This window comes from Lonchura striata, chromosome 7, assembly GCF_046129695.1.
Source record: "Lonchura striata isolate bLonStr1 chromosome 7, bLonStr1.mat, whole genome shotgun sequence".
NCBI classification, from domain to species: domain Eukaryota; kingdom Metazoa; phylum Chordata; class Aves; order Passeriformes; family Estrildidae; genus Lonchura; species Lonchura striata.
The window spans coordinates 29,641,168-29,763,063 of record NC_134609.1 but is presented as its reverse complement, the minus strand read 5'-3'; the positions used below and the strand labels follow the sequence as shown (position 1 = coordinate 29,763,063).

The following is a 121,896-nucleotide window of genomic DNA, read 5'->3' as shown; positions in this document are numbered from 1 at the left end:
AGGATTTCATGTGCCAAAATCCAGCTCTCAGCCAGTTTTCCTCCCTGCATGCCCTGCCTGGGGCTGTGGATGATGAGCTGCAGCTCCAGCTCCAGCCGGGGCTCACAGCCCTGCAACCCTGAGGGAATCAGAGCATCCCTCTGGCTGCCCTGGGACCCCCTGGACAGAGCCCCAGAGACACTGGCTGGGATCTCTGCCCATGGAAAAGAGTTTTCAACCTTACAGGATCAATTACCAGCTCTGAGGGTTTGATATCAGTAATAATTAAGTGTGGCACGGGTGCAAAAGTAAAATTTTAGGATTCTAGATGAGGGGTCCAAAGGGGACAAGATGGAGGAAATTGGGTGTGCCTTGTCCTTTTCCTCCTTCTTCATGCCCTCCATGTCTCACTGTGGTGTTGGCATTTTTCTGTTGGTTCAGGCTGGGGACACACTGTCCAACGTAGGTGACAGATATTGGCACGTTCTTGTAAATCCAGCCCAGGGAGTTTCTGGTATTTAATGTTTGTCACATCCCACTGAGGGCAGAGCCCCACACGCTGCCCTGCAGGACAGAGCTGGGCAGGGCAGCAGAACATGTGAGAGATAAACAGAATAAACAACCTGGAACCAGCACAGACCAATGGCAGGTAAAACACAGCCCTCAGAAAAAAAACAAATTTCAAGTGGATTCCCAGCTCAGGATCTGGGTCAGCAGATCACCGATCAGCCACACAAACAGAAAGAGGAAATATCAAAATATACCAGCACACATCTTTAGGGCGGGTTTGTGTTAAAAGGGAAAATTATCAAAGCCTTCAGCATGAAAATAATTCAAGGTTAGGAGCAGCCCCTCCACTTCCAGCTGCAAAGGTGCTGTTCCACATCCCACTGGAGGGATTTGGCTTCAAAGAGTCTGGGCTGGAAAATAGGATGGAAGGAGGAACTGCTCTTGACAGCATCTGCTGGTTCTCATTTAACAACAATAAACTGTAATTCTGCTTTTAAAAGCCAGGATGTTTCATCTTCACATTTCACAGGCTTTATTCACTACATTATGAAGTAAATTTAATCGAAACCCCTCTATTTAAACAACATTCTTGGGGTGAAAAAAAGAAAAGACACCCTTAAATTCCCATTGCTATTGCAAAATATTTCTGCTGAAATGGGGGAGGAAAAATGGGGAACATCTCTGAAATGCCACTGATAGCACAGATCAAATTATTTTAAATTACACACAGAAAATCCTCCTCCTCTGAAAGGTTTAATAGCAAAGCTACAAAGAGTAGCTGTGTTTTAAGGAGTCTTTATTAAATATCCAGAATATGTTATGTGATATTTATTCCTTTCCTAGAGTGCATTATCATCAGCACTTGCACAACAATATATAATTTATATCAATAGCAAAGTTTTCATTGATATCTTTGAAAGCAGCTTATACCCTAATTTACTAAGAGCAGTCATCTGCAGAGAGTGTTTCAGTTTTTTATCAGAATTAATTAAATCCTTCTGTATTATGTTAAAGCACCCATCTTGTAAGTCCTTGAAGGCCTGGCTGAAAAGAAAAATAAAGTTCTACAGGCCCTATTTTAGCAGAAATAAATAAAGTCAATCAGTCAACAACCTGGTCTCTTAAAACATGATCACAAAAGGAATATTAGTTCAAAAATACTTCGTTTTCAAATAGTAAAATGTTCTTCTTGATTTGGTAACATTTTAATCTGCCTTCCTGTATTACATACTAAAAAGGGAGAACAAAAAAATTGCTGTGCTATGACAATTCAAATTTGTTCAGTGAACCAGGAATATTGCTGTCCAATGTCCAGGGTTTAGGAGATGAGCCTGTACTGCAAATTAGGAAATCAGAGCTGTTAAACATGTGAAAAACAAGGAAAATGCAGAATAATAGCAATTCATGTGGTTGCTTCAAGACGTTTTAATATTAATTTTACCCCAAAAAAATCCTTAATGTTATTTTAAGATAAATTTTATGAAAAAACCCTTTGTGGGATTGAACTTCTGACATTTCTGCCTTATTGAGTGATTTAGGGCCCATTTGGGAGAGGCAGAGATCTCAAAGGTTGGGAGTTTGTAACAACAGCACAAAATTACTTTACAAAACTCATGTTAAAAGAAACCACTGAAGCCAAGACCTCAGCTGAGTTACGTACCCAAGTATCAGTCAGGACTATGAAATTCTGCTTTAACAAGCAGGGAGGGATGGAACACAAAATCAGACAAACAGGATGGATTAGAGGGATCCATGAAGGTCAGGGGGAAAGTGGAATCCAAATGCAGCAGAATGACCTAAGTGAGCATGAAAATTGGACATTATCAGCATCCTGGTGATAACTTCCCTCTGGAGCTAAAATAAAAAGTGTTATTTCATATTTGCCTTACAGTGCAGCTCAGCCAAGATTAGGAAGCAATTTTGCTACTTTGGAGTCCTCCGAGTTGGAGTTACTGTACATCAGTAATGTTTTTTCTTCCACCTCCTTCCAAGGCCACTTCTGGTGCCCTTGAAGGAATAGAACTGGCATCACTCTGGGATTTTTTCATGTGTTAAGTGTATTTTAACTGCAGCAAAAGCTGATAAAGCCTCCCAAGTCCTCTGGGCTCATGCACAGAGTGCATAAAAGAGTTTTTGCCACTGTGCCCTGCACGGAGCTCAAAGGCAGAGCCCTGCAGCACCCAGGGGTGCAGCCTTTGTGCTGGGATCAGCTCCCACATTCCCAGCCCTGCAATCACAGCTCCAGATTCTCCCCCTGCAGCCACAGAGGTCAGGCTCAGCTGCTCTGCCAAATCATCCCCCAGCCTGGGCAAGAGCAAACACTGGGACTCAACGCCGAGCTGCAAAATCTGCTCAGCTCCTCCTTTTGGTTTCAACGCTGCCATTTGGAAGATTTTTGGGTGATTATTTTTTTTCAAAAATATATTTTCTCCAGGCTCACTGGGGCTGTTAAACCACCCAGAGCGAGACGAGCAGACCACAAAGGCAGCTGGACACCGAGCCTGGACCTTTAAACCCGAGAGCTGTGAAATACTAATCCTGGGGCGAGGAAAAATGGATTTGCTCAGGTTTAAGGGGCCAAAATGATCAATCAGCACACAAAGGGCTACTTCCATCACTAATGGGCTTTCGCTGGGAATAATATATGTAAGAAAAATGGAGTTTTTAACCTTTCCCCCAGAGAACCACTGCTTTTCAGAATTACTCGACAGCAGCGACGGGGATGAAGAGGAAATACTTGTCTGTGGAGAAGATTTAGAGCTTAATCCTTTTGATGGCTTGCCTTACTCCTCCCGTTATTATAGACTGATGAAAGAGAGAGAAGAGCTTCCAATATGGAAAGAAAAATGTACTTTCATGGAAACTTTGCTCCATAATCAAATTGTGATTGTGTCAGGAGATGCTAAGACTGGCAAGAGCTCCCAGGTCAGTACAGCCAACTTGGTTGGGTTTTTTAATGCATTTTTAGAACATCTAATGAATTTCAGAATCACTATAACTATTGTAAACCAAGTATTAAGGCCAGAAAGGGAAAGTGAAATAGCAAAGGTGAATAAAGATTAATGCAAATACAGATTTTAAATATATTAAATATTTTAATAACTTTCTTTAAGCATTCAAAAAAATTTGCAGTTTCTTTGTGGTTTGGTTCTGGTTAATGCTGTATCAGGAAAGAAATACAGAGTATTTGTCATAAGATGAAGTGACAAAACATTCCCAGGGAATGAAGGATTGAAATCAGCAGGGCTGATTCTCAGGGAGAATTAATGTTCTTTCCCCCCCTTCAGCCAGGAGCAAATGTTTTCTCCAACAGCACAAAATTACTTTACAAAACTCATGTTAAAAGAAACCACTGAAGCCAAGATCTCAGCTGAGTGTAAGTACCCAAGTATCAGTCAGGACTATGAAATTCTGCTTTAACAATCTATAACAACCCAGGTCTGTTGTCACAGTCAGTAGAAAAGAATTTTCAAGTAAGTGCTATCAGCCAAAATACTGTTGTTTATGACTGGGATCAGGAGGAAAATTTCTTGCAGGTAGAGCTGCAGGATAATTACTGTTGCATGGCATCTCATACATCCTACAGACTTCACTGCTGGATACTTCCAGAGATCACATTTTAAACTAGAGACATCACAACTCTCCCTGAAAATCCCGATGTTCCCATAAAAATGATTCACATCCAAATAATTTTTGGAGTGCCAAGTTTTTACCCCTTGTTATTGCCTGTAGTTTACAGACAAAAAAAACCTTGTGTAATAGTAAACAACTTGCTAAGAAATGTTAGCTTTTGAATTGTCCTTTAACAAGGCAGATTTTATTGAACCTTTAATAAGATGTAGCACATTGTTTGTTGGTTTTTAAGCATTTCTAGAAGTGCATATAACTATATAGAAATAAATTATATATGGCTGATGCACCTAGGTTTAGATGTTAATTAAATGAAGGATTTGAAACCTGATAACATCTATTAAAATAATATTTATAATGCAATTTTAATTTCTCATAACAACGTATGGATATTTTCCAGTGTTGATGTTAGTAAATATACAAATTAAGGAGCTGCTGTGTGAGTTCCTGGAGCAGTTCAGTTTCAGCTATATGTTTGCAGAGTAATTAATCTGAAATTACAGATACTGGCTGTGGCATTTGTCAGTTTGAAATCCTGGGATATGTTTTCCATGGATATGACCCAGCAGGGGGAAGTTTGCTGCTGAGCCAGCCCTGAGAGGAATTTATGGCTTCTTATCAGAAGAAGCTAATTTCTTCAGGCCTTGCTCAGACTGGAAGATGCCATGAGGATTAAAGGAACAGCTGACATACAACAGACAGAGTTTCTTGTTTAGAATAGAATGGATGCATAACCATGAAGGTGTATGAATATGCAACAAGTGTATTGGTTTAAGGGTGATTCCTTTGTTCACAAGTCACGCTTTTTGTGACTTAGTGTCCGACAGCATCCGGACGCCCGTAATTCTTGCAATTGTCCTAACTCTAAACTTCATCACTCTGATGGCATTATTATTTTTACAACCATTGTTATTATTTTGATGATGATGATGATGATGACGATGAATCTTCTGCCGCGGCGGCGTTCCGCAGGTGCCGCAGTGGTGCGCGGAGCGCTGCGCTGCGCGGCGCGGGGCCGTGGTGTGCACGCAGGTGCTGCGCCGCGCCGCCGTGGCGCTGGCCCTGCGCGCCGCCGACCAGCTGGACGTCGGCCTGGGCCACGAGGTCGGCTACGCCGTCCCCTTCGAGAGCTGCTGCACGCCCGAGACCATCCTGAGGTTGGTGCCTTCGGAGATCTTCGCCTGACAGCGCTGCCAGCGCTTTCCACTCGCTTTGGGAAGTTGGAGAATATTTTAAATTCACTGGGTGCGTCGCTATCGGACACAGGCGCATATAGCGTGGCTACTCGTAGCAAGGTGGAGTTTGGGTGGCAGAGCAAATCATCCATATAAGCAAAAGCCCAAATATTGAACCTACGAGCAATTTTGGTTGCGAGGGCAGTTGTGAGTATATGGAGGAGAAAAGGGCTGAGACCGACCCCCATTGCAGCTTTTTTTTGTCCGTCAGATATCACAAGCTGCAAAGCACTACGAGGATGCATAGGAATATGATAAAAAGCCTGAGACACATCCAGAGAAATCCTGGACATCTCCAGGGCCAATATCCAGCATAGTGCTCTGAGATTCGGGGCCCAGTACCTTGGAAAGGACAACTTGGTCTTTCCCCTGGAGAACTGAGAGGAGTCCACCACAAGTCTAGCCTCCTCACTATTTCTAGTATTCTTGTCAACAAGAAAAATCCTACCAGGAGCTTGGTAAGTTCAAAAGAGAAAAAAGACTCAGTTTTATTTAAACATCAATATAATATTTTTTAAAAATTATAAAAACATATTAAAAGCGTCATATTTATAATATATCTTTTCTGTGGGTCTCAGATTCAGTCAAAGAGAGAAACAGAGAGTTTCTAGCCAGGCAGAAGCCTGGGAAAGAGTTGGAAAAGAATGTAAATAATTCTTTATCTCTCTTGTTATTCACATTGTTTATAATTAAGTTCTATCACTGTGCATCAAGCACTCTGCACCAATGGTTTGGGTTGTTTTCACTTCAGGACCAATGGAGTTGGTCCTCATAAGCTCTGTATAAAAGAGCAGGGTATTTTCAATAAACTGGAGTTTTACTCTCAGCAGCCTTCTGATCAGAGTCTTCTCATTCCTGTCCTGCCTCGACAGTGACAATTTTCTATAAATATTTCTAGAATTCTAAAGGTGACCATGGATTGGAGGATGGAATTACCACCTCTCCAACCACACTGGTCTAAAGATCAATTAGTCATTTTTCTCCACTCACACTCAATCATTCCACTCACTTGTGTATAAATATTCTATTTATACATGAAATTGTGTAGGAACTCTGACTCTCAAATTTGTAAACATTATCAGAAGGCTAAAGAAGTTTTATGAAATCTTTAAAACTTTCAAAATAACTACAAAAGAAAACTTAACACTTTTTAAAATCAGGGCAACACTGAGTGGGCAGGGACCCACAGGGATCATTGAATCCAGCCCCTGGCCCTGCACAGACACCCCAACAATCCCACCCTGGGCATCCCTGGGAATGTTGTCCAAACTCCTGGAGCTCTGGCAGCCTCGGGGCCGTGCCCATGCCCTGGGGAGCCTGGGCAGTGTTACCTCAATTTTTAAAAGTGTTAAGTTTTCTTTCATAATTTTTTGAAATTTTTAATTTTTCATAAAACTTCTTTAGCATTCTGATAATATTTACATATTTCTACTGGAGTTCTCACACACTGTTCATGTAAATAATTATTGTTTTGCATTCTTCTTCATGGGAGGAGAGAATTGATGGATTGCTGGTTTGACCAGTGTGGTTGGAGAGGTGGCAATTCCATCCTCCAATCCACTGTCACCTTTGGAATTCTATCAATACCAGATGTTCAAATAAAACTCTCTTTTTTTTTCTCTTTTAAACTTACCAAGCTTCAGGATACTCATTTTGTGTCCAATAATGATGGGCAGTGCTCAGCACCCTCTGGGGAAGAACCTTTCCCTAAATCCAACCTAAACCTCCCTGACACAGCTCCAGCCATTCCCTCAGTCCCGGCCACCCCTGAGCACAGCCTGTCCCACTCCTCCCCTCACATGGAAGTTCTAGACTGCAATGAGCTCTCTCCTCTCTTCTGCAGAGATTTTGTGATTAATCAGTAAGTACTAAAAGGTTTGAAGGAGGCATTCTGGGGTAAATCATAGCAGAGATTTAAGTGGGCAAGGTTACTGTCCAAGCAAAACTTCATTAAGCACCTCATTAACCTCTTTTTCTTTTCCCCTACTTTTTTTTTTTTCTATTTTCCAGTACAGGAATGTTCAATACCAGAAGAGAACAGGTGATCATTTTTCCCAAAGTAAAGCCAAAATTTGAAAGCAATCAAAAAACATGGCTAGAAGAGGGTATATTCAGCAACAAGATGAAAATAACAATCAGGGGGATTTTTGGGAGATAAGAAATGCACTTAATGTAGCAAGAACAGACAGGTGACAGCAGTAACACAGGGATTCAGCTTTTGAGCCTGCCAGAAAGTTTTGAGTTATTTTCTCTGGTTCCTTAACATGGGAGGCACAAAGTATCATATCTAGACCAGAAGCTTTTTTCTCAGCCACCGGTTTCCAGTGGAGAAGAGAATACTCACCACTTCTGAAAATCAGTTCCCACCACTCTTCCTCTTGCCTGTCCTTTCTCTGTCTGTGGAGAACTCCTTAAACCTCATCCTGCAGCAGAACTTCCTGCAGCTGCTCCTGTTGAGAGGGAGATGAATCCCTTCCTCTCACACATCCAAACCTGCTTCTAGAATTCCAAGTCCTGCTGAGCAACACAAAAAAAATAATATCCTTTAAAAAAACCTGTCAGCAGCAGGGATAGAAGTGAGGAGGGCTTTATGGTGTAAATTAATTGCTCTTAGTTCTAGCTCTGCCTCAAGTGCACCTTTCTTCCCTCATCCAAAAGGATTCATTCCTAGCTCAGAAATTGTTTATGGCGTGTGATGGAAGATGAACAGATGATTTCAGGGCAGGAGGATTCCTGCTTTTGCCTGGAGCATCCTTTCTACACTTTGAGTGTCATTGAATCACATCAGGTTTGTAGCTGCTAAAGGAAGGATTTAAACAAATGACTGAGACTAAAAATACTCCCTGTTCTTATCAAATCTTTCATGTTGGAATAGAAAGATCCAAGCTGCCCCCAAGACACTGAATTAATTTCTTACAATAATAGTCCCAGGAACCTGGTAGAGCTTTGTGTGTCTGTGTTGCAGGTACTGCACGGATGAGGTGCTCCAGAGGGAAATGATGTCCACGCCGCTCCTGAACTCCTACAGTGTCATCATCTTGGACGACGTGCACCAGAGGACAGTGGCCACAGATGCCCTGCTTGGCCTTCTGAAGGAGGTCTTGGCAGCCAGAGCAGAGCTGAGGCTGGTGATCCTGACTGCCCCCCACATGTGCAGCGCCCTGCAGCGCTTCTGCGGCGGCGTCCCCGCGCTGCGCGTGCGGGGCAGGCACCGCGCCCCGGCCGTCTTCTCCTGCAGCACCCACAGGGACCCCTTCCTGCCCGCCCTCAGGCTGCTCCTGGAGATCCACCACTCCAGGGAGAGCGGGGACATCGTCGTCTTCCTGCCATCTGAGCGAGTAAGTTGTTGAGTTGACGCCTTGAGTTTCAGCTTTCGCGTTTTCCGCGTTCTGGACTGCGCTGTGCGTGACTCTGAACTTCATATAAAGGGTTGGCAAGCTCTCCTCACAGCTCAGTCACACAGAACAATCCTTTTCCAGACCCAAAAAGTGCAAACAGCAAACTGGGGAGAGCAATCTGGGAGGATGAGACTGCGTAACTGCTGGAATTGGACAACTAACCCCAATATGGAAATGGACCAAAATTTATAGAAGTGTGAAAACTCCTGACCTGGGGTCCATCTTGAGGCATTTGCATTAAAATTAGAATCAATATAGTCTCCTATATTTTAGCAATAACACTGCACAAAGAAACTTTGATTAAACTTCTGGCTGTCCATTCCAGTCAGACATTCTGAAAGTAACAACATTTCAACATTAACCCCAATATGGAAATGGACCAAAAGTTATAAAAGTGTGAAAACTCGTGACTCGTTGTCCATCTTGGGTCTGGCCTCAGCCAGGCTCTTCTACTGCCCAAAGTGTGTCCTGTGCAGACCTTTTAACAAATCCCTGCTTTATTCCTTTAACTCTGTCCAGCCTCTGCCCTAGGTAGCTTCTCCAGGAATCAAACCTGTTCTCTTTCTGATTTTAACCAGGAAATGTGGTTTTTTATCTGACCTGTAAATACCTTGCTGTCAGCAGCTAAGACAGCAGATGTGCCACCAAGTTTTATAATATCAGGGTTTCCCTTCAAAGAAGTCATTGCATACATTAACACTCTGGTTTATACACATGAAATATCTATGTAACATAAATATTGTGTAGAAAATATATTTGTTTTCTGTAGGTTCAATGAAAGGCCACCATCCTTTTGTGTGATGCAAAAAGCTGTAAAAGCAGCACACAGGGGCAGGGATTGAATAACCTATCCTGGCACTGGGCATCCCACAGTTTGTGTTATCCCTGTGGTGTGGGATGGACACACGGACACAGGTCCAGCCCCCATCAATGTCCTACAGCACAGGGCTGTCTTTACCTTAAACCTCCCAAGGAGATTTTTCCATTTGGATTCTTCTTCCCAAGCATTTGTGTGCACACCAACAGGAGGAAAATGTCACTCCAGAGGCGTGAGAGGAAAATCCAGGAATCTGCACAGGCTTGGCCATTCTAAATAGTAACATCTTTGCATCTCTGTAGACAGAAGTGATTCCCTAAATTCACTGCACTAGCAGGTCCTTTGAAGCTGGCAAAGTAATCTGACAATCAAATCAATATTCCAATATTTGTGATTATTATTATAATTTTCCTGATAGTGATCCCAAATCTTCCACTGTGTGTCATTAAATCTGCTTTAGAACAACAAACTCACCAGGAAATAATGACTTTTCACAAGGAAAGATAATTTATCACTAACTACCCAGGCAGTGTTTGTTGCTTTTCACTGTTAAAAGGGGGATGGATATGAAACACTTTTAATAATGTTAATAATCAGTTTTAAACCTTATAGACACCAATTTTACAAATAAAAAAGTTATGAATTCTCTGTGTTATTATTGTTATACAATAGATAATGTCAGAGAAAAAACACATGCTCTTTCCATTTCAAAAGGCTGGGAAGAAAATTTTATTTCTGCTTAAAAGGGTTTTTCTTGACACGTAAATTCCCCACAAAACTAGAATAGGAATTTCTTTCCTGCCAAGAAGAGATCACTCATTTTTTCACTCTCACAATGAACAGAACACTCATTATGAACCAGAACATCCCATGAATTCTTGTTTAACTGTGATTTAAAGTTTCATCGTGGTAATGGTTCACTGTTCTCAAGCACTCAACTGTCTTTTAAACTAAACAAAAATATGAATTAACCAAGAACATCAGGATTTATGGGCTGCCCTGCTGCCAGCCTTGCTATTAGGTGTCACTCTTGTATCTTTATAACAATTTTTATGGAGCACTTTCAACCTATAACTACTGGAAATGTGATGTCACTCTCAAAGAGAAACTCAGTCTAGGTTTTCAATTTTGCAAAACCTTTGCTAATAAAAGTGCTTTTAAAAAAATCCCTTTCAGACTGAGCAAACCCATGAATTATTTTTGTATGCCTTTCCAAAAATCGTGCAGAACATAAATGATTTCTTATTAAACCCCCAACAACAAAACACTAAAACAACAAAAAGCTTTTACAATTCATATCCAATCTCTGGATCTGTGGATTATTTTAAAGGTGATTTTCCATCAATGCAAGTTAACAACATTTTATTGACTTTATTAAATCTTTAGAGATTTTATTAATCATTGGGGGAAAAAAATTCAAACCTTTATAGTATTTACATCTTCTCAAATATAATAATTAAGGGAAAGTAGGAAGGTTCCTGCATATTTTGATCATTTTATATGTTGCAGTTGGACTAAGAATATAACAATTTCATATGGAAAAAATGTGTTTTTCTTGATTACAGGAAATTGAAAAAGCTTATCAGATGATCAGACAGGAACAACCCAGTTTAAACCCTGACCTTGGAGAACTCATCCCCATCCCTTTGTACCCCACAAAACAAGACCTGGCTCCCAAACTAATTCAAAACAGGCAGAAATGCTGCAAAAAATACAGGAGGAAAGTGCTACTCACCACCAGCTCTGGAGAACCTTTGATCTGGACTAAAAATGTGACTTTTGTCATCGATGTTGGTCTGGAGACAAGAAAGGTCAGTGAAGGGAGCCAGAAGCACTTTGTCCAAAATAAACTCTGCAAAAGGGATTTTTCAGGGCAGGGAAAGGGAATTGTGCAGCTCAGATAAATGCAAATAGTCCCCAGAGGATTACATGGTTTTCTCTTCTTTCACAGCACAGGTTGTGTGATATTTTTAACATGTAAAATTAATAGAATTGAAATCATTTTCATGGACATCTCATGTGAAAACCAAGCAAGAAATCACAATTACTTCCCAAATTCAATTAGAAATTGGATTTTTGAAGCTTCTAAAGCCAGATGAATGCTTCCAGTTGAAACTACCACTTATTTGGGCATCAAACCCATGACAGATTGTTTGCAAAATGCATTTCACCTGAGTTCTGGCCTATCAGTCATGAATGTCTCTTCAGTATTTTATGCATAAAGCAAAATAAAATCACTTCTTAGGCACCTATTGGGAGATCTCCTGGTTTAGGAGATTATTCTCATCCCTTATTTAATGACTTAGTAATTGCTCACACAGAATCTCTATTTTTTCAAGCTGCTTGTGCTCCTCCTGGACATGTGCTCCCATCCAAATGCTGCAATTTATCTAATTGCATTAGAAATAATTAGATGAATTAATCAAATTAATTAATTTATCTTATTAATACTTAACCTTTTCCAGTTTATTCTAAGTTTGCCCTCATTTCTTGTTTTTCAACCTGGGAAGGATTAATGCAGCTGCAAAAAAAAAAAAAAAAAAAAAAAAAAAAAAAAACCCAAAAAAAAACCCAAAAAAAAAAACCCAAAAAAATTCTCAAAATTCTCATTTGTTTTATTTCTATACAACTGATGTCCTAAAGGATGAGTAACCGTGTAGGAACATGAACTTGCGAGCTGCACTACTACAGGTTTTGTAACTGTCCTGGTTAAAATAAAAATTCCAGTGACAGGCAAAAGAAACATTGTAATGTATTTCCTTTCTATAGTACAAGGTGGAATAACCAAAATTGGAGTTAAGTGTCCCTAAAATTTTGGAACAGGGATCATTAATCCTGATTGACCTTGCAAGTATTTCAGGGAAAAACTTGTGAACTACCAACCAGTAGCTTTCATTTGCATTGCAAAAAAACCTGTCATTTTAAAAGGTTTTTAACTGGGAATTATGAATTAACTCAGTCTCAAGGCAAGTTTAAAAATTACAGTTTTGTGTGCAAGGAAGAAGAGCCAAAGCAATTTTCAATTAGACCAATTAAACTTATTCCTACAACAGCAATTTTCTTGCATGGCAGAAATGGGTTTCACTGCCATGGAAACCTGAAGGTCAAAGTACAATTCCACCAATTACAAATTTTGTGAATTTAAAATACAAATCAATGGGAACAAACAGATCCAAGAGTCCTGATGTTTATTAAATCACCTCTATCAGTGATGCAATTTTCACCTTTAATTCAATTATTTGGTTTAGTCCTGTGATATTCCTCCCTCACCAGTTCAAATTCCCACTCAAAATCAGCAATTCACTTGCAGGAAAAGAAATCTGTGCTCTCCACTGAAGGATATATATATATATATATATATTTTTTTTTTTTTTTAATGAAAACTCTACTTAAAGCAGATAGAGTTGACTCAGATGGCAGGAGTAGAGAGCTGCCTTTTCCAGGCAGTTTTGTGTCTTGCTGGACACTACAGGCCTGTGGCCAGAGCAGGGAGTGAATCAGCTCCTCACCTTAATCCAAATAAAGCATAATTAAGAAAAATATAAAACATGGCATCATATATTTAATGCAACCCTTGTCTCCTATAATTTCAGTATTAAGACAAAAATCTGGTGTTAGGGAGCAAAATGCTATCAGAAAATGTTGGGATTCTGTCACTGCAAGAAATAAATAATATTTTCTGATGTTTTTCTTGATGATACCATTTTCTGCTTTAATAAGGTACATTTCTTCAGGAGGAAAAAAAAGACATTTATCTCAAAGCACACTTAGAGTGACTGCAAAACATCTGTCAGTTTGTCAGGGTGCTGAGTGCTCTCCTTCCCAAGCTGCTGAACCAAAAAGAAATGAAAACTGTTCCTACCCTTTCTGTTAAATGACCTAGAGAGAAATTCAGTACAGACCATTCATATTTTTGCAGCCCTTGTGTACTTGTCTGATGCTTGGTATCTCTTTCATTTAAAGGTGTACAATCCTAGAATCAGAGCAGACTCTGTTCTAACCCAGCCTATCAGCCAAAGTCAAGCAGAGATGCATAAACAAATTCTGGGCATGTCTCCATCAGGTAGAAATATTAGCTCAACATTTCAATCCATTAGCTCAAATTAATTAATGCGATCAACGCGGCGACGTGAGGAGGAAGCATTTTAAAAAAAGGTAATTTTCCTGGATTCTCTTCCAGGGAAAATCTTCTGCTTGTATCCTGAAGAATTTACATACAAGGAAATGAAGCCAGAAATTCCAGCTAAAGTTCAGGAATCCAAGCTCACCAGCTTGGTGCTGTTCCTGAAGAGGATGGACATAGCAGGCTTTGCTCACTGTGACTTCATCAGCAGCCCAGGTAAGGGGATGCACCAATTATCATATTTTTATCATTATTTTAGAAGTTCTTTCCAGGTGAATTTTGCCCTGTTGCTCATAGGATTTTTTTATTTGAGGACTTCTAATAATATCACCCTGCTTTTCTCACTTAGCTGCTACAGCCATTCTCAGCTCAATAGCACTTAGAAAAAAAGACCATAAAGTGTCTGAATGGAATTGGAATGCTAAAAAAAAAAATCAATATTCCAAGTATCTCCTTATCTAGGTTACATATTATTTTCCTGTAAGCCACAAAGAAAATTTGTGCCCTGTTGTACAAGGTATTGTACAGATATCCAACAAAATATATTCCTTTAATCAAAAGTTTACAACCCAAATAAACCACTGATGTTACCTGGGGGATGTGTGTGGAGGAAATGAGCTTCCTCTTTATCCTCCAGCATCTCCCACCTCAAATTTACAATGGGCTGTTCCTCAAAGACAATATTCCTTATAAAATAAACCCAAATACACTTTTAATACTAGGCAGGGAAAACCCTGAATTTTGAGGTAAGAGAGTGAAGGAAGTTGCCTATTTTTCCCCCCTGACTTCATAACTTCAGGTTTTTCTATAGAAGGATATTTTCCTCTGTTCTGGCTTATCACAAACCCCAAGTGCCACTGCAGGTTCTGCTGTTGCTTTGAAACCCATTAAAGTAAGGAAAATAGCCCTGATTTCATTGGTTTGGGAATTGCTGGCTTCATTCATAATTTTCCAGTGCAAACAGGAAAAATTCTTATATTATCCTGCCTTTCCTCGTGCACATACACAAAATTGGAATGATCTCTCCTCTTCTATATGTAATTAATCAGTAATAAAGTGTTAGTTCTCACTGTTGGATGTTGCAATACAGAGTTAAGTGGAATTTTAAGGAAAAATTTATTCTACTTTTCCCTTGTGTGTCTGTTTAGCTGAAATAAGCCTAAAAGAAATAGGAGTCTGATGGCAATTGATTCAAAACCAATGGAATTGCAGTATTTTGGCCTTGTGAGTGTTATCTCCTGTGCTGAACCCATGAAATCTGTATGGAACACAGTTTGCTCCTACTCAAATTTAAAATGTATTTTACTACTGAAAAAAAGAAAGCTAAAACATATTTATGCTTTTCCTGGATATGAAGAAAGTTGAACTGTAGAAAGAATTAGTAAAATTATATGAGGGAAAGCATTTGGCATTTTTGGATTTAAAGGGACAATGGGGACAGCATTCAGCGACAATGAAATGTTTGAGCCACATAAGGGTTTTACAGGCGCAGGAATTCTAAGTTTTGGCTGTATTTTTGGATAATGCAGCTGAAGAAAGCATTGACCTGGTGTGTGAGAAATTGTACATGTAATTGAGGAGTGAAATAATTGGCTTGGCTTGGATGGACATCACATAGGACAAGGCTTTTGCTGCTTAGATCAAGAGTGTCAGGTGCAGGTACTGAGCAGTTTTAGGAATTAGAATTACTAAATGATTGTCCACTAAGTACAGTGGGCAACGGGCTGAACAAAGAAAAAAAATCCCACAAACATTGAAAGGAGAGGGGAAAATCTGCACAATTTCCTTGTCTGCTTCCTGCCTTACACAATGAAACATTTGGGACACAGCTTTGATGATCCAGCACAGCTCTTCCTTTAACCAGGATATCACATCCCACCCTGGCTTTCTTTCCACTTTGGAGCAGGCACTGAACTTTTTTCCTCCTTGGATTGATGTTGCTATAGGACACGAGAAAGCACAACACGAGCCACTATGGTGGTGAGGCAAAAAAGAAGAAAGTTTATTCTTCTGACTCCAACTTTTATACTTTTCCAAAGGTGACAGTGGATTGGGGAGTGAATGGGCCACCTCTCCAGACATTGGACAAACCACCAGTACATCAACTTCTTCTACCCCCACAAAGGAATGCAAAACAACATGTTGTTTATAGAAAATGTGTGGGAAAGTTTTTTAACAGAATGTGAACTCAAAAAAGTTTTAGAAAATCTTAAAAATCAGAGTAACAGATTGATCCCTACAGGCTCCTCCAGAGATGAGTGCAAAGCTCCCACAGTCACAGCACAGAGTTTGAAGTGCCTGCTGTGAAATTCTCTCAAAGAAACTGCAGCACCCAAGGGAGAAATTTGTCAGGGGAGTCAGTTCTTGTGCTGGACCAGCTCACAGAACTCAACACAATATTCCTTATAAAATAAACCCAAATACACTTTCAATACTAGGCAGGGAAAACCCTGAATTTTGAGGTAAGAGAGTGAAGGAACTTGCCTTTTTTTTTTTCCCCTGACTTCATAATTTCAGGCTTTCAAGCACACAATCCCAAGAATGGTTTGGGCTGGGAGGGACAATAAAGATCACCCAGTTCCAAAGCCCTGCCATGGGTTTAACTCTTCCATGACTCCTTGGAGCTGAGTTCCCTTGGAGTAAAAGGAGTAAAAACATCTCAGCATCCCCTGCGTGCCACAGGCTCCCTCTGCACTGTTTCTGTCCAACAGTTCTCACCTTGTCTTTGCAGCTGAATCAGAGAGAGGCTTTGGGGGTTTTAGGAGAATTTCTCCTAAACAAAGTCAGGTTTTCACTGAGATGACAGAGTAAGACATGGGCATGAACAAACAAATCAGAAGGACACTGAAATTCATAGCAAGAAGTACTTCCCAACCTGTTTCCTGCACATGGAGAACATGCAGCAGATAAGAGATAAAAAATACAGCAGTAAAGCATTTTATTTCTGCTCAGCAACAATGTGCACAAGGGATTCTTTTTTTTTTTTTTTCTGCTCTTTGAGGAGAAATAAAAGCCTGGATTAGGTCTGACTCATTACTGCATTATGAAAGCAACAAACATGTCAGGCTTGCAGCTGCTGCATTTAATTCATGCCATAATGGAGAGCAGCAAATGCAGCAGAGCTCATTCCCTTTTCTGGAATCCGTGAGCCAGAGGAAAATGAACCTGGCACTGCAGCTCCAAAGTGCATTAGGGGGATTCCTAGAACAGGGATGTGTTTACATTTTGATCAGTAAATCAGATAGATCTTTGCTGGGGTTTATAATGGGACAAAAGAAGCCCAGGCCCATAGATTGCAGCAATGTTGAGTACTTTTGTAAATCACTGGAAAATCCTTATTTAAACTAAGTGAATCATTAGAAAGATGAAGCCATGTAAAATTTCCCTGTGGGATCAAAGGGAAAGCATTTGCAGATTCTGTATTCATTCAGAATTTCCCTAAACAATTTTGAGATTAAAGGTATATCCATGGTCACGACCATTACATTTGAGAGCTATGATTTTACAACCCCCTGGAGAATATATTTCTAGAAAATCCAGAATAACAAGAGTTGTATAAATTTATATCATTTCAAATTGTTTCAGAGAAATAAATTGTTGGCATATTTTCACTGGAGACTGTCAAAGACAGAAACTCAATGCACCATGTAAGCTCTGCTCAACAGAGATCACTTCAGGGCAGATTTATTATCTTAAATTTACTTGTTAATTCTTTGATGTATTAAATTCTGGATTTCATCAATTCATTGATGTGTGCAGACATTATTCAGTATATTCTGACAGGGCAGGCCAGGCCCTGTCCCAGCTGTCCCTGCTAGCAGAAAATCACAGCAGGAACCATCACCAGCCAGAGTGGAGGAGTCGTGAAGCAGCATGAAGGGGAATAAAAATACTGCAAAGTATGAGCTTGGGGAAGTAATTTTTAATGATCAACTATCATTTCAAAATAATAATTATAAAATGGTGGCTTCAGAGCAAAACAGACACATAAAAAATCCTGACTCAGAACGTACAAGGGGGGAAAGAGGATCAGGAGGAAACCTGCACAGAGAAACTTGTGCTTGCAGAAGAAAAATCTTTGCATAATTTGAGGAAAACCTGGCATAGACTCCTCCACCTTTGCAGTTTGCTGTCCAGGGAGCAGTGTCAGAAACCAGGAACAGCAATCACCCTTCCCCAGGACTGCCCTCCCTGCAGGAATTATTTGGGCAGTTCTTTCTGCTCTCCAGCCCAACAAAACCTGCAAAACCTGTGGAGAGCCAGGCAGAGCATCAGCTCCTTAAAGACAACATCCCTTCACCTGACATCCATGGCAGCTCTAACTTTTTAAGTTATTCCTCTGGAAGGAAAAGATCTATCACAAAAGGTATTTTACATACTCAGCATTTGCAGAGTAGGAGACCAGAACACAGGAGCTGTGGAGCTCCAGAGAAGCACAAGAGAGCAATTAAATGCACTATTAAACATCACAAAAGTTTCATGCCTATCTCTAATATCCATTTATTACAGAACTTTGACCAAATCTCTAAATCACTTGCCTCCTAATGCAAGAAAAATAATACTTTTGAATTTATCTGCTCACACCCTGAGCACTTGCATTTCAGCCATATGGGATGTGGTGCTGAAGACTTCAGGTGTAGCTGCCTTTAGAGACAGAATTTACTCTGTTCACATCAAAGTTACAGAAACATGAAACCAAGAATATAATTAAGTAGCTTGAAACTCTCAGAGAAATGATTCCAGTGCTAACAATAACATTGTTATATATTTGCTTTACTAAGCCTAAGAAGGATCAAAAGCATGATCTGTATTTACATAAAACTGGTCAGATTTCCTGAAATGAGTCCAGAGCAACCCAGTCTTGAGCAGCCAAAGAACACAGAGCAGGGAAAGAAAATGCCAGATTAGGAAATACCTTTTAAAATTCCAGGGATGTGACAGTTTCTTGTTGAAAGCACAGGACACATCTTGAGAGGTTTTTTGAACTTTGCTGCTGTGAAAGCAGCAGTGGAGTCACAAATCCTCGTGGTTCACACCTCAAGGCAGCAGTGGCTGGTGATGACAAGAAACCCTAAAAAGCCCCACTCTGCTTTTTTATTTTTGCTTTTTTACTATTCCTTCACCTGCTCTAATCCACCTTTACTGTCTTGTCCTTTCTAGATCAATAAAACTCCAGGAATCTTTTTTTTTTTCCTTTTATCTATTTTTTTCCAGAATACTCATATCAAGACAGGGAAGTAATTTGTGCTTATAAATCTCAAGACAACTAACTCTAGGGCATAAAAATGCAAATTACTGATGCTATCAAGGGGTTGAAATTGGCTGTCATATAACCATGTATTTTGTGAGCTCTAGCACAAACTACTTTGTTGAATTCTGGAAAATAGCTTTCCATGATCTCCTAGTAATTACTACACATCTGAGTGACCCTTTTACTATCCCTGATTTTCAATCACTGATTTTTATTTCATGTCACTGACTCTTATTCATCATCAGCTGCTACTTCTCATTTCTTTAAAACTCCTAAGTATTTTCTTCTCAGACACTTCAGCTTTTGCAAGGGCTCATAATTTAATCCACTAAACCCCACATTTCTTGTAATAAATGTCCTCTCTAGATAGAATTGTGCAGGCAGAGGGAAGAACTCTGAGACTGAAATGAAGCAGGTCCAGTTTTAAAAGGAATTTGCAGGTTCCTGAGAGACTTTGTCTGAAAATTGGGTGTTTTAAACTTAACTAAAGTCCCATTAGCAGATTGAGATGCTGGAGAAGTTCTGGAAGAGCTCATGTAAGGGGAATTAATAAACTATTTTCCCCCTTCAGACACAACAGAATGAGGTTAAAAACAACAGGTGCTTGTTTGCTTCCCATTTTACTTTTTCCTTGACTATAAGTAGTTAATTCCAGAGAGATGGCAATAAACAGTTCCCTGCCAATGCAGTCCAAACCTGATCTCAAGATTTTCTTGCAGAATGTGTGGGCAAAGTGTGGCTGAATGTGACCTAGCAGCTAATTACAGCCTTGCTTTGTTTTAGTCTTGGTGATGCCATACACATTCCCACTCTTAATGAATGCAAGAAATTATTTCTAGTCATCTACTAATGAAGATCCAAGTGCAAATCCACCCCCTGCCTGTGTGGGCAGCTGTGCTTGTGGGCTGGTTATTTTATTTGGGGATTTTTCCCCATTAATGTCCAGCTGACAGCAGCTGACAAATGGCCAGTGCAGCTTCCCAGGGCTGGGGATGAGGCCAAGTCCTGCTGCAGTGGAATTTCTGCCACCAGCTTCAAATTCAACTTGTTATCCATAAAACTGAGAAAATATCAACCAGATCCTTAGGCTGGAGTAAGGAGAAAGTTGCTGCAGTGCTTGGAGAGCAGTTGTGAATGTAAATGAACAGCTACCCATGAAAGATATATTCAATATAACCTGGAATAGAAATCCACCTTGGAAAAGAGCTGGGAGGAAAGAACCTTAAAGAAACTTCACACTTCAGGAGTTCCCAAATTTCCACCATGTTTTTCATGCTCTGGCAACAATTTTTTGGAGTGTAGGCCTGACAACCTCAACTCGAGGTTCCCTCTCTCGACCACATAAAGCTCTTCTGGGCTTGTTTGACCTCCTTTTATCACCATCAGATTTCCTCCAGGCCTGCTCAAGTCCTAATTTTAAGTGTTGATTTGTTTAATCCTGTCCTCTCAGGACATTTTCTTATATTCCCTCATTATTTTTTGCTGCCTCACTGTTCTCACTTCAACCTATGGAGGTTGTAAGGAAGTTATAACCCACACTAAGGGAAAACTGAACACTGAATTTTGTGGAGTGAGAAAGTACAGCCAATTGCTAGGGAGACATCTTCTTTTACTACATTCCCATTTTTCTTCTAGTATTATGAGAACCTATGTAAAAGAAGTATTATAATTAAAAAGGCAACCAAGAGAACTCAAAATACCTGCAAGAATAACAGTCATAACTTCTATAAAATCAGAATATCTCCTCTGGTTAAAAAAGCTCTTTCCTAAACCTGTTCTGTATCTCAGCATCCCTCAAGCATGACCACACCTCTTAAAAAAGAATGAACATTAAAAACCCACCTGAAAACTTCCAGTAATGGAAGCAGTTTTGGCAGAGTCTAGGGGTATTGGGGATTGTGTCTGGGCTTTTGACAAAAATTGTTCTGACATTAAAAGCATCAACAAAGTGATTTGCAGCTCTATGATTGTTACCTCTTATTTTCTTCCTCCAGAATTTTCTCAGCCTTCCATTCATCCATTACTTTTTGTTCTTAATCACTGTCAAATAAAAGAAGTATCATTTTCCCTCAGCTGAAATATTATAATGAGAATTCAGGCATTCATTCCTGTGTAGCCACTCTCAAGAACTGGAATTCTCTTCCCTCTTCCTTAGCTCCTGAAAGCCTGATGCAGGCTTTGGAAGATCTGGATTATCTGGCAGCGCTGGATAACGATGGAAACCTCTCTGAATTTGGGATTATTATGTCAGAATTCCCCCTGGATCCTCAGCTGTCCAAGTCACTGCTGGCTTCCTGTGAATTTGAGTGTGTGGATGAGATGCTCACCATTGCAGCCATGGTCACAGGTACTCCTGGATCAGCTCTCACTGCAGCCCTTGTGCCACCTGCCCAATCCAGACTCCTTCCAAATCTACCCACAAAAGCAAATTTTTGTTATTCTCATCCTGCTTATTTCAAGTAAATGAATATATCTGGCTGTTCAAGTCTTAACTGTAAGGATACAATGAAAGCTAAGTAAAAAATTCCCATAGAGAATTCCATTTCCAGGCTTCAGCTGCCCATTGGCTTCCTCCCTTTTGTCAGAAACCAAAATGAAACTTTCTTATAATTATCTACATTTGTGACAGATAGGTGCAGCAAAATAGGGGAAGTTCTAATTATGAAACGACATTGAACTGTTTACCTACAAAAAATTACTTTGTGATCTTGTCTCTCTACTTCAAATAATTTATAAAACTGACATAACCTTGGAGTCTTGGGCAGCAAACACATGAACCACAGGATATCAAGCTGCATGAGTTGTTCTCCTTGTAGGACAACTTTTTATGCCAAAAGTGGGTTGATTGTTAACCTGTGATAGTTTTTATAAAGTACATATAACAAATGTAAATGTTTGAGCATAGGCACAATTCAATTTTAGAAAAGCTCAATCACCTCAACAGACACAAAAGTAAAATGCACTGGAAAGCAGAAATTTCAACATAGAGAGGCAAATTAAGTCATTAAATCAAAAGATGTCTTTTTATAATAAAGAAACCATTTGTTGGATTCTAGCTGAATTAGGTTGTGACATTAGGAAGCTCTTTTTGGCATCAGCCTGGGAGAAAGCTGCTCTTTTGTTTTTGCAACACACATTAACTAAACAATATCATTGTCACCACTAGAAATTTTCAGGCTAAGAATGATTTATTGCTCAGATAAACATCAGTCTCAGATTTTAGAGGAGCAGGCATTCGGCCACAGCTCAAGAGCAGTCACAAGTTCTTGGTTACAAGGCAGTGCAGAACTTTCTAACCCAATGACAGCTGCCACAGGGTTTATTTTGCTTTTCTAACCCATCACCTTTACTCACTTCTGCTGCACTGTGGATACTTTAGTCCAGTGGGCTTCTAACTCACAGCACACATCTGCTTCTGTTAAAACTTCTAAACTCTCTGTTTGTTCCATACAACCCCACCCTAACATTAGAAACCCTTCACCATCTCACCCATTCAGTTTCTCACTTACTTAAGGCATATTCTTGCTTACAACTATAGAAATATGAGTTTAGGGGTTTTCTGCTTGATATCTGTGTATTTTTACATCAATCCAAGCTTCTTCCAAGGCTGCAGATCAATGTCTGTGTGAGCTTCTGTTTTTCTGATTTTCTGTTTTTCTGTGTTTCTGAGATCTGTGTCTGTGGGAGTTTCTGTTTTTCTGATTCCCACAAAACAAGACTGGAAAGACACCCACAGGAATAAACCCTTAGTGAATGCAGCAGGTTCAGTTCTTCAGCACCGATCCAATACTGGGGGTTAAAGGCAACCGAGGAAGGAAAAACCCAAAAATACCAGCGGGGTTTTGTGCATGCCCTCTGTGTTTTCAGCACTGGCCTGGTTTTCTCCTCAGCTCCCAGCTGCTTCCTGCACGCCCCTCCTGGCACAGAGGAGATCGCTCGGAGCCGCTGGCACCGCTTCTCCCACCCTGCAGGAGATCACTTCACCCTCATCAACGTCTTCAACGCCTTCAAGGCAGCCACTGCCAGCCCCACACACCCAGGCAAGTGTGCCCGAGCCAAAATCAAGCACACTGGGACCAGTTTGGAAAAAGAACAAACCCAAAAAATCTGGTGATTCTTTCTAGAATGGCTGATACCTATGGGAGAAACCTATGGGTATTGTAAATGAAGGCGAACCCAATGGGAAAAAATGAGGATGTCTGACTCAATTCAGAAAGCTGAATGATTTCTTTATTATAACTATGCTAAAATACATCAATATACTGTATAAAAGGAGGATACTAAAACTACATACTACTTTCTCTGACTCTAACCCAACTTGTGACCCTCTCTGAGAGTCCAGCCACAGGTGGATTGGATTGGATTGGATTGGATTGGGTTGGGTTGGATTGGATTGGATTGGGTTGGGTTGGATTGGATTTAGGTTGGGTTGGGTTGGGTTGGATTGGGTTGGGTTGGACTGGACCGGATTGTATTGGATTGGATTGGGTTGGATTGGGTTGGGTTGGATTGGATTGGATTGGCCATCAGGCTCCAACAATCCTCACCAGAATCCAACCAAGCATCACCCCAAGGAAACAATTCTCCAAACCCATTCCACATAGGAAAAACAATGAGCAGAAATAGAAATGGTTTTCTCTTTCATTTCTCTCTGTGCTCCTCTATGAAAAATCCTGAGAGGGAGAGAAATGTGCTTGCCACACTAAGTGAGTAGATATTGCTGATGAATATTAATTTATTAATTAATTAAAAACATCCTAGGACAGCATCTCTTACCCAACAGGAATCCATGACCACTGTTCCAACTGTCCTTTGAAGTGACACTGTGCAAAACCAGAATGATGGCTCCTCCTGTAGAAGCACAAAATCCAAGTTTAGGATGAACAAAAGGTGTTGAGGCAGCACCTCTGTGGATTGCACGCATCAGTGAGATCCTGCTTTAAGCCAAAACATTGTTTTTTCCCCCACAGACTTCAGCAGTGAGAAATGGTGCCGTGATTATTTCCTGAGCTGCTCAGCTCTGAGCATGGCAGAGATGATCAGAGCCGAGCTGGTGGAGATCATGAAACGCATCGAACTTCCCATCTCAGAACCAGACTTTGCATCAGAAGCAAATCTGCTAAGCATTAAGAAAGCTCTTTTATCTGGTTACTTCATGCATGTAAGGAAAAACACTGTGGTTTCATCTTCTTGCACTGTTAAATTATGTAGAATGCTTTCAGAAAGCTTAGGTTCATTAGTGAAATCTCTTGATTACCATAAAAGCCTTTTTTTCCCAATGTATCAAACAATTCCTCCCCTTTCAGTCTTTTCTCTGGGGTTCATCTCTCACTGCTTGGAGTTCAGAGTCTCCACAGCAATAAAAAAACTGCCAATATGCCCTTCCCTCAAAGAACTCTTACACCTTAAAAAACCTCTTGAAATTCCAATATTCTCTCAGGAATTATCTCGATCTTTTTGAAGGTGAAAATTGCCTGAAAATAGAGAAGTGACTTGGATATATTTAGGTGTGCATAAGAGACAGCTTGCCTCATTTCAGGAAGGCACTCTAACTGTAATTGTAAATGTAAACTAGATTGATTTATTCCCACTTGAGTCCCCAGGCTTTCCTTCACATCCCTATGCTCCATCTCAACACAAAAATGAGCTCTCCCACCTGCACATTTCATAGCCTGACACATTGGATTTATAAGTCTATGAAAAGTGGATGTGCTAAAGAATACATGTTTCTATGTTTTCACAGACCCTTCACAGCCAAACTCAGATTATTATACTTATTTGTTGCAGCTTCCTTTCAAAATACAACATTTTCTTTAAGTCTCATTTCATGGTATCCAATCCCAAGATTTCCCACACAAACTTAGGAAGTTGAAAGTATCTGAAAGGAAGTTTAATTTCTGGTTTAAATCTAAAAGGCACTGATCAATTAAATGATGGATAACTCTCCACATTGTTGTTTTTTTTAGGTTGCTCGTGATGTGGATGGCTCAGGGAACTATTTAATGCTAACACACAAACAAGTGGCCCAGCTCCACCCCTTCTCATCCTATTACAGCAGCAGGAGGATTCCAGAGTGGGTTTTATTCCATGAGTTCAGCATCTCTGAGGGCAATTCCATCCGAGTTGTCTCTGAGATCTCCCCCCATCTGTAAGTGAACTGTGATGCAGCTCCTCCTTCACTCCAGTCCACAAAGTCATCACTTTGGGAGGATAAAAAAAAATTAAAAGGGAAGATCTGTATTCTCAGTAGGTGCCACTGTAACAGTAATCAAAAAAGCCCACATTATGACCTGCAAAAGTTTCTTACAAGGTAAAATATATAGAAAAAAATTCAGAGTTAACAGAGCAGTGCACTCACATGTGAATACAGCTGGAAAGGTCTTTGTTCTCTGAAACCTATTTTCCAGCAAATCCTTTTCTAACATATTTTCTGTACCCAGCGAGCTGAATCATGGCCTGTTTATGGACTCAGGGAGAGACCAGAATCTTCCTTCTGCAAAAATATCTTTACACAAAGACTATACATTTCACTCTCCCATCTTTTCTATTTCCCATGTTTATAGGAGAGCTTTTATCATAATGTTATTGAACCACTGTGTTCTAAAGCAGGGAAATTCTTATTTCATGCAACCTGCAGCACTGGGAACTGCATTGCAACTCAAGTGCAGGCTGAGGATTTTCACTGCCAGGCTCCTAAAAGCACAAACTCTTACTATATCTTGCAGAGAATCTTGTATTCTTGGAGAGTTTTGGGTTGAAATATCAACTTCGTAGATTTTTTTAGATATGTCTGGAAATAATTATTCGAGTATTTCAAAAATCAATTAAAAATTAATAATGTTTTGTGTGATTTCCTCCCCAGATTTGCAGAGCTGGTACCTCAGTATTATTTCAGTAATCTTCCTCCAAGTGAAAGCAAGGATATTCTGCAGGAAGTGATCAATCACTTGGCACCTGTTTCAGCCACAAAGGAGGAACAGAAAACTGTCAGTGACAGCAAAGAAAATGAGGAATTTCCCCAAACTCACACTGAGCAGAGATGTGTTATTCAGTGAATGTAGACTGAACCACCACATATTGGACAACAATAAATAAAAGCAACATATCCAAAACACATCCCCACCTTAACCCATGTAATTATTTCAAACTTTTGACATAAATATATTTAACAGAAGAAACAAAGAAAAGGCATTTTTCTCAACAAAAGGAGTTGCATGTATTACTTTGGAACAAAACCATGTGATTTAGCTTTGTTTAAAAACACACTGAACAGATATTCAGGATTTCTTTTGACACTGGGCTTTTATTGACTGCTTCATGATGATATCAAAGTAAAATAAGATGCTATATTTAAAAATATTCATTTTTGGTGGATATTTTTAGTTGTACAAAACCGTTGACTCAACAGCAGTTCTGCAAATAGTGTGAGGTCACAGTCCTGCATGGCTGCTCCATAAAAACCTGGTGTTTGTAGGGAAGCTCAGAGAGAGAGATAATCTTTGAGTTTATCCATAATTCCATGGATTCCATCAGCTGGAACTACAATAACTGTCCTCAGAGGCTTCATGGGGACATCATCAAAGGACCATCTGCCACCCAGACAGGTGTCACTTTCCTCTTGAACAGAGTAGTTGAATTTCAGAAGGGCCTTCTAAGCAACAGAAAATAAAACCATTCAGATTAAAATGTTTAACTGCCATTAAGATAATACATCATCTAAACAAAGTGAAAATAATGAATCTATTATGCCCATCCTTATTAATAAGTTTTTTTTTTTCCCTCCTGAAGTGTCTACCAAAAAGAACAACCAAAAAATCCACTATTTGAAGTATTTTAAACAAACATTTTATTTTCACAGAATTTACATCTTTCATGTTAAATCCTATAATGATTGCTGCCATTATAATTTGGGATGAGAGAAACAACCTAGGAAGGAGGGCAAAAAAAAAAAAAAAAATCAATGTTCTGAGGCTCTGCTGCTTTCAGGACCTACTCTGCCCAGAGTCCTAAAAATTTACAAATCTGTAAGAATATGAGTACAAATCAAACATTAAGGGGATGGACACCAAATCAATCCTGAGGAGAATTTCAGAGAGCTCTTGGAAAGGTTCCAGATGGCTGAAGCAACTGGAAGATCTAATTATGCTTCTCCAAACAGGCAGGTGTCTAGAATGTGCATTGGTTCTTTTCAGGGACAGAGAAAATCTCTTTTCATCAGCTTTCCTAGACAAGATTCCTGGTGGATGAGAAAAATAACCTAATGAATGTTTCTAGTTCTCACACAAATCAGATGAAGAACTCTGAGCTGAACCATTAGGAAGAAAAACTTACCTGATTCCTTCCCTTTGGAGGAAAACCAGGATCCACTCTCCTTTTGGGCTCACTTTCCACTAACAATCTATCAGGGCTTTAAATCTCATTTTGGCTGAGTTACCACACTAACTGAGTGGCTTTGCTCAAGAACAATTTGAGCTCCTTTAATCAATTCCAAGTCTGGTTATAATAGATTTTCTAGTTAGAACTTTAAGGGACAGAATGAAGCCCAGCGTTGTGCCAACTCCAAGTGCCTCACCACATTTCATGCTATTTTATGGCAATCTAATTAACATTATGTGTGATCAGGGAGCACTAATTTAACACACATATTATTAAGTACAGAGAGACATTGAATTTAATACCCTACATAATGTTTAAAATGATTTTTTTTTAAACCCTGGAAAGACTGTTAAAAAGAAAAACATGCTCAGTTTGAGTCTATCCTTTTGAGCTGAGAATTACTGGAGTTTAGATGAAAGCACACAATTAGCCTTTAATAAATAAAGAAATACAAAATGGGCCTTCTACAGCAGAACACCCATGGACACACAAGCTTCACAGGCTTCTCCCCAGCAGCTTTTCAATAACATTTTACACAGAGTTCAGCCTCAGCTGTTTCAGCTGCTGTGGCAGGAACACAAAGACAAAATCCACAAGTTGCTACTGCACAGAGGCTACAGCACAATTCCCTACAGCTACCAGTGAATTCCCCCACTTACATTTCTCTCATTCCCAAAAAAAATAAAATTACAGCCCTATCACAGCCTCTGTCAGAATGATTACACCCAGGAACCTTTGCCATTTACCACCCCAAGCATGTGCAAGTTCTTTGCCCTGCAGGCACTGCCAGAAATGAAAAATAACAGAAAAATAACAGCCTCTTGACAAAGTAATGATATTGTATAATAGTGGTTTTAAAGCTTTGGGAAAAAAAAAAAAAAAAAAAAAAAAAAAAAAAAAAAAAAAAAGAAGCCATGAAAAATTCTTTGCATTTCAAAGCACATCTTAAATTTAATTTCCTGCATTTTCCCCTGACCTGATCTGGCTTGGGACCAGCAGAATTGTGTGGCCATGTTGCCTTAGGAAATGGGAAATAATATTTTCATCTCAATGTTCCACTACTTTTTATTAATGTACTTGCCCTGAGTAGAATAGAGATAGAAAAGGGAAGCAAGACCTACCTCTTAGGTCTCCTGAAGTTTTTATTCTGAGCATTTTTTGCAAGTAACAGGTACCCAAGAGGGAACAGATAAATCAATACACAAAAAGAGTTTGATTGCTCTTCTCTCAACACTATTCCAAAACACCCTGGATTAAATTTCAAAACATTTGTGATCATCTTGATAAAAGCTCCCCTTGAATTTGAGGTGAAACATCTCTTGTTGATGATATGTAAAGAAAATGAAGCATTTTAAATTAAGCAATCATGTTACCTCATGAAAGAATTCCTCCTCTGCATTTGCAAACATTAATTCCTCCTTTGGCTGATTCCTCCCTTCCTTCCTCTTAGAATTGCTCTTTGTGGCCTCTGTAAAGGTCTTGCTGATAAGGAGGTAATAGTGGCACTTCCCACAGGGTTTGTTTGTTCTCTGTGCCTCAGTCAGCTCCTTCCTAAAGAGGAATAAATGTTTACACAACTTAGATCCTAAACATGCATATAAACAAGCCTTATAATGTAGTGGTATTGAAATTATATTCAAATTGCAGCCTATTCTTTTATAGCTACCTTAGGAAATCAATATTGCAGATGCATTTCTGGTAGTTAAACATACTATTTGTACTTTTAACTATAAAAATATGGATGTTTTTTCTCAGCTTACAGGATAACCCTTTTTTCCCAGAATCCTGTTCATGGCAGTGTCTGTGAAATGATCTTAAGTGCAACTCTCCTTAAAAATACATCACATTATCACTTCCTTGAGGAATTGTAACTGAAAAGACAGAAAATATTCTTGCTCACCCTTGTGTTCAACATGTTGTCACTCTAAAACCTTTAAGACAAAGAGGCTGAGATCTGCATTTGAGCTGTGACAAGTGCTGTATTTGTGGTGACCTCAATCTGATTTCTAATCTCAACTCACATGAGAAAAAAGGCAAAAATGAAAGAAGAAAAAGAGATGATCTCCATTCTATTACTGGCTCCTTATCCAACAAAACTTCCTTGTTCCCTTGTTCAGCATGACACTAGAATAATGTAATGCTGTGTTTCAGTGGATTAATTTATTTACATTCACCCAGATTTTGATATAATCCATGAATTAGCAGGGATCAACCAGCACTTCCCCTGCTTTTTCATTACTTGAAACTAATCAAAACACTGCATATTTACATGGGTCAAAACTAGTTCACCTTTGAATCCTTTCCCTCAGTCCAAATTTCCCATTCCTGAGCCAGACATTAACACAGAAACACCCAAGCTGCTAAAAGAGTTCTCATTTGTAAATTTTCCTAGATCAGTGTGAAAATAGTCTGCAATACAAGGATAAACTGCAACATACACACAGCTATTTCTGTAGAACAGCACATGTTCCCAAATCATATCCTCTATAGAACTTGAGAAAGTTTTGTACCTTTATAAATATGTAAAAAATATTTTAAAAATTAACTAAAGACCATATATGAGATAATATTTTTATTGTTCATGCTTTACTCATATCTATAGCATCAACTGTCTTAACACAGCTCTGCATACATGAAAATTCTGAAAAATATGATGAAAAATAACCATTCAGCATCACGCAAGGAAAAAAAAATATCAAAAACTCACTGGAGCTGCTGGTGCATGGGCAGAGCAATCTGTGGAGGGACATTGATGAACCTCTCACTCAGGATGAGCCCCACAGGCTTGGTGCTGTCGTTGAGGAGTTTGCTCAGCTGCTCCAGCACCCGCTGCTCACAGCTCTGCTCACAGCGACTCAGAAGCAGCTCTTTGATCTGCTCAGCACACTGGGTGCCCTGCAAGCAAAAGGTGCATTTTCTTTAGAACTGTTTACACAAAAAAACCTTGAATGTCAACTTTGAGGGAACTTCCTACAGGCCTGGTGGCAATTCCCCTCAGCAGCCTCTAAAGCACTGCACAATTGCTTTGAAATCAGCCAAAAAGCTGATTCTTCAGCCCTAAAGCTGGGGACAAACAAAGCTTGTGAAGTGATGGGAACAAGGAACTGCAGCACCACAGAAAAGTTCCAAACTACAGAAGATCAAAGGGAAGAAATACAAGAGACTGACAGCTCATTTACACTGGAATTACTAGGCCCAGTTTTAACTCTCTGTTCCATTCTTTGCTTCATGTTTGACCCTCAGCAAGTTACTGCACTCAAAAAAAGCTAAGCCACTTCAAGTCCTCCACAGTGGAATTCCAAATCCTGGTCCAGGCTTGTTACACAGGATACAGTCTCATTTATTACTGATGCTAATATTTATAACCAGATTTTACTGAGGAATACCAACCTTCCTTTCTGTTAAGTTCAAGCAGCTTATAAAACCAAACACTTCATCCTCATCATCTTCATCATCAGAACTGTCTTCCTGCACTTCTGCTTGCTGTTGAATGAAAGGAAAAGCAACAACTCATACTGACATTCTATTTCCACTCTGTAGCAAAAGATGTTTTTCTTTCCAGGTGATACCAGCAGATGAAAACCATTGAGGAAATCTGTACAAACACACACTGCAATTTCTGCTGCATCACTGAACATCTCAGTGTGCTCAAAGCCAGCTTTGGAGAGGGCCAGCTCATGCATCTTCTACAGCAGAGTCCTCTGGAAGGCACTAAAGGTTGATAGCTCACATTTAATAAGCAACATCTTGGCTCAGGGGATGGCAATATCTTAAAAAAAACCAATTTGCTTCAGTTTCTAATGTAGGGAAGTAAGCCTGGAATGTCTTGACAACCACAGAGCAACAAAGCTTTGGCAGGGAGGGAGACAAAGAGCTGTGTCTTTGTAGGAAAGTCACAAGCTCCTGTTTCTTATGGAGATGGCAACAAACCCCTCCTTTGCATTTTCAGCATTACTACACTGAAATTCAGGGAGGGAAAAGCTTTCCATATGTAAAAAGAAACCAGCAATTACAATATATCAAATTCATTCTTTGCCTGAAAGTAAGCATGGAAAATCTCTGTTCCCATAGAAAAATTATTCTTAAAGCAGAAAAATCAAGAAAGCACACAACACAGACAGGATCCCCTTCTGAAATACAGAAATCATGTAATTTCAACAAATTGTACTTCAGTTACAAATATAGTATTTGTCTTACCTTGATAATACTCCCAATATGGTTCTGTTGTATTAATATATCAGTTAATTCAGCAGTGTTAACGGGAGCTTTTAGAAACAACTGGGAGACAGAAAACAAGTATTAAAGTATTTGAAACAAGTATAAAAAACACGTATTTAACAACTATTAAACAAGTCTATCAGGCACTGAGGGTATCTCACGGACCACTTAGCAGAAAATAAAGTGAGATTTTTATTTATCTTCCTTCATGATAATACTGCAAAAACTAACAATCAGCTGCTGGAGGTGCTTGCTCCTGTACCTTCCACATGCTGATATTTCCATACTGGTACCCTCTGGAGTTTGGCATGATCTGAAAACTGCGGCTATTCCATCTCTGGAAGTGTTCAAGGGCAGGCTGGATGGAGCTTGGAGCAATCTGGGATAGTGGAAAGTGTCCCTGGCCATGGCAGGGGATGGCACTGGATGGGCTTTAAGGTCCCTTCTCTCCCAAACTATTCTGGGATTAGCTAATAAAAGGAAGGAAAGTAATATATAAAAGCTGTAAATCAATACAGAGAATGTGAACTGATGCCTTTGCACAACTCCTTAGATATCATTTATCAATGGACATATCAACCAAGCTGACAAGTAGGTACAGTACCTGCTGCAGTAACTTCTTTATCCCATTATAGTCATTGTCTGATATGGAATGCGCTTCAAATTCAATATTCACTTCCTGTGGATAAAACAGAGAATAGCACACACACCTGTCAAGAAGCTATATCAGAACAAAGCTAAACTGTCAGGAACTTGAAGACAAGTAATGGCAAACAGCAGAAACAGAATTTATTTCCACCTTGCAGCAATCTCAGCAATTGTTATAATTTCTCCTGTGACCTTTAGAGAACATCTGTGAAAGCAACTTTTCAAAACTGACCCATCAATTGTGTCATGAACAAACCTTAAATGCCTTCACCTGCCATCTGGTTCACACAATTACAGCTGTTGTAGCCACAAACCCATCCCTAACATCCCCTGGACAGTAATCCCTTCCCAAACCCATCCTGAACGTCCCCTGACAATCCCTTCCTGAACATCCCCTGACAACAATCCCTTCCCAAATATCCCCTGCCAGTCCCTTCCCAAATCCCTCCCGAGCATCCCCTGACAACAATCCCTTCCCAAACCCATCCCGAACATCCCCTGGACAATAATCCCTTCCCAAGATCATCCCGAACATCCCCTGACAGTCCCTTCCTGAACATCCCCTGACAACAATCCCTTCCCGAACATTCCCTGATAATCCCATCCCAATCACTTCCCAAACCCATCCCGAGCATCCCCTGCCAGTCCCTTCCTGAACATCCCCTGCCAGAACCTTCCCAATACCCTTCCCGAACATCCCCTGACAACAATCCCTTCCCAAGCCCTTCCCGAACATCCCTGGACAATAATCCCTTCCCAAATCCATCCCGAACACCCCCTGACAGTCCCTTCCTGAACATCCCCTGCCAGAACCTTCCCAATACCCTTCCCGAACATCCCTGGACAACAATCCCTTCCCAATCCCTTTCCAAACACCCCCTGACAATCATCCCTTCCTGAACATCCCTGGACAATAATCCCTTCCCAAACCCATCCCGAACATCCCCTGGCACTCCCTTCCTGAACATCCCCTGATAATCCCATCCCAATCCCTTCCCAAACCCTTCCCGAACATCCCTGGACAACAATCCCTTCCCAATCCCTTCCCGAACATCCCCTGACAACAATCCCTTCCCGAACATCCCCTGAAATCATCCCTTTCCTAACATCCCTGGACAATAATCCCTTCCCAAACCCACCCCGAATATCCCCTGGCACTCCCTTCCTGAACATGCCCTGATAATCCCATCCCAATCCCTTCCCGAACCCATCCCGAACACGCCCTGACAGTCCCTTCCCGAACATCCCTGGACAACGATCCCTTCCCAAACCCATCCCGAACGCCCCCGACAGTCCCTCCCCGAGCCGCGGTCGGTCCCGCCGTGCGGAGCCCGTCCCGCTCACCTCAGCCGGGGGCTCCTCCGAGTCGGAGCCCGCCGAGCGCTCGGAGCCGCTCCGGGAGCTCTCGGAGCCGCTCTCGGAGCCGCTCTCGGAGCCGCTCTGGGAGCTCTGCTCCCCGGCGGGGCCCCGCGCCCGGCGCTTGGCCGGCGTGGCCATGGCGCGGTGCGGCCGCGGGATGTCCCCGATGTCGCCGAATGTCGCGGCAGGGGCAGCGCGGGCGAGCGCGGAGGGGCCGAGGGCAGGCCCGGGGCCGAGGGGAGGCGCGGGGCTGCGGGGAGCCGAGGGGAGCCGCGGGGCTGAGGGGAGCCGAGGGCAGGCCCGGGGCTGAGGGGAGCCGCGGGGCCGCGGGGCTGAGGGGAGGCGCGGGACGGAGGGCAGGCCCGGGGCTGAGGGGAGCCGAGGGCAGGCCCGGGGCTGAGGGGAGCCGCGGGGCTGAGGGGAGGCGCGTCCCGCACCGCCCCGGCCGCGCTGACCCGGATTTCCTCCTTGGCCGCGCTGTCACTTCCTCCCAACGGGAATTCCTGCATGGAAGCGGCTCCCGGCGGTGCGGTCGGGCTGCCCGGGGCGCTTTGCGGTCCCCATCCCTGCGGGAAAGCCTGGACGTGGCGCTCGGCGGGGATCGGGCCCCGATGGTCCTCCAGGGCTTTTCCAGCCTCGGGCATCCTGGGATTCTGTGCTCTAAAGGGAACAGAGTGTGCTGAGCATCCCCGACATTAGCAAAAATTGCTGTAAGTAAAAACTGGCGTTAGTAAAAATTGCCAATTAAAACAGGAATCAGGCTGCTACGCCCTAAAAATTGTGACCCGGCTTCCCCTGGACCAAATTCCTGGTAATTCCAGAGGGGAGGGTGATGGGGAGAGCACCGTAAGCACAACGTGATCCTGGTTTTTATAAAAACGCCAGTCGGGAAAAAGCGTTGAAATGTCCTAAGCACTGGAAAAATCCTCATTAGTGATCAAGCCTCTGTTATATGGAACGTGTTCCATTTAACGCTTTGTGTCTAATTAATGAAGAATGAGATGTTAATGAGGCCATGGAAGGAAGAGCATTGGGCACTCACTGTTGCCAGCCAGAAGAAATGCAAGCCCGGAACCTTGGGATATAATTCCAGCTTTACAAATATGCTTCAAGTAGGCTCAGATTTTCATGTTCCCTTTAAAGCATCAAACACATCAGTGGGGGTTTTTTGGGGGGGAGTTTTTTGTGATTTTTTTTTTTTTCTGTTTTTTGCTTTTTCTTTTGTTTTTCAAAGCTGTGCTTGCTCTGAGAGCAATTAGGTCATTGCCAAAATTTGAATACTGTTAGCCAGGGAAAGAATTTAGAGGAAAATGAATTTTCCTATGTGTGTGACCTGTCAGGAAAATACCACACTGGTAATTGGGGTAAATATGCACTTAGAGAGTGGATTTCTGTTTGTATTATTTGTGTATTTGTTTCTGTTGTATAACTTTGAGTTTAGCATCAAAGCTTGTAGGGAACTGAGAAGTATCATCTTCCATTTTTATGGCAGAATAGATGTTTTCAGTCCCACCTTGTTTCCTAGACTATCAGAGAATGCATATTAATATTATCTATATTATTATAGATGTATAAACGCGTGCATATAGACACACATATATTAAATAAAATCAATACCTTTGCATAACAACAAACTAGTGCAATCTGGCATGGAAATTAATAGAATAACTAATATTTTTGTAGATAGGAGCTGATTCAATTGCAGAATGTGGTTGCATTGTAGGGCCTGTTACTGCTTTTAAAAAATATTCTTTAAAATGTGTTCCCCTTGATGAGTTTCATTAGGGCCTCTTCCTTGAGCAGTGTTATCTAAAGGCAGCATATTATTTTCTGCCCTTATCAGGCTGGGTGTTCCTGCCTGGAGAATGCACAATAACTGCTTACTCACTGTGTAAGGAGCAGTACAAGTCGTAGCAACCCAGTTCTTGGAGCTGTTCAAGTTGCTATTCCAGTCAAAAAGTCCTCTAGATCTAATTAAGATAAATTCCATTCTTGTATTTCAGGGTTCTGCTGTGCTTCCTTGGTGAACAATGAAGGTTCTGCTGCTGAAGGATCCCAAAGACAAAGATTCAGGACCAGATCCATATATTAAAGTGAGTAAATGTAAAGAAAACTAAAAAAATGTGTCACTTCCTTCTTATTAAATGTGAATCCAACTGTTTCAAGGGGCTTAATCAAAATTAGGAGTGCATATCTGAAGTTATACTGAGAGAAAAAGTATCTTAAAAAATAACCCTTCCTGCATAAAAATTGTATTAATTATGGGACATTTGTACTGAATTCATTGTAAAGCTTTCAGCAAAGTACTGGTATTAAACCAGCTTCATTTGAATTCATTAATATTGATTGTGTTCATATGGACAGAATGAGGATTACAGAAATTTGTTGTATTTTTACTGGGAGTGTGATGTGAAATAGAGGTTACCTGTTGCTGGGGTCCCTTCTGCTACTGCCCTTGCTCATGTGAGTAAATCTCACTCATAAGAGTAAGAATTCCTAATAAAGGAGGATTATTTCTTTAGTAGAAACCTATTGGCAGAATTACAGAAGTGTACAGGGGTATTTGCAGGACTGGGTGGACACCTGGGGATTTCAGAGTTATGTGCTGGTGTCTCCTGTACTTCAGAAGGTCACAGTCCCACAGCTGTTTGTTTAGTAAAATATTGGAATATTAAATAATAAACAAATCCAAACTAGATTTACCAAAGAAAGGAAATAAAATACCTTTTTATTTTGCTTTAGCAAAGAGAAAAGCTTGTGCTGACTTAGTCAGCTCTTTGAAAAAACAAAAATGCTGTTTGGAGTTTTATTTCAAGAGCTGCAAACCTTTTCTTGATAGGAATTGGGATCATACAGCTTGGAAGCAACATTGATCCCAGTTTTGTCATTTGACTTCACCTCTCTTGACAGCTTATTTGAGAAGGTAAGTTTGAAATTTTTTTAGTTGTCTTATTTCCAGCAGGATTTGGTTGCCAAGATCCCATTGAATCATTCTCTTTTTGTGTTGCCACAAACCAGCTTTGTACAGTAAAATTTCATGTACAGCATCAAGGACCTTGCCCTTGCTTGTTAAAGAATTAAATTGTTCAGACAGAATTCACATTTAAGTTGTGAGTTGTCACAAGTGTTGGGGCATTTCAGGCAGCTGTTCTGTTTGTCACAAGGTTATAAATAATAGATCAACTGATTTTTAAAATTAATTTGTATTTTTTTTTCTTTTTACTTCTTAAATTTACTGTTTCTAAATAGCTTTCCCATCCAGAGTGCTATGGAGGCCTAGTTTTTACCAGCCCAAGAGCATTAGAAGCCATCAAGATATGTTTAAAAGAGAAGAGTAAAAAAGAAGGTGAGTACATATTGATACTCCTTGGTCTTTTTCTTCCAGCATCTTGTGAAGTTTGGATTTTAATGAATTTTATTTCACCCACCAGTATATATTTGGAGCATGATTTTTGTAAAAAAACTGAATTTCATAGCTTTTTTGGCATCACAAGGGGCTCATGCTACATTGAGCTTTTAAGGGTTGTGTTTTCTAGACTTAAAAATGAAGGGAAGGAGCTTTTGGTGCAAATTACTAATTAGTGAGAGCTTTGCCAGCTCTGCTTCTCTCATGCAGAAGGAATATTCTCCTGCAGTGCCTGGTTTGCTTGCTGACTCCTTTCCTCCCTTAAAGAGATCATCTCATAAAAGCTGGCCATCACTTCTGTGCCTGTGCAATTCCTATGAAACGTTGCAGAAAAAGAGAGTTCTCTGTCTTGAACAATAAATTTCTCAAGTAAATTAATTATTAGCTAAAAAATTATAAAGAAGTGGTGATGCATCAAAGCCAAGAGATGAGGAGTGAGGAAGAATCCTGCTAAATAGAAATACCCATCACAAGGAAATGTCAAATCCTTGTAAACTCTTCCAAATTCTCATGTTGGGTGATTCTGGCATGGAGTTTCTACTTTATCTGCTCCATTTTTGGGCTGTGGACAAATCAGTGTCCTGTGAGTAAGGTTACACCCTTGAGCAAGCAGTAAATGCACTGAGACCCTCAGCTGATTGTAGCATTTGCAGCAGCAGAGGGCAATCTGTGAAGATTTTAGGTCAAAAGTAATCTCTAAATTCCATCCCTAATCTTGATTAGGACTTTTGGAAAATAAGTATTTTAATAATAAAAATGAGTCTGTAGTTCCTGTTTGAGTTCCTCTCAAAAGCAATAAATCCTTCTTTTTACATCTGATTTTATTTTTGCTGTTGTAGTTTGTCCTTTTTTTTTTTTTTCACCCTCAGTAGTCCCAGAAGAAAACTCAATGTCCTGTGCTGTTCTGGTTAAAACAAGACAGTAAAAAATTTGGTGTATCTATTTTTTATCCTTTAGGATTTGTACATCCAGATTTGCTGAATGTGTTGTGGAGTTTTAGTTATTATTATCATTTTGCTGTATTTGTGGATTAAACAGAAGTCCAAATAGTCATTTAGCATTCACATTTTGTTGCCATGTGCTTAAATTTCTTTTAATTTAATATAATTTAATGTTTTTCAGCCTGGTCAAATTCTCTTAAACAAATGTGGAATATCAAACCAACATATGTGGTAGGAAAAGCTACAGCTTCTTTAGGTAAGCTGGGGTTTAAAAAAAATAATTGGCTAAATCTGGCTTGTAAGTACAAATTTTGGAGGAGGAGCTGCTGTTCAAGGGTGCTGAGGAAGAAATTTAAGTCTTAAACTGGTTAATTTGGAAGAGAGGTAATTATGTAAACATTGGAATTATCCATGCTCCAGCCAAGGGTATCCATGGATCTAATCCAGCCTCTGGATTTCTGCTACTTTTGTTGTAATATGATGAAAAATTGGGTTAAAACAGGAAAAAAAAAACCCTTTGTTCTTAATTTGAATGTGGTTTTGTTATTGCTTTTGGAAATGAAATTGGATGGAAGGGGTTTCTAACCTGGTTAAGACTGTGCACAAATTATTTGTGTCCCTCCCTTTCCATCACAGGTTTCTGTGACCAGATATCTGAATTGTTCTCATTGTTTTCTGTGTTTTTTTCTTTGCTGCTTTTGGTTCTAGTGGAAGAAATTGGACTTGTTCCACAAGGAGAAAAGGCTGGAAATGCTGAGAAATTAGCTGGATATATTTGTTCAAGTAAGTGGCTAAATTTTGGAGTTAAATTAAGGTAATCCTAAATAAATTAAGGTCCCTTCCATCGTTTCAGAATCTCCCTGAGGTACAATCAAGTGCACAGTGAGGCAACAATACTTCAAAATACATCTACAAGATATTAATTTACATGTAATCTTACACCCTCTAGTTAATTAATAAATACTATATGAGCCAGCAGGAAAAAGTTTATTTTTACTGGAAGATCAAAGCTGTAATGATTGAAAATTGCTGCTAAATCAGAAGATTTAAATGCTGGTGACTTTAACCAAAATTACCCTGTGGATTCAGAGGGATCTGGTTTTCAGCACCAAAGCTGGGTGGTTTTGAAGAAATTAAAGTGATGCTTTAAGTTTTGTTTAACTTTTCTTAATGGTTAAATTAACCATTTTATTATGGTTAAATCTGTAATGCTTCTCAACCTATTATCAGATTATTGGGAATTTAAAGTCTATTTGCTGATTTACTGTGTTTTTACTCTAATCTGTTAACATTTCCAGTAGCAAAAAAGAAGATTTTTATACTTAGGGACTGTTTATTTTTTGAGTAGAAGCAGTGAAAAAAGAGTTTTTGTACAGATTGAGAGAGCTGCTGAGCAAAGTCTGCCAAGTAGCAGAGATTTATAGGGAAAAGAAAAATGGGAAAGGATTGTTTTTGCTGTGCACAGTGCTCTCTAATTCACTGGCAAATAAAATACTTCAGCTCTCTAGAATATTTAATGATAAAAAAGAGAGTTGGCAACACAAGATCAAATAATAAATTCTGAAAATTAAAAATACAACACGAATATGTCATGAGTGAAGAATAACCCATCTCCTCTCTTCTAATAGCAAATGTACTAAAGCAAAGAAAGGTTTCAGCTGATTTTTAGTGCTGGAAAACCTACTTCTGGCAATGAATTAATATTTGCCAGGGATTTCTTCATGCAGAAAGAAAAGAGAAATAACTGTTTATTGTGTAGTATGAAGGTGAAAAAAATTAACCAAGCAGTGAATTTCAGTCACTGCTCACTGTTTGTTGTTGAGACATAGAAATATCCTCCAGGATTTATTGGGCTGTGCATATTTAAATGCTCTCAGCTGATCAAGTGCTTTATAACAACCTTGGAAGTACAGATTAAATTATCTCATGTTCCCTATTATGTATAAATTCATTTTTGTTTGTGCATGAATAAGTAAATGAAAACTCTGAATTTCTTGTATCATGAGGGGTTATTGCCAGAATAAAAATAAAAGCTGAAATAATGAGATTTTTTTTTTTGTTGTCACCTTTTGTGCTTTGATACCCAATTCAGTTTAAGGGATTGGGAAATAAAGGAATTTACCCCAAGACAGTCTGGCTTTACTCTTCTCAAGGCAAATATCTGGCTACAGAAGTAGGAGAACCCAGTCCTTGTTCTGTTTTCGAGCCTACCAAGGAATTTTTCATGCCAAAAGAATTGGTGTTTGTTTACAGGTATCACACTGACATTTCAAATAAACTGGCATGACTTGCAGGAGAATTGATGCTGGAACATTCCAATTTTATTTAATTCTAAAATGTGTTTTACATTCTGATCCAAGTTCATTCTTCCTCTAATTTTTAATTTTAATTTAAGAATATCTGGTTTCTAATCAAACCTCAGAGTGCAGTCAGAACACTCAGGTGTGTCTGGGTTTACTCCTACAAGGGTCTTTCCATTTGATTTTCACTCTGCTGCCTTTTTTTTTTAATCCCTGAAGAATGTCTGCTTGCACAGTCCAACAATCTCCTTCCAGCACTTAAAAGCATTTCTTCTCTAGTAATTGTCTCTTTAAAATGTATTAACAAATCTGAATTAGTAATAAAATAATTTCATTTATTTGGAAAGCCGAATCCAAAGCTGTATCAATCTGTGTAGAATTTAATCTTGAAATTTTCTGTGTTTCTTATTTGTAAAAAGGCAAAAGCTGTGCAAAAGCAAGTCTGCTATTAAATTCCTAATTTGACAAAAGCATGTGAGGCTATCCACTCTCACCCCAGCAGTGCAACCAGAATCCTATTTCCTTGGGGAATTAAGAAAATGGAATTGCAGATAGACCAAAACTTTTCAGCACAGTATTGTCCTTTTCTTTGTCTGCCTGAATATTCTTTTATAGAGAGCTCTGTCATTTATTGAGTGGGACAGATTTTAAATATCAAATTGAGGCAGGTTGTGCTGAGGAGGAGATAAAGGGCATTTCTATTCCCCTTGCCCTTCTACAAAGGAAGTTATCTTTTAGCCAATATTATTGTTCTTGTTATGGAATATTTTTAATGTTCCTGCTAAGTAGCCTGCCCTGTGAATTGGGGCTGCAGATGTTTTCAGTTACTTCAGAGCTGTGTCTGTGCTGAGGCATTTGATAAATCAGCATTTGATACCTTTAAAATGTATTTAATCACATTTACTCTTTATTAAAGGCCTGAGTTAATTAAAGTTCTTGTTTGTGTGTTTACAGGAGAGAAACCCAATTCCTCAGCTCTCCTATTTCCTTGTGGAGCCCTGAAAAGAGAAGTACTTCCTACAGTGCTTAGAGAAAAAGGTTGAACTTCCCCTGGAGACCCATTTTAATTAGTCAGTGATGAGCAAAGTTGTATCTAAAGCTTATGAACTAAATTGGAACAAGTAAAAGTGGAACTTGCTGAGGAGAGGACAGGAGGAAACACTGGGAGCTTGGATGGCTGCCCACAGCTCTGGGACCTGCAAATCCTTCACAGAGCTTTTATGTGGGTTTTTTTTAGCCTAAAATAGTTACACTTAAGTGCAGTGCGGATGTTGTGAGTGTTGAACTGAAATAATAGAAGTTAATGAGTGAATTAATTATGGCTGCATATCCTGATTGCAGGCATACCCCTGGAAAGCCTCACTGTTTATCAAACAGCCCAACACCCTGATCTGCAGGAGTCCTTGAGCAGTTACTTCTCCCAGCAGGTACTGGACACTGATGTAGTTTGGGATTTTCTGAGGTAGGTGACAATACATCCCAGAATATTCCTTTGAAATAGTGTAACTGAAATATCACTGGGCATCTTTGCTGTGTATCACAAATCAGAATCCAGGAGTAACCTGCCCTACATAGTTTGTGTAAAAGTAATCATTGCTTTTCATTTTTCAAGATTGGCCCTCTGGTTTTTCCATGTTAGGAATCTCCATCATAGAATTACAGAATCATTGAATGGTTTGGGTGGGAAGAGAACTTAAAGCTCATCCAGTGCCACCCCTGCCAAGGCAGGGACACCTCCCACTGTCCCAGGTGCTCCAGCCCCAGTGTCCAGCCTGGCCTTGGACATTTCCAGGGATCCAGGGGCAGCCACAGCTGCTCTGGGAACCCTGTGCCCTGTGCCAGGGTCTCAGCACCCTCCCAGGGAACAATTCCTTTCCAGTATCCCATCCATCCCTGCCCTCTGGCAGTGGGAAGCCATTCCCTGTGTCCTGTCACCATGTGCCAAGGCACTGGCACGCTGCTGGAGGAGGGGGTGAGCTGTGCCAACCTCTACTTGTTTCACCCAGGGGATCCCTGCGAGCATCGTGTTCTTCAGCCCCTCGGGTGTCAAATTCTGCCTCCAGCACATCCAGAAGCTTTCAGGGGATTTGATCAACCAAATCAAGGTATCTTCTCTTACAAATGGTGGAACACCAGAGGCAGTAAATTTGGGGTGGGCAAATGAGATAGAAAGGCTGTTACAAACATTGCAAACCTTGATTTTATCTTTGGCTTGTGCTTATTTCTCTGGAGAAAACCCCAGTTTATGGCAAATACAAGTGTTAGTATATAGAATTACAGAATCCCAGAATGGATTCTACTAGAATTGGGTTAGAAGGGACCTTAAAACCCATCTTATTCTACCCCCTTGCCATAGGCAGGGACACTTTCCACTACACCAGGTTTCTCTAACCCCATCCAACCTGGCCGTGGGTGAATTTTCAAAAATATTTTCACCTGGAATGTTTTCCCCAACCATCTCCATTGGGGTAGACTTCATTTTCTCTTAGTGATGCAATGCTGTGAGTTGTTGCTTGCACCAGGCTGCAGCTGATTAAAATTCCTCTCACTTTCCTCTGTTCCATGGGACTCGGAGCTTTCAGTGTTTGTAATGGTGAGATAAATACTCATCTTCCCCGAGTCACTGCTAAGTAGCTGCATTGATGGGTGGCTTTTAATGCTGCAAATCTTCAGGCTGGGCTGGGAGGACACAGAGCTGGGTGCTGATCACTGACGGTGACAGCGTTGTCCCTGCAGTTCGCTGCCATCGGCCCCAGCACAGCAGAGGCCCTGCGAGGGGCTGGGGTCGCCGTGAGCTGCACTGCAGGGAGCCCCACGGCCCAGGACCTGGCTGCTGCCATCCACACAGCCCTGCACCCACAGCGCTGCTCTGGGCCCCAGTGAGAGCCCAGCCTGCCCAGCCAGTCAGCGTGGTCCCCCAGGAGGGCTTTTCCACTCGGCAGACCTGTCGTCCTGCGAGAGCATGTGATTTGGGATTGCGAAGCACTGTCCTGCTCAGGGACGGGTGTGACGTTGCACCTCAATATCTTAAATCTGGACTCTGTCCAGCATCCAGCTCTTCCCTTTCCTCCTGTGTGCACTGTGAATATTTTATCCTTGAAAAGCAGCTGTGAACACTGAGCTACTGAAATCAGCCCCACGCCTCACCTCAGGTATCCCCCAGCACACAGCTCAGGTTGGATTTCTCTGTGTGATCAGTTTTACTTGCACATCTTCTTTTGTAGCAAAGACTCCCATGTTCCAGTGAAGTATTTTCTTTTGTAAACTTGTTTGCTTGTTGTTCTGCTTTTCAAATATTTGTATAAAAATGTTAATTGTAGATTCTTAGTGGAACAGGAGAATTCTTGCAGTGAAGTTGTTCTGTGTGGGGCTAATTCAGGTCAGCTGTTGCCCCTTGTTACCCTAACAGGGTCTTAAAAATTAGCTTTTGGTTTCTGTTCCTGTAATGAAGGATTTATCAACAGGGAAATAAACTGGCTTATCAGAGTTAATAATGGTGTTAGAGTTGTCTGTTCTGGATGTGGTTTATGCTTTAATTGTTTATCTCTGGAAGGGGAAAAATAATCCTATTTAGCACTAATGTTCCCTCCAGCTAATGCCAGGGGCTTCACAGGAGATTTGAATCACAATATAGTCATTTATAATCCTCCTGAAAGTCATTTGAGTTGTTAGCAGAGTGCTGAGGTTTCTGGAATAACAGAAACCCTGGTTTGCTGCACAGTTCAGGTGAAGTCTGAGGATGGGACCTGAATTTCCTTCCACATGAGAGGCTCCACACCTGGAACAAGAAGGAACCTGAGCCCAGTTCTGTTCCTATAAACTGAGTAATTCCAGAGTGTGGGGTCATCAGTCACACTGGGCTCTGATGGGAAAGTGATGCCAAGCAGGAAAAGTGTTTGGCTTATGAAGCACTTCCCTTTTTCAGGATGAAATGGAATCTCAGGAAGAATCCTAGGATGCTTTGGGTTAGAAGGGACCTTAAAAAGCTCATCTAATTCCATATGAATGCAAGTAAAACCCATTTCTACCTTTACTTAAAGTGGTTCATACTGTTATTATGCAATAAAGAACCACATTTATTTGTAGAACATAAGGACATCAGATGTTATATTCTGGAAAATTTTATCTTCAAATAATATATATTAGCAGAAAAAAACCCAGAGTCCTCACATGCTGAGGTAAGACCCCACTCTGGAGGTGTTTGGAGTTTAGAAATCTTTTCCAAAACATTAAAAATTTGTCTTTCAAATAGTTTTAATTCTGTTGAGCAGTTTGCTGCTCTGAGGAGGGTCATAACCAAGAAAAACAAGGCAGACTGATGTTTATATGCAATAAATAAATTTTTATTTAAAAATATCCTCTCATTTATTCACAGTTTCAAGTCTGAAAAAGATAATACTATTCTTGATCAATTCCAACATAGCTGAAACCATTCACTTTCCAAAACAAAATTCCAGAGATGGCTGATAAATTGCAAGAGTCACATCAAAGCTAGAAAGGCACAGGTTTTTGTGCAGGATCCTCCCTGGGATTAAGAAGTGCATCTGCATATTCCACAGAAATCTCCTGGTACAGCTTGGGCTGCCTTTAGCAGTGCAAGTGTTCCAGTGCAGCCCTGCTTACAAAACACATTTCAATAAACACCAAACCAGAGCAGCTGTGAGGTTACATCTTTATGCAAAACATGGATTTCACTATAAGAGAAAAACCAGGAAATTTCCCCACGGTGCAAAAGTTACATTTTTATCTCCAGAACTCCAAGCTGGCATTTCAAACAAAGAAACGCTGGGAGCCAGACAAGGAAAGCTTTGTGGGGATACAAAGGAATCCCTGTGCTCTGCCAGGTTCCAACGGAACAACAGTGGTGAGAGCTCACCTCAATCAACAAACATCCCATGGGAACACCCCCAGTGCTCCCAGCAAGGCACTGGTGCTGCAGCTCTGCAGGGCTGTGCTCACTGTGAGCCAGGGCCGCCCTCGCTGCCCGGGGCCAGCTGCTCCAGCAGGCTCAGCAGGAGCTCGGTGCGCTCCAGCAGCGACAGCCCCTTGTTGGCAGTGGCACGGAGCAGCAGGGAATAAACCTGCTTGTTTGTTCTCAGAGCTGCTTCTTCCTCATTGCTGCCCCTGCAAAGACAGCAGAGAGTCCCAACTAGTCAGCTGCAAATTATCCAGAGCATTATTAAATCACAGAATCAGGAGGTTGGAAGAGACCTCTGAGATCATCAAGTCCAACCCATGCCTTAACCCCTCAACCAGACTATAGCGCCAAGTGCCATGTCCAGTCTTTTTTAAACACATCCAGAAATGGTGATTCTACCACCTCCCTGGGAAAACAATTCCAGTGCTTTATTATTCTTTTGGTGAAAATTTTTTTCCTAATATCCAACCTAGACTTTCCATGACATAGCCTGAAGCTGTGTCCTCTGGTTCTGTCAGTGCTGCCCGGTGGAAGAGACCGACCCCTCCTGTCTGCAACCTCCCTTCAGGAAGTTGTAGAGAGCAGTAAGGTCACCTCTAAGCCTCCTCAACCCCAGTTCCTTCAAACATTCCTCAAATAAATAATACTGATGAGGATCCCTGGGGATATCCTCAGCCATTCCCTGCACTGCAATCAGAGCATTCGGTTTATACAGCAGGCAGGAACATAAAATATAAATATAATAGAATATAAAATGTACAAGCAGTAGTCAGGTTAATTGCAAGTGCTTCAGGAATGACTGAGAAATGTTGAAGCAAATTAAATTCATCACACACTTGGCAGGAATCAGGTTCATTTATTAAACAGAACAGGTAGTCAATAAAAAGCCACTGAAATTCAAAGTATTTCTGGGATAAGCTACAAGTATTCCCAGAACAAAGTATTACTTTCAATTACTGTTCCCCTCCAGTTTGCACAGCCAAGTTCTGTTCTGCTCATGATTCCACTTTGGGAGGGTAAAACTGATTTAATGCATTTTGACTGCCAGGCTGCAAGTTTGGCTATCAAACACAATTTTACTGCATGTTCTACTGTTTTTTGCCAAAGTGCACCCGGGACCCTGAAGCAGCATTTGAGCTCCAATTTCCTCCCTTTTCACCCCATTATTAAAGCAGAAGGCAGAACCTCCCCTCTGCAGAGCAGAAGGGAGGAAATGCACACAGGGTGTACAGAAGGCACAAGAAAGGTCAAATCAAAGGTAGTTTCAAGCTTGGCCTCAAAGTTTCAAGGACTTGAGCTTACTCAGCTAGCTGTGACATCTGCTTGCCAACATATAAATTATCCTGTAAAAATCCTCTGTGTTTCACATATTCAGACTGCCACCTTGTGGAAGCTCTTTTTTGGGAGGCGAAAAAACAGCTCAAAAGACACCCTGGCTGTGTTCTCTTCTCATGTTTTTTATTTACCAGTCTCCCACTATCAGCAAACAGCTTCCTGGGCACAATGAACTCATTTCACAGTTTACTTTTAGCAAAACAGCTCTTCCATCAGCAGTGTTTCAATCCCCAAAACTATTAACCCAACTTTCAAGCCTAAAGGAATTCTCTAAAACTAATGCCACATTTTCAGAACTTCACTTTATGTAACATTAGGAACAGCTGCTGCAATCACACACTTGCTGCAGGGGGAGTAAAAGGTATTTTCTGGGTCCCAAAAGGAACACCACATACATTCAGATCGAAGCAACAGAAGGAGTGGGGGAGGAATTTGCTGCCACACCTAATCTCAACATCTCTTCAAAGTCAGCACAAAAAGAAGTCAGGTTTGTCCTAAATCCCAGCAGCAGGACAGAAGAGTCCATTAGGAATTAGTAAATTCCCTGACACCAGTGCACATCTCCCCATATCCATCCCTCTCTTTGCTGCATTACTGATGTGCCTGGATTTCTTCTCAAGTGTTCTGCTTGCCAAGTTCCACTGACATTTATCAGAAAGATGGATCAAGAGTTATCAGCAGCACCCAGCAGCTTCTCCCCCAGGAACTCTGCTCTGTCACACACCAATCCCATGCCAGTCAGGAAAAAGGACACCAAGCTTCAACTTACCCAATCTTTTTTTTGCTTGAAGTTAACAATTTAATAGATTGGAGGAGAAGGAAAGACATCCTGGACTCAAAAATCCCAAGCAGTTTCAAGACTTCCTCTTTGTTAAGGCCTGCAGAGGAATCGTTCACTGACATGCTCTCAGCAGGACTTTTATCCTTGCTGATCTACAGGAGACAAACAATCCAAAACAACTTGACTGAATTCCACCTTATAAATACAAGGAGTGATTTAAAAAGCCCCTCTTTGCAAGTGAGCTGACTTTCACAGCAAGGGACACAGACGTCAGCACACCCTGCAAGTAATTCTTGACTGAGGCATCAGGAACATAATTCACACTGGCTACAGACAACCCTGCACATTTTAACATTTAAATATTAAACATACCAGAGACAGAGAACTTTTTTATTATACACAGATTCTAAAGTTCTTAAGAGAAGACTTTTAAGGGATAGCAGGGTTGCACAAAAAGAAGTCCATTCACACAGGCAGTTCACATCTGTATAGAAATATGTTTTAATCTATCTCTGGATCATGTTCTAGAGGAATTTCTTTTTTTCCACTTTAAGGTTAAGGGAGAACTGCAATACATCTAACTCTGTCCATGCTCTTTAAGTCACTGGCTCTATGAAAAGTAACCAAGGAATATTTTAACTGCCAAATGACCATTAATTTGGGAAGGCACAAGCCAGAAGGAAGCAGGTATCACACCACTTGAAGTTTCTTTACCTGTTCATTTTCTGCCACAAGCTCCTTCCTGATGAGCTGAAATGCACCCTTGGTTTTGGTCATTATATCAAGGGCCCCAGACAGAGTCTTTAATTTCCCAGCACTGCTGTTCTGACCTAAAAAAACCCATGAAAATTAAGGACAAAAAGGCTAATGTTACAGACTGTATTTTTCTTCCATCCAAAGACTTCAGGAGTTAGGAAGAAAGCCCTTACAGCCCTAGTCAGCTGAAAACCAGCAAGATAAAAGTGCCTTGTCTCCTCTCTTGAGGAAAATTCTATCCTGAGCAGCAGATTGCTCCTACTCTCATATAAATTTAGTTATCTAAAAATGAAACCAAGTAGGAGGTGGTTTGGAAAGCTGGTTAAAGCCAGAGCTACACTTACTGGCCATCTGGAACTCTGCAAAGGCCACTCTCTCCAGCTGCACACGCAGCAGCTCACAGGGGGCATCCTTCAGGAGCTGGAAGAGCCGCACTGCTTTGCTGTAGTGGAGATCAGCCAGGACACGGTGCTGCTTCCTCAGGTGCTCATCACCAACCTGCACTCACAGGAGGGCACAGAGTGAATCCCTCCTCTCTGGATGTCCATCAGGAGCCACTGCAAAGGTCTACTTGGAGAGGGCTGGGAAACACTCATTTCTTTGGTTAAATAATTGAAATAAATACATCCCAGCTACAGGCAGAAAGATATATATCAGCTCCACACATACTGAACATATTAAAGGCAGAGTTTAGAAATTCAAAGAGCCTGGAGCAATACCTGGTTCCTGAGGCAGCTGTGGTACATTGAAGCCAGCCTGTGGTGGATGGTGGCAGCTCGGTACTGGCACAGGGGCTGTCGTTCAGACACTGTATCAACATCACAGTACTTCAAGGACTTCATCATGGCTTCACTGACTTCCTTCTCTATCTACAACACAAATAAATAAATACAAATTTAAGAAAAAAAACATCCCTGAAGAGGGGCATGTAGTATAGGACAAAGGGGAAACAGCCTTAAGCTTAATGAAGGAAGATTTAGAGTAGATATTGGGAAGGAATTGTTCCCTTTGAGGGTGGGCAGGCCCTGGCACAAGGTGCCCAGAGCAGCTGTGACTGCCCCTGGATCCCTGGAAGTGCCCAAGAGCAGCCTGGGATAGTGGAAGATGTCCCTGCCCACGGCTGGAGTGGAACAAGATGGATTTTAAGGTCTTTTCCAACCCAAACCATTGTATGATTCTACAATTCCAATACCAACTTTGCTCCACATTCAGTTTTCCAGGATGCCAACAATGTATTTTTTTCAGACACAATGCATGCCCTCTGTTACCTGCTCCTGAGCCTTTCTGGATAAGGGAGCATAATCCTGCTGCAGAGTTGCCATGGTGAAATACGTTGTAGACAGCTCCCAGTTCACAGAGTCCCAAACAGCTGGATGCACATCCCTCTTCCCCAGAGACCTCAGTGCCTTCAGGTAATAGTCAATAGCCTACAAATGATAAAATCATGCACACAGTTACTGCCTGCATTTCTAACAACTAGAAATCAACTTCCCTCTACTCAAAATATCTCCCTGAGCCTTTTTCAGTCTCATTTGATAATTACTTTAATTCTGACCACACAATTTTTCACTCTGTGTGTGGCACTGCATTATGTTCAATATCAGCATCTGAATGTCACAGCAATCAAACCTCAACACCACCACCAAAGCCCACACAGCAAGAATTAGGGTAGTATGGAAGCATGACCGCTATCCCAGATTATTCTACCCAAATTTAAACATATTTACCAAAGTATTCACAAATACCTCACAGTAAAAGGCCTTTTGGGGTCTGGGGTTACCTTATTGTAATAAAGGGCCTCTTCTGGGGAAAACTCCCTTTTGAAGTCCCCTTCAGCTGCACAGTGGGCCTGGGCACAGATCCTCATCAGCCTCCCCGTGTTGCATAGCAGAAGAGCAGCATTGGTGGCATCATCAATGGACTCAAAATTCTGAATTCCTTCTTCAAAGCAGGAGAAACTTTTCTTCCAGAGCTGCTGCTCTGTCGTCGAGACGTTTTTACTCACTAGGGTGGAAGCACATGGCTTAGAGACTCAAATTCCTCAGTTTGAAGCGTTCCATAATGGCTTTTTGAGATCATTCTACACATTTTAAAGGAATTTCTCCATTATTCAGTTTAGGCTCAATTAACTACAGTGTACAAGCCACACTGATCTACTGTAAACAAATAATCACAGTGAACATTAAAAAACTATGAAGTCATTTAAATGTCCTCTTTATAAACAGAAAGATTTTTCATACAATTAGTGAACTTGATCACTGCTGTAGCTCCATGAAATGGTCAGGAATAGAAAAAGGATACTTGCCCACTCTCTCAGTCTGCACTGCAGCTGCCTGGTTCATGTAGAACACTCCAATCTCATTCCTGATATTGCCCATCCTCTTTAGTACCTGGATGTGCTGCTCTGGGTTTTGGCTTTTTAAATTACTGAAAAGCAGGATTTCATAAGCTGCTTCATAGCACTTACAGCTGACAGAAAGCTGGTATTCCAAGTCTGTGGATAAATCTGTAGCCCAGGCAAACACTGGAAAACAAAATGCAAAGCCTTTGTGTCAAACAGTATTTCTCTAATTTAAGTCTAGGGGAAAATGCCCAGAGAAAGTACAAGACTTGTGTCAGGTAGATTTTATTTATTACTGAAACAGTTACTGCCTTTAGATGTTTCACAGCTTCAGGCTATGTCATACACTACCTTGACAACCCCCTTCTGTATGACAGGCAGGATGAGCCTCCTCTGAAGAAAGCAGAAGTGAAGTGCAATAACCTCCCTGACATAAGTTCTCCTAGTGCATGGTTTTGAGGAAACCCAATGGAATTATTTATGTCTATCACGTATCCAAAGTCTGGCACTTCTCCTGTGTCAGGATCGTACCTTGGCACCTGGATTCTCTGTGAAGGCTGTGTAGTATCTCCTGATCTTCTTTAGTCTGGTAATTATATTCTTCAAGGTAAGCTGCTCTGTTGTTTGCATTCTGAGCCAGCATTAACTGGATATCTCCACAAAGGGTTAAGCACTGGCACAGGAACACCAGCACCTCGGGCAGCATGCTGCCACACAGACAGCAGTAGGTATCTGGGGGGAAAAAACCAACATGGATGAGGGAGAAGGAAAAAGAATTACACATCAAAAGGCTTGACACAGACTGACAAGATAATTGGGTTTTATGTTACCTGTGTGCAGACAGAGAATGAGTGTGACAATGTGTTATCCTCAGAAGAAATAACCTGAAGTCACAGTTGCTCTACATAGCTGATGGTTTAAGAAGAGCTCTCCTGTGCTGTCCAAGATGAGCAGTCACTCTGGTAATTACAAATACTAACCTCTGATTTGATCAAGGGAAAACTGACTTTCTGCAGATGAACTCAAGGGAAATACAGACTGAAAAGTTAATTTCCAAAAGGTAGAGTTTAAAGTTGCTTCTCTAGTCTATAAAAGACTGAAAGCTGCAGAGTGCTGTGAGTTATTGGGAAGTCTATTGATGCTTTGGGCTAAGATCAAATGGGTTTGCTTTATAAGCCTCCTCATGCCCTAAGACAGGGGCCCTCCCCTATGGCAGGGAAATAGCAGCATTTTAGCACTAAGCTACTGGCATTTCCCAGTTAGTTACTCTCATTAGGGCAGTATTAGTCTAAACAGCTTGATTTCACTTTTTTCCTTTTCCTCAGTAATACTTCAAGATGTATTCTAGTTTAGAGGAGCATCCAATTCAGCTGCTGAAGAAGTTTATTATTTCTCAGAGTCAAAGATATAGTTAAATTAAACATGGGAACCACCAGGGAAAAAACACCAGCTTGCAGCAACATCACTTGGGAGTACAGAATACTGGCCTTGGCACAGGACAGACTCTCCCAAATTCAACTTCTCTGGAGCTCCAAATGTGCCCTCAAGTTCCCAAATGTCAAAATGGCATTGTCTTTCTATTGATCAGTGACAGAAGTTATCCCCACTACAGACTTCTGATCTTAACACAGAGCTGGACACTGAGTCCAGTTAAACACAAGCTTCTCAGACTTGTCACTGCACACCACAGGGAAAAGTCATGCACAGCAGTGGTGACAGGTGTCTCCACACAGTGGCACAGGTGACAAATCCATTCAAGGAACTTACCATGGCACTGCAAGGCCAGCTTGATGTAGCGCAGTGCTCGCCCGTACTTCTGCAGGACCATAGCAGCATCAGATAGGACATAGTAAGCTCTTGATGACTTCAGGATCAGCTGGAGTTTCATTTTATATTGCCACGATCCAGGAATCATTCCTGACTGACTGCAATGCTTCCCCTTCTGGAAGGAGCCCACTGTGAGAAGAACAGAACCTCGTCAGTGACTCTCCCCTCTGATAGATGCCAGAGGCTGGACATGACTCCATGAGCACAGGCAGGATGGGAATTGCCTGATGACTGCCCTGCACTGGCAGAGCTCTGCCAGCTCGTCTGCCACTCCAGCACACCATCTGCAAAACAGACCCAACACGTGGCACTCCTCCATGCACTGCACCTGACAGCAGGATGCTGGAATGCAGTGGGACAGTGACAGTGCAGGTGACCTCTCTGACCCCAGACAGCTTGTGAAACACAGGAGCAGAGGCCAAAACTGCTCCCTCAGGGAGCAACAGAAAAACCACAAGAAAGCCACAGGAAGAATTTGTCATGTTCTCTACCACATCCTTAAGATAAATGCTCAGTTTCTGTATGAAAGCTTCCATGTGTGGGTCTAGCCTCCAGCACACACAAAGCTGGATAACCTGGTTCTTCCCACAAGAAAAACCAAGCACTTTCTCACACTTATTTCAGGATAACCTCTGCATAAGGTTATGAAGCTTTTCTTTGATGCTGCAGTGATTATGGAGCCAGAAATAACAGGTCTCTGTTCCTGATTCAAGGCCTGTCCCTACCAAGGGTCAGAATTTTGCCTTAACAGTATTTGCACACAGAAATGAGTCTCTTGCTTAAGGTGGTTTTACAAGGCCTGACTTGTAAACCCACTATCTTACAACAATATATAAATACATAATAAGTAAATATAATAAATTCTTAAGCATTACATGTTCTACTAGGACAAAGACCAATCTAAAACAGTAACACCCCACCCAGCAAAAGACACACACACTGCACACACCCTGTATCCATACACTATTCACAGGTAGTTCTCTTGAAGTTAGAAATTCCAGGATTTAGAGCATTTATCCTTTCCATATATGTATTTTCTCTGCCACATACAATTCACATCACAGAAAACAAACCCTTGGACTGGGAAGCAGAAGTGAGCAAGTAGCTCTGGACTCAAGCACAGATCCAGGAATCTGTCTGAGTGTGAATAACTCAAAATTGAACTGGCTTCTTATTCAGAGATTTTTCAAAGGCAGAAGGGAGGAGAAAGGAAAGAATAAAGAACTGCCAAAGTAGGCATGATCAATTTTTTTCTGGGCTATGCTTACAGGGCTCCTTGCCCTGCAGAGGACTTTACTACTTTTAGATAAAAGTCTTTCCTGGAACTTTTTATGTCACTCCAGAACAAAATAAAATAGAGAGACTGTAGCCTGAAAATTCAGGAGTTTGAGCATTTAAGCAAACAAAACATCTTTTATTTGCTGCTTCTTTTCACAGCTGTAGAGGTACAAGAAAGAGAACAAAATTCTAGTTAACATTTGATATGCAATTCAAGCACCAAGCCTAATGTAGGAACAAAACCTGCCAGAAGGGAGAAATTCTTCCAGAAAACATCCAGGTCACTCACACACAAAGAAATTAAGCCTATTTTTAAATCAACCCACAAAACTTACGGTGCTGCACATACCAAACCTCAAAATACCAAGCCTTTATGGAAGTCATCTGAAAGCCACATCTAAACAGAGTCCAGTAAAATCATGTGTTGACTAATAAAAGATTCTTTGCTATGCAAAATAACTCAAATGAGCTTCTCTTTTCATATTTAAAAAGGAACAGACTGTTCTCCAATTTTCAGTGCACTTTTCCTTAGGCAATACTGTAATTAGTGATTTAAGCACACTGTTTTGACAATCAAAATGAAGTAGGAGCAGTTTGTGTTGGCACTGGAAAGGTCTTATTTGCACAACAATACAACTTACTTTTGTCTAGAAATAAGGCCATCTGTTTTTCCAGAGACTCAGGACCACCACTGGTGGATTCATCCTCATATTTCAAGGGGATTGGAGTGCTGGGGTCAGCTGCAGGAAGGTCACCTTCTTTTTTAACACTGCTGTCAACAGACTTCAAACCCTGCAAAAGGGAGAAATCATTTCATTCACCTTGAGAGCAGTATTTAGCAAACAGAGTAGATGAATAATTGGGTGGGAGATGAAGCATCCTCAGGAAGCTGGCAGTGAACTCACCTCCAGGACATGGTTGAGCACCAGCCTGCAGCGCTCCTCGGTGCCATGGCAGACAGGGAATGCACAGCTGGGCTTCAGTGGGGCAGCAGGGAGGGAAGAGAAGAGTCAACACAGGAAACATAAAATGACTGCCCAGAAGGTGCAAATAAGTGGTAACATCAAGACAAAGTGGAATATGGTAAAGGAAAAAAAAAATCTACACGAAGCCTCTACCATAAAATTCAAACACCTCAGATTTCAAGAGCATCTCATGAAGTGGTTTTTTGCCCACTGCAGTTAACCTGAAGGCAGAACTACCAGGGAACTGAACTGCACTACCCATGAACTTTTGTCCCATGAACTGAATCATCCAGGAAAACCCTTAAATACACCCCAGTGTCACTTACACGTATTCGATGCACAGATTTGTACTTTTCTGGTACTGACAACTCTCCAACGGATTTGATTATTGCCACTGCTTTATTGTCATCTGGGGGATCAGAACTGTTGCTGTAAGAACCATTTTCATCACTGTCTGGCATTTCTTCCTCTTCCTCACTGTAACTTTCATCAGAATTTCCATTTATAGGGAAGTCTGCACTGTCTTCTTTTTTAGGTTCATCCAGCTGAAAAAGCTCTGATAACATGTAGTTTGCTGAAGCAATAATCTTTGCAAAGAAAAGAGAGGCAAGAATATAAATTATGTTAGAATAAGGAGGACAGAGGACACAGAAAGAGATGTTTGATAACCTGTAAACACAGCCTGAGCAAATTCCTTGGAAGGGAAAAGGATCTAAGCTGATCAAGTTTAGAAAATAATAAAAACCAGTTCGTAGAGAACACGTACTGCCTGTTCTAACAGCTTGCAGATCACAGGAGACAACACGAGGATCTTATGCAAGCAAAAAAAAAAAAATAAACTGAAGAGATTCCATTGGGATTTTGAAAACCTTTCACAACTCTAGAAGAAATCCACATTTTTATTAGTTTAATGTGTGCCATGTCCCCTCTTGTAATCCATTCTAGATATGACTCAGATTTTTCACATCACATTTTTGGGATTCATTTTCAGTTGAAAACAGCTTAAATTATTTAGAGACCCTCTAGCCCAACCCATTTATCAAGGCAGGTAGCTCAGGACTGTGTCCAGCTGGGCTTTGAGTATCTGAAAAGATGGAGATTACAACTTCTCTGGTTAGCCTGACCCACTTTTTAGCCAATTTCAGACTATATATTCACATTTTACACTTTTTATCCAGGATCTCTTCCCAAAGGGCTCTGGCAGCAAGAACAACAGAGTGAATGTAATGAGAAATTCCTTTTTAGAGCAGGACAGAATACTTGTGCTGCAATGACGGGCAGCAAAAAACAACTAATTAAAAAAAATATATAGGGATTCTTTAAAAATAAATCAATTTTTAAGTTCGTTTATAAATTGAAATTCTCTCCTTTGGGAGGAAGAAGTAGCACACTATTTATTACTAGGTTTATTATGATTACAGCATATGTTATTTATTATGATTACAGTATATTTACACAAAAGTGCAAGAAAACATTGGATTCTCACTTGAGGATGTCTTCCATTGTCCAACAACTTCAGACAATTCAGGAGCAATGTTCTAATTGTGCCATAGTGTTTCTTGTTCTGGTTTTTCTTCAACATCATATTGCAAGCAACTCTAAAGAGAAAGTTGAACAAAACAGTAAAATCACTGGGTAATTTCTTTGTGCTAGGAAAAAAAAAAAGAAGCTTTACACAATATTCTACAACTGTAGATCTTCCAAACTTCATGATGAGTCTACAAGACTTTATCAGCAAAGAAGTTTACATGGAGAAATGGTGAAAAAGAAAAAGTCTGTTTTGATCTAGTGGGAATAAGATTTAGCAAGTTTGTATATGATTGTTATTTGATCATGATTTTTGGTCTGTGTTCTGAATAGAACTGCACCAAGAACCAAGTATGGCAATAAAAACGATAAAAACTCACTTGTACAGCAGAATTGCCACTGGCATTGTAAAAGGGTTTTGGTATTTGTCTTCAGTCTCTTCACAAAGCGTGGTGAGGTCATAGAGCTTTACTATGTCACTCCCACTTGCTGAAAAGGAAAATTTTTCATTAATCAACATCACATTGCTATCAATCCTTTAAAACTGATCTAAACATTCTTACCTTTAAATAGCCAATAGGTGTGTCCTTCTTTGGTGCAATTTGATTTCAGAAAAGATAAGATATTTTGAGCAATATCTTTTATCACTTTGGTAGAAAAATTGGAGTTTTCCAAATTTGGAATGTCTTCAGTCTTGATCATTTCATATTTCTGCAAAGAACAGAAATTAAGACTCAAACTCAGAAGGGTTTTGTGACACCAAAATTAATGTATCAGTATGTCCATCAGCAGCTAAAACAAAGGCTGCTATTATGATAAATTGAATTAATTTCTATGATTTACTTTAAGCAAGCACATCCTGACTACACTATTCAAAGCTTTAAGAAGGATCCATTTCTGTCACAAACATGGTAAATGGAGAGCAAAAGATGAGGAAAAATAAGGAGGAGAAGGTACAACATCTGCTACTTCAACCAAACCTAGGCAGCCTAGGAAACAACTCCAGGCTACCAGGCAGAACAGAAACACAGCTGGTCTACAGTAAAACAGCATAAACAAACATTCAAAAGCTTGCATCTGTCTTGGCAAGGGAACACTGCAGATTTCAAGATGTAAGAAACTGATTTCTGCAGTTGCAGTTTTTATTTTTGCCTTCACTCAAACATCAGGGAAAGAAGGAATCTTGCATGTGTGAAAGGGAGGGGAATAAAGAACACACTATTTTTAGATGACTGCTGCAAGCTGTCTAAAATGCTTCTCATTCTGCAACACAGGATTTTTGTCATCTTTGCTCAGAACAGTGTGAAGAATCAGTGGTAACTGAGGCAATTTTAGAAGGTGAAGAATGAATTATTATTTTAAGGCATAATGCCAAGAGCCAGACTTACCTGAACAATTCCATTGACATGAAAGCACATCACAAGCTCTGGTACATTGCATATTAAGTTGTCCAACCAATAGTCAATCCCTGTTAGCACATTTATTGGCTTGTTGTTATCCCTAAAATAAAATATTTCTAGTGTTACTTAAATCTTTGTTTACCCTTCAGGAAATATTAGGGATGTTTATTAATGGGATTTAGGTTTAAGTCACCTGAGAGTGGATGAACACTAAAACAATTATTTGTGAATTGCTGTATTAATTTATTATAACAGATGTGCTGATCTCTCCAATGGAATATGCTCACATTCCATCAGCAGTTTGGAGTTTTTGCCCACGTTTAACAGGCTTCTGATGTCACATTATTACCAAGATAATAAGTACTTCAGAAGTTCTAAAGGAATAGCATTTTTAGCTGTAGCTAATTACAGCACAAACCTAGTCCCAGGCCTTCCAAAATTCCTTGAAGAGCAAGGTACTGTTAATTCCTAAAGGTACCTTAAAAAGATGACAAATACACCAAATCAGCTTCAAGCTTTTGCTCATTCTTTGCCTATGAATGGAAGAGTGGTAATGAAGGGATTGACATTAAATTGGGACTGGAATAGTTCTGTCTCACTGCTCAATAACATTTTAAGTGCTTATGCTCAACAAGCAGCTACTAAAAATCAGACTCCCAGGAAGACACATATTACTGCTCTCTTTTATAAAAGTAGCAAAAAGTGCAGATAGCTAATTAACAAATCAGTCAAGGCTGGTATAAATAATATCTATCAACTTCTAAGCTCACCTGAGGCGCAGGCTCACAGCAGGGTATCTCCCACCGCCAAATATTGGCATATTTGATCCCACCAACATGTGGATATCTTCAAAGGTCCACAGGATATTACGAACAAAGTCATTTTTAAGTCCCTTCATGAAGAGAAAACAGAATTGGCCAGTAAATCAGTGGTATAACACCTGTTCTCCATGACATTCTGTGGAATTATGAGACAGCAAGAAGCCAAAGCAGCAAATGAAAGCCAGCACGTGACAAACCCGGCGCGTTCACGGGAACTTAAAATTGCAGATGCCACAAAAGCTACTTCTACAGGGACTGAGTTTGGCCTTGGTTCCAGTTCAGGCCTTGGCTGGAGGCGTTGCTTTAACCTGGGGGTTCAGCTCCCACATAAAGCATACCTGACTGTTCTCCCCGTCATTGAACAAAGGAGTCAGGTTTTGTTCTCTGGGGGCTGAGGCCACGTGCCCCACTAGATATGAGGGTTCAAGAGGCACATTTCCCTGTGGAGAGCACAAGGATAACGAGTGATTCTGCTGCTGAGGTCAAGTCAGCCATTTAAAAAGATATGAACAACAAAGCATGTAAGGCAAAAACCTTTACCTTCAACATCTTTAAATAAATCTGCATAAAACTGCAAAAAGCCTCTAGGCAGTGACTAGAATGCTTCTTTTCTATAGCTGGTGCTAAGATGCTGTGTTTTGTAATATTCTCAGAGGGTCTGGGAAGAAACCAGGAAGTATTTAAAAGAGCTCCTTAGTAACTCAGGGTCAACACCCTGTGTCCAGAAGCAAAACCTCCATCCTGCTGGTTTATTTATGAACTTAAGGAAATGGCACTGTGCAAATGCATAACAGCTTCTTTATGATTAACGGTCTGCTGAACTGGGCAATGGTTCCTCAAGAGGGTGGAAGAGAGAAGGAGTCCTTTTTCTAAAAGCTTTCAAGCACTGAAGCATTTCTCCACTTCACACAACACATGCGGTTACAAGTTTATGCCAATGTAGGTTAGAAACTCCTAAATTTTGCAGATCATTTGGTAACATTGTGCAAGCACAACTGTAGCATCATTATTATATTAATGCAGACTGAAAGAAGCAGACTTTTCAACCTCCCCAAAATTTTATCAATTCTGTTTCATATTATTCACAAAAACCACAGGAATTTACAGTTTTCATAAATAAGTTTAGCCATAATAGAAACCCTGAATTAGGGCCTGATACTAATCATAGCTTGTTGCATAATTGCTGTAAACATCTCTCACTTGTGTAATCTCATGGCAAGTCTTTTTATATTCAGCTTAACTGTTTTCCCTTTTCAGAAATTTTGATTTTCCTCTCTACCTAATAAATTCAGGGCCACCAGAAGATGGATTTTTATGGCAGATTTAGAAAGAAAGGCCAGAACTTTAAGCTTCCAAACACATCTTCTGATTATCAGGATTTTCCTACTTTATGTAAAGGCAATGATGAATACTCCTAGCCAAAGGCTTTGTTTCTCAAAGATGCTGGGATAATTAGCAATTTAACACTGCAGTGACAGAACAAATATCTGAAATTTGGAGCTCTGAACCACTGGCAAATCTGGAACTGCAGCTCCTGCCAAGTTCTCCTAATGCCTTCGCTCAGCTCCTTCAGCAAAGGGAGCTGCAGCAGCACTTCTGAGAACCTTTGCACCTCTGTGGCTCTACAAACACTGTGGTGCCATGTAAAACATTCTTCATACCAACCTGGTTAGAGGCACCTGGATCTTCAGATAGCGAGGAAGGCATTTCAAAAGGAGCTGGCCAGGAGGCCCTTCCTGCTTCATCACTCTCACCTGCAACAGGACCCTCCTGGTGCTGCTTGGAAGTGGAAGGAACAGGCTGAGCAGCTCCATCTCCATTAATGCTGACAAGGAAACATTTACAAGTTCAGCTGACAAGATGCAAACAGATCCATTTTTAGAGTTATGCTTAATACACCCTTGCCAACAAATGACTTGGCTGATATGCAGTTAAGTCACACTATTTATTTTATTACTTAATATTTCAATTTTAAAGTAAAACACTTTATTTTCTGTGAAAATATTTCATGTGATTTTCTGACATCACCACTCAACTCCCTCTGTTTAAGGAAAAAGCAGTAAGTAAATCAGACCATAATAGAATTTCAATATTTACTTCAAGACCAAAAACCAAGCAGAAGTGGGGCAGAATTCAATTTTTATGCAGACAAAAGGTTACCTGTAATACAAAAACTTAGAAAGTATTGCCTTCTGGTACCAGTGTTCTTTACTCTTCTTTTTTCTTTGCCATTTCTGATCAATCAGCCTTTGATAAAACTCCTTCAGCCATGTCCAGTCCCCTGTCTAGGCAACGGAAGAAATAAGAAAATAACATCAAGAAGCATCTGCAAAGTAAACCAAGTGCCTTATAAACTTACAAATACTCCTCCCCAAGAAGAAACCGAGAAAATAACATTAGAGCTGAAATCCTGAATTGGTCATTTATTGAGAATACAGCTTCTAGGAAAGCTGTTATTACTGAAAATTTGACTTAATTAGAAAAACACATATATAAAAGGCTACATAGAAATACATATTGCTTATAAAAATCAATCAAATGCTACAGCAATACTGAAGTAATTACACTGAAGTGAGGCATAGAATATTAACCCTACAATACCATGAACACAGGACACCAGTGTAGTTTGTGGGTAAACTGCTGCAAAACAGAACACCTTTAGCACCCACATTTGATTTGAGAGATTTCCAGACATTTTCTTGCCACTCTATTCCTGAAATAATGCATTTTGCCTACATGCCACAGTTATCAACAACAAAGTGGTTCACCTGAGATGATCTCATGAAGAGTTCCTGGATATCCAGCTCATCCAGCAGGAGTGTCCTCCCAATTCTGTGCACTGCCATGCTCACGTGGGACTTGCTGTAAGGGATCTTCAGGAGTTTTTTAATGTTCTTCCAGTAGGAAAGTGAAAAGAGAAAATATTTAATATAATTATGCTGCATGGGAAGACAATTGTCAGGAAATTGAGGTGCCATTGTGTGTAACAGTGACTTGGGGAGACTCCAAGTCTAAGCTCCACCACTTCAAACATGCCCCCCTTCCTCCTTCTCCCCCCCAGCCCCCTTTGGTCAGTCAGGATTCCCTGTCCTGGCTGTGTCTCTTCCCAGTTTTCCATGCATTCCCACCCCTCTGCCAGCAGGGCTGGATGAGAAGCAGGAAAAGCCTTGGCTCTGTGTAAGCCCTGCTCAGCAACAACAAAAACATCTCTGTACAACAAAAACATCTCAACCTGTACTCAGGACAATCCTGAAACAGCCTCTTACCAGCCACTGGGAAGAAAATGAATTCTACCCCAGCCCACATGGTCAAATAAAACCTGACAGTGCCAGAGATTTGAAAACCATTCCACAACAAAATGCATTTGCTGAGGGCAGAGAACACAAATGACAGTGATAAAGAGACCAAGTCATCAGTAGGAACAACACACATGGCTTAAACACATTCTCTGATTGGATCACCATGACCAGGTACCAACAAAAATGACAAAAATATCCAAAGGGATGATTTGGGTTGTAAACCTTTATTTTCACAGCATGAATACCAATTCTTTGCCAGGAGTCCAAAGCAATCCAGACAGAGATCTAGATCTGAATACAAATATTAACATGAACATGCTTCCTCTTCTGAGCAACCTCATCTGAATGCTACAGATATTACCAGCACCAAAGAGTTCAGAATCTGACAAAAAACAAAGGAAAGAAGAAGCTGGAGGGCAGTTCTCTCTCCTAGATAAGAATAGAAGAAAGGCCATCTTGAGAGTAACAGTTTGCATCAAAACAACTGATTTCAAACACACAAGATGACTACCTTGCAAGACTGATGTTCAGCATTCACTAAAATGCACACTTCAGCTGCAGATTATTTGCAGAACTCTAGAGAAAATATGATTTTTCTCTCAACATTTCTTACTCAGTGATCACAACTCCCTTACTTGGTGATCTGTGATTCATTAAGGGATCTCTCCTTTTCCCCCAAGGACACAAAGATGCCAGAAGCCACCACAGAATCTTAAAAGTTTATGCAATGTTAAGAATTTGAATGAGAAATTTAAGATGTGCCCATACCTCTGAATCAGATACGACATCCACATCATTTCCAACTGAGTCAATGAAGTCATAGGCCATCCCAAAGCTATTTAAAAAACATTACAAGTTAAGACAGTTCCAGTGTGACAGTACAGACCTGGCTTTTATATCTATTACATCTTTGAATGGCTTAATAAAAAATAAAAAAAAATTACCCAGCTAAACATCCCCTAGTGCAATGAGACCTAAAATTAACAGTGATTTCATCTTCATATTCTGCAAGTTTTTCAAATATATCTTTGAAAGTGCTTAGACCTAATTTCAAGACATTCTATAGCACTTAAAGATTTGTTGAAATAAAGAAAAATCAGAAAAAAATGAAGGATTCTAACACTGAAGAGTTCTTCAAGGAGTTTCTCTTTAAGGCATTAAGCATATTAAAGACTTTCATTTGAGTAGCTGTAATTGAATTTTACCTCTTATTCACATTTTCCAGAATTGCCCTACATGTTGTAACAGACACGTTGTCTCTTCCTCCACCCTCGTTAAGGAAATTACAAAGTACTTAAGCTGGAATATTTCAATGTACAGATCATTCTTTAAAACAAATCCAGATACTACTAAAATCCAAAACATACATGATGTGTAAGTTATACTTTTGTTATCAGCTTTTTAATACTGACAATAAAGAAAGAGATTGAACTGCCAGCCTCTATTTGACAACCACAATATCTAAAATAAACATGAAAAATTCATAAAGACCTGAAAAACGTGTTACTCTGCTCTGAAAAGTCCAGCTCCTAAAAGAGATGATGAGGATGCAAACACAGACCTTGAACAAACTGTTAAATTTCACTGACTGCCTGACTTGGTGTGAATTTGCTTGTTCAGCACAGGATTTGAGCCTCCTGTTTATAAACACTCTGAACTCAATTCAGTCAACAATTCAGCAAACATCCACACTGAAAGGTAACACTGCTTCTTGGGCGTGCCCCTCATTTCACCTATAGTGTGATAGAAAGATGAAATCCTGATATAAATGTGATATTTCATTTGCCATTAGTCAGGTCCACTTTCTAAAGATCCAGAAGAGCTATAAATTGGTTTCCAAGGGGAACCACACGTTCTATTTCACCTGTTAGCAAAGGCAGAAGGGCTGGCTGAACCAGTCCAGTTTGATCTGGGCCAACCAGGGAAGAACAGAAAGTCAGTTTGACTGTCTGAGGCAAGGTGTCAAAAGGCATGTGAACAAATAAACAAAACCATCTCTATGTGTTATGTAAATAATCAACATCATCAATCATTTACTAATGACACAAGATCAGACCACAGAGGCAACAACTCCAGATGAAAAAGTAGAGGGAGAACAGTTAAGACAAAGCAATATTAGTTGCTATGGTTAAACCTGTACTTTCTACTTTAAATGACATAGGATCCAAGTTAACAATCACAATAGCTCTTAAAGGCCTGGAAAAAAAAACAGGGGCTGCTGTTATTTACCTTGAGAAGGGTTTACTTTTCTTGCTGTTGCCCAGAATGGTTGTCCCTGCTGGTCCCAGTTTGGCACTTTCCCGTAACCAGTTGGCAGGAGGCAGCTTCAGGTCTGTTTTCTCCTGCAGACGGGCAAAGGCTGCTTGAGGAGGGGCTGAGGAGTATTTCACCACAGCACAGCTCTTCACCTCATTGCCTCCGAGGAACAGCACCGAGCCCTGATTTCCAGAGAGAAATTAGCCTTCTACTTAAGTGTTGGCAATTAAAACTATCAGGCTTGTTCTGTAATAAGTTATTTTTAAGGCTAAGTGAGCAAAATCCAGTCCTATATTCACTTACCTTTCCCCAGCACATACAGTTTTCCAGTTATTCCAATTCATGTCAAGCATAAGCTTCACTTTAGGAATTATCACAGAATCACTTAGGTTGGAAAAGACCTCCAAGATTATCAAGTCCAATCTGTGATGAACCACCGCACTGTCACCCAGACCAGAGCACTGATCAACACATCCAGTCTTTCCTTGGACACCTCCAGGGATGGGGACTCCACCACTGCCCCAGACAGCCCGTTCCAACGCTTGACAACCATTTATTTCCATGAAAGAATTCTTCCTGCCCACCCTGCCCCTGTCCCAGCCTGGGGCCGTTCCCTCTGCTCCTGTCCCTGTTCCTGGAGCAGAGCCCGACCCCCCGGCTGTCCCCTCCTGGCAGGAACTGTGCAGAGCCACAAGGTCCCCCTGATCCCCCTTTGTTCCAGGCTGAGCCCCCTCAGATCCCTCAGGAGTTCCCAGCCCCTTCCCAAATCCCTCAGGAGTTCCCAGCCCCTTCCCAAATCCCTCAGGAGTTCCCAGCCCCTTCCCAGCTCCCTCAGGAGTTTCCCAGCCCCTTCCCAGCTCCCTCAGGAGTTCCCAGCCCCCTCCCAGATCCCTCAGGACCTCTCCAGCCCCTTCCCAGCTCCCTCAGGAGTTCCCAGCCCCTTCCCAAATCCCTCAGGAGTTCCCCAGCCCCTTCCCAGCTCCCTCAGGAGTTCCCAGCCCCTTCCCAAATCCCTCAGGAGTTCCCCAGCCCCTTCCCAGCTCCCTCAGGAGTTCCCAGCCCCTTCCCAAATCCCTCAGGAGTTCCCAGCCCCTTCCCAGCTCCATTCCCTGCGCACACTCCAGCCCCTCATTGTCTTTCCTGACCTAACAGCGCCAGAATCAATCCCAGAATTTGAGGCTGGACCTCGGCAGTGCCCAGCACAGGGGGACACCCCTTGCCCTGGTCCTGTGCCACACTGTGGCTGATCCAAGCAGGTGACAGTGGCCTCCCTGCCCACCTGGGCACTCTGAGAATGAAGTGTCACCAACGTCAGCTGCCACACCACACAAAATAACTCAGAAAGGCTAAAACAAACACATCTCCCACTAAAGTTTGTGAAAGTAGGTGTATATTAACACTAATATTAAAGCTAAACAGGCTTCTACCTTACTATTATTAAATAATAATAAATTAAACAAGCTTCGTGTTTGCCTACTTCTTTTCAAACACGCAGCTGTCACCCGTGTGCGAGGAGCTTTGAACTAACACAAGTCAAGGGAAAAACAGCTCCACAGGACACCACTTACGTAAATACGCTGCACTTAGGCATAACAACAGCAACACTGCTCGCAATTAACGCTTAATCATAATTAGCGTGTTCCCTACAGCACTCCGGCCCTGACAAACTGGAAAGAGGACCAAAAACACCGCTTCAATTAAAACACCCCCAGGGGCCGTGTCTGTAGCCGCCGCTCGACCCCCTCACAGCCCCTCTACCTCACCCAGCACGGCCGCCCCTCAGCGCCGCCCACCTGCTTGGGCTCCTCGGCGTCTCCCCTCAGCGGGGCAGGGGTGCCCGCGCCGCAGGGCTCCTCCATGGTCCGGGAATGGGGCGGGAATGGGGCGGGAATGGTCCGGGAAGGGGCAGCGGGAGCGGAGCCGCTGCCCGGGGGGTCCGGCCGGGAGCCGCCGCCTCTCGCGAGACTTTTCGAGAAGGCGCGGGAAGGGCGGGCTCTGAGGGCGGCGCCGTGAGGGGCGGGCGGTGCCGCCGTGAGGGGCGGGCTCTGAGGGCGGCGCCGTGAGGGGCGGGCTCTGAGGGCGGCGCCGTGAGGGGCGGGCGGTGCCGCCGTGAGGGGCGGGCGGGAGGCGGCGCCGTGAGGGGCGGGCGGTGCCGCCGTGAGGGGCGGGCGGGAGGCGGCGTTCCCAGCGGGCTCGGAAGGTGGTTGATGTGGGAAAAACCTCGTCAATTACATCAAAGCGAGGAGTGTCAGGTCCAGTCGTTCCTTAAGCACCTCCAGGAATGGGGCTCCACTACCGCCCTTCCAATTCTTGGCCACCCTTTCCATGAATAAATTTTCGCTAATTTCCAATCTAGACCTCCCCTGGCGCAGTTCGAGGCCCTTCACAGGTGAGCCAGAAAGTCCCCCCCGAGCCTCCTTTTCTCCAGGCTTGACTTTCCTGGATAACTGGGACCTTAATGAAACAAGTGAAAACTTGGTGGTGGGGTATCTCAGCATGGGAGAGGATTGAAAATTGCAGTACACTGTACACTGAGTTCAACAAAAAGCTGAGCTGTGATGGCTTCAGTAAGTAAGTAATTCCTAAATAGTGCACATGGCATTTTTAATACCTATTATTTTCCTTGTAGATGGCATTCTTCATTCTCTAAACCACGAGAGGCAGTATGCTTCATGACTGGTCAGGGAGTACAAATGCTGACTTCCTCTTAAGTTATATCTGTATCTATAGCCACATGTGCCTTAATATATATATATATATACATATATATATATATATATATATATATATATATATATATATATATATACAGACATATATATACACACACACACACACACACACACATATATATATATATATATATATATATATATGTATATATACGGATATAGATCATGGAATTACAGCATGGTTTGGGCTGGAAGGGCAGGGACACCTTTCCCTGTCCCAGGCTGCTCCAAGCACTGTCCAGCCTGGCCTTGGACACCTCCAGGCATCCAGGGGCAGCCACAGTGTTAAAAATAGGTTAGAAACTATTGTAAAATGGTTGATATTTGTTAAGCATGTACTATTAGTTTGGTTATGGTAAAAGGGGTTAAAAGGGTAGTTATAAGAAATATGGTACTCAACGTACCATAATACACCTAAATAAAGTGCACCACCCCAGCCTGGACAGAACTGTGATGGGCCAATCAAGTGGCTTAAACCTTCATGCAAATTAAGGATCCAAAAAGAAACCAATCCAAAGGGACAAAAAACAGGATAAAAAGGGTATCTGCTCCACTGAATTTGTGCTGCTCCACCTGAAACGTCGGGGACATCGCTGCTGAGCAGACCAGTGCTGGCACCGCAGCATCCTCGACGGGATCGCTCCTGCTCAGCCCGTGGACCCCCTTGCTTCAGGCCTTTCTTTTTATTATAATAAATGCTGAAATCGCTTTCAGTACCGGGAGTGTGCTCCCGTTTTTAACAACAGCTTCTCTGGGCACCCTGTGCCAGGGCCCCACCACCCTCTCAGGGAACAATTCCTGCCTAATATCCAATCTAAACCTAGTCTCTGTTAGTTTGAAGTCAAAAAGGACACAAGTGTCATCTTTACAGTCTGTCAAGGCCAAGGAGGCAATGTCTTGGTTTGTGCTACACTGGCCAAGTGTGCTGCAGTTAAATAGTTGGGATGTTTCCAAGCCACCGCTAAAACTCAAAAGCAAAAAAAAATTCCTTAACACGCAGCCAGGTTTTCTGTAGATATTGGGTGTGTGTTCAATTAAGATGTGTGTATGTGGAAAGTCATTTTCAAAAGAGCAGGAAGTTGCATCTTAAAATTCTATCTCTAACGTCCTTCGGGTTTTCCTCAAAACCAGCTCTCCTTCCCCCACCCATTCCTATTCAGGCTGTGAAGTGTCACTGAAGTGATTGTGCAGAATTGATTTGTTTTCAACATTCAATCCTCTGACGAGCTGTTATTTCCCTCTTCCTTGCAGCACACGAGCGGGAGCGGCGCTGCCCGGCGTTTTTGGTTGTGTGGATCTCAGTGAAACACCGGGGCGGCTCTGAGGTCACAGGGGAGGGTTCCACACCCTGCCCGCTCCATGAGCAGGTCTCCAGGGAACCGCGGTGGCGCCGGGAGAGTGACCGGGAGCGGCAGTGACATCGAGCCATGGCCGAGGACAAGATTCAGCACAGCGCAGGGCACAGTAGCGACTGGGTAAGGGCCAAGCAGGTGCCCCCGTGTCCTCCGCAGGGCTTCTTGATCCTTAAATTCTCAAAAAAGCACCATGCTAAGGGTGACTTTGTCCTTTACTCAGAAATAAGTCTTCCTGTTCCTGAGGTTTAAAAGGAAAGAGTGTCCTCTGTCTTTAGTGTGCAAAAGTTCTGGCTTGTTAAGTAACCCTGGCTGGATTTCCACACCGCACCCCCCACCCACCCACCCCGTTTTCCAGCAATTCTGTGGGTCTCTTATTTGATAGTTAGTCCTGGTTGTTTTTCCTTCTCTTCTGGAGAACTGGTCAAGGCTTGCCTCAGTTCTTGCCTCCAGGAGAACACTGATCCCATCAGAAACGCTGGGCTGGGACATCTTGGCATCCCAGGGCACTGTAACACTCCTGGCACAGTCTGTTCCTCACTCTGAACCCTTTTGCCTGATACTGGGTTGAGCTGTTCCCAAAAATTTTGTGCTTTCAAACTTGCACTACAGTAGGAGTAGCATGGGGGATTGGAAGGTCGTTGTTTTCCTCGGTGGTTATTGCTGTGTAAACACTTTTCAGAAAGTTCCTGGATAGTCTTGTCTTAAAGAGTCCTAAAATTCTTGTCTGGTTATTTTATCTACGTTTGAAGGTCTTTATGGTAAGGTTTGCGTTGTGGGTGTGCGAGGCTCCTCATTTGTCCAGACGCCGCTAGGTGCTGCTGCAATCCAAGTAATAAAAAGTGAATGGGACAGTATCATTTTGACCACATTTCTGGTCAGATTTATTTGTTATTTAGGTTTTGTTGTTTGTTGTTTTTGTTTGGTTTTTTTTTTTTTTTTAGTTGGCTTTTATTTTAAAGGGCCATAATCCTCATTATTTTCTAGTTCTCTCACGATGTACTGGAGGTGGGCGAGCTGGAATCAACAACAAGCGCTTCACTAAAGCATGTCCTGAATTCCGTAGCCGCTGTGGGCCAGGAACACAGAATGCCGCTGGAATACAAAGCTCGGGTGCAGGTGAGTTCCTGCGGCAGCACAGCCGATTTTCGGAGCTCTTTTGCAAGTTGTCACTCGCCAAGTTGTGAGTAAGAACAGCACTCAGGGTCGTAAGCGGAGCAGTCACAGCGGGCTGGCAGACTTTGTGCCTCAGGGGATGGAGTGATTGCTGCCTGTGCTGTGGAAGAAACATATTTCCCTGTTACTCACTCATAATTTTAGTTGCTCAGAGTCCTGCTGTATTACTGCTGATTTTCTCTTATTATTGAGACACCGAATACATTATGATCAATCTCAGCCCACAGCCTGTGTGTAAAGCCCTGTAAGAAGGTTTAATGGAAATTTGATCAGCTGTTTGGCAATGGATGTTGGAAATTCATTATATTCACACAAAGGAGTGTTCTTTTTATAATTAAAAAGTTAGACGCTTCTGATTTCAAACATTTTTAAGGCTTCATTAAAAATGAGATTTGTGAAAAATTTTGGGATGAAAGGAATTACAGTATTTTAAAAAATACTGTATTTAAAACATTACAGTGTTGTAAGCACCTTTTCATGTCCTTATTTTATCATCACACTGAGCTTTGCTTTACCCACCTGCTTTAGGAACAGAACATTTTTTATTTTCATTTTCTATAAGCACAGCAATTGCAGTGGGTTCATGTCACTGGTTTTGCCATAGTGAAGGGCAGAAATTAAGGGCTTGGAAGGAATATTTAAATGGGAATCTTGGGGCTACGAAAAGGAGATTATTCTGTAACAGGAGTATACACTGTGTTAATATTACATCTACCTTCCTGTGGAACATCTGGCCTTAGCCACTGCCTGAAAAGGAGAACCAGGGTAAAGGGACCTTTTATTAACACCAGTGTGACTTCATCTGAAGTTGCATGTCTTATCTTTACCAGCCCTCCACTTTTATATAGAGTTAGGGAAATTCTTGCCTGTTGTAAATTGAGAATTAATCTGAGATCAATGGTGAGAACACAAAGATCCACTAAAGGCTAAAATGGCACAGTCTGAGGAAGTTTGTTTAGGCACTGGTAATAAACACTATTCCTGAAATGTTGACATTGACATTTAGTTTCAGTAGGATATTTTAGGAAGAAATTTACAGACTCAGGAGGTGCTTATTTTTAAATACATGTGTGAGAATGTATTTATTGAATTGACTTATTCCCTGAACTACAGTCTGGATGAATCAGTATGAGACAAGAGAACTGGTGAATATACCTAAAAAAAGGAAGAGAATCTGCCTACTAAACCAAATAACCTGAGATCTGACCGTGCAGCTGACCCTGTGCAGGCACATTTTGTGTCTGGTGAATCTTGCTGGATCAGGCCTCCAGTCACATTGATCCTTAGAACTCACTCAGGTTCCCCTACTCTTGACACACCTCTTTTACACTGTGTTACATTAAAACTTGCTGTTTTGCTTATCACGGTTGGGATATTGCACTGATATATAACAAACATTTAAAGAGTCAGATATGTTATTTTTTTTCTAAAATAGCTCTTTTCGAGTTGTCTTTTGTTTCTTCTGAAACTCTAGTTTCATTTAGAGACTGAATGAACATCATGTTAAAGAATGAGATTATAAATTAGTTAAGCAATTAATACCTCTTCAACTTCCCCTGCAACAAGCAGTGTCCATGACATTCAGTTCATAAATCACAGGCTAATTCAGTTTTGAGGTCCCTTTTGTAGTTTATTTTAATTAGCTTTAGGCCTACTACTAAATCAAGCAAAGGAGTCCTGACACATTTCTAGCATTTTGCTGTTTTGCAGACAGAATATATAATTTCTTATTTGAAAATTTGCACTTTTATATTAATCATGTATATATTCACCAAATCCTCCTGGTAATTTTATTTCAAAAAATTAGAAGTCCACATTACCTCTATAAAATCATGTGCAGGTGAATATTTAACATAGGAATATGACTTCTATGCTAGAACAAAGGCAGCTGTAATCTCACATAAGAATATAAGAACAAAGACTAATGGACTCCAAACAGAGTTTAAAATCTTTTTTTTTTGGCTGTAATTTCTTTTCTTGCAGAAAGCAGGAAACAACAATTTCCCATTCTCTTCTCATGACAACAGACATGAAATATGCAATGCAATCGAATATTTTGACCTGGTAAGTACCCAGCACTGAGACAAATCAAGCAGCTTCAGATGTATTGCTCTGCCAGAGATTAAACACAGCAACTTTTCTGTCCCCTGCAGAAAAAGAAAAAATGGGTGCTAAAACTGTGAGAAGAGAAAAATGTAAATACCAAAGAAAAATACACTTTTTTATTAGTAGAGGGCTGGGACATCTCTGGGACTGTCACATACAGCAGCACATACAGTCATTGAGAATGGTATATGATTCAAAGGGAAGCAAAAATCCATTGTTTGGGTCTCTGACAGGCATTTTCTAATATCCCTGTTTTGGTTATGTACCCAGTTAATTGTCCTATTAGTCTGTTCTAAGTGATTTGCCTTGCAATGAATGTTTATAGATATCTCAGCAACTTCTAATTTGCAGTCCCAAATATTTTGTTCAGACTCATCTTTATAATAAATTTAAACAAAATATATAGGATACCTACAATATATATCAAGAATGCATTCCGTTAATTCTTTACAGTGCACCTGTTTAAATGTATGCTGCAGAAGCCACAACTTTGACTAGAATTAAAATTTTTGGGCTTTTCTCTGTGGGCAACAGTTTCACGTCCTTCCATTCCCCTTAGATTGTTGGTATTATTCCAGGCAGCAAAAGAAATAGTGCAGTTCACAGGATAATGAGTAAAGGAGGAAGCAGTGAATTGTGATATAGGGAGTTTGTCTGATTTTGGGGTCTGTCAGGCCTAGACTTTTTGGAATTCATTATTCACTGGGTAACCTCAATTTCTGTGCACTTTGGGCAGTGTCTCATCGTTTTAGAGATGCTGATCAACCATAATTCCAGCTAAATTTCCTGTGAGTGGAGTGTGAAAATCAGGCTCTGTCTCTCTGTGTTTGGACACACAAGGGATAGCACTGAAGATTCAGATTTCATGGTCTGTCTCAGTTTCTTTATTGCAGTCCAAACCTAGAATTATTAACCTATTTCTTTGGGTGCCTCTGAAGATTAATTTAGCCGAGTGTAGCTAAACAGCCTTGAGTAGCTGGTGTGCTATAGAAATGCAAAGTAAAAGTGGTTTATTAGCTCTGAGAGGTGGAAGGTCAGCAGATTTCCCATTATATATGCAACCAAAAATGTTCATACAGGCGAGTCTGACAATATTATTTTTAACTTGCTAAAGATCAACCGTGAGTTCTTGCAATCACTGTGGTAACAGCTTCGTTCACTTCCCAGGGGGGTAGTGACTGTTACAAGATTAATCTGTGAAGCTGTGACTGGAAGTCATATGGTTGCATGAATTTTTCTTTTCCTTTTTTTCCCCGTAGGGCATGGGCGTGAGGAAGATGGATCCAGAGAAGCAGAGACAGAACTCCCATAACTTCTTTGAGTGGTCTCGTGCCCCAGGCCGCAGCAGCAGCGAAGGCTTTGTCACCGTGTACCAGAGCTCGTTTGTGCCAGCTCAGAGCCCTGGGAACGAGGAGCAGAGTCACAGGCGCTACCCCAAACACCACACCCAAAACCAAAACCAGTGCAGCACCAAACCTGCCCCTGAGGATGACAAAGCCCTGCAGCCACACAAGACATCTTGATCAGAACACCTCAGGAACACCTACCAAGCAAAGCTGAGCTGTTCACTACTCAAAGCAGCTGTGAAGGAATAAACATTTGTGTAAAGTGCACGCAGCAGTATGTTTGAGAGTTCATTTCCCTACATCACTCTGAAAACATATATTACTATAAAACCTTTAAAGAAGAGGAACATTATAAGGAAAAACAAGATTGTGCAAATTTTTAGACATATGGCAACTAGGAGAACAGAGATAGGGATTGTGCGTGTGTTATCTGATACTGCTTGACCCTCATCTTGATACAAAAGCTCCTTCAGCTTCTGAATCAGTGGCAGGGCTGTACCTCAGGCAGCTGACAGCACCTTTATTGACACAGGAGCATAATGGACCTGGATCCTTGAGGGATTACTGCAGCAGGGAGCCAACCCTCTGTGTGCTCAGGTAAGAGAGAAACATTTCTGAAAGGTTTCATGGCTGAGAAGGCAGGTGACCAGCCATTAAAGATAAAAAAGAAGCTGTGCATTAGATTGCTGTGCAAAATAAGTGTGCTGTTTGGTTATAGCCCAGCAGTTGTAGAAGTGAAAAAAGAAGGAGTGTTGTGAACAACATTTGCTCAGTCAAAAATTACATTCATGGCTGTAAGGGGGAAAAAAACTCAAGCAGAAGTTAAAGGCTGCAAGAAGGTTTGATTTTGGGGTGGATTGGATCTTAAAAGAACTTATGATTTTATAGTTACATGTCCTCAAGGAAGATAATTCAAACCCAGTCCTCCAAGCCCTCTGCTCCCAGAATATTCACTGATGTTAGGATGTAGCAGGCAGTTGAGTCACACCTAGAGTCAGACCTCCAGATGATGTGTTTTCCTCTTCTGGATCATTTCCATTAATATAAATAAAATAATAAGCTAAGCTATGTGTCTTAAAATATCCTACAAATAAGCTTGTTGCTATGCAAAATAATGTTGACTAAAAAAAAATCAATCATAAGTTTATGAGATAATTTACTTTATTTACAAGATAAATGGAAAAATAAGCCCTTGACCCTTAGAATTCCCTGCATTGTAAGAGCTGCCTTGAACATGAGCTCAGTTAAGAAATTACATTTCTGCTTTCAGTGAAGAGATGCATTTTTTGGTATCAGCATACAGTGGCTGAAGGCCTTTTTGTGTGCCATCAAAATAGATGGGATTAGATTCCCCAAACATGTAGCATGTTTATTAGGACATGTTGAAATAATAAACTCATTTTTTTTAATGGAGTTTCCCCTGTTAGAGTTCTTGGGGTGCTACACAATACATCAAAATCCAAAACATCAATGAACAATGTAAAACCAAATAAAAAGCCAAGTAACATAGTGCTATTAAAAAGAATTGCATTTTCTCAAAGTAAAGACAGCCTGCCTGACAGCTCCAGAGTCAGAATTTCCAGAGCTTTAGCCAACAGTTGCATCCCCAGACTGATTCAGAACTGAAGTGTGTGCCAATCACATGGTGAATGAAGTGCCCCATGCTGCTTGGCAAACTCCAAAGGGCAATCTTGGACCTCCATCAGAAGGAAGGAACACATTCTTATTCCATTAGTAATGTTTATCTGTGGTTTAGCATTACAACTGGATGTGGTGAAATAAATTGCTAGTTTGTTATGCCTTAAGACACCAATAGAAGCACTCCAGATTTCTTTTTCCCCCCTCTTTTTCTTTTTTTTTTCCTTCCTATTTTTGGTTAAAATGTGGCTTAAAGATTACCTGTGGATTAATACGTATTTTCAACTATATTGTAATAAAGATTTCAGAGGAGAAATTGAAGAGATCATGAAACCCTTATAAACTGAAATACACTGTGCTGGGTTGAATAAAACAGGTGATTCCCACATATCTCATGCTCTGCCAGTGTTCCTTGGGTAAATAACAGGAGACACAATACACTGAATTTGGAAATAAATAATGAATTCCTCACATAAATTTGTGTACTTTGGATAGAAACCATCAATTTGTTTACTCTTGTGTTGATAATGTCTCTGTGAGGAAGGTCCTATTGAGTTAAAACATTTTTGAACATGCATTTTCTTTTGTTTGTTTCTTTGGGAATGGAAGAAATTGAAATAAGGCTGATATAACCCCTAAAATTTTCTGGTCAGTGCAGGAAAGTGCTTTTGGCTGGGAGTTCTTTGGGATCAGATGGGTGTAAGTAGGTTTAGTAGAATGATCATACTTTGGGTTAAATCAGCCAAATACTGTTCTAGGTGCTGCTGATAAGGATGAACTTATTTTTTGCATTATTTTAGTTTTTAAAAATCAAACCCAAGCAGCCTCTTTACAGAAACAAAAGCCTTTATCCTCTGATTCTTTCCAAGGAGTATTGATGCCTTCTGTTTTTTTCTCATGAGTCTGCATCAATGAAGGGACAGCCTATGCAGCATTTTTAGGAGATATTTTTTTGTGTTAATTTAAAAGTGTTTTCAGTGTGTTACTTAAATTCAGAGAACTCAAAATAAATTTTAAAAAGTTAAACCAGAGGGCTGAACAGGCTCCCCAGGGCATGGGCAGAGCCCCAGGACTGCCAGAGCTCCAGGAGGGTTTGGACAATGCTCTCAGGGACAAGGTGGGATTGTTGGGGTGTCTGTGCAGGGTCAGGAGCTGGACTGTGGGACCTTCCAGCTCAGGATCCTCTGTGATTCTGTGATAATAGAGCTGAGCTGAAGAGTAGCAACTTTGCCACTGAAGTTTCCACACCCAGCTGAATCCCCTTGGTTCTCAGGTGGCTGCTGGAGCTGTGCTGGGTGACGGTCTTGTGCCTGTGTCTGCAGTGTTATGTTCACTTCTTTAAACTTTGATTCTTTTCCTTCTTTCTCTCCTGCTTGCTGATAACAAGATGTGAGGACATTGAGTCCCTCAAAGCTGCTGTTGCTCAGCCTGTGATGCCCCTGGTAAGCTGCATGTCACCTTTTATATCTGTGTCATTTGTGAGTTGTTGTGACCAGTGAAATGCTCTTTACAGTCATTAGAGACCCTGGTCTCTATGAGAGTCCATTGGGTTTAGTACAATAGGAGGCAAAACAGAAATTTTGTCTTTTGTTTACTTGGTGTCTAAAGACTTAAAAGTCCTTAAAGCTGGAACTGTGGGGAGCACTGGAAGGGGGAATTCTGCTGTAGTTGGAGCTGGTAATTCAGTGGGGATGCAGCAGTTTGACTTCCAGATCATCTGCTGTTAATCTAATCACTGTGTTCATAATCTAATCACTCCCTGTAGCTGAAATGTTGTTCCTTAGTTGTACTCCCAAAGTTAGAGTGAAGTTACTTGATGGGGATGTGGCACTGGAGATGAGTCCATTTCCTTCCCTGTGCTGCACAGTTACACAGTGACAATTCTGTCCCAGCTCTGTCTAAACCCAAAGCTGATGCTCCTTTATTTACAGTGATATAGTTCACGTGTGGATGAAATTAAGCTTCTTTAAATACTCTTTTACTGGTGTAACAGTTCCCTAACTGGGGAAAATATTGGTATTACTGTGGTGGTGCTGACATGGAACCAAGAGTGCAGGCCTGTTGAAATGGAAGTGTTTATGTTGATACACTGGCCACGCTGGTTGGCAAGAAATGAAATCTCTGAAATTAAGTGTAAACTTTTTAGGCATCTCTATTTTCAAGCCACAGTACACAAACTATTATTATTATTATTATTATTATTATTATTATTATTATTATTATTATTATTATCCTTAAGACTCTCCTACTGCTGATACCTTATCTAAAGAGCAGTAGATGGCAAGGACAGAGACCCATTCCACTCTGGAATGGGAAAGAACTATACAAAGCTACCTCATCCCAAATGTCTTGGTTTATTCCTGCTTCCCCAACAAAGTAATAAAATTACAAGCTGTTAAAACATTTTTGAATATCTAATTAAAGGAAAGTCCATTCAACAGGGAAGCAATCTTAACTGACCTTAAATTGGATGTTTAGCCATAGTGGGCACAAGTGAACCAGTAAAACAACCAATTTATGATTTGGTCAGCTGCTTTTATGAAAATAATGTTACCTCTTGTCTGGTCAAGCTTGTTATTCTTCAGTATGTTTACCTGAAAGTGAAGTATTTCAAATTGTCATTTTTGAAATGTGATGTACAGTAAAAAATGTAGTTTGAAACAGGTAAGTTTAATTCAAATGTAAGGAAAGAAGTGGTCAGAGGAGACCTCTGGGACTGCAAGGAGTGGAACTCAGGAATTCAGGAATGCCTGCTCACAGGTGAGTGCCTAGCCCCTGAACCAGGGAAAACCCTGTTCTTTCTCACAAGGCCAGTGTTTAACTGTTGCAAACAGATTAGGTAGAGGGTGGTGGTTTTCCAAGTTGCCTGAACCAGTTCAGAAAATCGGGAGAATTTTAGGAATACCTTTTCTTTTAATTCCTTGCTGTGGGATATGTAGAAGTAGTGCTCACAGAGTACTACTCCAATAGCAATGAGTATGTATGTGATCCTTTTCAATATTCTATGGAATGAAAGACAGATTTTTGTCCCTCTCTCACCCCACAGCCCCCAAAAAGGAAGGTTGTGTTTAGACTGCCCAGTACATTCCAACACCTACAAATGGCAATGTTCATATGGAAACAGAGCAGCACAAATGTCAGGTCCTGTGCCCAGATGTAAACTGTTGTGGGCTCAGGCCCTGTGGTATTAACCAGACACTCAAATGGCATTGTAGGCATGCATTAATGACCCTAAGTGACCCTCCTCATCTTATTGCTTAATTAATCAATGGCCCAGTGGCACATTAGCAGGGCTCTTTTTCAAGCTGTGTCTTCCCTCACAGGGAAATCAGATGCTATATAGTTCTGTCTACTTATGGGAAAGGCAAATCCAATAAATAAAGTGTAATTTCCTGATTCCCCTGGGCTGTAGTGATGCTTTTTGACAATGCTTCTTCAGCTGAGTTGAAATCAAAACCCAGTCTGACCAACATACGGCAGAATATTTCATGGGCTGAGTTAAGCACCAGGTTTAAAAACTTAAAAAGACTGGAGGGGAAGACTGTTAATGCAGAAGCACAATATTTTCCATCAAAAATGCTTAATCCCATCTTTGTTCCTGGTGTTAAACTCCTCACTTCCAGCTTTACATCATTGCTATGAAGATTTTCAGTGCACGTGGGATGTTCATTTCCATTCTGAATTAAATGTGCTATCGTTGAGACAAGAATTAACATTTGATCTTCAAACTATTTTGTGACATGCAATGCAGCTTGGTTCCATAGGAGGGCAGATGTGTTGAATGGCTTGAATTTAATATGTGTTATATTAGAGTAAGAGCTACAGTTGGGAGTTGAATTATCAGATTTATACTGATATCAGTGAGCTCTCAAATTCTGTCAGAGAAATGCAACAACTTGATTCCAGCATAAATAGAAATATCTCGTGGGGTTTGATGCTTACAAAGTTCAGATGTTTTCCAATACTCATTTATTTTATTTTGTCTCAGAGAGCCTATAATCTGATTAAAATCACTTACTTAATCACTGACAGTATCCAGCAAATTCACAAAATTGGTTTTTTGGTGTACTACTTGGATTTAAACCAACTTTTTATTTCTCTAGCATCAAGTTTTCAATATGTGCTAATTTATGCTAGAGTTTTCTTTATGCTTCAAGCTAAATTCAGTCTTAAATATAAAACAGCTTTAGCCTCTGGGTTAAATAATTCCTTACAAAATTTTAAATTTCAAACCATATTTGCCTTTTCAAGTGAGTTGAAAAACAAGTGAAACTTGTTTTTTTGGAGACAGAAATGTGTGCGTGCCCTTATGGCTTGGCTGATCCCTTCTTGCAGAGCACAGGGAGGGCCCCTGTGATAGCAGTTCCCTGCCGAGGGAGGGTTGTGTTCAGGAAATAGCAGGGATCTCCCCAGCCTGTCCTGACTCTTATTCCTGACCTGAGCATCTCCAGAGGGGGATCCCTGTGGAGCTGGGGGCAGATCCCTGTGGAGCCTGGGAATGCTGGTTCTGTCAGCGCTGCCGAGCAAAGGCTTCCCGTGGGCAATACCATTTCTTCTGAAGCTGGAGAAAAGTTCCCAGCAGCTGGAGCTGGGAGAGTGAGGTGAACATTTCATCTATGTCATGTAATAAAGTTCTTTAAATAGGAGAGGGATTATTAACCCATGAAGGCATTAAGAGCCCAAATTTCCAAGAGAAATCCAGGCCTTCAGCTGGATTCAACCTGACCTTTCCTTGCTGTGGAGCTGACCCCTCCTCTTCTCTCTGAGCTTGACTGGGTCTCTCTCCAAATACACAGGAGCACCTGGAGAAGGGGTTAAACCAGATTTCCAGCAGCTGGAGCAGCTCTGAACTGCTGTGGAAGCAAATACTCAGTCACTGGAGGATGATGGGAAGATGGTGATCCATTGGTGTTCTGTTGGCATTCCATAGGTGTTCTCTTGGTGTTCTGCTGTCCCCAGCCCCCACAGCCCACAGAAGGCAAACAAACCCCACTGTCCTTCAAAAAGATGCTGTCAGAGGGTCTCTTAGCAGATGGGTCAGCCTTGCTTGCAAATGTGGACACTTGTGTTCCATATCCTTTTTCTATAACACAGCTTTGGACTACCAAATTGTCAAAAAAGAGTGTTTGGGGTTTATAACTTAGGGAGGAGGATTTTCCTCACCTCCACTCCTTCACTTTTTCTCAGGTTGCTCTTATGTTCAGACTCCAGATTCTGACCTTACTGCCAAAGTAGATATCAGAGGCCAATATGGCAGCTGTCATACAGGCGAAGATCCTGCTGAGATTTGTGAGATAATTCATGTGTCAAAACACAGGCCAAATGATAATTTTCTTTATCTTGATGTGCAGATGTCTGGTTGGATAAATTCAGAATCATTTCAGTCCACTGCCCAGTGGATGGTCTAAATGCTGGTAACTAAGGCTGGAATAGAATCTGTCACAACTCTTGATGTCCTTAGGACATGACACATTGGAAGTCTGTCTTCACGTTTTCCTTGCACTCTGATAATGAGTATCTACAGCTGCTTTGTCTGGTGGAAACATCTCTCCCCCTTTCTGGACTGGAGGCAAACATGCCAACATTGCTTTTCCAGAAATGCAAAAACTTTTCCAGCCAGCTCCAGATTGTTTTTTGTTTCTCACTTCTCCCTAGTCCCCTTGAACTTCCCCAGCAGGATTTTTGCAGTCCATTTCTAGAAATATTGCATTCACTCTGACACAAAACAATATCTTTGGCTGTGATAATAAATTAGGCTCAGTGGGAATTGAAGCTTGTTCTTTTGTCCAAGGTGATATAATGGGAGCCATTCATAATGAAGAAAAAAGTAATTGTTATGCAGCATTTTTGTATTAAACATTGCCTCCCCAAATTATCCAGAGTATAAAAGAGAATGTTTGGAGAGCTTTGTTACAACCATGCCTGAGCAAAATGCATGTGAATGTGCTCTTATTTGCATAAATAGGATTTCTTAAAATACAAAACATTTGTATTGCATTGAGCTCCCTCAAGCCCTGCTACCTTACAAGAAGGATCATAGTTTTATCATTAATCAAAACAAAGCTAAAATCAATAAACATGCATAATCAGGACTCTCTGATTCCAGTATGCAAATACACCACATATTGATGAAATGTTTCTGAATCTAAAATAGTTTTATTCTCTTTTGTACCCTCAGAAGTCCCTAAGCCTTTTAATTTTAATATTTTATGCACTGAAATGCAAACAGAAATAAGAATGAGTTTATGTATCAGAGATAACAAGTTAAAAGATAAATGTTGGATGAATCTCCTAATAGTTTTTGCTTGCTCTGCTGACTTTAAAGGCAGTTTATGCTTCCGAAAGGCTGGTAATTACTTGACCTTTAAAGTCCCAAACCTGCCAAAGCAGTTGCTCTGCCGTGCTCCTTCCAGCCGGTACCGGAGCAGTCGGGGCCTGGGCCCTGTGCCAAGGCTGTTTGTTAATTAGTGAAAATCATTTGTTCCTTGTGTTTAGGGTGATGGAAGGGTTACCTTGCAGGAGGATGGAAATGGTTTCAGGCAGGACAAGTCTGTGTCCTTGGAGTGTAGCTGAGGTGGTGATCAGCACCTGCAGCTCCACGGATTGTCACCCCTGTCAGAGCTCAGCTCCCTCACACGCTGCAGATATGAGGATAATTCCTGATGCATATTTAGTGGTGCCTCCTGTAGTTATAAATTCCTTATCACACATACATACTCTATGGTACAAGGCACAATATCATCTGGTGCATCCAAAGGTAAACATTGCACCAAGAGTGTCAGTAATTTCATACATTTAAGGAGCATTGCTCTGCCACAGTTAAGAACCTCTAACAGTGCATGGCTGAAATTAATGCTGCAAATTCCTTTCCTCTGAATCACAAATTTCTAACAAGTCAGCTGTGCTGGGGTGAATCTATGAGCAGCTACACTTATTCAGAAGCTGAGCATATCTGTAGCAGGTATGAAACAGATCCAAGAAATGGGCACATCAACAACGAAAGGATTAAAATAAAACCAAATTCTATGAAGGCCATAGTTAAGGGAAAAGAAGGATTAAAAAGATCAGCATTAGAATAGCTAGGCTGCAATAAAGTTGAAGAAGTTCCTTGTTTGCTAGTCAAATAATAAGCCATGTCAGAGCTCTAGAATTGGCTATTCCAGCATAATTGCATCTCTTGTGTATCTGTGGGACTCTGCTAACCACAGGCATGATTCTCTCACGAGAGTCATCCCATCCTTGCTGATTTATCAGCCCTGGGAAAAGTTTAAAGGTGTGATGTTTATTTTATATCATCATAAGCTAAATGTGGCAGCCATCATAGATTAGGAAGCCCAATTTCAAACTGTGAGAGTCTTTTAGGCTGATTAATTTGCTGGAGGGGGATGTTCACAGTGAAGCTGTCTGTTTCCCAAGCCATGCTTATTTACATTTGCTCAGTGCTTGCTTCCATAAGCATGGAGTGTCTAAATAAATAAATAAATACATTTCTATAGGTAGAAGTAGGTGCTCCCATGAAGAGAAATGGTAGATCCTGTGTGTAACTGCACTACTTAGAAGCAGCCTCAGCAAAGTCAAGAGTGTCATGGGTTTGTAGTATAAACGTAGATAAATATGTAGCATGAGAGGTGCAGTGAGCTCCTCAAAGTCTCTTACTGCTCGATTTTCATTTAGTGTGCAGGTGGTTTCCAGGAAACTTTGTACTTTTGCTTTTTTAATCAGTACTTCAGTGATCTGAACTGAAACTTTTCTTTTCAAAATAGGATGGGGGTTTAATTTTCATGGCAAATACTTGTACTGAGGTACTTGCCAAAGGGAAGAGTAAAGGTTACTGCAGAAATGGGCTGATGATAGGAGGAACTGATATTCTTCAGCTCAATTTTCCAAAGCAGCAAAAAGAATGAGGAACTATTTCTCTTTGTTTCAACCTGTGCTTGCACAGCCTGAAACAGAATTTAGCCTCTGCCCTTTTATTTGCAGATTTTGGTAGTTGCAGTGCGTTTCTGCTGGACTGTCACAGTGTTACAGTGGCTGTGGCTGCTTTGTTACTTCACTATGTTCATGAGATGTAATGGCAAGTCTTCTACCTGTGCTGCTTGTTGATTTTAGCTATAACTTGTCATTTTGGCAGGCCTAAAGCTAGTGAGTAATTGCTATGACCTGGTGTATCAAAACAACTTCAACATTAAATATTTTTGTACTCAGTTATTTTCAAAAAGGAGAAAGAAAACTGAAATCTTTCTTATTTTGGCAAGACTGGTAAAGGAAAATACAACTGAGGCCATTTCCTTATTGCTTGTGGAAGATGTTCAAATAAATAAGAACCTAGACAGAATGCCAGTATTGATGTGAGGGATTAATGTTTTTAAAGCTCTTGGTTTCTTTGGCTCAACCTTTCTGCAGAAGGGTGGAGTGTTTACATTAACCACCAGCATCCATCTCCAGAGGTGCCAGCCTGGCATCTCATCTCGCTTTTGCATTAAAAGGGAGAGGGAAAAACTGAGCTGGTGATCCTGCAGGAGCACTGAAGAGGATGACAAGCTGCTGTGAAGGACAGCATGATCTTCTCCTGCAGGTCTGAGGGCTGTAAGTTTTAATGTCAGTGTGTACTGATCCCACTTGGGTTATTAATCTCTGGCTCCATGGGCTGCCATTTGCATTTAGAGCCTTGCAATGTTTTTTATTTTCAAAATATTTTTCACATGAGACTTGTGAAGTGCTTTGAAGAAAACAAATGGACCTCTCTCCACCCGTGGGGTATAATTGACTGCTTGGCACAGATAGGACTGGAACGAAAGAAACCTCCTTGCCTTGATCTCCTTACCCTGCTCTAAACATTTTCATGACCTTTTTTGGAGAAGTCTGGCAAAAGTAATATCAAACAGGGGACTTTTTTCCCATGTCCTCCTCTGTTTTGTTGCACAGTGTGGTCTGTTTTAAATAAGCTCCACAGTGCAGTCATTTAAGAGAATGAAGATATTTCATAGCACGCTTAGCATTTGCATTTGAATATAGGCCACCCTGCTGTTTGATTAAACTGGAGTTTAAGAAAACTGTAAGAATTTAGGTTCATGTGCAGTGCACTACTTCACACTCGGATTGCAAAGGTTGTTGAAAGAAAAAAGAATGATAATATCCTTGGAAGTACATGACTAATGAGAATATATATAGCACTTCTGAGACAGCTCAAATATATAATTATTGTGAGGATTTCACAGACACATAAATATAATGATCTTCAGCTAAGTAAATTGCTACCTACCAATGAAATAAATATGGTCCCTTCAGATTTTGAAATAATTCAGTGCTGTAGGTGGTGGGAAATGATTCACCTTAGCTGTTATCTCTGGAACAGTAATATAGAAATATATCTGCCAGTACTGTTACATTTACATTGTTCTTCATATCCTGTGGAGTTTGTCAGAAGATCTGCAGTCCCTGCTGGTTTTCACCCCCTTATTTTGATAAGGCTCCTCACAGCATGGCTCAGCCATGGGTTGGAGCAGCTAATATTGTTTACCACAGCAGGCATCCCAGCCATAATATTTTTCCAAGAAACACTGATGTGTTTAAAGGTCAGGTTGATACTGATTTGACTGCTAAACATGAATTCATTTTTCTGGGAGTAAAGGGGTATACATGCCTTGGGATAAAGGTTAAACTGTTGTTTATGCACTCGATAGGTGGAAAACACAGGGCTTTAATACACAAATCATAATAGCCTGGTCGGTCAGTCAGGGAGATGTGGTGCTTTACATGGAAATGGAAGCTTGGAATCCACAGGCTTTTCTGACTATTGCTGTAGGAAAAAAAATCTCACTGATAACCTCGAGGCTTGCCTAGAATTTGTAACGAGTTTAAACTCTTTTTTGGGCACAGCAGGCCAGAATTCATCCAGGTCTTTTGGCAGCACTGATAAAATTGAGTTTTGCTATCCCTGATGAAGTGTCAGGGACTGAATCCTCCTGCTACAACAAAGGGAGTGAAAGGGAGAGATGGACAATCCTACACATTTGGATTTGCTGGTTTTGCCATCTCTGGTGGAGTGGGAGTGATGTGGTGGTGGTGTCTGCATTTGCCAAAGGCAGCTCTTCTCCTCTTTAGCTGCTCCCTGTCCTTCAGGTACCTCTTGCCATGGCAGTGAAATCCTGCTTGGGAGGGCTGGCTTAGCCTCAGACATGTCTAGCAGGCAGCTGAAGTAAACATCTGAATTTTAAGGAAGGTGTGATGGGTTCTGAGAGCTTTGCCTGGGCTGGCTGTGTTCCCCAGGGAGCAAACCTCAGCCAGGATGTGCTCAGCTCCCATTTCCTAGAGGTGACCTCAGATGGAAGCTGAGCACTCAGAGCTGAGCTGAGCTCTGCCTGCAGAGCTCTCTGCACTTCTGCTCTGGTGTCAGCTGAGATCCCACAGCTGAGAGGAGCTCAGAGACCAAGGATATCTGAGCATCCTTATCTGGCTTCTGTCTGCCGGGTACTTCTTATTTAAGTACCATTCCTTCCATCTAGAAAAATGATGCAGCTCCCAAGAGAGATTTTAACCAAACCCCACACTCAGTTTTGTGGGAAGTGGTTTTGCTTCCACCAAAATGTGTTCTTTGCCAACACCCTCCTTACTTACTTGCGCTGTGTCCATGTCAATCGCCCCCTCCTTTCTCTTTCCTCTCCTTTTCCCTTTTTCCAGCCTCTCAGAGCCTGAGTCACCTCACTTACCCATCCTGTAAATACCTTTGCTTCCAGCTTTCTCCTCTCTTTCTGTGTTAAGGAAATCTTATGTTGTCAGGTTACAAAGAGCTGGCTGCAGTCATGTGGGATCACATTATATATTTCCTTAACTACACCTTTGGTATTTTGGGGTTGGGCTTTTCGAGCCCTCAGAGCCCTTCCAGGGGTGTTCCTGTTGAATTATCTCATAAATGTTTTCTACATTCGCTGTCATATTTATTTCTACAGATTTTGCCTCTGAAAAGACTCCAGTCCTGGCACAGCAGCTCAGGTCACTCCTTTGATGTAGTTTTCAGTAGGATGTTCTGACACCTTGACCATCTTGGCATTTGCTTTGAGAACAGATGGAGGAAACAGTCCATAATACTCCTGTTGGCCTAAAAGCAGAGACTCCAGTAGTGCCATGAGCAGCTGGCTGACATCAATAGCACAGGATGTGTGTTTGATTAGCTTTGCTCACACAAGAAAGACCCACTGTATTGTTTTGAAGAATGTGTTCAGTTGTTTTAGCAAACTTAAAAATCCCCCGTTGCTCCAGAAATAGAACATTCAAGTGAAATGTCTCCCATGGCAGGGATAAAAAGCCTTGCAAAATGTTTTGTCTACAGATCACCCTTAATCCTGAAGCTGTATCTGTTCAGAAAAACTTCAGGATTTCTTTTTTCCCCCCCATCTCCTGAAGACACATAAATCTAGAAACCCTGCAGGAGGATTTCTGTCTTAGCAAACAGTGCTTGGCTGCATTTTGGGTTGGTATTTTAGCTCAACGTTACAAATACTTGTGTCAAAGATCTTGGCTGGAATCCTGGAATTATTTCAGATGCGATGGTGTGATAATAAGAAAAAAATCCTCTCTAGGCTTTCATGCCTGCCTTTTATTTCTTCTAGGTTGCCATTGCTCTCTTACTGAAGAAGAGAAACTGTAAAAATTGCATTGTATTCCTGAGGTTTATTACAGGAAGATGATTTCTGTGGATGTTGTGTAAAAAACCTGTTTTGCTGTTTTTTCAAGGGAAAACATGGTGCAGAATAAAAAAGGTTCACTTGAGGAAAATCCAGCACTGACTGGAAAGGAGAAATCTCATTTCCTCTCTGCTTTTCTTCTTCCACACTCGTTCCCCACACTCAGGACTCCCATGCTTTGTTTTCCAACCTGATTATTAATCATTCCTCTGCATTGATAACCTCTAATTGCTTTTGTGGAGAGCCACCTCATTGACTTCCTTATACATAGTGCTTTATCCCTTAAAAATTTAGCAGGAGTCACTTGTTAGATTAATTCCAGGCACAGGGGTAAGTCCATATTCCTTTAATACTTTAGTAAGTTTTAAAAAATACTATAAAAATAGATATTGTTTTTATTATCTTTACTTGTTTGTGCAAGGAGTTTAAGTGAATGCTTATATGTGGTTGATATTTCAGAAATATAATCCTGCAGATTTTTGTAGAAACTAGAGAATGGAATTAAAACTTCCAGTGTTCTTGCAAGAGTAGCACAAATCAAACCTGTAACTACAAGATGTTGCCTGAGCAAGTTTAAGGCCTGTTTAAATGTAAAAGGAAAATAAACACCCCAGAATTTAAAAAAAAAAAAAAAAAAAAGAAAAAAAAAAAAAAAGAAAAAGAAAAAAAAAAAGGGGTTCTTGTTAATAATAAAAGGCAAGGGTTGTGGACACCTTCAGATTAGAAAAGGCAATTAATATTTATTTCATATCAAAGTAGATTGCTAATTAGGGCTGTGCTCTTCCCATCCCCCAGGGAAATAATCAGGCAAGCCAATCTCATCTGGAAAGTTCATGTATGGCAATGAGGAGCTCATCAAAACCCAGCACAAACCTGGCCGACCTGATGAAATGCTCAGGCTGCCTCACAGACTTTGCTCTCTAATGGGGTCTAAAAGACCTGGTATTAGTGAATTTATTTTCTGGTGTTCTAAAAGGCCATGATTATATATAGCTCAGTCACTTGTCAGTGTCCTTTCATTAACATGCTTAAAGAATCTTAATTGCTCAATCAGCAGCACAGATTTTTGGTCTGCTGGTACAGTTTAAGGGGTTATCCAAGCCAAACAGAGAAAATGGAAATCCTGCCCGAATGGATCCTATAGAAAGAACAAACCATTACAGGAAAAAGTCAAGCAAGACTTAGAAGGGAATTTGAAGAGCAAACAACTGAAGATGGAAAGATAAACAAGAAATTATTTCAAATATACCCAAATCAAGAGTGGCAGGGAATAAGGAACAAAGGCAGGGCTGGGTATTGGTGTGTCAAAAAATGACAGATCTGAAATAAACCAAAAAATTTGAAAAACAACAGATCAGCTAAACTCGATGGAATTCTTTGAACTGTTAAATAACACTTCCTTTTTGACAAAATCTTGTCTGTATCCAATGGAAAATTTCAGCTCTTGTCAGCCTTCCTGGCAGCATCATCGAGGTCCTCTCTGTTGCAAATTGAATGGTTGGGGTTTGGAAAAGTTCATATCTTAATAAAAAAAAAATAAAGATGATTATGGGGAAAATTCCTGTTTCCAACTGCATCTAATCTTTACTATGCTGTAAGTTGGGTTTTTTTTTTAATTATAGCTAATATGAAAATCATGCCTTTCTGTTCTAGTAGAATTTTTTTGTTATGGTTCACTGGTTGAGATAATAAATTTGGATTTTCAAAAGTCTATTATAAGCTGATAGAATAAGTATATTGTCAGGAGAGAGCTAATTTTCCCTCAGTTTTATAATTACTTTTTAACCTGAAAAAAAAAATCTCAAAACATCAGAACAGTAAACTGCTAATGTGACAAACAATTCCAGAAATATAACCCAAGAATTATTGTTGCATCTCATTCAATCTTTTAACAGTGAGGATACAGCATGAACAAAAATTGTTAAAATTTACAGAGGAAACTAATGCTGAAGAAGGGTGGATGAAATGAGGAAAGCAGTTTATGTTGGTGTTTGGACATCATGAAAGAAATTAAATTAGGTGTTAAAGTTGTATCAAAGCATATTTGAGAGAATCATTATAACTCCCCACATGAATACAACACTAGATAGTTTCTAAATTATTTCCAGACCCTCAGAAAAAAAAGTCCAGAAGTTCCTGTAAGAAGATAGGTAAATATAAGACTATTTTCAGCAATGCATAACAGGGAACTATTTTACTGCCTTGTGTTGCTTCTGTGCAGAGCAGCACCTGAATTGCTTTTCTTGAGTCTGATCAAGCTGTATTAGAAAGGGTTTAGTGGGAATGGAACAACTAACACAGATGATTACAGCAATTGGGAAAAACTTCCCCAAAGAATTTAAACAATGAATAATAAACTCAAGCAAAAAGCCTCCAAGATAGTTCAAATAAAACCTGGTAAATTTAGTAAAAGATCTGTGCAATTTTCATTATGTTTTCCTGTCTGAGTGTGCATTTATACGTCTTCAACTTGATTCTTTGATGTTTTGGAGATTGTGATGTTCTTTGAGGTATTTGTTTGAGGAAAGGTGAACAGCCACAATTTTTCTGTCCCTTCTTTAAATGGCCTGTTTGGTATTTCAGATTTAACTGAAAGGTAGAGGTTGTCTCCTAGAAGCTTAATGTTATTAAATCAGCAGCAAGATGTCTGACATGGTTTGCCATTATTCCTAAAAAAAATAATTAGCCAGTGTAGTGGAGTCAACCCCAGTGGAGCACAGGTGTATCTGCTTTATAACCTTCAAGACATGAGCCTTAATTACACCCTGGCAGAGTCACTTTAACACTAGAGTCCATTTTGCTGGATGTTGACATTACTAAATTATCTCATGTTCAAAATGCAAAGTAGCTGATTTTTTCCTAAATGCATTTCTTGGCAACCAGGAGATAAATTGGTCTGGTTCCATTTTTAAGAAGGGCTTTGTCCTTTAATGGTCCTTAAATTAATGCTGGTAATTCCACCTGAGAGGATGGCACTTCTAAAAAGCACAGACCAAAATTGTGCATTGTATTGCCTGCATGCATTTACAAATATTCTGTAGTCTGTTCACACTGAAAGGAGATTTCAACAGTTATTTAAGAAGTGAGATATAAATAGATGAATGTCATTAAAGATCAGCCTTCCTGCCTTTGAATTTAATGGCAGGGCTTTAGATGAAGTGAAGGACAGTTTGTCCTAGAAGATTGCAAGTTCATTTTCAACAGAGCTAAAGCCCTTAAATTAGGAGATAGACACATGTTTATACATATATAGCATAAGATTTTTTAATACATCTCCTACATTCATTAGTTCATCTTAATTATTTGACTGATCTTTTGAAATAATAGGCTGTTACTAATTGTTTTATTTAGTGAAGCCGTAAGGATCAGTGTTTGGGAGTCTACATTCTATTGCCTCTGCTCCTTCACAATAAGACATTATTTCAGGCACAGAATTTCGGTGTTCTGAGATTTTTCAAAAAGGGTCTTTAGGGAGGCCAGAGCAGAGCATTTTCAGGATCTCCCCAGAGTTTAGTTTTAAATCTGTGATCCCGTAGTGCTTTACAAGTACTGCTTTGGAGAGAAGCGGATCCAGCGTTTGCCAGAAGGGAAACCGAAGACGAGAATCTGAAGAACCGAATGTGCGAGGTGCCAGTGCCGAGCTGGGCTGGGCGCCCCCACCCCATCCACTCCTTTCAGTCATCATCTGTGCTGTAACCATCTGTGTTCGCTCTTTCATTCCCACGGAACCCTTCCTAATACAGCTTGATCCGACTGAAGGAAAGCAGTTCGGGTGCTGCTCTGCACAGAAGGAACATCCGCGCGTTCCCCTTTCCGGGACACAGGATCCAGCCGAACGCGCCCCGAGCCCTCAGCCGCTCCTCTCACGGCCCTTCTCCATCCTCACTGCCCTGCTCTGGACACTGATAGTTTCATATCTTTATTGTATTGTGGTGCCCCCGGGACCGGAGGTCCCCGCAGCGCAGGGACCTTTGTCCCTCGGGCTGCCGCTGGCCCCCCCGGGCATCGCGAGTGGCCGCGGTCGGTGTCCCCACTTGGAGCCTTGGCAGCGCTTCTCCTTCCCGCTGGAATCCCGGAGGAGCCCTGGGTGTGCACGGGGCGAGGGGCTCCCCGGTAGATGGTGCTGCTGTAAACCTTTGAGGAACCACACGCACCTCAGCCCGCATCCCTCGGGGCACGCAGCGAGGGCAGCTTGTGCCTGTACGCGCGGTCTTTGGGCATGGATGTTCTTCACAAATGTCCCAAAGAGGCTTTTCCGGCTGAAAAGACTCCAGAAAAAAAATTATCTCGTTTTACTTAGCGTAGCATAATGTGTTTTACACCCTAATTATAGCTACATATGCCAATTCATAAATAAAACAATGCAAAAAGTTATTCAGCCATGTACCAGCTCTATTATTTAAGACCAGGGAGACATCAGTCTTGGTACCTTCAAAGAAAGAATTTTTTTACTGACAACAAAAACAAAAACCAAAATCAATATAAACTATTAATAAACCTGTAACAGTGTATCAGAAAAAAAAATATAGGAATTTGCTGGCTCCCTTTGGTTTGGTTCTGGTAATGGAAAATCAGTATTATGTGGTGTACAAAAAAAAAAAAAAAAGTAGAGGACTTGAAGGGTCTGTACTTACAATCATTTTTGGTAAAGGTAATTACTTAAAAGTCTGGATTCTAGGCTAATACAAACAGGTAAGGTTAACAACAGTAGTTCAAACCCTCTTCCAAATGTTTTTTCTATAAAAATTCAAATAGCAAATTTCCATCTTGGCCAGACAAGTAATGAGGGAGGAAAGAGCTTTTAGAAGAGTTGAACTTTTGATTCAGTATCTGAACCTTTCTCTGAAAATCTAGGCCAGGGACTGGAGGTGTTAACACTGTCTTTAATCAGCAGGATCCTGTTCCTTCAAGAGGCCTCAGAGAATTTGGATTTGAAACACGGAAGTGTTTATCCTTTCAAAGATTAGTAGCAGATAAAGTTTGCCTGTATCAGACTTTTGCAGTTGCTGCAGATAAGTTAGCACAATATGCTACTGTTAAATGGACCCAGCCAAAGTGCCACCATCCCTCTCTTTGAACAAACCTCCCGTCAGGAACGGAGCTGGACTTTCCCTCTCTCCTGCCATACCCGTTGAAATGAGGGCAATTCAGTGAAAAGCAAAAGCCACAACATTATTTTCACCTTAGTATTCCTGATTTAAAGTTCTGCATTGATTCCCTTGGGAATTAGAGATTTTGTAAGGAATGACACCAAGACCTGCCCACCTGGAATAACACATAGAGAGAGGCAGAGTGGATGCTCCAGAGAGACTTGTGTGTGTGTGTGTCTTCCTACGTACCTTTGATGGGATCAAGACAATATTATAAAATAGTTCAGAATGTATTTTGCAACTGAATGATGTTTAGGTCTGAGATTCTGCCAAAAAGAGGGTCCTGGCTTTTTCCTGGTTCTTAGGCTCATGGTCCTGGGGTGTCCCAGCACTGGCAGTGGTGCTTTAGGAATTTTGGAGTCACACAGATCAGCAAGGTGGTGCTGCTGAAAGCACACTCATTGGAGAAGGAAGAGTTTAGTTTAGATTCTTGCATGGAGCACTAAAGCTGAATCTAAAGAAGAATGTCAGGGTGGAGATGTCAGGGTCGCCCCTCCAAGAGTTCACATAATTTCAAGTACACTGCAGCTGGCTGCCACACTGTACCATGAATATTAAGTAAAATTTACTGCCTAACCCAAAAATGGAGTTTCCAGAAATTTCAACTTCCTGGCTCTGTAGACCTGATGATGTCCAAGTCTTAAGTGCTCCTGTTCCTTACCCATGTTTGCCAACTGCCTGAGAATCCCCCTCAGGCCGAGTATCAGCTTTGAGGAGACCAAGTGAAGAGCTCCAGGCAGAACTCAGAGCTGATGCCCAAAGCAGTCAGAGCTGTAGCTGGGGAGGGATGGGAGGACAGCAGGAGGAGGGAAGTGAACTGAACACTAAAATGCCTTTTGAATAGCTGTGATCAGACAGCTATTGTATTTAAACAAGGAAATGTAATCTGTTACATAAACAGATGCATCTTCCATCTCCTCCTTTGAATAATGAAATTAAAATCTCATCTCGCAGGTGAATTGAGTTCTAGATGGATGGGGCAGGAGCCTTACAAGTTTTTCCCTTTGGTCCAGTGAGCAGCAGTAGGAGCAGGAGTCAACAACCAGTACATGGAATACTCAGTTTGAAAGGGCAAGGGCTGAGTGGAATCTTTATTGGGTCCAGTGACTGTTTGCTTTGGCATACAGGGAAGGGATGCTCTAAGGCAAGTCTGAAACATATTAGGTATTGACTTGCAGCATCTCTGGGAAGTTATCAAGTCCTATTAATCCTAAAATCAGGCCTTAATGTAATTTATTGAGGGAGCAACTTGTGCATTTATCTGCTTGTCAGACTGTGTGCAATATAGAGCTCAGTCTTTTTATGACCCTCAGTGGTGGTATTGTCTGACTAAGAATGTGGTGAGCCCCTGGACAAAAGGACTGCTGCTGTGTGGGAGTGTTTATGCTGCAGATGAATTCTCCACCTATCAGGAAAGTGGACCTCTGGAAATCTCAAGTTTCAGGCAATCTGTGTGAGAAGAGAGTGCAAATGGTTTTGGTTGATTCTGCTGAAAGATTATTTGGTTCAGACTGAACGTTGCCTTTTTTAAGACCAGATGTGCTTTGGAAGCATTGCCTCAGAGACTGAGGTTAGAGGGTGGTGGGGTTTATTTATGTGGGGTAAAGACTGAGGAGATTTTGGAGGGTATGACAGTATGTGCATAATGACATTGAGTTGAGTAAAAACAGACTCTGCCTCTACTTCTGGAAGATAACAAAAAATGTGACTTTTCTCCCAAAATCATGATTAAATTACTGCCCTGTGGCTGCTTTTCTGGTGTCAAAATTAACTAAATATATTTTGCATTGCTTTTATTGCAACTGGCAAGTGAGCAAGTCACTAATAGTAGCAGAGCCGTTGTGTAATCAAGGCTAATCCTTACTCATGGTAGGAATCAGAGCCAAAAGCCTATAATCCTACTCTAGGCCACATTCCTCTGCAGTTTTCCTCTTAATATCTCTTGCTTTTTTGTTCCTTGAAAACTGTTTCCTGTATTTTTGGGTTAGATCCTTGACTTAAATTTTGTATTACTTCTTTTGAGTTTTTTCTTTTCATGGGAAAAGTGTTCATTGATTTTGCCTCAGTGTCCTCTCCACTGCACTGCAGCCTGCCTTCATGTCTCCAAAGGCAGTCACAGCACTGCTGCATTGCTCACATTCCAGATTTTTAGATTTCTGCTTTATTTATGAGACTCTCAGATTTTATGTCAGAAAAAAAAAAAAAAAAAAAAAAGAGGAAATAAAGTCTTTGTGGCTGTGAAGAAAGGTCTACCACAAAGACCTGTAACAGAGAGAGAAAAACAAAAGACCTTCAAATTCAGTACTCTGTTTTCGAAGACCTGACTCAGAAATTTTGAATAATTCTAGCTGAATGTATTCATGTTTGTTTTCCACTGGACTGTGGGTAAGAGGAACATGGTGCTCATGCACACGTAGGTGTTTGCAAAGGCTTCTTTGCCACTGTTGAACAAGTTCACTGGAGTCCTGTGCTCTAAACTGCTAGAGATTAATTATAGCTCTAACCTCTAACCTGTAACCTGTAGCCTGTATATGCCAATTTCCTGATGTAGTGGGTTTATTGTAATTAATAACTAACAGCTGTTCTGTGGCTTCTTGCACAGAGTTATTTTATTGGAATAACTTAGATCAGTCGTTAGCCCTAACTTTCATCTACAGTTTTGGTGTCTGTGCTGGCAAGGCCTGTGGATCCATCCAGCGTGCTAACAGCTATTATCCCAAACTGCAGGAAACTCCCAGGGTATTCCCCAGCTCTGTGCCTGGCTCTGTGGGAAAATTCTGCTCTGAGACCTGTGGGTGATCATCTTACAACCTGGAGCATGGGAGTGAATACTCCCTTTTATCTGGGTTTGAATGAGCTCTCTCAAAGGTGGGGGAGTCCCCCGCCCTCCCCTGCCTGTGTGCCTGGCCTGTGGCAGGAGGGCTCTCCTCAAAGGCAGGCTGCCTCTTTGGGAAACAGGATCCCAGGAAACCGTGGAGAGCAGCCAGCCCAGGTGGGTCCCATTCCACTCTGCTGGCAGCGGATGCCTGCCGTGGCAGAGACGGGGGGTGCTAAAGGGGGGAGAATTAGCCAGGAGAAGCATTGTCTAAACTGAAGTTGAAAATTTTCCACACAATTCTTTGCTTCCATTCTCTGTCTGTGCATCCCTGACTGATCCAGGTACCAGGAGAAACCCAATCCCAAAGTGGCAGCACATCAGCAGCAGCAGGGTCATGTAGCAGCCGAGGCAGGAGGTGATTTTGGAGCCTTGGTTCATCCAATCCCATCCAGCATCAGATCCCTTTTTCCGTGCCCCGGAGCAGCCCCTGGAGCTTCTGCTCCAAAGCAGGCTGCTGAGCCCCTTCCAGCTCCTTCCAGCTGGGAGGGAGATCCCTGCAGAGGACCCTTTGTGCAGGGCTCACTGTTCCTGCCTCTGGAGGCACTTTCTGTTGTCATTGTTCCCATTTGGGCTTGGTGCACCTTGTTCTGTGGGAAGGCCACGAGTGCCACTCAGGTTACCCCATTGCCCTGGAAGTTCCCAGGTGAGCTTTGAGCAAGAACTCATGGATCATGGATCATGGCTCCAGGCAATGCTTCTGCCCTTCTAAAATCACCAAAAATCAATTTTTTGTTTTCCTCTCCTGCCTCTCTCACTTTTCTGTTTTCCCCATAAACTACTTAGAATTGCTCATTTTCAGGTGTTTTTCCTCTCTGAATTTTCATATAATTCTTGCAAATATGATCCTGGGGATTGAAGGACAGTAAAAGGCATCCCAAATCCCTTTTTAGCCAAAGAAGAATACAGGAAACAAAGCTGTGCTAAGATCTTTTTTTCTGTCTAAGATAAAAATATGGTTTAAACTGAGGGGAGATTGCAATGTTATCAATTATGACTTGAATGAGGAATTCTGTAGCTGGAAATGTATTGTTCATTAATTCAATCAGAAAGCAAGATTTACGACCATCCTGCTTTAAACTGCATTGAAATTATGTAATTTTGTATTAAATTTATGTAATGCTGGTAGAACTAAGATCAATATCTGTTTCAAGTCTGTTTTTCTTCCAGTTGTTTTAGGTGGAAGTGAAGAGAAGCAAATCACTTATTTATGAAGTTTTGTGCCTGTTAGAGCTTCAGGCACCAAACTCCCCATTGGATACAGTGCCATACTCATTCCTTCACCTGCAACAATCAACACTTCATTATCACTTTATAATCTGCAAACTTAATTACTGCCATTAATTACTACCACTGTGCAACAATTTCCCACCAATACATGTACTAAACTCCGTGCTCCATGTAGAAACTAGCTAGATATTTTCCATGGAGTCTCAGGCAGTTATTTGGGATTTGTCTGGTCATTAGAAGTGTCCTGGAATGCTGTGTAGTGTTGTATGTCACCTCTTCTGTTTCCAAATAAACTGTGCTAGTGAAGTGTGAAACCAAAACCACTTGATCCTTTGCATCTTGAAGTCACAGGGAATTAAAATGAAAAGCTTTATTGTCTAGCAAAGAATTCTTATTGCTTGTCATCAGCAGCGATGGATTTCTTCCTTGCTCTTGGAATCTGGAAATCTCTGCCAGTGCACAGCCATGAATGAAGAGTTTCTACACAGACCAGTTCTTTTTTCCTTTTTTCTTTTTTATTGGTAGGAGTTTTGCCTGTTTTTAAATTCAAGACTTGAAGCTTTGTTTTAAATAACCTTAAATCTAGGGAGTTTTTACAGGACAAGAGGTAGGCAAGGTTTTGAAATAGCTCTTATAGACAGGTTGTGGTGTCTCCATCTGAGGAAGTGGGTTGGCCTCAGAAGTCATTGGGTATCATGGTCCTGTTTGTGCCTTGGGTTGAACCACAACCTCAAAAAGTCTCTCAAAATTCTATTATTTTGTGATTAGGCAAGAGCTTTCCAAAGTTTGTTCTCACATTTATCTTGTATAAACCCAGGCTCATACCACTCTGATGAGATTTATTTCAGGAAGTTTCAGAAGCAGATTAGGAAGCCCTGGAAGAATCTAATGGCAGTTGTCTTTTCTGGCACCACATTTGTTTTTTGATTCCACTGTCACAAGAAGCAGTGAAAAAAAAATAGAAGACACAGAGCTATAAATAGAAAGACACCAGTGGAAAGACTCAGTGGATGAGTGTAATGAATGGCAAAAGGTTCACAGGGAGAAAATGTCAGCATATATTACAGAGGGGACAAATAGCTTCCTCAAATCAACAGTTTATTTTGCTGAACTTTTCTCATGGCAAATATGCAAGCTGAAGGATCAAAAGGAGTTAAGATGCACTTCATTTCTGGTTGTATCTGCTAATAAAGATTGAATTGGTGAACTTTTGGGTGAGTCTCCACCAGTCCAACTCATTGCTTGTCCCTTCCCATATATCCATTTTTTAAAGTATAGCAATTCATTCTTGTGATTGTGAGCAATGCCTTTCTCTTGAATTTTTAAATACTAACCAGGGTTACATAGAATCCATCTTTTGTGCAAGGGGAGGTGCTGTGGAGAGCAATAAACATCCTCTTCCTACTATCAGGGCCCTGTCTTCTGTCTTTGCCTTGTAGTTGCCATGCTCTTGTGGGGCTGGTGATGGGAATTGGTATTTGCCAACTCCCAGGGAAGCACCAGAACCCAACAGAAAACAGGAACTCCAGAAAGTTTCTGCAGCATTTTGCACACTTGTGATGGTGCAGGTTGGTGGTTTTTTCTTTTCCAGCTTTCAAGAAGTGCCTGAAAAGTAATTTTTTGTTTAAAGTAAATAGGTATTTTAAACCAGCTGCACCACTTTATCTGCAAACGTTTGTGTCTCCTGTCCAACCTTGCCCTCCAATGGACTTGCAATTTCCTGTTAGCTATCACACATTTGCAGCAGGTAGAGGCTCCATCTGCTACATCTGCCAAATCTCCTAGATTTAAGCCAGAAAGGGTAATTTGATCTAGTTTAGTCCTGCAGGTAACATCTACTACAAGATTTCACCAGGCTATCTTATTTTTGAGTGCAATCCTTTTTCATTGAGCAGGAAGAATCTGAGTTTCATTTATTAAAAGAGTCTTTGTTCTCTTGTAGGAGGAGAATGTAGTCAGAGATAATCTTTATCGCCCAGTCTCTTGATAATACAGAAAAGCAGCTATCTTGAGAGCTGGCTTTCAAATAGAATGGAAAAACCAGAGTTTTTTTTCTTGTGAAATTTCATTTTTAATTTTAAGTAATTGAAAAACAGGAACAAAAAAAAAAAAATAATTGGCACGGTCCCTACATTTGAGATTACTGCAAATAAACTTTAAATAAATTACAGATGGCTCTCTTATTTACAAAGTGCTCAAAATGCCACAATTGACAAATATGTTTAGCTGGAGTGTATGATGAAGTGATAAGCAAGTCAACAAAGCAAACCAGAAATAAGAAATTATTCTCTTTTTTGAGGATGCCCACAAATGGCAAGTGTTGATAGAGAAGCACAGTCATCAGAACCGGGGGATTAATCTGCACATAATGAGGACTGGGCTCAAGCAGGAGGAGAAGTTTCAATAACAACAATGGGAACATTGTTGGGAAAAAAACTGCAGCAAACCCATCTGCTGGAGCCATGTGACAGAGCCCCACACAGAAAGGCAGAGCAGAGCTGAGCATCCCAGGAAAATCTGGTGCTCAGCTGAGAGGAGATCCAAGCTGGATGCTGCCTGGACCTGCCTTCAGAGCACCTTTCTGACAGGGACAGAAAATAACGGGATACTGCAAAGGAATTTCAGATAAAATGTTCCCACTCACCCAGTTGATGGAGTGACCTTTACAGAAACTCTTACAAATTTTCAGCCTCTGAGTCCTGGGTTTGAAATATGAATTTAAAAGGGAGGGGGGGTCGGCAGGAGAGGGAAGAGGTAGAAGGGTAGTGTGTCATTTCTTTTGGTATTTTGTTTCCAGCTCTGTCCTTTGATCTCTGCAGCAGTGTAGTTCAGACAATCTGTAGAAATATTGCTAAACCAAGTTACTTTGTTATATTTTACTTCAGCCATTTGTCAGCATATGCCATAAAATTTTTAGTTTTCTCTCTTGATCTTTATCAGAGATTGCTGTTTCTCTTTGATGTCCCCCTCCTTATTTGACATTTGGATCTGGTTTCCCATTTAATTATCTAACTCTCTATTGCTATTTTAGTTTAAAAGTTCACTGCAATATTTTACTCCTCCTGTTTGTCAGTCCATTCCTCTGTGCTCCAGCTGAGACACAAGAAAATGATGAAGGTATTTCGCTGTCTTAGAGGGATTTGTGCCCAAGTCCTCCTGTGAACAGAGGAGAGCACAAGCTGTGGTCAGTGAGTGGGCAGCAAAAATGATGCTTGGGCATGCTGGATCTCATAAATCAAAATATCCAGAGGCCATTCTTTGATTAAATGGTAAATATAGTTTGTTTCTTGTAGATTTGAAAATCTGAAATGTAAACAGCCATGCAGTCAAAATAGCTGTAAAATGTCATTTAATACAGTCGCAGTTCCTACAATCCATCTTATGAAAACACCATCCTCACTGCTTAGCTGTGTCAGAAAACAGAAGGAATTCCTCACATTTTGTCACGCAGAGAAGGAGGTTTGCTCTCAAGAGAGACAAGCTGAAGCACAGAGGATATTTTACCTCCTTGGTCCAGAAAGTTTCTCATGATCCTGGTAGCTCTTTAGTACCACCTAGTTCTTGGGATGTTTCACAAGCCATAGGCTCCTGGACGAGGTGAGGATGACCAGAGAACGTCCAGGGCCTGGTCTGGGTGGTTGATTGCTGCAGAGTGTGGCTGTGTCCATGTGATGCAGGAAGGACTCTGTCTCCTGGCACGGCTGGAGAAGTGGGAACCTGTGAGGTAACTGTGCCACATCACTGATGGGATGAAATCCTGGTGAACTCCTACAGAAACACAGAGATTTCAGTTTCATCCAAAACACAAGTTGGAGGGGGAGAAGTCTGGGCACTTCTTGCTCTGGAGTTCCGGGCAGGTTAGAAGAACCTCCCTATGGGTGCTCTGAGACAAAGGATCAAAATATTTCTATTGGTTGTTGTTCAGAGCAGAACTGGAGCCGTGCACAGCCATGGGTGAGTCCTGGCATATGGCTGAGGGGCTTCAGTGGAGGGTGTGCAGCTCCATCTGGCAGGCCCAAGGGAGCAGATCCACTGGAAGACACAGCAGACTGAACATATTGTGCTTCTGGCTGGGTGACCTCCTCCCCCAGCCCAAATTTGGCAGCCAGACTAAAGCTGTGGAGGAAAATACAACATTTGATCAAACCACTTTTTTTTTTCTTCCTTTGTTTTTTTGCTTTACTTCCACTTTTCAAATGAAATCTTTGAAAGCAAAGAGGAAACCAGGGAAGTGGTGATCCCAGCCTGCCTAGGTTCAAGAGTCAGATTCTTGTCTAGCATGAAAGCATGAAGCAGACTTAGGTTCAACCCCCTCTTCTGCCTGGGAAGTCTGGGATTTGCATCCCCCACCACTAAGAAAAAGAACCCAAGTGCTGAGATATTGAGAGATGTACTTGGATATATGGAGACATTTCTGTGGTTTTTGCCATGCACATTCTCTGTGAAGCCAGTTCCTCTTTGTCAGCAGTACTCAAATACAGATGGAGCAGAAGAGAAGGACTGTGAGAGGGACTACCTGGTAAAACATTTCCAGCCAAAAATATGGAGGCAATTTGTTTCATTTTCTGCTCTTTGCACTGCAATAGCTATTTTTGCCTGCCAGATAAGGCACTTCCCAAAGGATGGTCCTTAAAAATGCACTCCTTTGAAGACAGGCAGAAAATATTCTTTCACCTCTGTATTCCCTGGATATGGCCAAGGTTTGAAACCCCCATGTACCACATTTGAAGACTGTTGTGAGTAAATTTGCTGCCTGCATGGAGATGAGGCTCTGTATTTGCCTTGCCCTGATTCGCCTTATCTCCCAATGGGAACTGGGATTTAAGAGTGAAACAAATAAAATGTTTGAAACCCAAACTAGATTTTTGGCAACAAAACATAAGTAAAATAAGGAATTGTATGGTCCTGCTTGATAATTGAGAAGAAGCTGTTCCCAAATCTTCCCTCTGTGTTTCTGTGGATATTTGAGATAAGTTTGTCTCAAACTTGGGTAGTACAAGGACCTTGATCCCAAGCCATTGGGTTTGAAGGAGTCCTCTTGTCTTCCCATGAAGTGTTATTCTAGTTGAAGTAATTCAAGATTTCTTGGGCAGTTTCCAGCTTACTCTTCAGTTCAATGTCCAGGGGCTGGGGAACAGAGTTGCCTCTGTTAATTAGGAAGAGGTCAGAATTTTATGAAGCATTTTTCTAAATACAGGAAGGAGCTTGAATACTGCAAGAGGTGATTTTCAGTAATATTTTTTGGTTTCGGTAATATTTTATTTTATTTTCTGGGTGTAATTCTGTTCAAGTCAACTTTCAGCACATATAAAACCCCTCATCTCTACTGGGCAGTGACAGTGATACACCAAGGACTGGAAAACACAGCCAGGTCCCTGGCTCTGCTGTTGGCAGTTCTCTCAGTGTGCTCCAACAGCCAGAACAGAAAGAATGAAACCATAGAATCAGAGAATTATTTGGGTAGGAAGGAACCTTAAAACTCATCTCATTCTACCTCCTGCCATAGCAGGGACACCTTCCACCATCCCAGGTTGCTCCAAGCCCCGTCCAACCTTGGACACATCCAGGGATCCAGGGGCAGCCACAGCTTCTCTGGGCACCCTGTGCCAGGGCCCCAACCCCTCCCAAGGAACAATTCCTTCCCAATATCCCATCTAACCCTACTCTCTTTAAGACACTTCAGCTCCAGGGTTGTATTTACTTCCCTTGTGTGTCTGCATGGAGAAGGGAGTTTTTGTTTGATTTCTAGCCATGCATTGATTTAAAAAGACCACTAATATGTTTCTAAGTTTCCTTTCAAAGTTTTACAGGGTAAAATAGAGAGCCAAGGCATTAAGGGCTTTACATGCTCAGAGGGACAGCAGCAAAAAAACAAAGGCACTTAATCTGGGATACACAAAGCAGGAAGGGGGGCAGCATGATGTAGCTGTAATGAGAGACGGCGAGATTGATGTGGAAAAGATGGGACAGGCAGCAGAGTATAAATAGAGCTGTGGTTTATTTGTAACTTTCATTTTTAGGTGGGGATGATTGACACATGGATGGGCTGGATGGAGGTAACCTCCCTGATCTTTAACTTGCAGGTCAGATGGAGAAAACTTTGAGAAAATACTCCAACATGTAGATGTCAGATTGAGTGACAGCCGCGTGTGAGGTGAATTGCATTTCCTGGCTTTTTTACATGCATCACTTCACAGAAATGATGGCTGCCATTGGAACAAAAAGACGTCCTTCCCGACCGGGGTCAACAAACTGACAGTGCCCACCCATTAATAGAAAACACTGTCATTTAAAATAAAATGCTATGGAGAAAACTTCAAAAATCTATTAGCCAACACAGCAGATAGTATCAGTTTCTGCCCGTGAATTACTGTATACTGTTCCAGTGTTAATGTACAGCGCAGTGTGTGGTACGATTTTCATCTGTAACAATATATATAGAATGCCATATGGCTGACAGCATGCACTACACATGTCAGGCTCTTCTGTTTTCTAGCTCTGTACATCTTATTTGCTTCTGTCTAATTATCTTGTTCTGTGGAGGGGAGGGAGAGAAAATAAGAAAAGCCAATGGGAATTCAAAAATCAGGGGTAACAAATATTGCCAGTTACTTAATTCCATCATTAATGTGTTCTTGGGTTTCTTAAAATGCAATGCTTTTTAAAGGATGCAGTTGGACATCCATTGCTCAAGGTGGAATGTAGGGCTGTAATAAAAGCTCTTTTTGTGGCATTTAAAAAACAAAAAACCAAATCAGGAAGAACAGCCCTGTTTTATGCTGTCCACTTACATTGGTTAATTCTAGGCAGCTGGAAAAATTATGCCCATATTGCTTTCTTATTCCTGTCTCTCTAAAAGAAGTTCCTGGGTGTTTTTTTTTTTTTTTTTTTCCCCAACAGAAACAAAATAGTGCTGAAAAGAATTGCTCTAAAACTCGACCCCTGGATCTGAAATGGTCTAAAGAGCTCCTCAGAAGTTTAGCCTTGATTTTTTTTTTTTTTTTTTCTGAGGGATTTGGTATTGTTTGAAGGTCAGAATCCCAAGATTTTTCTTCAGAGATTTAGTCTTGGCTCATCTGTCAGTCACTTTCACCCTTGTAAAGGCCAGAGGTGATTGCCAGCACTTCCCTTGCTGTGCTCCCCTCTTCTTGAGCACTTAATCCACAGGGATCAAGGATCTTGTCCTGGACTAGAAGAAAGCTGCCATCTCTTCTGTAATGGAAAGTGGAGAGAGAGAAGGAGAAATTTGGGCTGCCACCTATATTCAAGGAACCTAAATGGGGCAGAGCTGCTATGAGCACTGCAGCCTTCAAACTTTGTGTCCCTGCAGGGCTGAGAGGCAAAACCCTTCACTCCATGGGTGGAAGGGATTGGTTGGCCCACCATGAGCTTAAAATAGTGTCATTTTTGGATCATTAACTTTTCCTGGCCGCTGCTCTGGAAATGAAGCTCAGTGCCATGATGCAAAGAAAATATAGTTAGGAATTGTAAAATTGGTCAGGAAAAGCAAATGGCACAAATGAGTGGCTTGGTGCAGCCATGGGTGGCAGAGGCTACATAGGAGTGTTCACATTGGTCTGCCTTTAGAACAGCTCAGGAGTGAGGGGTATAAAGTGAACTCTGGTTTTAACCTGCACTGCATGCTCCTCCGTCAGGAAAAAAAGACTCGATCCATAAATGTGGTGCTCAGAACCACCCTCATACAATACCTGTGTTCTGTGGGATTGGGATGTTCCAAAAGGGGGCATTCTTTGATCAGGAAGGCAGTTTATCCTTAATGTTAGCAACGGCAAACTGATTTTTATAGTAGAGATCTCATTGAAAATTCAGGAAGCAGCCAAAGTTAACAGCAGTCTGCTCTGTTTTGTGAAGATCCCTTGCCATATTTGCTCTTAAACCTAATTAAACATGACCATCCATTTAGGAAAAGACCCTCTAGTATCATTTTCCAAAAAGTTTTCTTAATTCAATACATTATCACTTTATACTATGACATTTTGCTCAGCAATGGGGTCATTTCTGCTAAAATTGTGTCATGATTGCAGCTGGAGTTTGTTGTGTGTTCTTCCTGTGAGCTCTCATGATCTCTGCATGAATTCTAAATAGATGATATTTCATTAACACATATTTCTTCCTGTTCATATTTTTATTGATTGTGTCAAATCCTATGGTAATTATGAAGAAGAAGCATCTTCCATGCTCCCTTTTTGGTGGGAAACCTGTTCCAGTAAATGGCATTTGATTCTTCTCTCCCAGCTAAAGTGGAGTTTTCATTTCCACCCCAGAGGTGACTGAAATTCCAAAATAGGGACATAGTGCAGCAAGGCAGGAATAGAAAACTTTTAACAGGGAAAATACTAATTAAATACAATGAAAGCCAAAAAAATGAAACTCTTAAAATACCCCTCTGAACAGTGTTTGGGTAGTTTTTACAAAGTTAGACAGAGATCCCAACAGCACTGAAATATTTTGGGGGAAGGAATGGCCTTGGGCAGAAAAGTGAGGTCAGGGTGGCCCTGGAGCTGCAGAAGGAGAAGCAAGCTGAGCTCTCCCATGTGTTTTCTCACTCCAGCACATGAACAGGATTGGCTTTGCTCTACACTTCTATGTTTTCCCCCTAAAAATAAAACTATTTACAAAAATAAAAATATTAGTATATGTTTGAGTCTGAGCATCTTACTGGAAAGCCACCTTGTTGTATACATGCTTCTCTAAATCTTATATACCATGAGTTAATTTCAGCTCTTTTGCCCTTAGTCACAGAGATTCAGCCTTTTCAAAAAGAATGATTGACAAAGATGTGGTATGAATGGGAAAAAATAGCTCATTTATCCATAGCAAATTACAGGACAAAGTTCTCCTATGTTTCATTAGTGCAATCCATAGTACTTCACTTATTTGACCATCATTTTTCTGGCTTTCTATGAGGGCAACAAAAGCCATGGAGCATCTAATGTCTGTCAGACTGATCAGACTGAGGAGGCTTTTAGTATTGGATAATTTTTTTTTTTTTTTTATGGCATCTTGACAATAACACAGAGTTCTGTTCCCCTCCAGGCTCAGGCAAACGAGACAGTTGCCTGGAGCAGGAGATGAAGTGAAATTGCCGTGGCCCTTTCCCAGTGCTACAGCAAAACCCCTGCATGGCCAGAGCAGCTCCTGCTGCTGGGCAAACCATCCTCCTGGAGGGAAAACATGGCAGGTACGGCCACCAGGAGCTGGGATAGGGAGTCTGCCCAACAGCAACAGCAGCATCAAATCTCTTCCTCTTCCATCCCATGGGCAGCAGAGAGCCACACAGACCCTGCAGGCTCCTTGCTCCCCTTCCTACCCCAGCTCTCTGTTTCAAATACACCCTCTGCCCTTTTCTTCTTGCTCCTCTCATCCATGACCCAGCTGAGCTCCGGCCAAACCCTGTGCTCCTGTTTCCAGGATACAAACATTCCATCCTGCTGTGCTGCTGCGAAAACTGACGTATACCTGTGATGTCCAGAATGTTTACTCAATGGCTATGGGTGTCACTTTGTGACAGCAATATCTCACTAAACTGATGTACAGGAATAGTGTCTCCAGTGCCTCTCCTGGAGCTTATACACAATCCTCTTGTAGTAAAAACTAAATGTTGCCCACCTGCTTATTCCCTTCTTGTTAACTGATCCCACTGGGTTCCTCCTTCCCCTCTGTCTGCTGCTGTGAAGAGACTTTACAGGGCATCTCTGCTTTTGTTTGAAAAAATTACTCTGTGTTGGTGTTTTGTTTAGGACTGGCTTCTGGGTAGTGTTAATCATTAGTTATAATAAACTTTGAGGTTTGGGTCCCATTTTCACGTTGAAGTTTTGCAAAGAACATTTACATTTTTAGGATGGAAGGTTCATTATAAATGTGAGGTAAAATTGGGTTTGAATAGCTCATGTATTGAAACCACCATGAGTGATCAACTTTGCCTGTTTGGTGATTAATTTTGGATACAGGCACTTTGAAGAAAGCAGAGAACCCATGGAGAAGCCACACCAGGCCTTTGCATCTGCCTTTTCCACCAGAAAAAGCATTCCAGTTTCCTCCCCTGTGTGACCGTGGGAGCTATCCTGTACACCTCACTTGTGCCACCGTCCCCATCCCCTGGAGCCAAGCTCCAGGTGGGCAGTGGGCTCCACTCTGAGCCCTCTCTCTGTGTTGTCTCCTCTTGGCTTTAGTTGCGTGTGAAAATTCAACTCTCTCTGATTTACTCCCTCAGGGACTTAGGTCTATTCAGGGACAGATTATTTAATTCAGATGTATTTAATTCTCTTTATCCAAATACCTCTGTGTTTGTTCTCTTTTTGTTAACTTCTAACCTGCTGTTAGATCTGCCTATCCCATGTTAATATTTCTAGCCTTGTGTATCTGGCTAGTACAGTGGGGAAGACAGTTCCCAGAGCAACTGCTGCAGTAAATGCTTTTTGGCATCCAGATGTGTATTCTGTCATTTCCCATGCCGTGCGTGTGCTGTCCATGGATCAACAAGTGTGGACAGGCCTGGAGGCATCTGGTGCTGTTATTTCATTGCTGACACTGAGGAGGTGCTTCCTCATAAGAAACAAACCCACTCCTGTGTGACACCTGTGCTGTTACAAAGGGACCTCGGCAAAGTCAGCAGCAAATCTGCTTTTCCCTTCAATTTTGACTGGCTTGCAAGTGGGTAATTCATTCTCCATTTCAGCCCCAGATATAGTTGGAAGCATCCCACCAAGAGATTGTTTGGATGCACTGTGCTAAAGAGCACAATTCCCAGATAGGTACTCCAGGATGGGAAGCTGATCCTGACATGACAAACCAAGCTGGCACAAACGTGCTGTCATTAATCCTGCTCTGTGTTGGATCTCTCTTCCAGAGTTGCCCTGGGTGACAGAAAGTGAATGCACAGGAGATCTGGGATTCTTGGTGCTGCTTTATGCTTTGCCCCTATAACTGCAGAAAATATTTAATCCATTTTATTCCAGCAAAATGAAATTTAGATACACAATTAAGAAAAATGCCTCCCATGGGATTTCCTGTAGCCCTAATAGCTGGATTTTCTTTCTGATATTATGAAGAAATTGTACAAAGGATCCTCAGATTCAGAAACTATAATGGGGAACTTTTAAGTTTTTAAATTATTTAATTATTCTTCCTCTATCTGTACCATATGCTAAATGATGCTGTTAAATTTGGCTGTGATTTTTATTATTTTACAGTCTTGAAACATTCATAATCTTGGCTAATCCTAAAAGTGCTTGGGAGCCTTATTCATTATTTAGGCCACAATATTCAGAAATGTCTGTTGACTCTGTTTTTTTCTGAGTTTTAGTTGAGTTTTCTGAACTTGTTTTTTGCAGCAGTGCAGAGCATCCCACTTCCACTGGTGAGAGCAGAAGTTTCAGAGGAATATTTCTGCTTCTTTCAGAGGAATATCTCTGTGCTGCACTGAGTAGCAGGTCCATGGTAGGACTTTTCTGTAGGAGGAATGATTTCTGGTGGTTGCTGGACACTGGGGTGGACTTCAATGAAAAAATTAAGCTGTAGGGGTGAGAAGGGAAGGGGGTGACACACAGGCAGGGTGAGTGGCACCGTGGCACCAAACAGTGTGTCACTCCATGGCTGTGTGGTGCTCTGAGCAATAGTGGGGCTGAACACCAAAGAAAGGGGAGTGAGCAGAGGATAAGTGAGAGAAGGAGAGAGCTGAGCCTGGGTCTGCAGGACGTCTGAAGCGAATCACAGAGAGCTGTAAGAGCCCTCTTGCCTGTCTCAGAGTGCCGTGGCAAGGAGAAGGTGCTGCTGCTGGAGCTCTAGAGCTGCACGTGGAGGAGCAGGAGTGTTTCAGTGCTGGACACGCAGCAGTGCTGCTCCTCACCTCTCCCCTGGTACCTGGTTCTTTCTGCCAGCACAGCTCTTCACCTTCAGCCCCTGGGCTGAGGTTTCCATGTGCTTTCCCTCCCCTGCAAAACCTCCTGCAGAACATATCCCTGTGCTGTCAGGATGTGAGGTGCTGCCACGTGTACCCAACGCTGTAGATTAATAAACCTGAATAAGCACAGCCTCGAATGACAGCAATCTGACCAACCAACCAGCCAGCTTTGGGAAGCAAACTGCATTTGCTTCCCATCCTCAGCTCAAAGTGTAGCAGTGATCCTTGACATTAATTATACGGACTTTCACACAGCACATGTACTTGCAGAGAAAGGACATCTACTACAAAACTTGTGCACAGCCAAGCTTTCCCATGCTGGTGATGAATATTTATGCCAAGAATGTAGAGTGCAAGGTGGCATCTTCCTTGATGAATTGGGGACTAGATGCTACGACTACATTATTTAGACCACTTTATTATAAGGGTTACAGTTTTTATTGCCTGTTGCAAAGCAGAGAGATACAGTAGATCTTCCCAAAGATCAAAGTGTGTCTCTAGGGCAGCCAGTAAATTAGTGGAGATTATAAATGAGTGCATAGTCATTGATGTCTTGAGAGCTCGGCTCAAGAGATCAGAGAGTATTCTTTCCCCCTTTCTGTTCATAAGTGTCTTTCCAGAACATATTACTTTTTTTTTTACACTTAAAAGCAATATTCATGGACTTCATAAGAACAAGCATTTCAGTAGGACATTCTCTGATCACATCACTCCCTGTTGTATATGGACTTATTATGGACTGTTGCTTCCCTGTAATACAGACTCCTGGAGGCTGATGGCAGGGATGTGTGTTCGGAGGATCGTATCGCTTAACTGATGTCATCATATTTTACAGCAAGTACAGCCTCTGTAGGAACTCTCTCAGCAGAGTGGGAGCTCTTCAAAGCTCTGTTATGAGGTGCAAAGAGTATATGAAGCAAAATAAAAGCCAATTAGAGAACACTTCACTATCCTGAAAGGGGAAATTATAGCTATGGTGGGGAAGAGTAAATATAAACCAAATCACACTATGCCAAAAACTGCAAATAAAACCCAGAATAAACATCTATTTCATGAAGGGATTTGAAGTTAACTTTTAATATCCAAGCTGGAAGACAAGTCAGAATTGTGTCTTTGTGCAGAAGATGGAACAGAGCTCTCATTTACTACTACAAATCTGGAGTTTGTATATTGTAAGAACAAACTCAATCTCAAATATTTGAATTTTTTTTTTTAATTTTTGTATATTCCATAAAATAGAAAGACCCAGTAAAAAATCTCAAGCCAGAGCTTTCTGGACCACTCAGCTTTAGAGAAATGCTTTGTGTGGAAATCACCTCTGCAGAAATAAGTGAGTAGGATTACATGATCAAGTTTTAAGGCAGTTATCCTTAGTGAAGACACCACCCTTAGATTTTCAGGGATGGCTTTGATGAACTCATTCATCCCAGTGCTCTCTTAGAGAAAGTTTCTGCTGCCATGCCAGTGGATGCTCTGGGCTGGTCAGTCTGAGAAGTTGAAGCCTGGTGAGAGATTCCTTGTGGAAGGAAAGACTCATAGTGCAGCCTGGAAATCAATGACGGATCAGTCCACAGTGCTTTTCCGCTTGTCCATCTGCTCCTGTAGTAAAGTGAATGTCTCAGATAACATAGCAATAGTGCATTTTTCCACCCTTGGGAAGCTGAGCCAGTTTTTTGTCAGGCATGTGCTACCTTTTCCTTCAGGTGTGTTCTCAGCCATGAGCCAAATTCCTCTGAGGTCAATAAAACAGATGCTTTGCCTTTGCAGTGACAGGAAACAATCAGTGCCATTAGTGTTATTGCTCATTTAAATGATGATTGACCATCATGAAAATATCATGCAAGGGGTCAGGTAAAGCAAACACGGTTTTGGTAAGTTTGACAATCAGAATAGTCTGAATATCTGGTTAGGTGGAGAGGTTGATATTGATTTTTTTAGTCTTGGCTTTGCGTGGTGGGACCAGGTCCTGTGCAAACAGTGGGAGGATGTTTTGCATGAATTGTAGATTTTATGATTGACCACTGAAACCTACCTGGTCACAGGGTACAAAGTTACCAGCCCTCAGCACTGTTTCCAAGTGACCTGTAGATTCTCTTTTCTTATTTTATCCATTCCAATTGCTCAAAGGAAGCCAAAGATACCATGAAGATGCCATAACACCCAATTTGGCTGAAAAGAATGAGATGAAATGCCACAGCAGAAGTAGCTTCTTTCCAAGGACAGGTTTGCCAAGATAAAACGTACCATTGCGGTTCAGTGGTGAAATGCTTCTCTCCTCACTGGAGAGGCTTTGGATGTGTCTTTGCCTTTAATCTCCTCTTCCCATGACTGGTAAGACTGATGAGGACTGGCAGCAAGCACCAGCAGAGCAGTGGATTTTGTTCTGAAGATCAGAATGGCTTGGTTTGTGACCAAGTCACAAATTTCTTGAGCCGAGGCAATACTACAAGTTGTAGACATCCCTTGGCCGCTGAGGCTGCCACAGGAAAATTGGACATGAAAGTTCAGAAGGCAACATCTCTTTGAAGATGGTGCCGTTTTGATGAGGAAATCCAGTCTATAACACATTGCTGATGAAACCTGTGGCTGTGGTAAATGGCATAAAATAAATCTCCAGCTGTAAATAAAATGGTGTGGGCTGTGTTTGCTGTGTTTGCACTGGAACTGACCTCGATGAGTGACAGAGCACAGAGTGACATGGACCGTGCTGTCCCCGCTGCAGCGCTGGTACAGCTCAGCTCCCAAGGGCTCAGCTCTGTTTTGGTGAGCAGTGTAAGCTGTGAAAGATCTGCTCACAACTGTAGCAAAAATGATGGCATTAGTTCTTACAGAAGAAAATTCCTACTCCCCAGGAGAATTCCTTCGGAATTTTTTTCCCTCTCTGGACACAGAGGGTTTGATGAGTGACAGAATGCCATGTCAAGAATAGGTCTGATTATTGATTCTTTTTCATATGGAGAGGAGAGAGTTCGTTGGGGAATTTCTTTGCTCAAAATGTGGAGCCTGCTTTCTAAGATGATCCCAGAGGGATTGAATTTTTGTCGTTATGGCCTTGTGCTTGTCCCTCTACCCTTAAAAATAGAGCATTTTTTGAGACTTGATGTGATACTTTCTTAAATGTCAGTTTGTACCAACTTTGATGACATCTTTTGCTGCTTTCACAGAAACTACAAACCCTCTAATTCCCTTCGTTCAGAGGCCTTGATTACCCACTTTGGTTGTTACACAGTGTAGCTGTTTGCTTTATTGTTAAGATCCATCTGAGGACAAGCAAGGTTGAATGGCCGATGCAATGTAAACATGTGCAACTAATCCCTCTGAGCCGGTGCTGGTTGGGTTTTAATATTCCAGGCTGAAAGATAAAGTCTGAATGCTCCTGTCAGAAGGGCTGGGAAAGAGGCAAGAAACAGCTTCCTTTGGGTCTGAAGAATAATCTCACAAAGCTGTAAGGTGGTAAATTGAGTTTTGGATCATTAAAATATGTTTAAATGTTGAGGTTTTTGGGGTGTGATGAGTGTCTGAGACAACCTTTCATTCAGGCTTGAGTGTTCCAGATATACTTAAATAGCTCAATTACCCCTTTCATGCTTCTGGACAGAAAGAAAAATACACTTAAAACATTTTAGCTTTGAAAGTATGTGGGGAAAAATTCTGTCCCTTTCTGCGGTGATGGAAATGTGTGGGAATCCAACCTGAGTCATCTGGCATGACATGTTTTCTCCCTGTCACTGGATTGCTACTCTGGTTTTCAGTTCTTCTGGGTGAGGAAACTTCTACATGAATCACAGATTGCACATCAATGTTTGTCTTCCAAAAACAGGTGAATTGACTCAGTAAAAAAAGCACTTGGCCTTAGAAATGTAGGTGGTGCTCTATTGTAGTAAATGTTGTGAAAACTGATGGGAAATTCAGAGATGTTTGAGTCAGCCATGGATGAATCCTTTTCCTCTGGGGAATGTAGTATTGACCAAGTGTGGACAATGCTCTCAGGCACACAGGGGATTGTTGGGGTGTCCTGCACAGCGCCAGGAGCTGCATTTGCTGGTCTTGTTGGGTCCCTTCCAACTCATCATAACCTGTGATTCCATGAGTCTAGGTTTCTCCTGGAACCCGAGGGAAGCGATCGAGTTCAGAGGATGCGAAACACTGTGTTTGCAAAACCGTGACGGAACAGACGGAGCGAACAACAACGTGTTCATCTTCATCTCCGTGCAGGGCGCTGCTCCTCCGAGCCCTCAGGGGCTGAGATCGCCGTGTCCGTGCGGGCACAGCCGGGCTGGGTTGGGCTGAGCTCGGCCGTCTCCGTGCGGGCACAGCCGGGCTGGGTTGGGCTGAGCTCGGCCGTGTCCGTGCGGGCACAGCCGGGCTGGGTTGGGCTGAGCTCGGCCGTGTCCGTGCGGGCACAGCCGGGCTGGGTTGGGCTGAGCTCGGCCGTGTCCGTGCGGGCACAGCCGGGCTGGGTTGGGCTGAGCTCGGCCGTGTCCGTGCGGGCACAGCCGGGCTGGGTTGGGCTGAGCTCGGCCGTGTCCGTGCGGGCACAGCCGGGCTGGGTTGGGCTGAGCTCGGCCGTGTCCGTGCGGGCACAGCCGGGCTGGGTTGGGCTGAGCTCGGCCGTGTCCGTGCGGGCACAGCCGGGCTGGGTTGGGCTGAGCTCGGCCGTGTCCGTGCGGGCACAGCCGGGCTGGGTTGGGCTGAGCTCGGCCGTGTCCGTGCGGGCACAGCCGGGCTGGGTTGGGCTGAGCTCGGCCGTGTCCGTGCGGGCACGGCCGGGCTGGGTTGGGCTGAGCTCGGCCGTGTCCGTGCGGGCACAGCCGGCCGGGCCGGGCGCATCTGCACGCCGATGGGCCGTGAGCTGATTGCCATTGATCGGGATGCTGCTGACACCCGCTCCGAGCGCCCGCTCCATCGCCATGGCAACCAAGAGCCCGAATACTTGTCCACATACTTTAGGAACCTCATTAAATCAGGCAGCAGGACAGCAGCTGTGGGCTCAATGTGTTAGGCTGACAGCCGGGGACCCGGTTTATGATGCTCAGGTGATTTTTGGCCCTCTCTAGGCCAAACTGTTGAGAACGTGGAGCTGGTGGGACAGATGGCAGAATAAATAAATATTGCCAATATGCTTAATGTGCACACATCTTCCGAGAGGTGCAAAGCAACCTCGCTCAGTCTTATCAACTCTGGTGATTTTAAACAAAGCATAAATAAAGGATAAAAGAGCTCAGCTGAGCTGAGGGTTTTCTTAAAAATTTATTTAAGAAGCTGATTTTAAGAGCAAATGGGTTGAACTGCAGGGGCATAGCAGATCTCATAGCTACAGGCTTGTAGCTGATCTCGCAAAATGTTGCCTAGATATAAGCAATTAAAGTCCTCTATCTTGACATGTAATCATGGAAATTCAGCTGTGCAAGGCCCAGATCTTGAGAGGTAGATTCCATTTTCACCACTTCCATGAGACTCTGCCAGAGGTAACATCAGCGGAATAATATCCAAGATTTCTTCATCAGAGGAAATTCTCATGCTCCAGAGGAATTAAATACTACAGTAATCCCCCAAATTTGTCTTTCATCAAGCTCTGTTGCACCCTGAACTGGGGTTTGGAATTATTAGCACAAAAGAGACTTTATATACCATGAGGCTAAGCTAAAGATAGATTTAGCCCAAAACCACTCTAAAATCACATACAGTGCATTTTATGTGATAATGATTGCAATTATTTCATATTCTTCATAGTTCACCTACTTTGACTTAGGGTGTTAGAAAGCAGTAAAGTCAGAATGTAATTAGACACTCTGTCCTGGTATTTTGCATAATTCTGAGTTGGTCTAGGCTTTCACATTATTGCACAAATAAAGGGGGAAAATGGTGGCATGGTGTTCTCTTTTTTCTTTTTAATGCAGATAAAATCCATTGTATTGCTGAACAATGATTCTCTTTGGTCAAAGGTGGTCACCTAGAGGATATTTGTCACTCTAATCATTTCCAAAGGATCAAAGAAAGCAAGGAAAACACTAAACAATGTGAAATAAGCATGTTACTGACTTCAAGATCTCAAAACTGTTATGCTCAGCAAGAGCTGAAAAATAGTAATACTGTCATCCAGGTGCTTTAATTTTTTGTGAAAGGGAATGGCAGATGCCTCAGACCCTGAATAATAGTTTTTAGATTCTAAACAAAGAACCTCAATTAGTAAAGCAATTACTAATATTGGCTGGAATCCATTCTGCCCAAGGTCTCAGACTGAACCCAGTCCAGTTGGTTACGCAGGACTATCTGACCTGGAAGGAACTTAAATTAATTTGGTAATTCCTTACATGATTTGTAATTGCTCTGGATCCTTAACCACAGAGATAAGACTGGGTCCTTTGTTTTGAATTTGGGTTTTTTTAGTAGCCATTGAAGGTGTCATTTAAAATGGTCACAGATCATAGGGCATGGGCACCAAAAAGTGAAGCTTTCCACCTGCCTGGTGTGTGATGTTCAGTCAGGAGATTTTCTCTCAGCTGGAGAACTGTGGGTGCCCACCTGCAGTGCTGGGACCAAAGACAGACTCCTCTCAAGCTGAGCATCTCCTGGAGAGGACTTCTTCTTGTGGGGTCAGTTAGGCTGCCCTCAATGTCTGTTTCACAGGACCACCTCTTTTGTCCCTAGACTGGTTTGCAAAAGCAGAGAATTGCTGTTGCTACTCTGATGGATGAGGACTGTTGGAGATGAAGATGCCTAGAAAACCTGGAAGATGAAGTGATGGAGTCACCATCCCTGGAAGTGTTTAAAAAATATGTGGATATGGCTCTTAAGGACATAGTGTAGTAGTGACCATGATGGTGGTGCTAGGTTGACTGTTGGACTTGATGATCCTAAAGGTCTTTTCTAGCCTGAATGATTCTCATTCTGAGATCTGGATCTAAGGTGGAGAATGGCACCTGAAGGTTCATATTGCTTCCTATAGCCTCAGAGTAACAGAAATTAATTTTCTCATAGAAAAGAAATTCAGTGAGGGATTAATAAATCCACAAAACCAGCCTCATGCTCAAAAAATCCTTTGTTTCCAAGTATTGACTGGAACACTGGTCTGGCCACTCTAGAACAGAGGTATCTACCTGAGATCAGGCTCTGGTCTCACCTCAGGCATGACCATCCTTATGTTGAACTTCCATGGATTGGATTTCTGTCTGGAGGCACAGTTACATGTTGGATACAGCTGTTGGGAAGATGGGAATGCAGACATGGGACAGAGTGGGTTCTCTCTGTGGTTCTGCAGGGTTTCCATTAATTGCATTAAAGATTAAGCAGTTCCATGAGATGAACCCACCTGGCCTTGCCCACTGACCCTGGTGCAGGTGCCTAAAATCTCAGTCAGTCAACAATTAAAGTTCATCTGCCAGAGGGACTGTCAGGATATGTCCCTTAGAATAACATTTTCAGACTGTTCCAGCCATTTTAGGAATATGATCTGTACTATGCATGGAAAATTGGATCCTTTCTTCTTTTGGCAGGTGTATTTTCTCATTCACCGCCTTTAATTCTTTTGTGTATTTGGAATTCCAAATAAATGCATGGCTTTATATAATTCATGATCAAGGACACTTGTTATGCAGCTAATTTTATTCCATCCATTGAAAAGCAAAATGATACAAATACCTTTTTTGACTGTGTGAATAAGATGAGCAGAAAGAATCTAAATTTAATGACCAAATCTGGGTTGCTTTTCTCCTGCAGTAAACTCCAGGGAATCTGCTTAAGTAACCAACGTGCACAGAATCAGGGTTTAAATGTGGCTATTTTGCCTGGCAGAGCTGAAGGTTTGACTTAACAGCATTTCCATGAGTTCATAGGAGAGGAATAATGCCATGACATCTGCAGATAATATGTGATCGTCAGGTGCAGGCAGTGGGTGACAAAAATGGCTTTTGGTCTCCAGCACGACCCATAAGAGCTTGAGGAAAGCTGCTGGGTGATTCCCTGCCCAGTGTTGCACAGCAGCACTGATAAACAGCCTCCCTTGGCCCAGCTGTGCTCTGCCAAGTGCAGCACAAAATGTCTGGGCCACTGCTCTGTCAGCGCTGCTCACCTCCACTGCACAGGGCACTGGAGACTGTGTAGGAAAGTCCATTGTAGTCCTGACTTTGATAGAATAAAATTACACTCTGAGTCATACATGAAGTGCTTTAATGGTTAATCTGTATCAAAAAAAAAAAATATGTCATACAACAGAAGGGAAAATCTTATTTATAATGGCCAATCATTAATAACTGACACAGAAGCTGCCCATTTCACCCCTTGTAGTGACACCTTTATTCCTTTCTCATATTCATTTTATGGATCCTCACTTAACAGTATAAAATAATAAATATTTGCACTGTATAATTAAAATTAATTTTAAAGCTACTAATTTAAAATGACTTTTAGTAAAACCAATTAAACAGCAAGTATTTGCTTTGGTTTGTATCAGTAGTTTAAAAATGGCTTTTTAAGTTGAGCAGTGAAATACAGCTCAGTGAATGCACCTGTATTTCTAATTAACCAATCAACATAGAAAAAAAAAAACCAAAAAAACAAGAACACTTTCAAATGATAGCAAGTGAAAACCAATTCAGCTTCCATTTTAGTATTTATTGTGCCCAAAGATAACGCTGAAATCTCATCAACTCCTGAGACTTCAGCAAAGTTATTAAATTTCTGTCTTTCCTCACGGACATTGCTGAAGAGTTGGCTTAAATTAAGGTCCATGACAGGCAGGAGTCCCATGGGAGTCAGCAGAGTTATATTAGCACAGGAGAAAATCAGCTGTCCTAGTAAGCTCTAATTTCTTTTCCCAAATCCTGTAACAAATTCCATTTCATTATGCACCATTAAAGCAGTTCCATGATGGGACTGATAGGTTTCCTTCTCTGTGTTTCAGTGGAGCAGCTGGAGATATGAGGGGGTCCACAGACCCTTTTAGAAGAATTACCTAAAATTTCTTGGTTTTTTTGTCTCAGAAAGTTTTGGTTTGCACTTTAAAGGAAACCCACTGTGAGATAAAAGGCATCCTGTTGGGAAGAACCAGTTCCCAGTTTTTTCTGGAAGCACATGGATTTGTGCCTGCTGCAGACAGACACCTCACTTGTTCTCAACATTTCTTCAGCAACAAATTAGTCATAAGAAAAAAACTGGTCTGTTTCTGACCAACCAAATTTCACATTAAAAAATATTTTTCATTCTTTATTTAAAAGCAGTTCTGGTCCATTTTTCTTCTCCCATGCTGATCCCATGATGATGGCAATAAACCATAGAAGATTCTGGTTCCTGCTGGTGTCTGGTGTGACTAACTGAAACACCCAGAACAACCCAACATCTCCCTGCCACATGTTTTAAGGTGAAATTCCATCACTCCTTTGGAAATAGCAGAGGATAGGGTCTGGAAGAGGAGTGTGCTGTGGAGGGGGTCTGCACCATGGGGAATGTGCTGGATTGAGCATGTGGTCCCCTAAGAGAGGGGTTGTCCCACCAGGACTTCATCTTGGAGATGCTGTCTGTGATGTTTTTATGTGCAGGAAGAGATGAAAAGCAGATTCAGGTTAAATTTATTCTTTCCAGAGCTTGTATGACTGGGTAGATGATGTGTGTGGCTCTCTGTTGGCCCAGGGCTAGTTTGCACATCCTGTGGGAAAGGGGTTGGCCACTTGGCAAAGTCCCTTTTTGAGCCAGTAGATTATCAAATAGACTCTCCAAACCTCATTAGCAGCAGCACATGGACTGATCTGTCCATAAATACTGGGGAATTAGGAGGTGGAGGTGTTCTTCAGCAGCTGGATCATTGTACAGATTAGTTTTCAAGCGCTGCCATACTTGGAAAATTAATCTCTTTTAAATGAAACGTTCATTTAAAAATGATGTTTAATGATGTCTAATGCATCCTGAGATGCTGGCAGGCGAAGGTTTGCTCTGCAGCTGACAAAAGAGGGTGGGGAAGCTAATTAACAAAGACAATCAAACTTTCATTAGTATTACTAAATTCTGCACGTTAAAATGTTTTGATGCAAACAACTGCTATTTATGTTTCAAAACCCCATCCTTTTCTATCAGTGCTTCTTTTAAAGATGCTTTATTGTGTGGCTTTCTAGGTGACACCACATGTAATAGATTTCTTGGAAATAGGGTTTAACCATTAACCATGAGGATGTGTGTCATTATTTTCTTCAGCTAGTGCCTGAAGGTGAAGCTGAGTGAATTTAATGCATTAAGAAAGGTAATTATCAGATAATCTTGATTGCCAAGGCTCTTCCTTCTCCAGCAAAAACTGATGGTGGGGCATCATCTGTGTAGACGAGCATCTTATTTTTCCTTTCTGACTTTGATTTAGGTCTGGCAGCATTATGCAGCATTGTTTCTCTTATTTTTGTATTTTTCTGCTAATATTTCTTCCATATATCTCATCTGTTTCCTTGTTCACCCTCATAAATTATGCTTCTTTTACCAGCTCGTTTCCTTTAAGTAATAATTATATGGTCAAATGGATTGCTCTGCATTAAGGGCTAGAGGGGAAAAATTGGCAAATTTTCCAGTAACAGATTTTTTTCTTCTTTTCTGAAAGCTGAGGTGTAAGTTTGTCACAGCTTTCACAAATCTTCTTTCTCAGCAGTCATGCATCAAAGGCTTAGAACTGCAAATGAATTATTTTGATTACTGCTGCCTTGGGAAGATCTCCAGGGATGGGAGGTGGTGGGCTTAGCTACTGTCCATCCCTGACGGGCCAAATCCTGCTCCCAGGGGAGGAAAGCATTAGGAATTTTGCCACTGACTTCAGTGGTGCTAGGATTTAGTATGGAGAGCACATTTTTCTTTGTGGCAGGTGGAAAAAAGTCAGGCTCAGGCTTCTCTGAGGTTGAGTCCCCAAATTTGGTATTTGCCTCCCTGTATTTAGCCAGTATTCGGTTGAATGAGGGAAAAGAAGACAAAATGAAGGACACTTGAGTAGAAAATAAAATGTAAAAAAAATATAAATATATCTAGATAATTGCATCATCAAAGGAAGAAACAGCTTTCCCTTCCCTGACTTTTTGCTTTTGTCTGATAGATCCTTGCAAATCTGACTTTGCCACCTCACTGTGGGAAAGATTGGAGATGAATCTATGATAAAACTAATAAGGATCTAGAGAAAATTTCAAACCCAAATAGACTTAGTATTTTCTGCAGGATATTTTAATCAGTTCACACACCCCTGCACTACAAGGCATGTAAGGCTGGTTTAGTTAGGTTTTCTTACTCTCCTTTGTAACTGGAAGGGGAGAAAGCTGGGACAGGAGGAATTTCCAAAGCCTCATCTCTTCCCTCCCTTTCCTTTGTCATCACTCCCAAGGACAAGCAAACCTGACAGGAGGGGGCAGCCAGGTGAGGTCGGGCTCTTCTACCTGGGAACAAGGGACAGGACAAGAGGAAATGGCCTCAAGCTGTGCTGGAGGAGGTTTAGGTTGGATTTTGGGAAAAGTTGCTTCACCCAAAGGTTTGTCCAACCCTGGCACAGCTGCCCAGAGCAGTGGTGGAGTCCACATCCCTGGAGGGATTTAAAGTCTGTGTGGATGTGGCACTTGGGGACATGGGGCAGTGATGGCCTTGGAAGTGCTGGCAGAGCTGGACTCAATGGTCTTACAGGGCTTTTCCAACTTAAATGACTCTGCAATTCCATGATTCCATCTCCTTTTACAGTCTGGATGTGCCTGCCTCACTCACTGTGCAAGGAGCTCTGCTGTCCCCAGGTTTGTCACTGCCATGGAACCAATTCCTTGTCCATCACTGAGCCAGCCCAACTCTGCTGCACTGGCTCCTCCCTGGCTGACCTGGGGATGCTCAGGCAAAGTCCAAGAGCTGGGAATCCCCAGGGGAAATTGCATCTTAAATCACAGAAAATCCATGAAAAGTATTTACGTGGTGACAGTAGTGGATTTGCCAGGTAGCATGAGGCAAAGTTCTTGTCAAGGAGAACAGATAAAATAGTCTCTTATTTTAATTAAAGTAATTATTTATGGGACTCCAGATGTTTAAAGAAAAAGAACAAACCCTTTTGCCTAACAATGACTAGCAACATAAATCGCCTGAGTTCTCTGTGTCAGGACAATGGCTCCACTAATCAATATATCTCTCCAGTTTTATAAAATAATGTTAATAGCTATTGCTGTCAATACTTCTATGGGAAATAATTTAATAGAAGATTATTGTCAATCTATTACTTTTTTTAAAAATCCCATTCATTAGAATTATATCCTTCTGTGAGTTGTCTGAAAAAAAAAAGGGCTCTGAAAAGGACTCCCTGCTGTACTAAATTCTATAGGCCTTCAGAGGAAATTCCATAGAGCTGTATTATATTTCTATAGATTTAATTCCTGGTGCTTTCTGTGGGAGTTTTTCCCCGGGAGGACATATGTGAGAGATCTAATGCCCTATTTGTATGTGCTTCAGTCCTCAGTGGTTTTCATCCTTTTTTTGTTTGTGGGCTACCAAAATAATTTCCACTAGAACATGTGGGCTCTTGTGTATTGAATTTGCACTCAGTGACCATAGGCTTCACTGCTTTATGTGGGAATTACTCCAGTGAATCTGTGGACAACAAATTGAGAACCACTGTTTTATTTATTTCCTTTATGCTGGCCGTGGAATAGAAAATGTAACCACCACTCCATGTGTCTGGGAGCAGCTGAGAATAGCTCATAACACATCACTGTAATCATCACTACTGCCATTTATTAATTTACACTGATTCACATCTGCTTTTCCAAAGTGAGGAGCAGGCTGGAAATACCCCTGAAGTAAGAAAACAGGAGCAGTTTTGAACTAAAATCATTATTGCTGCCATGGTGTTGTTAGAGAAGAAGCATTAGAGGAATGGAGGGGATACTTGAGGAAAAAAATACACCCAGGCTGCTGGGAAACTCAAAATACGAGAGTGCAGTGAATAAAAAAATCTACAACCATAGCAGTGAAATTTACTTTGTGTTTGAATGTGTCCAGTGGTTGTTTCTCACTGATACTCATTAAAATATGAGAATTAGTAGCCTGTTTTTTCCAAGACCAGCATTTTACCCTCATTTAGGTGTTGAAAGACAAAAGCAGAGCCTTTATAATATTCGCTAATTAGATTTCTTGACTTCTAGGCAGTGAGTGTTTACTGTTGTATCCCTCTCAGTGCACAAGGCAGACAAATCCATTGTGAAAGTGTTTCTTTCTGGCTCTGAGAAATCATACAGATGAAGGAGCAGAAGTTTTAAATTATCCTGATGTAAAACAATTCTTGAGTCAGGGTGCACTTTTTTTAATGTTGTAAGAACTTTACAAACCCCCATGAATCAGTGCATTTGGAATCCTATGGAACAGGTTCAAAAACTGTCAAAAAGGTCTATTCAATATTGAATATGCTTGCACTGTGAATAGCGGAGAGGAAAATCCAATGTCTGCCAAAGGAATGTAAAAAGGACTGATAAAACAAGCAGAAATCAGTTCTTTCAACTCCACAAGGTTTTGTTTCTTTTCTTCTTTCTCTTTTTTTTTTTTTTTTTTTAAGTAAAAAAGACATAAACACAAAAGCTGAAGTTGACAGTGTCTCTGTGACAGCACTTTTGTAGCCATTTAAACAAAACAATGCAAAGCAGCTTTCTGGAGGCCGCTGGCAGAACATACTGTAGCTCTCAAACTTCACACAGACTGCTGAGAAATGAAATGTTTGACTGAGAAGCTGATGTGGGTTTGGCAACATTGCTTAATTGATAGTGTGAAAAGAAAAAGGATTCTGCTTCCACCATCTGCAACAGTAACAGGGACCAGCTCTTTGTCTGGCAGCATCTGTAGCCTTTCTCCCACCTCTGCCTCACCAAAACAAGGGAATTGCAAGGAAAAAGTGCAGCACGTGCACCTGGGAGGATCAGAGTGTGGATTTGCTTTCAGATTTAATTACTGATGTGAAACTCCTCTTTGGTCTTGCCTTATTCCTGTTGGCAGAAAGGTTCTTTGGAACAGGAATTGGCTGTGCTGCATTGGCCCTTCGGGGTTCACAGTCGGTGTAAACCTCACCTGAGAGAGGTGAGGGGATTTGATGTAGGATTTCCTGAATTAGGACTTCCACTTGTGCATTTGGGAATGGGATTGGGGTCTCCTGCTATTTACAAATTAAAAATCTTTTCCAAGCCACCCATGGCTTTCCTGCCAATCCTTGCTCCTCTGCTCTGTCCTTCCCCTTTGAGGGAGAGCATTTTCTTGGCTTTCCTTGATGGATCAGAGTGTGGCCAGTTGATTGCAACAGCCTATCTCTGGCTATGGCCAGTGCTGGAAAAATGCAAGAAATATCACCATGGCCAGTTAATACAATATAATACAATACAAGTCAGACCAGTGCAGAACACTTCTGCCCAGTATTTATAAATCGTGAGCTAAATTAAGGTCTATAACAGAAAATTTTAAATCACTCAGAAGAAACCCCAAGATTTGTTTTCAGATAACAAGAGTGGTCTCCTGTGCAATTTTCCACAGTTTTTAAGCTCATTCATTGTTTTCCTTTTTAATATGGAAATGGTCCCATCTAGTCCTGATGTGGCAGAACTTAAGCAAAGAGCAAATTTCCCAATTAAAAGACTTGAGCACCTATCAGACTTTGCAATAAAGTGCTTGGTTGTCAAATTTTGATATGAAAGAGACTTGCAGAAATCTCTGGTAAGCATAAAAGTTTTATTACAATGGCATTTCAGTTTCTGTAATATTTAAGAGAGGAACTGTACGGTAGTTCCTGCTGTAGTATAAATATCATCTGTGAAAATAATTTCATGTGATGAGAGCATTTGTGACTAAGAAGTTGCACTGTGCCTTGCCATTATTGGCCTAATCCTCCTCTGTATCCATCCATCTGAATTCCATTCCCAATCTGCCTTCAGGCATGTTATGTACAATTAATAAATCATCCTGACTAACTCTGTTTTTTTCCCATATATGTAATTTTGGCTGGATTGTTTTCACAAAGGAGGAC

The 121,896-nt window shown here is 41.4% G+C and overlaps 5 protein-coding genes across 6 annotated transcripts; 3 read left to right on the top strand and 2 right to left on the bottom strand.

Annotated features, from left to right (window-relative positions):
• Nucleotides 1–3,144: 3,144 nt before the first annotated feature.
• DHX32 (DEAH-box helicase 32 (putative)) lies at nucleotides 3,145–26,059 on the top strand. The gene is made up of 11 exons (XM_077784741.1): nucleotides 3,145–3,414; nucleotides 5,092–5,276; nucleotides 8,320–8,692; nucleotides 11,135–11,380; nucleotides 13,533–13,632; nucleotides 13,750–13,908; nucleotides 21,099–21,290; nucleotides 22,834–22,983; nucleotides 23,914–24,104; nucleotides 24,910–25,091; nucleotides 25,806–26,059. The coding sequence occupies exons 1-11, from the start codon at nucleotides 3,145–3,147 to the stop codon at nucleotides 25,996–25,998; spliced, it is 2,241 nt and encodes a 746-aa protein (XP_077640867.1). The 3' UTR covers nucleotides 25,999–26,059.
• Nucleotides 26,060–26,219: 160 nt separating this feature from the next.
• Nucleotides 26,220–33,757, bottom strand: BCCIP (BRCA2 and CDKN1A interacting protein). The gene is made up of 7 exons (XM_021526350.2): nucleotides 33,530–33,757; nucleotides 32,142–32,216; nucleotides 31,517–31,597; nucleotides 30,710–30,802; nucleotides 30,027–30,214; nucleotides 28,693–28,870; nucleotides 26,220–26,594 (listed from the first exon to the last, which is right to left on the bottom strand). Exons 1-7 carry the CDS (start codon nucleotides 33,680–33,682, stop codon nucleotides 26,424–26,426), a joined length of 939 nt encoding a protein of 312 aa, XP_021382025.2. The 5' UTR covers nucleotides 33,683–33,757; the 3' UTR covers nucleotides 26,220–26,423.
• Nucleotides 33,758–34,013: 256 nt separating this feature from the next.
• UROS (uroporphyrinogen III synthase) lies at nucleotides 34,014–43,677 on the top strand. 2 transcript variants are annotated; one of them, XM_021526351.3, is made up of 10 exons: nucleotides 34,014–34,254; nucleotides 35,548–35,637; nucleotides 36,384–36,467; nucleotides 36,794–36,890; nucleotides 38,073–38,147; nucleotides 38,600–38,674; nucleotides 41,146–41,229; nucleotides 41,533–41,618; nucleotides 42,198–42,296; nucleotides 42,928–43,677. In XM_021526351.3, the coding sequence occupies exons 2-10, from the start codon at nucleotides 35,575–35,577 to the stop codon at nucleotides 43,072–43,074; spliced, it is 810 nt and encodes a 269-aa protein (XP_021382026.2). In that variant the 5' UTR covers nucleotides 34,014–34,254; nucleotides 35,548–35,574; the 3' UTR covers nucleotides 43,075–43,677. The 2 variants fall into 2 exon arrangements, with proteins under 2 accessions (XP_021382026.2, XP_077640866.1); XM_077784740.1 differs by having other exon boundaries at nucleotides 42,198–42,987.
• An 835-nt stretch (nucleotides 43,678–44,512) lies between these two features.
• On the bottom strand, nucleotides 44,513–65,649 carry EDRF1 (erythroid differentiation regulatory factor 1). The gene is made up of 25 exons (XM_021526355.2): nucleotides 65,489–65,649; nucleotides 63,669–63,877; nucleotides 62,208–62,274; nucleotides 60,909–61,034; nucleotides 60,301–60,425; nucleotides 59,806–59,965; nucleotides 58,479–58,580; nucleotides 58,090–58,211; nucleotides 57,308–57,419; nucleotides 56,483–56,630; nucleotides 56,300–56,408; nucleotides 55,879–55,990; nucleotides 54,719–54,979; nucleotides 54,333–54,404; nucleotides 54,069–54,219; nucleotides 52,090–52,278; nucleotides 50,854–51,054; nucleotides 50,287–50,505; nucleotides 49,762–49,985; nucleotides 49,250–49,408; nucleotides 48,701–48,850; nucleotides 48,326–48,479; nucleotides 47,940–48,055; nucleotides 47,214–47,377; nucleotides 44,513–45,315 (listed from the first exon to the last, which is right to left on the bottom strand). The coding sequence occupies exons 1-25, from the start codon at nucleotides 65,552–65,554 to the stop codon at nucleotides 45,147–45,149; spliced, it is 3,687 nt and encodes a 1,228-aa protein (XP_021382030.1). The 5' UTR covers nucleotides 65,555–65,649; the 3' UTR covers nucleotides 44,513–45,146.
• A 2,205-nt stretch (nucleotides 65,650–67,854) lies between these two features.
• On the top strand, nucleotides 67,855–72,674 carry TEX36 (testis expressed 36). Its single transcript, XM_021526379.3, has 4 exons — nucleotides 67,855–67,902; nucleotides 68,767–68,898; nucleotides 70,939–71,019; nucleotides 72,321–72,674. Exons 1-4 carry the CDS (start codon nucleotides 67,855–67,857, stop codon nucleotides 72,582–72,584), a joined length of 525 nt encoding a protein of 174 aa, XP_021382054.1. The 3' UTR covers nucleotides 72,585–72,674.
• The last annotated feature ends 49,222 nt before the right edge of the window (nucleotides 72,675–121,896 follow it).

Coding starts and splice junctions, on each gene's coding strand:
- DHX32 (XM_077784741.1), top strand. CDS start 3,145: ATGGAGTTTTTAACCTTTCCCCCAGAGAACCACTGCTTTTCAGAATTA. Junction 21,291..22,833: donor CATTGCAGCCATGGTCACAG/GTACTCCTGGAT, acceptor TTTTCTCCTCAG/CTCCCAGCTGCTTCCTGCAC. Junction 24,105..24,909: donor TATCTGGTTACTTCATGCAT/GTAAGGAAAAAC, acceptor TGTTTTTTTTAG/GTTGCTCGTGATGTGGATGG.
- BCCIP (XM_021526350.2), bottom strand. CDS start 33,682: ATGGCCACGCCGGCCAAGCGCCGGGCGCGGGGCCCCGCCGGGGAGCAG. Junction 31,598..32,141: donor TAAAGAAGTTACTGCAGCAG/GTACTGTACCTA, acceptor TCTGTCTCCCAG/TTGTTTCTAAAAGCTCCCGT. Junction 30,803..31,516: donor ATATTGGGAGTATTATCAAG/GTAAGACAAATA, acceptor TTCATTCAACAG/CAAGCAGAAGTGCAGGAAGA.
- UROS (XM_077784740.1), top strand. CDS start 35,575: ATGAAGGTTCTGCTGCTGAAGGATCCCAAAGACAAAGATTCAGGACCA. Junction 38,675..41,145: donor AGCTGGATATATTTGTTCAA/GTAAGTGGCTAA, acceptor GTGTGTTTACAG/GAGAGAAACCCAATTCCTCA. Junction 41,230..41,532: donor TACAGTGCTTAGAGAAAAAG/GTTGAACTTCCC, acceptor TCCTGATTGCAG/GCATACCCCTGGAAAGCCTC.
- EDRF1 (XM_021526355.2), bottom strand. CDS start 65,554: ATGGAGGAGCCCTGCGGCGCGGGCACCCCTGCCCCGCTGAGGGGAGAC. Junction 54,405..54,718: donor AATCTGTGCATCGAATACGT/GTAAGTGACACT, acceptor GCCCCACTGAAG/CCCAGCTGTGCATTCCCTGT. Junction 48,480..48,700: donor ACAGCTGCCTCAGGAACCAG/GTATTGCTCCAG, acceptor CTGTGAGTGCAG/GTTGGTGATGAGCACCTGAG.
- TEX36 (XM_021526379.3), top strand. CDS start 67,855: ATGGCCGAGGACAAGATTCAGCACAGCGCAGGGCACAGTAGCGACTGG. Junction 67,903..68,766: donor CAGGGCACAGTAGCGACTGG/GTAAGGGCCAAG, acceptor ATTATTTTCTAG/TTCTCTCACGATGTACTGGA. Junction 68,899..70,938: donor AATACAAAGCTCGGGTGCAG/GTGAGTTCCTGC, acceptor CTTTTCTTGCAG/AAAGCAGGAAACAACAATTT.